Below are 121,896 nucleotides of genomic sequence, written 5' to 3'. Positions count from 1 at the left end.
AGTTCCTCTTTACTTTCTGCCATTAGAGTGGTATCATCTGCATAACTGAAGTTGGTGATATTTCTCCCAACAATCTTGATTTCAGCTTATGATTCATCCAGCCTGGCATTTCGCCTGATGTATACTGCATATAAGTTAAATAAGCAGGGTGACTATATTCAGCCTTGACATAATCCTTTCCCAATTTTGAACCAGTCAGTTGTTCCACATCTGGTTCTAACTGCTACTTCTTGACCCGCCCCCGCATACAGGTTTCTCAGGAGACAGGTAAGGTGGTCTGGTATTCCCATCTCTTGAAGAATTGTCCACAGTTTGTTGTGATCCACACAGTCAAAGGCTATTGTGGAATCAATGATGCAGATGTTTTTCTGGAATTCCCTTGTTTTCTCTATGATCCAACGAATGTTGGTAATTTGATCTCTTGTTCCTCTGCCTTTTCTAAACCCAGCTTGTACATCTGAAAGTTCTCAATTCACACACTGCTGAAGCCTAGCTTGAAGCAGTTTGAACATAACCTTACTAGCATGTGAAAGAAGTTCAATTATACAGTAGTTTCTACATTCTTTGGCACTGCCATTCTTTGGGATTGGAATGAAAACTGACCTCTTCCAGTCCTGGGTCCACTGCTGAATTTTCCAAACTTGCTGACATACTGAGTGCAGCACTTTAACAGAATCATCTTTTAAGAAATTAAATAGCTCAGCTGGAATTCTATCACCTCCAACTTTGTTTGTAGTAATGCTTCCTCAGGTCCACTTGACTTCACACTCCAGGATGTCTGGCTCTAGGTAAGTGACCACACCATTGTTGTTAGACTGGTCTTTAAGACTTTTGTAGTTCTGTGTATTCTTGCCATCTGTTCTCAATCTCTTCTGCTTCTCTTAGGTTAAATTTAGTCCTAAGTATTTCATTGGTTTTTGATGTTACTGTAAATAGGATTGTTGTTTTTTTTTTTTTTTTCAGATAATTTGTTAGTGTATAGAAATTCTACTGATCTCTATATGTTGGTTCTGTGTCATGCAACTCTACTAAATTAGTTGATTAGATCTAACAGGTTTTTGGTGCAGACTTTATAATTTTTAATATATAATATCATGTCTTCTGAAAACAGAGACAATTTTACTTCTTCCTTTCCAATTCTAATGCCTTTTACTTCTTTTTCTTGCCAACTGCTTCTATACTGTGTTGAATAGGAATGGTTGAGAGTGGGCACCATTGTCTTTTTCCCGATACAGGTATTAGAGGAAAAGCTTTCAACCTTTCACCACTGAGTATGATGTTGGCTGTGGGTCTGTCATTTGTAACTTTTACTATGTATGTTCCTTTTATTTCTAATTTGAGTTTTTAATCATGAATGGATGTTGAATTTTGCCAAATGCTTCTTCTACACCTATTAATTTGATTTTGAACCGTTCTTGCATCCCAGGGCTGAATCCTACTTGATCATGGTGTATGATCCTTTTAATGTGCTGAATTCATCTTGCTAATATTTTCTTTAGAATTTTTGCATCTCCAGTCATCAGAGATATTGGCCAGCAGTCCTTGCAGCATCCTTATATGGCTTTGGTATCAGGGAAATTCTGGCCTTGTGAGTTTGGGAGTGTTCCCTCCTCTTCAAATTTTGGAAGAGTTTGAGGATTGGCATTAATTCTTCTTTAAATGTTTGGTAAAATTCACCAGTGAAGACATCTGGTCCTGGACTTTTCTTTTTTGGGTGTTTCCCCCTCCCCCCCCCCCACCCCCGATTCAATCTCCTTACTCACTATTGGTCTGTTCGGGTTTTCTCTCTCTTCCTGATTCAGTTTTGGTAGGTTCCATATTTCTAGCACTTTATCCATGTCTTCTGGGTTGCACAGTTTTGTTGGCATATGGTTGTTCATAGTAGTTTCTTATGATCTTTTCTATTTCTGTGGTATCAGTTGCATTGTCTCCTCTTTCATTTATAATTTTATTGATTTGCCTCTTCTGTTTTTTTCTTGGTTAGTCTAGCTAATGGTTTGCCAACTGTTTACCTTTTCACGGGCTTCCCTTGTGGCTCAGCTGGTAAAGAATCCGCCTGCAATGGAGGAGACCTGGGTTTGATCCCTGGGTTGGGAAGATCCCCTGGAGAAGGGAAAGGCTACCCACTCCAGTATTCTGGCCTGGAGAATTCCACGGACTGTATAGTCCATAGGGTTGCAAAGAGTCGGACACGACTGAGTGACTTTCACTTCAATATCTTTTCATAAAATCAACTCTTAGTTTTGTTGGCCTTTTCTATTGTTTTCCTATCTCTACGTAAATTTACTTTTGCTCTAATTTCTATTATTATTTTCTTCCTTCTGCTACATTTGGGCTTTATTTAGTTTTTCAAGTTCTTCTAGATAATTAGATTTAAAAACATTTAAGATTCCTTATCATCCAATACATTTAACCCATTTTTGCATATCAGCATGGTTGATGTTTATTTCTATGTGAATTGTCTTATTCTAAGCTTTTGTTTGATAGCCATTTTCATGTTTTCTGTCTCTGCCTTAGGGGTTGTGCCTTGCTTTTGATTGATTTGAAAAGTGACCTTTAAATTCTAATACCCATTTTTGCATTCCAAAATATTTAAACAAGTATTATCTCAAAACTACAGCGAATGATTCCCTCCTTCCATGTTTTGTTTTTCTTATTCTTCCCATAGCCACTTCCTGTTAATGATAACATAATCTGGGATTACTGAACAAAATTTTTATGGAAAAAGGTATCTTTTTAAAATAAAGTAGGTTAAATCTTGAATTATTTTTAACATCTGCAGCGCTTTTGAGCCATATTTAAATAGTTACAGTTGCTCCTATATTTTATTTCTGTATTCACCATCAGGACTTCTACCATGCAGCTCTATTTCAAAAGTTTTTATTTTCAATTATCTTTTAGTTATTTCTATCAAATCAATTCTTCAGAGCTTTGGACTCTTCAAAGCCCATATATAAATGAGGATTATTCCTGTGGCTCATACATATGGCTGATATAAAATTAGTGAACACATATGTCCTTTTCCCCTCAGCATATTATATATACTATCCAGTGTATCACATTACTGGGTGATACACACTAAGATGATTTTGTGCCTTTGTAAGTAATCTTTTCTTCCTCTCCTTGAAAATCTGTGTTCTCTATCTTTAAAATTCAAAATGTCATCCGAGTATTGAACAATTTTTGTTATTTTTGTTTTGACCACAGCAGGATCTTTTTATCTGAAGATCAACATTTTCCTTTAGCTCAAGAAAAATTCATTCTATAAATAATGCTTGTCTTCTATTTGTCCTGGAACTTTCATCTAGACATGCCAATAATCCACATATTGGATGCCCAACCTCTGTTCTTTTTTAATTTGGCTGAGCTGGGTCTTAGTTGCAGAACACAGGATCTTCAGTCTTCACTGTGGCATGAGGGATCTCCAGTTGCAGCATGCAGGATCTAGTTCCCTGACCTGGGGTTAAACCTGGTTCCCTGCTCTGGAAGCTTGAAATCTTAGTCACCTGACCATCAGGGAAGTCCCCCAACCTCTGTTCTTAATATCTGTTTTTCTGAAGCTTTAGTAACAAGGAGACCCAAGAACAAAAACAGTTCAGAGATCCAGGTTTGTCTCAAGGCAACAGTATGTACTAAGTTTCTGAGGTGGAAAGAACTCTGAGCAGTCAAGAAGAGAAAGAAGATCCTCTGAGGGGAGTGCAGAGGGAGAGGCATGCTTGATGACATCAGAGAAAAAGGTGGGGCCTTGTAGACCACAAATTCAGTGTTTAAGTGTGAAGAAAAGCCATTGAAGGACTTTAATGAGGGCAGTGACATCATGTCAATGTCAAGTTCATTTTTCCAAGAGGAATGCATTGAGGGGAAGAACGAAAATGGAGACTGGCTCTGAAGCTCTTACAGTTGTTCTCTATCTTTAAAATTCAAAATTAAAGTAAGAGTCAACTGTGGCTCAAACCAACGTGATAGCAGTGCAGAGGTGGGAAGATGGGAATTCCAAGATAATTGTGTATAACAGATCAGTAGGACTTGATAGTCACCTGGATATAGGAATGAAGGAAAAGGTGGAATCACAAATGACTAAGATTTTTGCTTCAGTGATTGTTAGACCCCAGGGAAGGCTATGCCAAGGGAACCTGCTTAGGAGGGAGAAGTATAGATCAGGGAACAAGCTAAACTGTTTTAACAAAGAGATCCTAAAATACAGTGGCTTATATGAAAAGAAGTGTATTTTTCTTCACATAACAAGCAAGAGGTGAGCAATCCAAGTAGCAGGCAGTTATGCTTTCACATCTGGCCTCTGTCTCTGGGTCCAGAGTAGCTGCTCCAGTTGCCACCATTTCCAGCCAGTGAGAAGGGAAAAGAGAAAGTGGAAGGCAAGCAGTTTCCTTTAAGGATGTGACCTACATATGCCCATGTATGTGGGCTCCTCTGACAAATTATCCTCCAGGAGATAAGTCCCCTTACATTCAAGTCCTTTATTTTCTCCCACATTATAGGGCACTCTTGTTTTATGTTGACAAAGACCTGTGAGGATAAGGACATGTTAGCCTGAAATACTGACACCCGCCCAATTTTAGATTCTTACAGAAGTCGTTCAAAAGCTGGCCTTGCTGCTTCCAGGAAATGAGTAAAGCATTGTTCCATCCAATTCTTGGCCGTGTTGTGGTTTCCCTGCTGACTGTAATACCAGATCAGGCCTCTACTGACAGGCAACAGATACCACCTGCTAGAAAAAGAATCAGGTTCTACTCTTGGCTGTGACACTGACTAGCTGTGTGAATTTGTTTCTCGGTTTTCTCATCGGCAAAATCCCGGTGTTGACTGAGGTCTCTCTCAGCTGTAACATTCTGTTTTCAATGAGAATGAAAGAATAGGATGCCCGAGGCTAAACATCGGTAAGAACTGCTATAGATTTAGAAGCCAGATGGAATGCGAACACTATCTATTGCTCTCAAAATTTACATGTTGGAATCATTTACTGAAGACAATAGATTTTACTCTAGATCAGAGTTTCTCAACCATGACCAGATAATTCTTCACGGTGGGTGGCTGTCCTGTGCATTCCAGGATATTAAACTGTATCCCTGGCATCTCTCCACTAGATGGCAGTAGCATCTCACTCTCAGCTGTGACAACCCAACACGTCCCAGACACTGCCAGAGGCCCCTAAAGGGCAACAGTGCCTGGGGCTGAGAACCACTCATCTAGACGTTTTCCTCTGTGTGTGTGTGTTAGCCGCCCAGTCGTGTGCAACTCTTTGTGACCCCACGAACTGGAGCCCCCCAGGCTTCTCTGTCCGTGGAATTCTCCAGGCAAGAATACTGGAGTGGATTGCCATTCCCTTCTCTAGAGGAACTTCCCAACCCAGGGATTGAATCCTGGTCTCCTGCATCGCAGGCAGATTCTTTACCATTTGAGCTACAGGGAAGTCTTCATTTATCAATACTTTTTATGAAAAGTGAAATTAAATGTATTGATACAATGCGTAATATAGTCAAAGATCTGAAATAGAACTGGTTTCTTCTTAACCACTTCCCATCTGTAATCAATAAAGATTATTATTCCTCTTAAGAGGAAGTAAAAAAAATTACCCATATTAAAAACACTGATAATAAATAACCATTAATAAGCATGATTAATGATGAATAGTTCTACATTTCTCTAATAACCTCTTTGTATTCTGTCAAGTAGCACTCCAAAATAAAAATTATGACTTCTGTTATGGCTTCATATTTCTTTACAACAATCACTAAAGTAATTTCCAATCTGGTAAACTAATAACTTACGCCGTTTAGTTTTAATGGAATTACATCTTAATCATCAAGCTAAAGTCATAAGAAAATAATGACACTGTCACTTGAAGGTCATCTCAGTCTTCCGATCACCATGTGTCTAATCAGACACCCTTAAATTAGTTCCAGCAGAAAGTCTAAGGAATTAATGGATCAAACTCCTAGCATATAACAGAGTGAAGAGAGTGAAGTCGCTCAGTCGTGTCCAACTCTTTTCGACCCCGTGGACTGTAGCCTACCAGGCTTCTCCGTCCGTGGGATTCTCCAGGCAAGAATACTGGAGTGGGTTACCGTTTCCTTCTCCAGGGGATCTTCCTGATCCAGGGAACGAACCCAGGTCTCCTGCATTGTAGGCAGACGCTTTAACCTCTGATCCACCAGGGAAGCGGTAAAGTAGTATGCTAGCATATAGAGTAGTATGCTAATATAGTTAAAAGACAATGCAGCAGAATGTCTGATTTAAACTTTTGATAACAGAACAACACAGGAGTGGAAATCTCTGTGAAATCTTTTGTCTCTTTTTGGTAACAAAACATTAATACCTTATACTAGTGTGATACTATAAGGTTTAAAGAATAAAATAACAGAGCTACACAATACACTTGAGATAGGAGAGACTGTCCTAGAACTTACAGGAATAAAGTTCCTTAAGTTCCAGGCACCTCTAGTCAACCCTCATTTTTCACTAGAACAACTACAAGTGGGCCAGGTATAAGGAAGCTGTTCCCTACAGACGGCTCTTACCCACTACACAGCTCTTAGGATACACGTGCTTATACTTTGGCAGAACTGTCACATGGATGCTATAATCTGTATAATCTCCATAATTGTGGGAATTATACAACACTATTCGGTGAAATTTCTTGCCTTCGTTCATGATTTCTTCAGTCTTTTTTTCAGTGGACATACAGTTTTCTAAAAAGTTTGAATCTTCTAAGTACATCTCATCTCCTGAAAAATAATAGTTTAACTTTAGTGTTATTTTATAAAACCTTCAATATATTAGTATTTATTTTTATTCATGTGTTTGGAACTGATACAGCTGTTAAATAATCAGAACTTTTTGAGTTTACCTCAATATATTTCTTATGTTTTTAATATCCCACCTAACCTCACCTGTTCCCCATTTTCTAGCCAAGAATTTTCTTTGGGCACATAAATATTTATAACTGGTACTTTTTAATCCTGAACTATAATTTTTTATACTAATTCAAGACTCTCTTTATTTCATTCAATATAACATTCATCTCGATATCCATATAATTTTGGTGTTTCAATGTGGGCTGCTCCAATCATTTTAAGGTTAGAGAAATCATCATTTACACATCAAAACTGCTAAGCTGTCCCACTGCAGGATGAGTAACAAATATTATCATGATTCTGAGAAGTGAGACAAGCAGCCGTAAGTAAGAGAGGTCAGAAAACTCCACTGTAAGCTGCTAAAAAACTTCTGTACTAACCCAACAATAACTGACCACCAACAAAACTCTCTTTCAATCAAATAAGTATAATTTACAAGTTTTCATAATTCAAAATTAAAAGGTAAAGTGAGATAATATTCAAGAGAACTCTTGCCAATGTCTAGGAAATATATTTACTTAAGTGTATATGAAGTAATATATCCAGAATTTCTGATTATAATAAAAACTATGAATATCTTATAGAACTTGAGCTTATCTAATTAGTTCCACTGTAGCATATAAAACATAGATTGTAATTCATGTGTCTGTGTGGGAGAACATTGCCATACAGCCCAGAGCATTAAATGGGAATATCAACAAGAGCACTGGTAAACACAGATTTACCTGGTAAAAGATGGATCATCCCATCAGCAGTTAACAATATGATCGGCATCCATCTTTCCGTTCCTTCTGATTCACGATCCAAAGAAAATTTGTGCAAGTCAGAGAGAGAGGCAAAGTTTCCTAGTCTACGTATTTCGTAGAACTGTGGGGGTGCAAGCAAAATTTCCTTTGATATGAGCCTTTCAATTGCCTCTGATGGAGACGACCACTGTGGAAGACAAAGGTAGAGTTTCCTAAGGTTTACCCATAGACAATCCAAGATTTGAGATCCTTGGATCAGTACTTAAGATCTATCTGAAAAAAATGTATAAATTAATTCATTAATGTATCTTGCTAGATTCCTCTGAGACAACAAGGAAAGATTCAGTGAAGAAAGCTGGGTTGATCCCCTTCAGAGGTTGATTATTAGGACATGGATCCTGAGAACTAGTAAATAAGCCAGGATAGATCACAACGGGTTGAACTGGGAGAGTTGTTCAGCATAAAAGACAGGAGATGCTAAGAAGGCAAGGAGGTTCTGATCACTTTCAAAGGAAGACTAAAGTATAAATTCATGGCAGCAGATTGAGAACTTAGTGCCCGTTCATTCCTCCCATAAATGGGAGGGACTCCCAAGGGTCTCTCGTTCCCGCCTACCTTGGTTAGGCAATAAGGACATGCTGGTGGACAAGACAAAGCTCTCTCAGGCCTAGTAGGACCTTCAGCAAACAAAATGTAGCATGGTACACGCAGTGTGTTACAATGACGGTAAAGAGCCAGGAGCAAGAGAAGCTTTCAGAAAGGTCAAGAGGCGTGACTCAGTCTATTGTCCCAGGAGTGAAGTAACTGCATTATATCAACCAGTCAGCGCTTAACCTAAGTGACCTCACTGCTGTGCCCTCCTTCCCAAGTCTTCCTTCCGTCCACATTCAGATAAAAAGAGCTGATTCAATTAATATGAAATAACTCCAAAAGGTCTTTCTTTCTTTAACTGCTTTACTGCTAAATATCCACATACACTGGGGAAATTGACCCTCACATCCAAAACCAGGGAGTTGAAATTGACTGCCTAGAATAATTATAGGCCAACAATTTACAAGCTCGTATGAGAAACCTGAGCAAAGGAAGTCAGATAAGACTAAGTGACTCGACAATAATGACAATAAAAAACTACAAGACCTCAGCAAAAAAATGTGACCCATAACCAGAAGAAAAATCAGGCAATAGAAACAGACCCAGAAATTATAGAGATGATGGAATTGGCAGAAAAGGACATTAAAAATCACTGTTACAAGTATGTTCCATTGGCTCAAAGATGTAAAGGAAAATATGAACATGAGAGAAATAGGAAATGTTTTTTAAAAAAATAAATGGAACTTCTAGAGATGAAAATTACACTGGATGATATTTACAGCAATTTTGATACTACATATAAACAGAGAAACTTTGAAAATACAGCAATAAATCTATTCAGAATAAAGCACAGAGGAAAAAAGTTAAAAAAAAAATGAACAAGGCATCAGGGACCCACAAAAAATTATCAGGTGGTCTAACATACATGTAATTGGAGTCCCAGAAAATAGGGGGAGGTGAAAAATATTTGAAGAAACAAATAATTATTAACAAAACAAGAAGAAAACTATGCACATCAAAGTCAAATTACTGCTGCTGCTGCTAAGTCACTTCAGTCATGTCCAACTCTGTGCGACCCCATAGACGGCAGCCCACCAGGCTCCCCCGTCCCTGGGACTCTCCAGGCAAGAACACTGGAGTGGGTTGCCATTTCCTTCTCCAATGCATGAAAGTGAAAAGTGGAAGTGAAGTCGCTCAGTCGTGTCTGACTCTTAGTGGACCCCATGGACTGCAGCCCACCAGGCTCCTCCATCCATGGGACCCTCCAGGCAAGAGTACTGGAGTGGAGTGCCATTACTGAATACCAGTAATTAAAGAGAAAATACTTAAGTAGGCATACATATCAAAACCAAAAATACAAACACATTATGTACAGAGGAACAGAGTTAAAATCAAACTTTTCTAAAAGATGATGAACATGCACTAAATTTACTGTGGTAATTATGTTATGGTGTATGTAGGTCAAACCATCATGCTGTCACCTTAAACTTACACAATGTGCTGTGCTAAGTCGCTTCACTCATGTCCAGCTCTTTGCAACCCTATGGACTGTAGCCTGCCAGGCTCCTCTATCCATGGGGATTCTCCAGGCAAGAATACTGGAGTGGGTTGTCATGCCCTCCTCCAGGGGATCTTCCCGACACAAGGATCGAATCTTTGTCCCTTATGTCTCCCGCATTGGCAGGCGGGTCCTTTACCGCTAGTGCCACCAGCTGTGTGTCAATTATATCTCAATAAAACTGGAGGAGAAAAAGCAGATTTCTCACCAGAAGATCATGCAAACTGGAAACTAATGAAGTAACATCTTTAAGTACTGGAAGAAAAACGAAACAAAAACTCATACTGTCAACCTATACAGAATTCTACACCCACATGAAATAGCTTTCAAAAAATAAAGGCAAAATATTTTCAGACAAACAAAATTTAGAAGATTCACTGTCAGAAGAACTGAAATTCAGGACATATTAGAGGAAGTTCTTTAGGCAGAAAGATACCAGATGTAGATTTAAATCTATACAAACGAATGAAGAGTGCAAAGATCACATATATAGGTAAACATAAAAAACATTTCCCCTCATTCGCAGTGTACAACAGAGTAACTGCTTAAAGCAAAAATATTCACTGTATTGTAGAGTTTATAGTAGAAATAAAAGTCAAATGTATGACTACAAAAGCATACATGACAGGAGGGGCGAAATGGAAATTTATTATTTTATGGGTCTAATACTACACATGAAGTGAGAGATGTACTGCAAATCCTAAAGCAATTACAAAGAAGTACAGGTAATTAGGCAATAATGGAGATAAAAAGAGTCCAACAAATACTCAAATAATCCAAAAGAAGTCAAGAAAAGAAGAAAAACAGTGCAAAGAATAGAAGGGACAGATTAAAAAAACTAACAGCAAGATAGTAGATTTGAGAATAACACTGAATGTAAATGATCAAAACATTCCAATTGAAATGCAGAAACTATCATAAAGGATAAAAAGTAAGACTATATGCTGCCTACAATAAACATACTTTAAATATAAAGACACAGGTTCAAAGTAAAAAATGGAGGAGGATATGCTATGCTATTGCTAATTAAATGGAAGACTGAGCAGCTATATCACTATCTGATAATAAACTTCAGATTTCAGAATAAGGAACATTATCAGGGATAAAGAAGGCTAGTTCTCACAATCAAAGACTAGTTCATCACAATCAAAGACTAGTTCCAAGCTTGAACAGTCTTACGCAACGCCTTGCAAAGGAGCTTCCAAATACCCGAAGGAAAACCTGGCAGAACTGAGAAGAGAACAAGACAAACCCGCAAACTGTTCGTCAACGATTTCAACAACCTTTTCTCAGAAATTGATGGAACAGGTAGGTAAACGATACAGAAGACCTAAAAAGACACCATCAACTAACTTAATCTAATTGACATTTTAAAAAACACTCCATCAAATACAGCAGAAAACACATTCTTGTTCAGGTGCAGAGGAATCATTCACCAAGGTAGGCCATATCGGTAGCCGAAAGTGAAAGTGAAAGTCGCTCAGTCAAGTCCGACTCTGCGACTCCAGGGACTATACACTCCACGGAATGCTCCAGGCCAGAATACTGGAGTGGGTAGCCTTTCCCCAACAAGTCTCAAATGAAAACGTTTCAAATAAATTTTAAAAGACTGAACTACGAGGAAACAAACGGCTGCGGGGACGAAATAAGTGAAAGCGTGGCAACTGCTCAGGAAGGACCACTAGCAGAACTCCTGGGATCTCCGCCGGCCACCCGCTGGAGAAACCGCGTGGGGAGACATCTTCGAGGCCCTGGGACTGTGAAGCGGGAAAAAGCAGAAAACAGTTCACCAATGTCACAGCTTTGGCCTGCTGGGCCGGGGTCCGGACCGCGTGGGTCCCAGGCCCGCTCAGTAGCTAACTGGCTATTACGGCCCTGAGGCGGCCTACTGGAAGGTCCGGGGGGAGCTGGGCCGCCTGCCGGGGTCCTCATTCTCTAGCTCCTGTGGATCCCCACTCCGGGCCGGGAGGACGCCCTACCTGGCAGTCCACCACCTCCACTAAGTCGGGGAAGACCGGCGGCGGCTCTTTCAGGCAGCACAGGAAGAAGGTGGTCTCGAAACGGCGGCCGCCGGGGCGTGAGAAGGGCGTGATCCAGCCGCTCCAGTCGTGCAGCGCCCAGATGTCGGGAGTGCAGTCGAGCTGCGCGCACAGGCTCAGGAAGTGCCGCGGGTCCCGGCGGACGCGGGCGCGCCAATCGGCCAAGGCGGGCGGCGGCGCGAGGGCGCAGCCCGGCGCCTGATCAGGGGGCCGGGGGGCCCTGGGCCGCAGCAGCAGCACGCCCGCCTCCTCGAAAGCCTCGCGGATGGCGCAGATGCGGAAGGCGATGTCATCCGGCAGCGCCGCCGCGTCCTCGTCCACGGCTCCCGGCCGGACGTTGGGCAGCACCGGGAAGGCGGCGCGCTGGGGCGGCGCGCGACCCAGGCCGAAGCGTGGGGGCCCGTGGTGCGGCGCGAAGAGGCGCAGCCAATCGGTCGAGCGGTCTGCCGCCTCCAGCACCCCGCCCGGGAAGACCTGCGCCCCGGGCAAGAAGCCTTGGCTCGCGGAGCGCTGCAGCAGCAGCACCCGAAATCCCTCGGCGGGTGGCTGGGGCCTCGATGCGGCGGCGGGGACCGGGCGCGTCCAGCCCGCCGCCAGCACTAAGGTGGCTGCCCGCCTCCAGCTGCTTGGGCCCGCTCGCACCGGGACACTCATGACGGGCAGCGGAGCGCGGCTACCGGGCTCGGGGTTCTGGTGCCACTGGAGCTCTCCCCGGAAGCTTGCTAAGTGAACTCCCGCCTCTCCCAGCGAGGCGCGCACGGGGCAATCGGTGAACCCGGGCTGTTTGGCCGAGCTGGCGCCTGCCTGTAAGGGTGTGGTGCCCACGCAGAGAAGCTCCGCCTCGAATGCCCGTGTTCCCAGCCAGGTCACTCGCGGGACAAAGGCTGTCACAGCCACGTGCTAGGAGGGCCTCATCTTCCTCACCCAGGCAGGACACAAGACTACAGCTGGAATGCTTAGGATCGCACAATGACTGTCGAGGTAAAAGTGCGATGCAAACCTAGGCCTGGCGACACATACCTGACCAAACAAAACCTTAGAACTAGGACTTGCTCGATTAAACCAGGAATCGACAAGAGGATATGTTTCCTCTGGCGGTGGGGTGGGAGGCGGTGAAGGGGAATCCAGGGGGTAGGTGTCGGAGCTTTGCAAACTGACATGAACCGCAGCAATGAGAAACTGACGGATGAACCAGATACCAAAATACAAATTTCACACTGCACAGTCTGAGTGTGAAAAGTGCTCCTTGAATCCCAGGACAATCTCCTGCCTTGTGATCTGGGACACCTTTTATTGACAAGGGCACCTGGGACCCTTAAGCATTTTAGGCCATTTGATAATTTACTCTTTCATGAAAAGTGAAAGTGTTAGTCACTCAATTTCTTTGTGACCCCATGGACTATAGCTCTTTTGTCCATGGAATTTTCCAGGCAAGAATACTGGAGTGGGTTGACGTTTGCCTCTCCAGGGGATCTTCCCCACCCAAGTATGGAACCCAGGTCTCCCCAAATGCAGGCAGTTTCTTTACCACTGAGCCACTGGGGAACGGTTTCTCCTACAATTGCTATTATAGGTGATCACACATTTGTTATGTTTTTGGATGAGTATATAGACCATGGGCTTCCCAGGTGGCACTAGTGGTAAAGAACCTGCCTGCCAGTGCAGAAGGCATAAGAGACATGGGTTTGATCCCGAGTCAGAAAGATCCCCTGGAAGAGGGCATGGCAACCCACTCCAGTATTCTTGCCTGGAGAATCCCATGGACAGAGGATCCTGACAGGCTAGTCCATAGGGTTGTATGGTGTCATACACAGTTGAAATGACTTAGCACAGAACACTTACAGACCATACTCTTTGAGCCTCATTTTCAAACTATCATTCTAATGTGGGATGTTTCCTAGGAGAGAATCCAGAGATGGCACCAGATGTATTTAGGTTGACTTTTTTGTTAACATCATTTTCTAAAGATGCTGCTTCTGCTACTAAGTCGCTTCAATCGTGTCTGACTCTGTGCAACCCCATAGACAGTAGCCCACCAGGCTCCCCCATCCCTGGGATTCTCCAGACAAGAACTCTGAAGTGGGTTGCCATGTCCTTCTCCAATGCATGAAAGTGAAAAGTGAAAGTGAAGTCGCTCAATTGTGTCCAACTCAGTGACCCCATGGACTGCAGCCCACCAGGCTCCTCCATCCATGGGATTTTCCAGGCAAAAGTACTGGAGTAGGGTGCCATTGCCTTCTCTGTCTAAAGATGCAAATACATGTGTACTGACCACATCCCAGAAACAGAACCACATGTTTAGAAAAGCACACAGAGGCAAGGGAGTGCACATATACTGGCAGATTGGGGTTTGGGGAGGTGGAGTCTGCCAAATTTCATCCATCTCAAGTCTCTTCATAATCCACAGTTGGGGACCTTTCCCTTATCTGCTTTCCCACTACATTTGGCTGTCTGCTCTGAGATAATCATTTCACAATCTATTGTAGAGATCAGGGTGGTACCCCGGAGTCTATGTTTTTACCAATCCCCAACCATCGAAGTCATTTCAGTGCTTTGAGCCATAGGAAGCCGTAAACGGTGATGACATGATTAAGTTTGTATCTTCAAAGGTCACGCTGACAACAGCATGATGACTCCGTTGGATGGGGCTGTTCTGGAACCCCATGGAATGTGCTGGGGAAGCAATAATGAGGGTCTGAACTAGAAGAGTGGCTGTGAAGAGGGGGAGAGGTCGGGAGAGGGAATGATTTATTAGAGAGTATTTAGGAGGTGGAACTGTTGAATATGCAGAGCAAGGGAGAGGAAGGAATTAGAGTTTTATCTTGGGAGATTGGAAACTCAGTAGCTTCAAACAGTAAGCATTTACTATCTCACAGTTCCTATGGACCAAGAGCATCTTAGCTGGGTGATTCCGTCTCAGTATCTCCCATGAGACTGTGGTCAGCATGTCAACCAGGATTTGATTAGGGGCTGGGGGATCCATTTCTACAATGGCTCGCTCATATGACTGTTGTCTAGAGGCCTCAGTTCCTCACCACATTGGCCTCTCCACAGGGCTTCCTGGATGCCTTCAAGACTTACTTGGTAATCAATGATTCAGAAGAGAGGAGGGAAGAAGTCATGATGCCTTTCCTGACAGCCACAGAAGTCACACTCCACCACTTCCACAGTGTCCTATTGTGACACTGGTCAGCTCTATTCTGTATGGGAGGGGACCACATGTAAACACCAGGAGGTAGGGATCATTGGTGGTCATCTTGGAGGCTAGCTACAACAGTGGATAAAAAAATATCTAAGCATTAGGAGAAAAAGGTAAATTCCTCTATAGCCTTTGACTCAAAATCTAGAAGCATAAGGGAAAAGATTGATCAGTTTGACACACCATGCATATTTATAACTTTATTGTGACAACAGATACCATAAGTAAGTCCAAGATGTAATAAACTGAGAAAATTAACTCTATTGCGTTTCACAAAGGATTGAGAGAAAAAATGGAGAAGAAAAAAAACCTCAAGGGACTTCCCTACTGCTCCAGTGGTTGAGACCACCGAGTGGTCCGCCTTCCAAGGCAATGGACTCACATTCAGTCCCTGGTCCAGGAAACTAACACCCTACATACCATGGAGCGACTAAGCCCTCGTGCTATACCTAGAGAGAAGCCTGTGTGCCGCACCTAAGACCCAAAGCCACCAAATAAGTAAATACTAAGAAAGAAAGAAAAAACCTCCAGTTGTGCAATGGGCAAGAGATATAGAAAGACAGTTCACTGTGATCTGTATATTTAAGGTCACACATGCAGCAAGTGTTGGAATGTCTCCAGGCCTATCAGCATGTCCTCCAGGTGCCCTGCCCGGCACTGTTCTGCCAGGAGCGTAGTGTTTTACCCCAGGCCTGACAGTAAGTATACACAGCCATCCCCTATTAGAGTTGGCAGTTCCCATGTGCCACGTGATCACAAGAAATGAGTCACTTTGTTTATGACAATAGTTGCTTATTTTAGAGAGGGACACTTGACTCTCGGTTCTTATGTTTCACTTGTCTGATCCTCCCCAGCTATCTTTATGATAATAAATGTCCTCATTTGATTTATCATGACAGGCATGATCCTGAAAGAAAAAAAAAAAAGACTTCCCAAACATGTCATGCTGTTTGTTACCCATAGCTACCTACCTCAGTGAGCCTAAATTCACTTCTGTTGTTTGTTATTTATCAGGTTTTTCCACGGGAAAAGAAAGGAAGAGCCTATGCGTGGCTAGCCATGGAGAGATGACTTCAGCTTGGAGAATCAACAGGGGCCAGGAGAGTGTGTTCAGCCTGCCCGGAAATGAAGATATCATTGTGGTTAAATGAGATTCACCTGTGAATGACTGGCACCAAGAATCACCACATAAAAATGATTTCTCAGAATGCTTTTTGAGAAGAGTTTTCAAAAGGTTCATGTTTTCTCAAAAATGCATCGATTCCATTTAGGTGACAGTCTGGAAAAGGCAACACTGCAGGGACAGAAATCAGATCAGTGGTTGCCAGATTTGAGGGTGAGAGGAAAGGAATGCCTACAGAGGACAGGAGGGAACTTTAGGGTGGTAATGAAAACATCCTATATCTTGGTTGCGGTGGTGATTACCTGGTTGTATATATTTGTCAGAACTCAAAAAACTGCACACCTCAGAAGGGTGAGTGTTACTCTATTAAAATTATACCTTAATAAATTGCACTTTAAAAATGTACAGATTCCAACTTCTAGATAACCTAAATTTCCTTCTATAAACTTGACCATTTTATTACATACCTTCTCTAACTTGACACGTTTATCAAGTTTTAATTTTCAGATTGGTGTAGCAGATTTCACCTAAATTATAGGAAGTTAGTATTTTCATATGTATTGATTCTTCTGCCCAGTCATTCCATTTTCAGTTCAGTTCAGTCACTCAGTCGTGTCCGACTCTTTGCGACCCCATGAATCGCAGCACGCCAGGCCTCCCTGTCCATCACCAACTCCCGGAGTTCACTCAGACTCACATCCATCGAGTCAGTGATGCCATCCAGCCATCTCATCCTCTGTCGTCCCCTTCTCCTCCTGCCCCCAATCCCTCCCAGCATCAGAGTCTTTTCCAATGAATCAATTCTTCACATGAGGTGGCCAAAGTACTGGAGTTTCAGCTTTAGCATCATTCCTTCCAAAGAAAGCCCAGGGCTGATCTCCTTCAGAATGGACTGGTTGGATCTCCTTGCAGTCCAAGGGACTCTCAAGAGTCTTCTCCAACACCACAGTTCAAAAGCATCAATTCTTCAGTGCTCAGCTTTCTTCACAGTCCAACTCTCACATCCATACATGACCGCTGGAAAAACCATAGCCTTGACTAGACAGACCTTTGTTGGCAAAGTTATGTCTCTGCTTTTCAATATGCTATCTGGGTTGGTCATAACTTTCCTTCCAAGGAGTAAGCGTCTTTTAATTTCACGGCTGCAATCACCATCTGCAGTGATTTTGGAGCCCAAAAAAATAAAGTCTGACACTGTTTCCACTGTTTCCCCATCTATTTCCCATGAAGTGATGGGACCGGATGCCATGATCTTCGTTTTCTGAATGTTGAGTTTTAAGCCAACTTTTTCACTCTCCTCTTTCACCTTCATCAAGAGGCTTTTTAGTTCCTCTTCACTTTCTGCCAATTCCATTTTAGGCAGCCAATATTTATTGAGCCTTGTGCCAGAAAAAAATCTTACCTCAATATGACTATGGGCCTTCCCTGGTCTAGTGGTTAAGAATCTGCCTGCCAGTGCAGGGAACGCTGGTTTGATCCTTGGTCCAGGAAGACCCCACATGCCTCGGAGCAACTAAGGCCTTGTGCCACCACTGCTGAGCCTGAGTGCTGCAAATACTGAAGCCCATGCACCTAGAGCCTGTGCTCCACAACAAGAGAAGTCACTGCAATGAGAAGCCCACGCCCTGAAGAAGTGGAGCCCCTGCTCGGGGGCAACTAGAGAAAGCTCGTGCAGCAACGAAGACCTAGCACAGTCAGTACCCCCCAGCACAGTCAATACCCCCCAGCACAGTCAGTACCCCCTAGCACAGTCAATACCCCATGAAGTCTTCGTCATCATCATCATCGAACTTAGTCGCCTCCGATTCTTTTGCGACCCCATGCACTATAGCCCACCAGGCTCCTCTGTTCATGGGATTTTTCCAGCAATAATACTGGAGTAGGTTGTCATTTCCTCCTCCAGGGGAATCTTCCCTACCCAGGGACTGAGCCTGTATCTCCTGCATTGGCAGATGGATTCACCAGAGTCACCTGGGAACCCCACCCCATGAAGTATATCCTATTATTACTCCTGTTGTAAGGATATGGAAATTGAGGTCAGGGAGATTAATGAACACCTTCAATAAGAATGGATCGGAATTCAGGGCTACCCCAGATTCTGTAGTCAGTGTTCCTAACCTTGATGCTATTGTCTTGATAATACATTTTCTGTGTGCACCCACGGCTGACTCATGTATGGCAAAAACCACCACAATATTGTAAAGTAATTATCCTCCAATTAAAATTAATTAAGAAAAAACATGCTTCTGATTCCCTGTGGGTAAGATTCTAAAAGTTCTGCTTTGCCTGTTTGTGGTTCCTGGTGGGGTAGGGGTGTGTGTTCTGAAATCATTTCTCATTAAAATTGAGACCCTAACTGTTAAAATTTATATTTTAATAACTAACCATAAGAACATTCAAACTTTATTGTAAAAACAATATAATATTAAATACAAATATATTGAAAAAATACCATTTATAATCCCACCAAACATTAACATTTTCATTTATGTAAATTTCTTCATAGATCTTCTCTATGTGCCTGACACATACCTACAGACAAAAGACATTCAAATTTGCTTTCTGGGGACTTGGTCCAGTCCATGCTCCTGATGCAGGGGGCCCAAGTTCCATCCCTGGTGAGGGAACTAGATCCCACATGCTGCAATTAAGAGTTTGCGTGCTGCAATTAAGGATCCTGCATGCCACATCCTGAACGCCACAACTAAGACCCAGCCCAACCAAATAAAGTATTTTAAAAATTGCTTTCCTGACAACAGCATGTTAAAAGGACTCTTAAAAATTATTTTGTCAACAGGAGTTTTCATGTGGCTTATTAATATTTGTCATATAAGCCTTAAGGTTATAATATTCTAAATTCAAACACCAGAGAAGAAGGATGCTGAAGATCTCACAGTACTGCAGTGAAAACACCCAAAATCCTCTTTGGAGTGAAATGAAAATAAGTAAATAAAAGAGAGGAATGCTTTTACATAAATCTATCCTGTGCTCATGGATGCAGGGCATGTAGTCAGTTCCTGCACCTTTGGTCAGTTCCTAAGAGCTAAAGGAACAGTATTTGAACATGACTCTGATCTGTGTTGACCACAGCCAAATAGTGTTCATATGCAGATCTACTGTTCTTCCTGGATTCCATCTTCCATGAAAAGAAGAGTATGATTGTATTGTAGAAAAACACCTGGAGATTTATAATCCTGGCGTCCTTCTGAACATCTCTTTATGTAATGAAATCTGTGAAGTATAAATTCACTTCAATTTAAATGTACATGAAGAAGATTAAGAATAACTTAAAATATCATAATAGTTGATAGCTGAATCATTTGAGGGTGCCTTTTTCAACAAAGTTATGAATGCTGCATGTTATCTTCCTGCATTGCAGGTGGATTCTTTACCAGCTGAGCCACAAGGGAAGCCCCTTTAAATTATTAATAACCATTTTAGTTAGAAGCATCATTCAAACATGAAGCTTTTTACTTCCAACTAGTGTCTGATGCCACGTACAAAACCAGCCACACTGTGCTAGTTTCCCAGTGTCAGGTAGGCAATGCCATTACAGTTCTGAGGGTACAGGGCAGTTACAGAAAAGGATTCTCCAAGACTCCATGACAAACTATGGGATTTCACATCTATAAGTTACCAGAATCAGTTTAGGTTGCTGGGTAAAACCAAGTGTTTAATAAACACAAGGCCTTTTGGATTTAGAGTCTGAATTAAAAATTCTAATCTAGATACTATAAATAAGTAGCATTTTTACACACGTGCGATAGACTAAAATCACAGTAAGCTTAGTTCATTCTGATTTTTAAAATTCATATGGAAGTTTACCACCAGGCTAAGTTTAGACAAACTGTAAGATTCCATTTCAATATGCACCAAAACCAACAATAACAACCCCTCGCCACCCCCTCCCCCCAAAAAAGCCCCAAACAAAAGAACTCTTCCCTGTCTAACTGCATCCTGTTAAATGTTTTTGAGTTCACCAGTCAGGACCCTCCAATTTCACAGATGAGGGAAGGGAGACACAGGGAAGTCAGTGACTTGTCTGAGGTACTTGGAGAGAAAGGCAGAGCCCTGCCCACTGCAACTGGTCTGGCCTTGTAGGAGGAGGCACTCCCCGAAGGAATACAGAAGTCAGTCCTATAGCACTTCTATTTCTGAGGCTGCCTTACAGGCTCGCACTTTGGGGCTTGCACCCTTAACAAACACTCATTACAGAACAGAGAACTGCATCCTAAAAATCAACTGTCTAGCTAAAAAAAAAAAAAAGTATGAATGTGCATGTTGAAAAAAATGCAGCACGATTAGGGTTCTCATGCAACCTGGAACTCTCTTCAACCCAAACTGCTTTTCAGTCATTGGACATCATGCATCTCTTATGTAGCTTACTGTAAACCTTAGGCAAATCATTAATTTTATGCTCTAATTTGACTTGCCAAAAATATTTTCCCTTGTGGCATTTAAAAGCATACATTCTTAGAGTACATAAAAAAGAATTTGCCAGGCATTTTTCCTTCTATAAACATTGTTCTGTTCTTTTTTTCTAATAGGAAGAGCTTAAAGTTCTCGGGATAAGTGTTTTGACATTATGAGTTCTTGTCATATCAGTATCAGATAAAGCTGTGCTATTTTCCCAAAAGAGAAGCCAGGTATATTTTATCTTACACGTATTCAACATACGATAGATTTATCAATATAATAGCACTTAATTTTTGAGGTAAAGACCTATCCTTTCACTTGTACCTTTAATTTAGGAAAGTTGACTCTAACACTGACTATACCCTATATACACTTTATTAAATATTTGTAATTTTTTAATCACTTGTATCATGGTATAAGATCATACCAAATGTTTTAAGAAAATTAATGACTTTGATATCCAACCTCTAAATTAAATCAGGCTTCTACCAGAAAACAACCTCTTGAATGATACAGAGAAATGAGATCAGGGAGATATTGTTATAGAGCAGCCTATTGCTCAAGCAGAAGGTGATTTTGCTCTCATCATAGAGCAAAAAGTTCTATTAGGCAATGTTATAACCCCAAATAATGCCAAATATTATGAATATTTAACAAAGAGGTGTTTAGGTTAACAGAGCCACAGGATAAATACCTTCATTCTAATTCAGCTTTTCCGGTGTGTGTACAGTACTTTATCACTGATTTCAGGGAGCAGTGGATTCTCAGAACCAGGTACACATCTGATTGCACGTGTAAGTAAATACTCAAGGATCTGTCAAGTGGATGGAAAGAGTGAAAATAAAGACATTCGCTTGTTCCAATTGCCCTCTATGGATTACACAACTTCTACACTTGATCTTAGCCAAAAGGCTGAGAAGTGATGACTACACAGTTTCTAACGGGCTGTTTCTATAACAGATTCTGATGAATCATGAACAAAAACACCTTCAAAAGAACAAAGAGTCACAATTTTATAGATCAAAGAATATATTTAGGGCTTGGTTTTTAGGGATATTTTCCAACACTGGGTCACAATATGCCCCAGCCTGAGAGACATGAGGTGACAGAGTCCATGCTTTATCCCAGGTGGATGAGAAAGAGGGGAGTTAGAAAACTTCCTATGTCATTTCTGAAGTTATCCTGGGAAGGCAGGTGTAAAAAGAAACTGACATGGCCCAATTCAGATTCACCCAGACTGGATGAAGCAGAAGGAGTTCCTTTTATTAGTTATTGTTGCAGAACTCTTAATCAGCTTAAGATTTTGTGGATCTTTTAAAATCATTATCACAGAAACACACAAACAGGTCCTGTGGTTTAACTATCTGTGTGTTGAGGAGTGGGACTGGGTGAGCGAGGCTGGGAGGGTGGTCCGTAGGACTGAGCTCTTGGGACTGATATTTACTTTTGACCCTTGGCCCTTCAAACTGCCCTGTGAAACACTACCCATTCCCTCCCCCCGGTCCCCTTTCTCCCTTCTGGGGTGAAAAAGAGAGAAAAAAATTCTTTTCACTTTTCAGCCAAATCAGTCTCTGGGTTTTATTCCAAATTATCTATAGAGTTAAATGCATCTGTTTTCTCAGCCGTTCTTCCCCAGTAACGCTCTCTCTGAACCACAGGTGGGGAGTTGGTGGCACCGCTCAGGCAAATTCCAGCCTGGGACCTAGTGTGTTTTCCACATTTCCTTATTTATTGCCACAAAGAGGCTAGGGCCACTTAACTTCTGTCATCTACACCTGTGGTTCCAGTAGTTTATGCTATGATCTCCTGCCTTAAGAAGACAGATTTTCAAAATAAATGGAGATGTTTGTTTAGCAATCTAAATATTTAAGTAAAGACATCATGTAACGATTCATTGGCAACTGTATGAATTCGTGGCCAAATGTCTTTTACAAAAAATCAGCTTTGATAGTACACAATGTGGTCATACGATTTTTTTAAACGGAAGTTTTTTTTTAAAAAAAGCTCCTTAACTTTGGAGTTAAAGCTGTTACGTTCTAACCCAGTCTCAGGGCTGATTGGCTCAAAACCTCTGTGCCCAATGATGTCACTTGACCCTCTCAGGGGGTGTCCAGGTCAGGGAGTTGTGCAACTCCCTCCAAAGCCAGGTCTCCTACTGGCTAGCAAGCAAATTCCAAGGGATAGTTAGGATTAAGAGCTCCAAAGAGGATTCCCCAGCCCTCCCCCAAAGGAGGATCAAAAACTCTGGTCTAGTTCTGGAACAAAAATAAGCCCCAGTCAAGGAGAAAGTGCTTGTATGGACAGACTGCGTCCCTTCCCAAAGCTTGTGTCCCACCCAGGGAGTCATTTTCAGTAGGCAAGCAGGTGCAGAAGTGTGTAATCCTCCCTATAAGAACGCACACTCTCCTACGCTTAGGCCCCAAAGGATGAAGGTTATAAAACTGCTCACATCTCATTACCATTTGCTTTCTTGTTCCAGGAAACAAAACCAACACACACAAACACAAAACATAGCCCTCACCTCACACTTCATTTCACCCCATCCTCTTTCCAAACTGCCTCTCTCCGAGAATGGGAATCACCCGCAGGGGCTGGGGCACCAAGCTCAGCCTCAGTGTAAACACGCCCCAGCAGCACAGGCGGTAACGTATTAACTGGGAGGAATCTCAGGTCACCGAGAACGGTTTTCTATTAATAGGGGATAAAGCTCTTGCATACATTAGCGATAATGCCCTGGTGGCCCGCGCAAAATTAACTCCTCCCGGGCCAGCAAGAGGGAAGCCACGTTCTGCCCAGGCAGATGTGTGCTTGAAACACGCGTACAAACATACACGTTACACACACTGTGCTTTAGAACCGCTCCCCTTAAACATGCCAGATCCCATTCCCATCCCTAGTCCAGGCGGTTGCAGACGTTCTCCAGGGGTGTCTCCCGAGAGGGGTTGGTGGAGGCGGGGGCCCGTCAGGTACGGGTCAGCTCAGCTTCGCCACGCACACCGCCAAGGCCACAGCCGCCAGCAGCACGGCGCTGAAGATGGTGGCGGCCTTGGCCTTGCTCAGGTCGCAGGGCCCAGTGCGCTGTTCTACCGACACGCCGCCCACCGAGGAGACGCCGGCACTGGCGCTGGACAGGAGCTCGGCACCTGCCGCCTGCCGGGCCTGCACCGTCCAGCGGGGCACGTTGACCTTCATCTCCATATCCTGGATCATTTCGCCCACCTGAAGGATCTCCCGCTCCAGCTGGTGCAGGTCTTCCACGTCGAAGTCGCGATGCGCCTCGTGCCGCAGGCTGCGGACGCTCAGGGCGCGCGCCGCTACGCCGGTCGCGCCGCCTTCCACCCCCGTGCGCACCAGTGGCCGCCGAGGCTCCTGCAGCGGAAACTCAGTGCTCAGGGCCAGTGCACGCCGCATGTCGGCTTCCAACAGGTCCAGGCAGCCGGAGAAGGCCACCCAGAGGCGCTCGAATTCGGCGCGCTCCTCGGCGCCCAGGCTCCGGTCGCGCAGCGGGGCTGTCAGCCGGACGCGGATGGCCACCGCCAGCTCCTGCGCCTTCTGGCGCGTCTTCTGCAGCTCCTCTCGCAGGTTCTGCGAGTCTGCGGAGCCGCCGATGGTCAGCACCAGGTGATGGTAGCATGCGGTCGCCTTATTAAGCGCGTCCAGTAGCGCTTTGCACTCCTCCTTCGCCATGGCGCTGCTCTCCCGCGCACCCCGGCCGCCTGCGCCCCTCTCACCTTCACCCACTCAGCGCAGCAGGATGCAGCCAGCCTCGACGGCGTTCCCCGGCCGGACGGTCCGAGCACTCCTCATGGCCTGAGAGGAGCTTGGCGCTACCGCTGCTCAGGGTCCACAACATGCGCTTCCGCTGACCCGGTTTGCCATTCCCTCATCCATCCTCCCCAGGTGCGCTCCTAGTCACACGCCGAATCTCTGCGCAGCTCTCGCCTCCACGGTAGCACCTGCGAAGCCCGTGTTGAGGTCCCCATCCTCCTCCCGTGCCGTCGCCAGGGCTAGCGGGCCGCTGAGCCGCTCGCTCCGAGCGCCTTAAGGGCGGCGGGGTCGGGTTTCTTAGATCCGCCCACCCCCGCCCTTCCTCGCTGGGCGCTCCCATCCCCTGGACCAGGCATAGGCGGGGCCCTGAGCGGGGAGGTCACGTGCAGGTCCCCCATCTCCCCCTCCTCTGCACCCCATTACAGTCTGGAATATTAGCGCTCAGCAGATCCAACCCTCCTCTGTTTTTGAGAAGGGGAAACTGAGGCTCAGATTTAAAAGGGGGGAGGAGGATAAAGATCACGCCACGTGCATGTAAGTGATGGGGCTACAACCCAGGGGCTCTGACTCTTAGACCCAGCCAGCGACGGAAGTAGTATGCTTCGTAGGACTGGACACCCCTGTCCTCCAAACCGAGTAGTAAAGGGCAATCTGCGGGGCGGAAAGGCTGCCGTATCTCCCCATCCTAGTCCAGCCCGCTTTCCAGCAACAGGGCTTGGACTCCACCCCTTGTGTCAGACGTGTTTTTCGGCCCCGCCCCCTCCCGTTCCAGGCAGGCGCAGTCGATGGCTCTGGGCTGGTCCAGTCTGAATAGGAAGTGTTGCACGCCGCCTGAGCCCCACCCCTGGCTGGGCGGGCTCAATGATTGCTCTGCGCACGCGTCACTCTGAATAAAGACAGCTTCTCATTGGACTGACCCGAGTCCTGGGGTGCGACTCCGCCCAACGGGGGTGGGCGGTGCAGCAGTTCTGCCGCGTTGGGGTGGTGGGCCCTGAGGTCTTTATCGAGGGGCCGGGAGGTATCGGCGCCACTCCTGGAAGGGCGGGGAGTGAAACTATGTAGCCTTTTAAGTAAGTGTCCTCTCTCCTGTCTCCTCCCGCGCCTCCGTTCCCTCGGGACGGCTGCGTCTCTGGGCCCAGAGGCCGGGCGGGGCCTCGGAGCGGAGAAGGGGGAGGGGCTCTTTCCTCGGCCGGCGCCCCAAGCTGGGCTGGCTGTCCCTGGGAGGCCCCCGAGGCCTGGACCCATCGCGGAGTGGACTGCCGCGCCCGTGCTCTCCAGCTCCCGTCCGCAGCCTGGCTCGCTCTGCCCCTCGTGTGTGTTTGCGGGTCGAGGGGTGGGGTTGGCGAAGAGTGAGCCCTCTGACCCCCGCGGCATCAGGACAGGTTAGCAGTCTGGGATCCCGGGAGCTCAGACTTGGGGGCAATAATAGGCAGGGCCGTCGATCACGGGCTGGGTGGCTTCTGGGGTTTAAGGGAGGCCTGGCGGGGCGGGTGGAGGGGAGGCTGTGGATGGGAGGCTGTGGATAGGGGTGCGGATCCTCGAGCCGGGCTGTCGTGGTCCCCGTGGTGATGGAGGAGCTGGAAGGAGAGGAGGGAATCCCTGCTAGCCTGCCTCTCATGGGGCGGGGGTCTCCTCTTCCAGCTGGGTTAAGATTACCCCGGGAAAACTATGAAGCACCAAACGGTGTTCTGGATTCTGAGTCTGTTCAGTTCTTTTCGTTGAAAATGGACTGCCCATTGGCGCGTGAGCAAGGCCGTGCGGCTCTGGCCGCCCCTGGAGGTGCTGGGGACGTGGGCGCTTGCGGTCGTGCAGGGCCACCGGGAGCAAGTGGGGCGTCTTCTTTGAGGATTTAGGACATTCAGGGAATGAGGCGCAGACGAAACTGTAGGGGACTCCTAGTTTGCCTTGTGCTGGAATTTTCCAAGTTTTGTGGGTTTCCGGAAGAGAGACCCCTATTTTGATTGCACCCTTCCACCAGCCCTAGAGAGGAGCAGCAGATGTTAGCAGGATATTTACATTTCCAGGCACCTTGCCAGGTTTGGCATTGAGGCAGTCGGCCCCGCCCCCAACCCCGTCCAGAGCGCTGGGTTCAGGGGCCTCTCACGCAGCAGTCTGTCCTTTAATTGGTTGTCTCAGTGGTGATACTGTGGCCCTTGGCCATCTCAGCCACTTATGGGCCAAATGGGGCCTTGACAGAGGAAGAGTAGTTTTTAGGATAAAATGGGTAGAAGGGAGGAGAGCCCATCTCTTCTGGGAGCTTTGTGGACAGCAGAAGGAGATGAAGCTGCAGAGGTGGGCAAGAGGCCAGGAATAAGAGGGCCTCCATGCCAAGCAGAGAAGTTGAGAGTGCATCTGATAGGGAGTGGAGTAGTCCCGCACAGGGCTCAGTGTTGGAAAGATCCTGTCTTTCAGGTGGACGGGTTTGCGGTGCATCAGAGGTCAGGGCCTGAAGGCCTGGGAGGGGTGGGGGGGAATGCAAGATGGGATCAGAAACAGATAGGTCTCACAAGTCCTAGTGGCAGAAAAGCAGACGGGCCCCTGAAGCTGAGTGGACATCCGCGGTGAGTTCTCCTCACCTGGCCTTGTCACCTGCGATAATCCCTTCTGGCAGCACTGCTGGGAGGGCAGCAGTGGTGTTTGCCTGGGGCCTGGGCTCCAGGTCTTCACTGTGCCTCCTTGTGGCTCTTGGACTGTGTTGCTCTCATGAGGGCAGGCGCTGGGGTTTTGTTCTACACATGTCGGCCTGTCAGGTCTTTTATTTTTCCAATGTGGATCTGATCTTGGCCAGGCAGCAGTAAGCGGTGGCACAAAATGAGATCTTGATTTCCTAGCCAGGAATCGAATCTGGATAGCCTGGATGAAAACCAGGAATCCTAGCCACCAGAACGGTAAGCGCTAGAGGTTGGAAGCCATTTTTCCCTGGACCTCTGCCCCCAGTGAAAAATTCATTTCTCTAGGAGCCAAAAATGTAAATGCAGGTACAAAGTTTACTACTAGAGACAAAGCATAACAAGTGGGAGAAAGCACAGAGAAGCTGTTTAGTTAAGACAGAAACAAGACAGAGATGCACACCCAGAGAGGAAGGGTGTGGACATCCCCCCTCGTGAGGAGGGGCACAGAACAGAGGCGATTGTCATTTAATAGGACAGTTCTTCCAATTTTAGTATCTGTAGTATCTGTGTTGCTGAAGCGAGCACAGGACAGTTCTTCCAGGTCTTTGTTTACCTTTAGCCAATTATCTGGTTTCTTTTTCCACACCTGACCTGCCCTAGGACCCTCCTCAACATGTGTGCAGAACTTTTTTCCAGGATGGATTCTGGCCCAGAGGCCTGTGGGATGCCCTTAACATCACATGTTATGGGGTGGTGCCCCCTCCTTTTTGACCCGCAAGGAGCCTTTCTGCACATGTGAAATGTCTCCCTTGGCCTAAAGATGGGAAATACCTGATCTTTTAACAGGATTTAGTCTCACTCTGCCCCTGCCATAAAAATGCCCAATGTCTGGTTATTTACCCGATTCCTGTTGCTGGTTTTTATATCGAGGTGTAGATCTCACAATATAGACAGGAATCTGGTCATAAATTTGTTGTCCTGGAGCCTGTTTGTCTCTTGCTTCAGGAAATATAAACGGGGGGCTGGTGATGAATGTCAGGCCTGGAGCTCATCTTCTTCCCACCCTAGGAGGTATGAATAGGAGGCCAGTTGTAAATGCTTAGCCTGGAGCCCATCTGTCTCCTCCTCAGACAGTTTTTAAAGTCTTTATTGAATTTGTTACAATATTGCTTCTGTTTTGTGTTTTTGATTTTTTTTTTTTTTGGCCCTGAGGCATGTGGTATCTTAGCTCCCCAGCCAGGGATCGAACCTGCACCCCCTGCATTGGAAGACAATGTCTTAACCACTGGATCACCAGGGACACCACTGTTAGTGTTTGAGTCAGGGCTCTCCTTCTGTTTATGAAGTGCCAGGGTTAGGAGAAGGCAATGGCACCCCACTCCAGTACTCTTGCCTGGAAAATCCCATGGATGGAGGAGCCTGGTGGGCTGCAGTCCATGGGATCGCTAGGAGTCAGAAACGACTGAGCGACTTCCCTTTCGCTTTTCACTTTCATGCATTGGAGAAGGAAATGGCAACCCACTCCAGTGTTCTTGCCTGGAGAATCCCAGGGACGGGGGAGCCTGGTAGGCTACCGTCTATGGGGTCGCACAGAGTCAGACACGACTGAAGCGACTTAGCAACAGCAGCAGCAGGGTTAGGTTGGTGTCCAGTAACTTCCTCCTTCCCTAGAGGAGCAGGGGAATGTGACCACATGATGCTAGATACCAGATCTAGAAAGGGTTCAGACCCAAAGAGTTGCCCTGAGGCTGCTTCCACGTCCAAGAGAGCGCTGAGAAGTGGTCCGTGGTGCTCCTGCCCTCCAGCCCGAGGGAGTTTGGTGCTGGTGGCTCCCCTGCATTTCCAGGAACAGGGTGTGGAGTGGCTTTCTAAGGGGTAGTTGTATTCCTCCAAACTTCCCTGCTTCCAGCCCTCTTCCAGCCCTGAGGCCTTCTCTCCTACTGTGAGGCTCCACATTCCAGCCAGCTCTGTGCTTAGCCTGCTCTGAGCACATTTGGTTTTGGCTTTTTGCGGATACTTGCAGGACCAGCCCCTCATCCTCCCCTGCATGCGGGTGGTGGATTTCCAGCTCCTGGGAGAGATAATCCCTCCCTGGGAGCTTGATCTTCCTCTAACACCTCGCTGTCATTTTGTTGAACTGGACCAGCGGTTACTGCACGTCTGCAGGGAGCCAGGCAGCCAGGCTTCAAAGTGCTTTGAGAAGCCTATGGACAGGAGCTGTAGACATTACAGAAGGACACGAGTGGCTGTAATACCACATGTTACATCATCAAACTGCTTCCATGTGGTATTAAGCAGAGATGCATAGGAAGTTTTCCCTTTCTGCCTTTTCCTTCAGAGACACATTAAGCCTGCTGGAGAATATTGCTCATCAGTTGGAAAATACGCCTGGTCAGAGTCTATGGTCAGGGCCCTGGGGGTGAGCAGGAGCGGCCACAGCAGTGAGATTTCGGCAGGGAGTGCTTCTCTGGGAGGTGCAGACTTTCCTGGGCTGGCTTCTGCTGAGCCAGGCTGCACACTATCACCAGATGGTCCCCGACAACACAGACTCATCCGGGCTGGCAGGACGGTTGAAGACCACAAAACCACGGGTGTGCACACCACCTCCTAAAATGCCCAGCAGTGGTCTGAGGCCTCGCTTGACTCTCCTTTTCAAAATAACCTCAAATAATTCATGTGCAAGGGTATTTGGTACCTCTGACTAATTTCACTGGGTTTTCTTTTTTTTGGGGGGGGGTTTCTGTAAATCATTTCATCATTTGCACTTAAGAAAGAGTGGAATTGTGTGTGTGTGTGTGTTTTTAAGGAGTTTAAATGAGGTTTCACACCTCTTTCCCTCACATGTGATTTTAAAATACAAAACCAATTCTTGCAAGTAAACTTGTCAGATTATTTTAAAGCACATACCCCTGTATAAGAATTCAGCTCTGGCATTAAGCATTATTACATATCAGTATTTTTATTTATTTATTTGGCTGTGCCAAGTCTTAGTTGTGGCACACAGGATCTTCTGTCTTTGCTGTGGCGTGCAGGATTTTTAGTTGTGCTGTGTGGGAGCTATTACTAGCTTCCCGACCGGGGATGTAACCTGGGCCCCCTCCATTGAGAGAGCAGAGCCTTAGACTCTAGACCACCAGGGAAGCCCCTGATTATTACCTATTTTTAACACTGGGACAGAAAGGTCAAGAACAGAGCAGGACAGAGCTCTCTGTATCCCTACTGCTGGATGGGATTCAGTCATTGGCAACCAGAGACTGATGTCCAAGAGCAGGCGTATGACTTGGACTGAAAAACAGCCAGCTCCATCCCATTCACCAGCAGTGGGTGCGGAGAGTCTTTTGTGTTCACAGTTCATGCATTTAAACCCAGCGTTTTGACGTGACATTCAGGGCCCTTCCCTTGCTGCCCCTCTCTGACCTGCCCTGTCTGGATTCTTATTATTTCTCAGAGCTCATGTTCACAGCTAGTCAAGCCGAGTTTATCCTTGAGTTTATTCCTGTGCTCCCCAGGAATGTGCTCCTGCCTCCTGATGGCTTTGGCCCCACCATGGTCCCTGCCAAGGAGGCCTCCCACACGCCCTAGCCCAACCCCATCCCTGGTACTCCTTTCTCCTTACCTTGCCTGGCACTGTCTTGTTTCTAAGTCTTCTTGCTTCCCAGTGAGGTGGCTCGCTCCTCCATCAGAGCCCACCTTTGTCAGGTCTGTCTCGTGGGCGCGGGTGTTGGTGTTCTGCCAGCATCCTGTCTGGCTGTTGAGCAGGAGTGTCCCTTCTCAGTTTTAGTCTGACCTTGTCTCATCCTGTTTCTCATGTGGTTTTTATCTAAGGCATCTTTACTTTTGTGCTCTGCCGTGTAGAACCGGCTGTGTCTGGAACCAGCACAGAACTTTGTTTTCTTATGACTGTGCCCCAGCCAAATTATATTATCCAGTTCTTCTGGTAGGGACTCATAAAAGGATTATCTGTGCTCCAGTAATGGTTGCCTTCAACGATTCAAATACCTAAATGGTTGCAGAGCTGGGGCCTGCGAAGGGATTATATGTAGCCATTTTCATGCTAGGCTCTTCTCCCTAAGAGGATTTGCAGGGAGCTCAGGGGACTTCTTCAGGCAGTCCTCAGGAGGGCCTGCAGCCAAGACAGCCCAGCCTGGACCAGACCGAGGGGATCTGATGCGGAGCCTGTTTGGCTGTCTGTCACGGGGACTTCTATAAGGGAAATGTAGTGTGGAGTCTGTGCCTCCGTGGCTTGTGTGCTGTAACCCCTAGGCATAATTATTTTTACATGATGAATGCAGTGGTTAAAGGGATGAGTGTTAGAATAAATTCTGACATCCACCTAACCTCGAGTTGGACAGCTGACCCTCAGTTTCTTCATCTGCAGCATGGGGCAAATGATACCTGTGGTTATTGTGAGCATTAGTTGTATTTAGTTACCTATACTTATTGTGAGCATTCAAATGGGATGAGAATGTGTAGAAGTTATCACAGTGTCTAGACCAAGGATGCTTTCAAATAAATGGTGGCTGTTTTTAACATTAGACTTTAGGGATGGAATTCATAATGCACTTAGGCATACTGTTTCTAGTGTTTCCCCAAAGAGGCGTTTTAGAATACTGTTACATAATGAGAAAGTAATTCAGTTTTTCACTTATATTTCATTCATCTGATTGTATCAAGGATAAGATTACTTGATGCCCTTTACTGTTGCTACTTTTCTCTTTTTAATGAAAAGAAGAGGCTCAAAGAACCTTTGGCAGGCAGTGGTATCTAGCCAGGTTTTAAATAATGTCAATTGGCTTTATCATTTTTAATTATAAGATTATCTGAATGGGAAGTGATGCTGGTTTCCCATTTAAAGTAGTGATAAGGGTTCTTTTAAAAATAAATTTTAAATGGGAGTAGATGTTTAAAGGAAAATGTCAAACATTAACAATAGAGCCGTTGTGTACAACTGTGCAGCTTATATATTGCACAAGTGTCCTGCCCTGGGGGAGAAGAGGTGTTGGCCAACTAGGCTGGTGTGTAGCCTATGAGCTGCTTACTAAGCCATGTGCTCTGGCACAGAGCTGTACCTACGGGGAAGATGGGCTGCCTTTTTGTAATTCTCACGAAAGCACCATGTGGGCTGGCAGAAAGTGACCGTACATTGGTGTGTAGAGTGGCAAGAATAGTGAAGGTAACATGTAAATGGAAATCTCATAAGACAAGTATTCATTTTCTCCATTGTTCAAACTGAGATGGCGGCTCAGAGAGGTGAAATGACATGGCTAAAACTCTGATTCCTTTTCTGTGCCCATTTTTCGTATTCCCGTCTCATACTTCAGTTAAAAACCGTGCTGATACATGGTAAGGGGAGTAGACCAGGTGAATTGGAAGCCCCACTCACAATAGGAGCAAATCTATACAGAATATATATATAATGTCTAATAAAAGTTATACATGATCTATGATCTTTTTAAAAAAATTAAATTTTGGCTGCTCCGTGTCTTCATTGCTGTGCACAGGCTCTCTCTAGTTGCGGTGAGTGGGGGTCCTCTTTCATTGTGGTGCATGGGCTTCTCACTGTGGTGGCTTCTCTTGTTGCAGTGCACAGGCCCTGGAGTGTGCAGGCTTCGGTACGGGTGGCACACAGGCTCAGTAATTGCTGCTTGTGAGCTCTAGAGCACAGGCTCAGTAGTTGTGGAGCTCGGGCTTAGTTGCCCTGTGGCCTGTGGAATCTGCCTGGACCAGATAGCAAATCCACGTCCTCTGCAGGTGGATTCCTAACCAGTGGACCACCAGGGATGTCCATGATCTGTGATCAAATGGAGAAAATTTAATTAGCAGACATAAAAGAGGATGAAGGTAGAAAGACATACCATGCTCATGGAGAATGATTCATTATTATAAAGATGTTGACTCTCTAGTCTGTAAATTTAGTGGTTACAATAAAAATCCCAATAGAAATCTCATGGAATTGATAGACTGACTCTAGTTCATGTGATATTGTAAAGAATTAGGTATAACCAAACAACTTTGGAGAACAGGGGGAGAAGTCTTCCTGTATGAGATGTCAAGGCTTATGATGAAGCCATGGTTATGTAAATTCATGTGGTCTGATCCTTTCCTAAAGTAATTGCCACTAGCTACATGTGGATATTAAGTATTTGAAATGAGGCTAGTATGAATTGAGCAGAATACACATCAGATTTTGAAGACTCCATAGACGTAAAAAGAATGTGAAATATGTCAATAATTTTAAAGCATTGTTCACATGTTGGAAATATATTGTACCTATATTAAATGGCACCCCATTCCAGTAGTCTTGCCTGGAAGATCCCATGGACAGAGGAGCCTGGAAGGCTGCAGTCCATGGGGTTGCTGAGGATCGGACATGACTGAGCTACTTCACTTTGACTTTTTACTTTCATGCATTGGAGAAGGACATGGCAACCCACTCCAGTGTTCTTGCCTGGAGAATCCCAGGGACAGGGGAGCCTGGTGGGCTGCCGTCTATGGGGTCGCACAGAGTCGGACACGACTGAAGCGACTTAGCAGCAGCAGCAGCAGCATATTAAATAAAATATATAATTAAAATTAATTTCACTTTTTAAAATATGACTACTAGAAAATTTTAAATAATATATGTAATTATGCATAATGTATATACAATTACATTTCTCACATAAATCTGTTGGATGGCACTGGTCAAGACCATTGAAACAGACTAAAGCCCAGAAATAGGGCAAACATACATGGGAAGTTGGAATTTGAGAAAGGTAACATTATCAGCTGGTGTGAAAGGGATACAATATATGGAACAGTTGGCTTATGCTGTGGACTGAATGTTTGTCTCCCCCTGTTCCACACCCCCCGCCCCCCGAGCCAGCCCAAATTCATATGTTGAATCCCTAATCCTAAATGTGATGGTATTTGGAGATGGAGCTTTGAGATCTAATTGGGATTAGGTTAGGCCATAAAGGTGGGGCCCTCATGATGGGATTAGTGGCCTTATAAAAGGCAGAAGTGATAGGAGAACTCTTTCTCTACCATGTGAGGATATAGTAAGAAGGTGGCCAACCCATACAGTCCAAGACGTGGACCCTCACCAAGAACCAGATCTACTATACTAGCACCTTGATTTTTGACCCCCAGCCTCCAGAACTGTAAGAAATAAAATGCTTGTTGTTTAAGCCCCCTCAGTCTATTGTATTTTGTTATAAGACCCTGACCAAACTAAGATTACCTTCAGAAAAAATTTAAATGCCCAATTTATAGCATATATAAAAATAAAGATGAATTAAATTCCAAAAAATGATAAACTTTAAGAGTCTTGGAAATTACAGGGACTATTTTTGTGGCCTTGAAGTTGGAAAGGATGTGGTTTCAGGTAAGCCTTTGCTGCATAACCAGCCAGCCCCCAGATTCGTGACTCACAACTGCTACAGTTTGTTGTTCCTTACAAGGAACTAGCAAGGTGGGTCTTCTGCTGGTCTCACCTGTGCTCACTTGTGTGGTTGCACTCAGCCAGTGGGCTGGCTATGCCCACTGGACCACCTCTCTCTCCCTCCATGGGCTTTCGTCCCATGGGCTTCTCTATTGCATGGTGATCACGTGGTACCAAATGAATGGAAGTGAAATCTGCAAGGTCTCTTGAGGCTGACACTCAGAATCACAGAACATCAATTCTGTGTGTGTGGTTGGTTAAAGCAAACCACAGGGGTGGCTCAAATTTGAGAGATGGGGAAATAGACTCCACCTTCTCATAGAGGGAATGGTGAAATTTACAAGGGGGCATGCCAAGATGATAAGATTTCCTTAGCTCCCAAGACCACTGACCAGTAAGGCAAAGATGGACAAGTTCAACTACATTAAAATCAAACACTTTTATTTCTGAAAACACTCATTTGGAAAAATGAAGAGACAAGTCACAGATCCGGAGAAGATATTTGCAACATCTTTTAGTGTCCAGATGTCGAGAGAGCTACCAATTGTAAAGAAAAGGGCCAACAAACCATGAGAAAAGTGGCCAAAAAACATGGTAATTTATAGCATGTAAAGAAGTGATAATCAACTTCATTAAAGAAATGAAAATTAGAAACAGCAAAATAGCTGTTTTATGCCCAGACTGGCATAAATGAGCTGGTCTGACCACTCTGAGGAGCACTGGCTAGGATGTGATGGAAGGAAGGGGAGTGCTCACGGACTTGGCAGGGAGGTCGTAAGCGGTCCAGTGGTGTTAGCTTCTGGTGAAGGTGTAGGTGTATGCTGCAGTGCCTCTCCTAGTCACATTCCTGGATGTGTACTCCAGGAACACATAAGAGGGTAGGAGTGTTTGTGTCAGCATTCTTTGTAATACTGAGAATGTGGTACCAACTTAAGTGTAGGATATTAGATAAATTGTGTCGTGTTCACTTCATACAGTACAGCAGGAATTAGTAAATTAATAGGAGCTGTGTGGATCAGCACTGAAAGAACTTGAAAACATAATGTTGATGGAAAAGATGGAATGTTCCCGACTACTTACAGTGTGATACCATTTATGTAGATTTTGAAGCCCATAAAGCAAGATTTTGTATTATTTATGAATACATGAGTTTTAAAGGAGTAGAAATGTCAGCAAGAAGGATATAGAAACAGCTTTAAGATACTGGTTGTCTCTGAAAAAGGAGTAGAGGATGGGAGGGTGGGGGCAGGTAGGGGAACCAGTCTACTCTGATATACTTTATTTCTGAAAAGAAAATCTAAGGCAAATATGGCAATGTGTTAAGATTTGGTAATCCTGGGTGGTGGCAGTGGTTTAGTCGCTAAGTCATGTCTGACCCTTGTGACCCCATGGGCTGTAGCCCACCAGGCTCCTCTGTCCATGGGATTCTCCAGGTAAGAATGCTGGAGTGGGTTGCCATTTCCTCCTCCAGGGGATCTTCCCAATCCAGGAATCAAACCCTGGTCTCCTGCGTTGCAGGTGGATTCTTTACCGACTGATCTATCTTGGGTGGTAGGTTAGCATTATTACTCTACTTTTCTGTTATGCTTAAAATATTTCATTAAAAACATGCATATCTTTAAAATATCATAATTTGAGTCATGTAGGATGTTCTAAAAATAGCCGTTGTTACTTTTGCAATGACTTGAAGCGTAACAAGATTTTCTGAACATGATTTATACGTTTAACCAGTAAGAAAAGTCATCTTGGAACTTGTGGGTTTTCTTTGTTTTTTCCTGACCATGTGTTAGGTCTGTAGAGTAATGCATGTCAGGGATGCTTTTTGGACATTGCTAGATCAGATGTGACACACCAGTCTGAAGGTCGTCATTTACTGCTGTTTCCTCTCTCGTCCCAGGAGACTCGCTCTGCCCCACCTGAAGTCCATATGGCTCTGTATGATGAGGACCTCCTGAAAAATCCCTTCTACCTGGCTCTTCAGAAGTGGCGTCCTGACTTGTGCAACAAGGTGGCCCAAGCTCATGGCATTGTAAGTGCATCGATCCCGAGGGTGGTCCTCTGCTGGGTGTGGGAGGCTCACCTACAAATATGGTAGACTTCAGTTAAATTTAGCAGGAGTCAGGTATAGAACTGCTCAGTGCAGCAAGCCCCAGACTATGCTCGACATGTGGACGAGCAAAGAGGAACCGCCCTGAGCAGCTTCCTCCAGGAAGCCCCCTGAGACTGCTTCAGCCCGGGTGTAATCTTTTCTCTGAACTCTCAGCCCCCATTATCACTGCTCTCATGGTAGTCACCTCTGTTTCTCCTGTTTCCATGTTGACCAGGAGGGCTTCTCCAGGGCAGAAATCATATCCTTCCTTGTCTGTGAGATGGGTGCTCACTCCTGCAGAATAGGGGAACGTGTAAATGTACGGGTATGTCACCTTCAAAGGCATTTCCTGAAGAGGAGGAGCCAAGGGAAGTTTCATAGTAGAGACCACAACCTCAGAAGCCTACAGGGGCAGCCAGGTAACAGGAGCCAGAGAAGAGAGAAACCGTGGTCTGTTGGCAGGGCGTCTGCTGCCTGGAGGGAGGAAGGGCCCACACTGCAGGCCTTTTTTCATTCCGAGGTTGGTGAACTTGGCTGACATCTTACACACCGTGGGATACAGAGAGTTAGCTGGGCGCCTTTGTGCCGCCTGCCTATGGCAGGGCCTCTTCTTTTTTTTTTTTTCTAAATAATTTTTATTTATTTATTTTTGGCTGCGCTGGGTCTTTGTTGCTGCAAGGGCTTTTCTCTAGCTGCGGCGAGCGGGGGCTACTCTGAGTTGCGGTGCTCGGGCTTTGCATTGCGGTGGCTTCTGTTGCACGGCGCGGGCGCTAGGGCATGCGGGCTTCAATACTTGCTGCGCGTGGGCCTCTTCCCTTCCTGCATGTCCTCTTTTCTTCTCATACTTTTGTTCCTGCTTCTCTTACCCAGTGATGGGGTCTTAAGTGAGTCAGGTGGCCGAGGGTTTGAACCAAAGGAGAAATGAGTCAGCTCAGGTTTCTCTGCAACCTTAGAGCTGACTTTTCCATGCTTAGCCCACCCCTCTGCCATCAGAAGCCTGTTTTTTGTTTTTTTCCCCCAAGTCCCTTCTGGCTTTTATGATTGGCTTTGTGATTAATATCTCTTTCCCAGAATTTTTTTTACTTTGGATTTTAGAAGTCATAAACTTCATTATTTAAAAAAAAAAAAAGGCTAAGAGAATACAGTTATTTCCAAAGAAGAAAATAAAATTCTCATAAAGCTCGCCACAGGTGTTCACTGTCATCCGTTCATTTCACAGCAGCTCTTAAATGCTGCTATGTGTAAGACATTAGGTTTGATGTGGGAGATTCAGCCAAAAATATGAGTAGGCATCACGATTTTTACCCTCATGGATCTCTACCCAGACTTCTAGTGGGAGAGACGGTCTCACTCTGGGTTAATATTTAACTAATTATGGTTACCGTCCAAGGGATTTTCCAGGCAAGAATACTGGAGTGGGTTGCCATTTCCTTCTCCAGGGAATTATGGTTAAGTGTCACAGAGAAAAGGCCCAGACATCATGTTAACTGAGAGGGCCTGACCCAACTGGGGAAATCTTTCCTTCCCATGTTTGTTCTGTGGTATTTTGAAAAGAAATACTGTCTAGATAAGAGTGTATTATCACAGGTAACTTTCTCTTTTTAAAAGCGCCGTACTGCGGACCGCTGTTAACCTCTCAGGAAGCCTGAGACAGGGACCTGTCTCACTCGTCACTGTGGTGCCAGCACTTAGCATGCTCCCTGTCACCCAGGAGGTGCTTTTGCAGCTGCCAGCTCAGAATCCCACTCAAGCTCACTTTAGCAAAAGGAGAATTTGAAATAAGAACTTTAGCATCTCGGTCACCTTCCTCTAAGATACATCGAGGAATAGGACATGCTTCTTATTTTCTTTTTTAGCCTGTGAGGTGTGCATGTGAGATCTTAGTTCCCTGGCCAGGGATCAAATTTGTGTCCCCTGCATTGGGAACGTGGAGTCTCAACCACTGGCCCACCAGGAAAGTCCCGGGAGATACTTCTTAAGTTGCCATCCCGAGATCCCAAGGGTGCCCTAGGCTTCTTACTCCGGCTCCCGATGAGATCCACAAGGGGCTGTGTGGGGCCCGCATTCAGTAGACGTGAGAATCAGCGAGGCCAGCTCCTCAGGAAAGGGCAGCTGTGGGAAAGAGCCGGCTGCTGCTGTCCTGTTCAGCCAGGCCAGGTGCTGATAACCAACTCCTGCCACCTGTTGGCCATGTGATGGAGCCCCGGCTCATCTAACCTGTCTTATTGCTCTTTCTGGGTCTGTTGGTTGAGTGTAAAAAGTAGAATATCCCAATGACCTCTAGAAGAGAGAGCACTCATCCTTTCTGCCATCTCTGAGGGACCCACATGGCCTCAGCAGGTGAATGCTATATTTCCTTTCACGGGGCTTGGCCACTGGGCTGAGTTTGTGCTAAGTCACTTTAGTCATGTCCAACTCTTTGCTGGCCTGTGGACTGTAGCCCACCAGGCTTCTCTGTTGGTGGGACTCTCCAGGCAAGAACACTGGAGTGGGTTGCTATGCCCTCCTCCAGGGCATCTTCCTGACCCAGGAATTGAACCCATGTCCCTTAAGTCTCCTGCATTGGCAGGTGAGTTCTTTACCACTCGCACCCAACCTGGGAAGCCTGGACTGAGTTGGGTGGCCCTTGAATCTGCCCTGGGGATTAGGGTCCTTTACTAGGCTCTAAAAATGTGAAGTCACCACTTTTTATTTACTCTTTTATTTGGCTGCATTGGGTCTTCTCCACAGCACATGGGGTCTGAGTTCCCTTACCAGGAATCAAACGCGTGTCCCCTGCATTGCAAGGTGGACTCTTGACCACTGGCCCTCAGGAAAGTCCTAAAGTCACCACTTTTGAACATGTGTCTCCCCAGGCTTAAATGCCCTTCACATCTCCCTCTGCAAATGGAGCCGGCAGGCCCCCTCACACGATAGCTGAGGGTGCAGGCTGGCTGTTCCCCTCACCTGTCCCAGCCCCTCCTCGAGTTTGACTTCCTTCCTGAACCTGCCTTTGATGGGGCTGCCCCGTGTCCTGGAAGGCACCGCCTGCCACCATTTGCTCTTTGACTGGACAGTGGAACCCCATCTCCTAAAGTTCCTTCCCATTCTGATTCCAGAGACCTGTGACGCCCACACATTGTCTCACAGTCACCTTGTTCTTGTGACCGTCTGGTTATTATGCAATGAGTTTTCTTCAGAGCAGCTGCGTAGGCCTCCCGCACCCCGGGGCTGTTGTTCTTGGGGCATTGGGCAAAAGTTCTCCAGATTTCCCTGGTGGACCGGAGGGTGGGGGGTGGGTCCATTTGCCTATAGGAAAAACAACAATAGCAAAAGGAGATGACATTTGGTCCTTTAATCATGGCCCTGTAATTATGGGTCTAATTATGGGGTATGCAGGCTTCTGAGGGCTCACCTGGGAACCTAGCATCGTGACTTCTAAGTTCCAGGGAACTGACTCAAGAACATGCTTATACAGCCCAGCTAAGGGCACTGAAGTTCATGTTCCAGTTCTCAGAATTTGCTTAGTAGAGCTTCATCTGACAAACACCGAGTATCTCCTATACTCCAGACACCACGCTGGGTTTGCAGGGTTACTCGGAGGAATGGGGGACACGACATGCCTTTGGGGATTTCCACAAACAGGTCATTTGTAGGCCAGAGGGTTGAGTATTAGGACAGAAGTCGTCATGTGCTCCTGTGGAGTAGCCGACCCAGGCAGGGGGAAGTCAGGAGGGTACGCTGGAGTGAAAGTGAAAGTGAAGTCGCTCAGTCGTGTCCGACTCTTTGCGACCCCATGGACTGTAGCCTACCAGGCTCCTCTGTCCATGGGATTTTCCAGGCAAGAGTACTGGAGTGGGTTGCCATTTCCTTCTCCAGGGGATCTTCCCAACCCAGGGATCGAACCCAGGTCTCCCGCATTGTAGACAGACGCTTTACTGTCTGAGCCACCAGGGAAGTTCTACCCTGGAGTAGGTATGACTAATGCTAATTCTTGTTTTTATGCTTTCTTTTCTTTAATGACTATTATTTTTAAAAAATTCTTTACAAAGGGGTTATAATAAAAAGTTTTATTGTTAAGCTCTGAACTGAGTCCCTAACTCATGGTCTTCTCAGCAACTCTGAACTTTGCGTCTTCCACACCGGCTGCTACAGCTCCACAACCTCCGTTCCAGAAATAGTCTGAACCTCCCTCCTGCGAGGGCCCTTGGCACCTGAGCCTGCCTCCCGTGGGTGGCTTCATAGCCACCCACCACTGATCCTCCTCACACCGGTCTCAGCAGGAACCTGGTGGATGGATGGAGCCACAGAGAGCCAGCCACTGGCTTCTGCTTGCAGTGAAATGCACCAGGCAGCCTCGCCTGCCTGAAAACTCTGGGAGAGTCCTTGAAATTGGAGGCTTCCCTGTTCACTCAGCAAGCACTGATTGGTATCTACCCTATGGTGAGCCATGGGCTTGGTAAGGGGGATGCAGTGCCTCAGGAGCTGGCCGTGCTTATTTAAGGAGGCAGAGAAGGTATGTGTACACAGCGAGGATGACACAGGATGCAGTCGCAGTGGTGGGGGGGTGAGCGGTGTGTATCTCTGAAGCACTCAGAAGCTCCTGGCCCCTCGGAGGCCCCGCCCGCACCCACTGAGCTGGAGTGGGGCAATCCCGTTGCCTGCCTTTGGCCACCTAAATCCCTTAGGCCTGGGTCATGCTGTCCTCTTGCCTGGGGCCAACCCTCTCATCTCCAAGATCTTTTTGTGTTCCAGGTTACAGTGAGGCCGTCTAGGAGCCTTGAGGCTGTTTCTTGATTCTCATACATGAGGGTCTCTTGTTTTTTTAAGCTGCACTTTTATTAACCTTTTAAAATTATTATGATTGTCTCCCCTTTTGCTCTCTCTCCTCGTCTGGTACCACCAAGCCCACCTCAGGACCTTTGCACATGCTTTCTTCTGACGGAAGTGTTCTTCCCTGGACTTCCTTGGTGGTGCAGTGGTGAAGACTCTGAGCTTCCACTGCAGGGGGCTTGGGTTTGATCCCTGGTCTGGGAACTAAGATCCTGCGTGCTGTGTGGTGTGCCCCCTCCAGAAGAAGTTTTTCCCTTAGATCTGTACTTGGTAGGTCCTTCTCTCCATCCATTCGTTGCTCAAATGAGGCTTTCTCAGAAAGCCCTCCCCCTTAACAACTTGACCTGAGTTAGCTAACCTTTGCCCCACTCCAGGCATTCTCTGGCTTGATGCCCTGCTTTATTATCTGCATAAAACTTACTGATATATGGAATCTGTTACATTGTTAAAAAAATCTGTAGCCCCCACTTAGAATGTAATGTCATGAGGACAGTTCACCATATCTCCAGCAGTGCCCAATGTCATGAATATTGAATGGAGAAAAAAACAGGAAAACCAAACTCAAATTTTAATACTTACTTGAATAAAGTTGGCTACCTGAAAATTTTTTTTAAAAGTTATTGTGTTTAATCTCAAACATGAACAAGTGAAAAGAATCATACCATGCACCCCTGCTGCCCTCATCTCTCAGCCGGGCTCAGACGCCAGCACTTCTCACTTCAAACCCTGCTGCCCTCTCCCCTCGGCCAGGGGATCATTTGGAAATAAATTCCAGAAAATTATATAAGGTAGTCATACTGACACCCCACTCCAGTACTCTTGCCTGGCAAATCCCATGGACGGAGGAGCCTGGTGGGCTGTAGTCCATGGGGTCATGAAGAGTCAGACACGACTGAGCGCGTTCACTTTCACTTTTCACTTTCATGCATTTCAGAAGGCAATGGCAACCCACTCCAGTGTTCTTGCCTGGAGAATCCCAGGGACGGGGGAGCCTGGTGGGCTGCCGTCTATGGGGTTGCACAGAGTCGGACACGACTGGAGCGACTTAGCAGCAGCAGCAGTCATCTGATTTCATCTGTAAATCTTCAGGAATGTAGTTTTCAATGATAAGGACTTTAAAAAAACCCACAAGCTCACGCCATTATCATAGCTCAGAGATTCCTCAGCAACTCTTCAGTGTTGTCGCTCACCATGCAAATCTCCCACATCATCTCATCATTTTTTGTTTTCCAGTTGGTTAAATCAGAATCCAGAGGAGATCCACACATTATTCTGAATTTGATAGGCCTTTGTTTTTTTCAGTTGAAGTTATAGTTCAGCTCAGTTCAGTCGCTCAGTCGTATCCGACTCCTTGCGACCCCATGAATCGCAGCACGCCAGGCCTCCTGTCCATCACCAGCTCCCTGAGTTCACTCAAACTCATGTCCATCGAGTCGGTGATGCCATCCAGCCATCTCATCCTCTGTCGTCCCCTTCTCCGCCTGCCCCCAATCCCTCCCAGCATCAGAGTCTTTTCCAACGAGTCAGCTCTTCGTTATAGTTGATTTACAGTATTGTGTTAGTTTCGGGTGTACAGCGGTGATGCAGTGATTCAGTTCTTTTTCAGATTCTTTCTCATTACAGGTTATTACAAGGTATTGAAGATAGTTCCTTGGGCTGTACAGTAAATCTGTGTTACTGGGTATGCCTTTTAAGTCATTCTTTTTTCTCCTAATGAGCTAAACTTTTAGAATAATTAAACCGTACCTACTTAGTGTGTAAAGTTCATCCATATTGACATGTCTACAGGCTTGTGAAGCCATCACTGCAGTCTTAAGTGTCTTATTATTGTGTTTTTAATTTTGAAAAATTAAATTCCATTAATAATTATTATTACTTTCCAGCTGCACGTTTTTGTCGCAGTGCACACGCCTTCCCTCGGTGCAGCTCACAAGCTTCCTTTGTTGTGGAGCAGGGGCTCTAGAGCACACAGGCTCATTAGTTGTGGCACGAGGGCTGAGTTGCCCCATGGCATGTGGGATCTTAGTTCCCTGACCAGGGATTGAACCCACGTCCCCTGCATCAGTAAGGGAGATTCTTAACCATTAGACCACCAGAGAAGTCCCTTAAGTTTCTTTTTAGCTATATCCCTTTCTTTCCTCATTTTCCTTCTTTCCTTGAAATTCATGTATCCAGGTCATTTATCCCGTAGGCTTTCCTACCTTCTAGCTTTCGCCAGTTGCAGTCCTGTGTTGGTGTTCACCAAAGTCCTCTGGTCTTTGTATTTCCTGAACTTGGTAGCTAAGTCTAGTTCTGGGTCTGATTCAGTCTTGATTTTTTGTGGAGGGGCAGGGCCACTTCATACACAGTGGTGATCTTTCATCAACGAGGGCCTCCCTTTCCTGCTCTGAGGACTTGTTGTGCCCCTGTCCCTCGTGGGGAGAGAGGCCATGCTGCTCTTTCTGACCTACCTAGGGAAGCTCCTGATGACAGCTGCTCTAAGGCCCCAGAGTTTCATGGTGTCTTTGCAGAGGGAACTCCAGCAGGGACTGGGCTGTGTTCCTAGCACTGGCCTCCAGGAGGCCTCAGGACAGGGCAGTGATGGGTGTGGGTGGCAGGAGTTTAAGACATGGCTCTGCCACTCTCTCTGTACCCTAGGACAAGTTGCTGAACTCCCTTGAGCCTTAGTTTCCTTGTCTGTACGATGGGGACAGTGCAGAAGCCCCTTGTCTTGTTCCAGCGGCTTCAGGAGTCGGGGCCCTGGTCAGGGGCCCGCCTGGTCGACCCCCTTGGTCGTCTTCTTCCAGGTGCACTTGAGAGCCTCCTCTTAAATGTGAGTCCCCGGGCCACGCACAGATGCGTGGATGCCAGGGCACTTTCCTTTGCTGCACTGAGCAGAGAGGCTGGAATCAGGTCAACGTGGTGGCCACGGTGGGACCAAAATTCACGTTTCAGGTTGAACCTGCTCCAAAGACAGAGTCTGGCACCTGAAATATCCCTGGTGGAGGTGGCAGCCTGAGCTAGGAAACTGTATTTCTGTGGCTGGTACAACCAACTGATCACAATTGGGCTTAAAAAAAGCATAGAAAAAAGATGGGAAGGAAACTGTCCTCAATGTGCTGTGTTTATCGTGAAGGTGGTGGGGTTACGTGTCATCTTTTAGTTTCACTTTTCTGTACCCTTCAAACCTTTCTTCACTTGGAATCGTTCCTGAGCCTGCTGAGGACAAAGTCGCCACCTGGGGTAGCTCTGGGGAGGGGCCCAGCGGGGTGGGACCGAGGCCCCCCCACCTCCATTGCCCTCACCCCTGAGATCCTGGATGGATGAGACGTCCATCCAGGCTTCCATCACAGCGACAAGAGGTTAGCTGCTGCTGCTTTGACCTGTAACCCCAGGGGTTGTCTGCCTGCAGGTCTCCACTGCAATTCCAGCTGGAGCATCTTTGGATACACCCCGTTCCGCTGAAGTTGTAAACAACACATCTGTTTAGTATTCACCTTATTTTTTTTTTCCAGGTGTTAGTACCCTGCAAAGGAAGCCTGTCAACCAGAATTCAGTCTACTTGTCAGTTTGAGTCCTATATTTTGATCCCAGTGGAAGAACACTTTCAGACCTTAGATGGAAAGGTATTCTTTCGTTTCCTGCGGCTCACCTAGCACCACTCACTCAGCGTCTGAGAGTTCGGGAGGGAAGGGGATCCTGCTGCTCACCCTTTCTTGTCCGTGTTACCTGGTGGCTTTGACACCACAACAGCCCTGCTGCCTTTGAGTGAAGAGAAGCTGGCCGTGGAGAGCAGGGTCCTGGCTGTGGCCTGGAGTTGGAGGTGGTGCTGGTCACATCTCCCTTAGCCCATGAGGCTTCTGCCAGGGAACTGGGGAGTCGCTGGGACACCTCCTCAGAGAGGCCCTGTCAGAGCAAGCTGTTTATCCCTGTGCCCTTGGGATCAGAGATGAATTTCTAATTTTTTAAGAAACCTGTAGGGTGAGATGGTCAGATGGCATCACTGACTCAATGGACATGAGTTGGAGCAAACTCCAGGAGATAGTGAAGGACAGGGAAGCCTGGCGTGCTGCTGTTCATGGGGTCGCAGAGTTGGACACTACTTAGTGACTGAACAACAGCAATGACACAGGAAGTTTTAACCTATAGAAAGTTCCAGTAATGTACAGAGAGCATTCACATAGCTTTCTCTCCAGACTGGTCAGCTGTTTGCATTTTTGGCCACATCTGTTTCATCTCCCCACCCCCATTTATCTATCTTTCTATCTGTTAACACACACACATATTGTTACTTTTTTCTGAACCTTTTTCACAAAGAGTGAGAATAAGTTGCAGACACCCTGTCCCTTGGGCTTCAAAACAATGTGTATCTCATATAATTCAGCACAGTGATCATACTCAGAAAATTTCAGGTTGGCAGAATACTCTTCTCCAACATACTGTCCTTAAATAAACTGTGCTAACTGTAATACCCTTTTAGAGCAAAAAAGACCTTTTTTTAAGATTCAGGATCATGCAACATATTCAGTTTTTATCTTTTTAGTTTCTTTCTTATGGAACAATTCTCAGCCTGTGTCTTTGATGACACTGACATTTTTGTCTTCCTTTGTAAACTCTCCCTCAGTGTGGGTTTCTTTGATGTTTGCCTTGGTTAGATTCACAGCTAAGCGTTTTCAGTTAGAATGCCTACTGGAGGGTGCTTTATCTCAGTACTTTGTGTCCGGAGGTATGTGACGTCTGTCTGTCTCATGGTTGATGTTAACTTTGGGGTAGGCATTTTCTTGTTTGTTTTTTTAAGTGGAAGCAGATAGTTTCTGAGAGGGGTAAGTTCCGTCCCTGGTCAGGAATGGCTGTGGTCCCCAGCCTACCCACAGTCAGCAGTGGGGGCCCACGCTGGTTTAGCTGGGGCTTGTGGGTGCTTGGGGGGGGACAGGAGGTGGGTACAGTGTGCCAGCGTGGGAGAGGGGAGTCTGCAGTCCTGCCGCCCCTGGCAGGCTGCTGTTTTCCTGCAGGGTTCTGCTCACCACAGCTGTGCATCAGTTTACTTGTTCACTTCCCAAATCCATCAGAACAGAAGCACCAGGCTCATCGTGGCACCCCAGCCACGGCCAGAGTGATGAGCCAAGGAGGGGTGCAGCGAGCATCCTCCGACCCTTCTGGGTCATCTGGGTCATTCTGATCTCTTATTCAGAGAGGAGAACCTTCTTTTTCTTTTTCCAGAGAACACAGGCTTTCTTCTTCTCTAAGGAACAGCTTAATGCTTTTCTGTTGTGACATATGAAATTGGTCAGGGTATTATGTAGCCACCATAACAGGGTGAACAAGGAGGAAAGAAGATTGAAGTATTGCTGCCCTCCTGAAAACCACACTGGGGGAGAGGTGGGTAGGTGGGTGGGGTGAAGCGCCTGATGGTGGCCAGGCTGAGAGGGGCTGGTGGTCACAGCGGCTGCTGGTGCAGTGACCTGTCTCTTGTTCTAGGATGTCTTTATCCAAGGAAACAGGATTAAACTAGGAGCTGGTTTCGCCTGTCTTCTCTCAGTGCCCATTCTTTTTGAAGAAACTTTCTACAATGAGAAAGAAGAAAGTTTCAGCATACTGTGCATAGCCCATCCTTTGGAAAAGAGAGAGAGTTCAGGTATTCTGGGAGAAAACCCCTTTCTCCTGACTGGGAGAAACCTGCTTGCGGAACTTCTTCCTGACACAGCGGTTATGAACATCTCATAAGATATTCAGGAGCCCATGAGAAACCTGCATAACTGCTTACAAGAATTCCCCCTGGAACATAGATCGGAAAGTCATCTTGAGCCAGCGTGATGTGGGTGAGGCCACATCACATGCGGCTACATGTGACCTCAGTGGGAATGTCACGCCCTGGAGCTGTGCAAAACGGCAGCCCTGGCTTTGTCTCTGGGCCTCAGCTTCAGGACTGTCTTTTATGGCATTGTTAGTCACGGAGCCCCACTGCCATGCTTCTCTGAGATCTCATTATTTTCAACAGATAATATAAGTCTTCGGTGCTCCAAGAAAATTGAGATAATGATGTACCAAATGCTGTCCGAGGTCTTATTGTCAAGAATCAGGGCTTCATCACCAGAACCTCCCAGGCCATGCCTGTGATCCCGGAGAGTTCAGGTTTTTGTCCCAGGAAAGGGCTTCAAGAGGGCCAGGCTCCCTGGACCCCCACCTGGGCCACTGTTGGGTGATGTCTTGAAATAAGCTTATCCCTCTCCTCCTGTGGTAGATGGTGACCCAGGAGCTGGCGGAGCAGGGCAAAGGGTTGTGGGACTTCTTTTCTTCAGGAAACAGCAATGGCTTCAGCCAGCCTGACCCGCTTGTCTCTTTTTTTCAGAAGAGACTTCGACATCCTCAGATTCTTTTTCCCTGAAAACCATCGAAGATGTGAGAGAATTTTTGGGAAGACATGCGGAGAGATTTGACAGGAACATCACCTCTTTCCAGCGAACGTTCAGAGAGTGTGAACGGAAGAGCCTCCGTCATCACATAGTCAGTAGCTGAGCCCTGCTTTGCCATAGGCGTGCCCTGCTCAGAGCGCCAGGATCACTCTGCCACTTTGCTGCCGCCTCTGTTGGCAACGTTTACATATCTGAAGCGAACATTTAAACGTCCAACAAAATGTTGGATTCCGTTTAAATGTTTCTTGTTACCTAAAAAAGTAATAAGCACAGTAGAAAACCTGAAAAGTCACAGAGAAGTATCACGATGAATATTGTTATCATCTGTGTTAACCCTAAGGGGAATTTTTTTTCCTACTCTTAATGCATAGACACCCCCCAAAAAATTGGAAAAAAAAATCACATACTTAATTAAAAAAAAAAAAAATCACATACTTAGTTTGATAAGCTTGCATTAGGACTTAAGAGCTTTTTGCCCAGGAAATCCACTTTGTGAGATATTCTCTTGGCTGCATCCTGGGTTCAGTGTCGTGGCCTCAGATTCTGAGGATGGCCTCTCTCTGCTCTGTATTCCGCAGGACTCCGTGAATGCTCTCTACACCAAATGCCTCCAGCAGCTGCTGAGGGACTCCCACCTGGTAAGCAGCATGGCCTGCAAAAGAGAGACTTGCCAGAAAGAGAAAGACAAATACCATACAATGTCACCTATACGTGGAATCTGAAGTATGATATGAATGAACTTATCTACGGAACAGAAACAGACTCACAGACACAGAGAACAGATTTGTGGTTGCCAGGGAGGAGAGGGCTGGGGGAGGGGTGGAGGGGGAGGATGGGGAGGGATGGAGGGGGAGGATGGGGAGGGATGGAGGGGGAGGATGGGGAGGGATAGTGGGGGAGGATGGGGAGGGAGGATGGGGAGGGATGGTGGGGGAGGATGGGGAGGGATGGTGGGGGAAGTTGGGGGAGCGATGGTGGGGGAGGTTGGGGGAGAGATGGAGGGGGAGGTTGTTAGAGGGATGGTGGTGGAGGTTGGGGGAGAGATGGAGGGGGAGGTTGTTAGAGGGATGATGGTGGAGGTTGGGGGAGAGATGGAGGGGGAGGTTGTTAGAGGGATGGTGGTGGAGGTTGAGGGAGAGATGGAGGGGGAGGTTGGGAGAGGGATGGTGGGGGAGGTTGGGGGAGAGATGGTGGTGGAGGTTGGGGGAGAGATGGAGGGGGAGGTTGTTAGAGGGATGGTGGTGGAGGTTGGGGGGGGATGGAGGGGGAGGTTGGGAGAGGGATGGAGGGGGAGGTTGGAGGAGGGATGGAGGGGGAGGTTGTTAGAGGGATGGTGGTAGAGGTTGGGGGAGAGATGGAGGGGGAGGTTGGGAGAGGGATGGAGGGGGAGGTTGGGGGAGAGGGATGGAGGGGGAGGTTGGGGGAGGGATGGAGGGGGAGGTTGGGGGAGGGATGGAGAGGGAGGTTGGGAGAGGGATGGAGGGGGAGGTTGGGGTTAGCAGTTGTAAACTACGACATATAGAAAGGATAAACAACCAAGTCCTACTGTATAGCACAGAGAACTCCATTCCATATGCTATGACGGACTGCCCTGGTGCTCCAGTAGCTGAGACTCCGTGCTCCCAGTGCAGGGGCCTGGATTTGATCCCTGATCAGGGAACTAGATCCCACACGCTGCAACTAAGAGTTTGCGTGCCACAGTTAAAGATCCCAAGTGCCTCAACTAAGACACTGTGCAGCCAAATAAATAAATGCATATTTTTTAAAAAAATCCTTTGATGAACCATAATGAAAAAGAATATCATGGGAAAGAATGGCTATATAATGGAAAAGAATATAGAAAAGAAAAAGAGTATAGAAAAAAAATCTTTTCATAATGGAAAAGAATATAGAAAAAAGAATGTGTGTATATATATGTATATGTATGTGTATAACTGAATCACTTTGCTGTCCAGCAGAAATTAATACTGTAAATCAACTATACTTCAATTAAGAAAACAAAACCAAAACCAAAACAGAGACGTGTGGTTTGGCCCAGGCCAGTCCACGCTCTGTAACTGTCCTCTCCTTGTCCTCCAGAAAGTGCTCGCCAAGCAGGAGGCCCAGATGAACCTGATGAAGCAGGCGGTAGAGGTAAGGGCCCTGGGAAGTGAGGGGCGAGGAGGTCCAGGGCCGGGGCCTCCTCTGCTGCCCACTTTCCCACACACACACTCTTGAACCTGTTGACCTCACAGATGTATGTCCAGCATGATATTTACGACCTGATATTCAAGTACGTGGGCACCATGGAGGCAGCAGAGGTAGGTTCTGTGTCATCACCATGTAGGACGGAAGCCGTGTTCTAAGCCTTTTCAGACATTTGAAGCTTCATTAAAATCTCTCGTTAGGATGCTGCCTTTAACAAAATCACGAGGAGCCTTCAAGATCTTCAGCAGAAGGATATCGGTGTGAAACCTGAGTTCAGGTAAGGGTTTACACTGCAGCGTTGGCGTCCTCGGAGCCTGGGCCGCTGTGACCGAGAAGCGGGACCCTCAGTGGCAGCGTCAGCTCTAGGTGACGTGGTTCAGACTGTGGAGCAGGGCAGTTGTTTGTGACCAAAGATAAAGGCTTGAAGTTGGTAGATGAGTGTTTCAGAGCTGGCACATTGCTGCACCCAACTTCCAGCGTGCCAGTGGGTGGGAGCCGGAGGAGGTGGGGTCGTGCACAGCTGGTCTCTGGGTGGGCGTGCAGCTCACCCAGGTGGGCCTTGCACACTGACATCTCTCATCACCTGCTGGTCTGAGGGACCCCTGCCTTAGGGGCACCTCCTTTTGATTTTGTTTCTTTCTTTTTTTTTTTTTGGCTGCAGCTTGAGGCTTGCAGAACCCCAGTTTCCCGATGAGGGATTGTACCCTCACCCCACCCTGCAGTGGAAGCGTGGAGTCCTGTGCCCTGGACTGCCAGAAAATTCTCTGGAGCCCCTCCTTTTGAGTTGTATCCTGATGAAAGGATACAAAAATGTCTAATCTCTTTGTCTAATTTCCCCCCCCCTTTGGCCTATTTTACTCTGAAGCTAAGGATTGTTGATTTCTTTTTCCCCCTAATTTTTTGGTGCAGCTACATCACCTGGCAGCCTGCTTGAGACCTTGAAAGCTGCTGGGTTTTGCTGCTGTCTCAGATTACTTCTGAGTGTCTATTTCTGTTTGCCGTTACTTATGGTTTGCCGTGAGAAATGTAAATCTGAGGTTTGTGATTACCAAGAAGGAGGGCCTTCACACCGTGGTCTTATATGGTCATGTCCCAAATCACTTTGCAGCTTCAACATACCTCGAGCAAAGAGGGAGCTGGCTCAGCTGAACAGGTGCACGTCCCCGCAGCAGAAGCTGGCTTGTTTGCGGAAGGTGGTGCAGCTGATCACCCAGTCTCCCAGCCAGAGAGGTGTGTGCTCAGGGAAGGGGCTGGCAGGGCGGTGGCTGCAAAAGTCCAGATGCAAACATCTGTTGGGGAGCAGTGCCATCTTAAAGGGCCACAGAGATGGGCTGATGTGTAGTAGAGTATTCCCGTATGAGCACCCCAGAGCCTGTTCTGCAGAGTGGGTGCCTAGTAATGGGGGTAGGGGGTAGTGGGGTAGGTTAGGCATCTTTAGGTAAGGAAATGCTGGTGGAGAAGCAGTGGCCTCAAAAACAAGCTAAGCTAGTGATGGGTACAGGGGAGTTTAACTGTTAGGTTGTTCTAATTTTGTATACTTAAAATTTTCCATTATTAAAAGTAAAAACTAAAAATTAATGAGAAGGCAGATCTTTGTGGGCCAGTAGGGATGCTCTTCAAAGTGTATTAAATCAAATGAACAGGAGTGTGTACAGTATACTTCCAGGACACTGCACAAAGGGGGTGGCTCTATACCCATATATGTATACAGGGGGGTGATCATAGCCTCTCTTGGAATGATACATGGGAACCAACAGAAGTGGCTTCTGGGGAGGAAGTCTGGGTGGCACGGATGGGAGAGCCATGCATGGTCTGCTCTTTTGCACCATTTGGAATTTTAAATGTGTGACTGGATTACTTAAACAAAATTTCAATGAGAAGTTGCCCATCAGCCCTGGACTCTGCAGTGTATAAAATGGCAATGATCTCAGGAGGAAAGAGGCTTCTGGCAGTGATCCTGGCACACCTTCGAGTCGTATCCACCATCACCGACTTGCCTGGGCTCTTTCCCTGTCCTGGGATTGCTGGGGACAGGTAGCAAGGGGTGGTCTGCTTGGAGCTTGCTGTTTTCTGCACATGTTCTCAGGAGGCATTCATTTCCTCCTGGAGTCTGACATCTATTTAGGACACTAGAAAGGAAATTGTGCGATTGAATTTCTCCCCGATGTGTCATCTTCCCGGATTGTGGTTTTGTGGGTTGGACGGTGGTGGGGAGTTGATAACGCCTGTCAGTCCATTTGCGTCCCAGGATGGCCCTGAATGTGTGTTTCCTGCTTGCAGTTAACTTGGAGACCATGTGTGCTGATGATCTGCTGTCAGTCCTGTTGTATTTGCTTGTGAAAACAGAGATCCCTAATTGGTAATATTTTTTTTTGTTAAAATAACTTTTTTCAAAATGGCAGCACTGCACTGGGGTGGTTCTGGTATCACTCTAGAAGCTGAGCGCCCTGTAGGAGCCAGGTACCTGCCCTGCAAGGGCATCTGTCATTCCACCTGCAGGTGGGGAAAGTTTGGCCCAGAGATCTTACGTTTCTCTCTGGAACATGTGGCCAGTCAGCAGCTGAGAGGCAAGTGAGCTCCAGTTCTGTCTGGCTCCAAAGCCCATCCTTTTCTCACAGAAACCCAAATTCACCATAGAAAAAATCAGCTTCCTAAAAATTAGCTCATTGCAGGAAAGTAAGAAGCGACTTTACGTCTTTTGCCTTTTTTTTTTTTTAATATGTATTTATTTGGCGGTACTCGGTCATAGTTGCAGCATGTGGGATCTAGGTTAGTTTCCTGACCAGTGATGGAACCCCGGCTACCTGCATTGGGAGCAAAAGGTCTTAGCCACTGGACCGCCAGGGGAGTCCCAATTATTTCCCTAGTTGCACTCCATCTAAATAAAGATCCCAGGGGAAGCGGCCTTAGCTCCCCAGAGCTGACCAACTTTGTGACCAAGCCAATAGCATCATTTCTACCAAAGCGTTAATGGGGGTATATAGCAATTAAACTGTTTTCTTCCTTTTATTAGGATGGCAAACTTGAGTTACATCAAAAACTTCAGATTTAGCAGCTCAGCCAAAGATGAACTGGGATACTGCCTGACCTCAATCGAGGCTGCAATCGAATATATTCGGCAGGGAAGCCTCTCTGTTAAGCCAGTAAGAGCTCCCTCCTGTCCTGCCCTTTCTCTGTGGGTGCCATGGTGTGTGCGGCGGGATTCTCAGGGTGGTGTGGAGGAGGAGGATCAGAGATCCTCTCCCAAGAAAATGGGGCCTCAGCCATTTAAAAACTGCCTGGCAGACTGAACACGAAGCAGTCGGTAGGTTGTGAAAGTTGGCAGGTCATCCTTGGCTCTCACTTCATTGATCTCCTGCTTCATTAATCCTGGTCATCCTCGAATGCACATGGGCAGAAGGGGGCACCAGAAGCGGTGAATTAGGGTACCCTGATCATGCTGGGCAAGAGATGAGATTAATAATGTCTGCAGTTTTAAGGACTCAGCGGCCCTATTGTAATTTCCTTGGTTCGTTGATGAACTTAGACTGGCAGAGGCGATTATATTCCCACGAGAACTGAGAGGCTTAAACCAAGATTTCACTGCTGATTTACTTCGCATTATACCCACCACCAAAACGTGAGGGTACTCACAGAAATTGCAGAGTTGAAATCAATCGAATGGAGAGATTTCTGTATTAAAAACCCAGAGCCCCAAGGATTGAACATTCACACTCAATCTTAATGCCCCCCTGATGTTGGAAGCTCCCCAAAGTAAATGACAAGTTGAAACATCTGAAAAAGAACATACGCCTGTTCAAATGGGGACACTTGGGTACAAGCAGTTTCATGAATTCATTCACTGTTAACATGTTTATGTATTTTTCAGTCTTTTTCCTTGCCATGTATATCTTACATAATTGAAATGATATTGTAGATAACATTGCATACTGTTTCTTTCTCCAGAAAGGATAGTTTTCTTTTTTTTTCTGATTAGAAAACTAATATTTGCTTATAAGTAATAATGGCACCCCACTCCAGTACTCTTGCCTGGAGGGTCCCATGGATGGAGGAGCCTGGTGGGCTGCAGTCCATGGGGTCGCTAAGAGTCGGACACGACTGAGCGCCTTCACTTTCACTTTTCACTTTCATGCATTGGAGAAGGAAATGGCAACCCACTCCAGTGTTCTTGCCTGGAGAATCCCAGGGACAGGGGAGCCTGGTGGGCTGCCGTCTATGGGGTCGCAGAGAGTCGGACACGACTGAAGTGACTTAGCAGTAGCAGTAATATTTAATATATAAAAAGTTGCAGTGAAGACAGCAAAAGCCTCCTATAAGCACACTAGCTGCAAATGACTTTTATTAACATTTTGGTAGATGTCTTTTTCTGTGCTTACACAATTATATTTTTAACCAAAATTTGATTTTCTGCTGCACTTCTTGGCACATAGCCCGACTATCCTGGTACTTGCTGAAGAATTAAGTTCTGCTCTTGTCTGGGTTTGATTTGATCACCCATACACATATACAGGAGCTTTCCAGGTGGCTCAGGGGTAAAGAATCCCCCTGCCAATGCAGGAGACACAGGTTCGATTCCTAGGTCAGGAATATCCCATGAAGGAGAAAATGGTAACCCACTCCAGTATTCTTGCCTGGGAAAATCCCATGGACAGAGAAGTCTGGTGAGCTACAGTCCAAAGGGTCGCAAAGAGTCAGACATGACTGAGCCTGAGTATAAGCACACACACAGGTAAAATTAGAGGCTGTGCAAGAGTTGGACATAACTGAAGCAACTTAGCATGCATGCATCTCATCTCCGATGGGTCTTGTGCGACTCTCAAGAAAAGTTGCTTCTAATTCGGGCGAAACCATTAACATTCAGAATGTACATGTGGTGTACACAGGCGCCTCTGCATACACACGTGTCCACAGAGTCAGAAATGCCGCTCACTTCCAGAGCTGGGCAGTGAGATGTCCCAGGTTGAATCGTCTGCTGTGAGGTTCCAGGAACGCACGTTGTTCCCATGGTGCCTGCCTGGGGAGGTTTTCCATCACAGCCCTGCCCTTCTGGTCCTTTCCCTCTGATTGCTCTCCTCTCCTGGACCCACTGCCCTGCAGAGGCCTCGCCTCGTGCTCCTTGATGGGGCCTCGTCACCTGGAGGGAGGCACCCACCTCTTGAAGGTGCTCCTGTCCCCTTGCTGCCCGCTTCCTGTCCCGCAGCCATCCTGCTATCTCGATTCCCATGACGTGTAGGCAGGATCGCCAGCCCTTGAAGCCCTTTGGCCAGAGAATAAAGAGGTGGTTGACCGGACACCATTGCTCAGCTTCTCACACCTGCTTTGCCTTCAGAAAATGTTCCAAGTGGGATCAGGGGAGTATGTGAGGGGGCACCTCTCGTGCTGGTGTATGTTGGGGTCTAGCCCTTGGACAAGTCTGTCTCTCTGAGCCTCTGTCCTTTCTCCTGTCTACACTGGGGAGCATGTTGCATATTTCACCCCTGCAGGATGGTTGTGAGGATCAAATGAGATTTTTTTTTTTTAAATACTTATTTATTTTAGTTTGGTTGGGCTGGGTCTTAGTTGTGGCACGCCGGATCTTCAGTCTTCATTGCTCTGAGTCTTAGCCAATAGACCAGCAGGGAGGTCCTTAAATGGGATATTTGAAAGTGCCTTTTCAACGTATGAAGTGATAATTGATGCACTTCCTTGCTCTCGCAACACTCCTCATCTGGATGTCCCCGTTTCCTGATTCTCTGGTGTATTCTGTGTGGATCGCCCCAAGGCTGGCTGTTAACTTGGATGGGCAAGGTGGGTACACAGCCCAGTGTGCCCCTCTGGACTGGGCTGTCACACCAGCTGGTCCTGCCTTCCCGGGAGAAGGCTTGTCGATACCCCCAGACTTGGGACAAGGTTGCATCATCTTCATGGCCAGCCATGGAGCCCGACCCTTGGGTCTTGAAGGGATCAGACCTGAGAGCTGCCTGCCTTTACCTGTATGGACAGAGCAGGCGTTGCGGCTCACCTGTCGTGTGTGATGTCAGCGTTGGGATTTCGTCTGCGGTGTTGTCTCTGCCTTGGTGCAGTTCCATCTAGAAGTGTGTGAGGTCACAGCTGCTCGGTCGTGATATTTCCTGGGGAAAGAGCCCAGGTGTATCTCTAAACAGCAGGTGAGGTCTCTGAAAAGCATTAAGTGTTTCTAAATCAAATAATGTTTTCCTATTGACTATATATACTTTAATGTAGTTTCACGGAAATTTTCTTCCCAAGACATAATCCTTGTTGAGATGACTATAAACATTCTTTAAGTATGTTCATTAGTGAAGGCTTGAACTTTTGGAAAATAATCATTACTGGGGTGACTTTTACCTTTGTGGACAGAAAAAAAATGGGGCAGAACCCAAATAGTATTTCCACCCTTCTCTGCTCCAGCTTTGCAGGCTTTGGCTCACTCCTGCTTTACTGGGCTTCCAATAAATAGGGTTTACCCTTTTTCCAAATTGGTCTTAGCTGATATGTGATCTCTTCTGGTCATTCTTCCCTGAAGATTCAATCTTAGAAGATCTATCTCTTTTTATCACTGCCCTGTAAATAGTCACCCCAAGTGGAGGAAAGAGCCCCAGATTTACCTGAGCAATAAGATCTTTGATGTTTCTCTGACCCTGAGCTGCTCAGCTGTAAATCACTGAATAAAACAGTCGACAGAGGTTTATGCAGCAGATGTCAACGGGAGCAAAGGCGGCTATAATGGTGAGGGGTTGTTGTCTGCCAACACAACCCTGTGAGGGCGGCTGGTGTGAGGGGCCCTGATTGGCAGTGGACCCCAGAAGTGTTGGCAGCTTTATTTTTAACCAGACCGCCTACGTCAGAACTTAGGGGGCCACAGAGAGCTGATCCCATCATTTTCTCAGGGTTTGGTGAGCTCTGGCAGCAGCTGGCTGAGAACAACTCTTTCCATCTTCCGCCAGCATTCTTTCCAAGGAAGTTAATTTGTCATCAGAAAATGTAGTCACAGGTGCTTAAGTGAGCATTGAGTGTCTCTAGAAATGACTTCATAAAGTAAGAATATTTGTTTGGATTTTTGTATCTAGGTAAAAATAATCTGCACAATGAAGTTTATTCGTTGGGGTAGACTTTGTTGGACTTTGGGCCAAGGGGCCGTGTTGTCTGATGTTTCAATATGTATGTTCAAGATGCACAGCCCTTCTCTCTGTTGCTGAGACGCGTAGACCAGCCTGTCGAATGGTTCTCCTGTCTGTGTGTGCTCAGTCGCTCAGTCGCTCATTTGTGTCCGACTCTTTGCGACCCCATGGGCTGTAACCTGCCAGGCACCTCTGTCCATGGGATTCTCCAGGCAAGAATACTGGAATGGGTTGCCGTTTCCTCCTCCAGGTCTCCTGTCTGTGGGCCCACATACAACGCAGGGGACAGAGCTCGGCAGGCATTAGGAGAGAGACTGTGAGAGGCGGGGGAGGCCAGGACAACCTAGGTTGCCTTGGGGATGATAGTGCTGTGTGCATGCCACATTCCACACTTAGAGATGCTACATTCTACACACACACACACACACACTCACTCACACACACAGCCAGTACACTACCCACCTCCCACATCCCTGCTGGGTATTTGTTGTCAGAGCCCCGCTTCCTGGAGAGGTAAACGGGGAGCCCCTCTTCCAGCCTGATGAGGGTCTGCTGTGCGGCTGAGTGGGGGCAGGGAGAGGCACCGCCGGGCCCGCTCTGTGGGAGATAGCACCGATCGTCCCGGGTCCTCTGTTCTCAAGGACCTGCACTGCAGCTCATGACGTGTGAGAACATGGCTTATCGGCTTTTCCTGCAGGAGTCGGAGGGATTTGGTGACAGACTGTTCCTTAAGCAGAGAATGAGCTTACTGTCTCAGCTGACCTCAACGCCCATCGACTGCCTGTTTCAGGTAAGATACGGGAGGTCCCGAGGGTGCAGATGTGTGAGGAGTGCTCCGTCTTTTATTTTTTAATATATATTTATTTTTGTTTATTTGGCTGCTGCTGGGTCTTAGTTTCAGCATGTGGGATCTAGTTCCCGACCGGGGATCAGACCTGGGCCCCCTGCATTGGGAGTCTTAGCCACCGGGCCACCAGGGAAGTCCCAGGAGCTCTCCGTCTTTCCTCGCCTCTTGAGTCTCTGTAGAATCCATCAGGGTGGTTTGCATAGTTCAACACAGAAGTCCATTTTGTGCTCAAGGAGGCGCTAGGGATGCTGGGGTCTCATGGGATCAGTTTGCTGCCCGTCTTCTCTGATGTGAGCTGTGCTGCAGCCCTGCTGGATTGGGCCCCTGTGAGTGGAACCCTCTGCCTGGCTGTCCTCCTCTCTCCATTCAGCGAAACATAGCTTGTTCTTCACCGTCTGCTCAGTGGCACCTCACTGGCAGCTCTGCCAGAATCAGTGCCTCTTCTCAGCTCCAGGAACCTGCGTGATAGACACCTGTGTGCCCGCGCTGGGCTGGGAACACAGCACCTGCTGGTGGTTAGACCCCCAGGCAGTGCAGGAGGCTCCCTCCTCGGATCTGATCTACCACGGGGAGGCTGGTGAGGTGCCCTGGGAGGCAGTCATCAGGAGGCCACCAGCCAGAGTGCGTTCCATGAGCTCTGCGCCCCAGAAAGTCTCACTCCACATAGGAAACATATCCAGGAGTCACAGAGGTGAGCCCTGCAGTTGGCAGGGGTCTCCTACTAATTGCAGCTCTTTTGAAAGCCAAGGCTCTATTAGATTGTAAGACAATTGTAATCTAAAAGAAGGGTCAGAGTCTGCGCCAACCCTCAGGGTGGATTGTCCCCCCTTTGCCTGTTGCTCTGGAACTTTTGTCAGACTGTCGTTGTTTTAGTTATGGAAAAATCCTAACATTTGCAAAAGTAGAAGAGAGTAGTATGATGAACGAACCTCCATGTAGCCATCTCCCTAATCTTGTTTCATTTCTATCCCCTGGCCCCACTTTCACCATCCATCTAAATCATTTTGAAACAAGTCCCAGAGAACAAGTCATTTCATCCATCCACACATTGATGGGCTTCCCTGTTGGCTCAGATGGTAAAGAATCTGTCTGCAGTGCAGGAGATCTGGGTTCAATCCCTGGTTTGGGAAGATCCCCTGGAGGAGGGCGTGGCAACCCACTCCAGTATTCTTGCCTGGAGAATCCCCATGGACAGAGGAGCCTGGCAGGCTACAATCCCTGGGGTCGCAAAGAGTCAGGCACAAGTGAGCTACTAAGTACACACACATAGATATATGTTTCTGTAAGGATGCTTCAAAAATTCACAGTTTAGAGAACGAATCGTTCCGTCGTATCAACAGTGTTTTTGATGTCACTTTAGCACATTGCATCAGGTAACCAGAAGGAAGTGGAGAGACTTCTGAGTCAGGAAGACCAAGATAAAGATGCCGTCCAAAAGATGTGTCACCCTCTGTGTTTCTGTGATGACTGTGAGAAACTCGTCTCTGGGTAAGAGGGCCCCGCAGCACCGGGAAGGGGGAGACTCGGGGCCTGGGTGGAACTTTCCCCCTCGTTTGCTGTGCAATTTGGAATCAGAAACTTATCCTTGCTGCACTCTGCTGCTTCTGCTGTAAACTGGAGATGGTAACCTCCGCCTCTTCGGAGAATCAGATGAAATAAAAATATTTAGCACCCTCCTGGGCTGCTTAACCTGGGGAGGCGGGCAGAGGGCCTGCCCCTACCTCGGAAAGTGGGTTTTCGGATGGAGGACTGTCAGCTCCTCCCCACAACCTTTTCGGTCTCCTCTTATCTTTATCGGGCTCTTTGGCTGGGTGTCAAAGGCTGGAGGGCTGGGTGTGGGGAGGGTCCCAGCGGAAGCCATGGTTGATGCTCTCCGGGTCGCTGTAGAGGAGACCCAACTTGGATCACACCGGAGGTCTGTCTTCTGGTCCCAGGGCCCCAGCATGTCCTTACCTCGGTCTATTTCTCTGTATCCTCTTTCCCTTTTAGGAGGCTGAATGACCCCTCAGTTGTCACTCCATTCTCCAGAGACGACAGGGGTCACACACCGCTCCATGTGGCTGCCCTCTGTGGTATGTGGTCCAGCCTCTGTGCTCTCAGGGCAAAGGGATGGGGGCCAAGGGTGCCCCAGCAGAGCGTGGATGCTGGGGGAGGCGGTGTGGGGTGGTGGCAGGGATTGTATCACAGGCCCCCCACCCTGGGACCTTCATGTGCTGTCCCTGGGCTGGAAGAGCATGTGTCCGGGCTGTGTGGATGCCTGACACTGCTCTGGGCTGGTGTCCAGCCAGGGAAGGCTTGAATCTGAACTATGAGACTGAATTAAGGTTCTTATATTCCTGTTAAAAAAAATAACTTTACTATCTTTAATTTATTTTGTATTCTATATTCTTTTCCATCATGATTTATCATAGGATACTGAATTTAGTTCTCTGTCTTTTAAAGTGCACAAATAAAAGTGCACATTCAAGGTAGAAAACACAACATCTGTAAACTCTTGCATCCTGCAGTCGTCTAAAGATTGTTTTGATCCATGACTGAAACGTCACCATGCTTGAGTGTGTGTGTATATAAAAGATATGATATTGTGGGGCTCACACGGTCTGTGGGGTGCTTTTTTCCACTAGGAGATATGTAAGAACATTTCTCCATGTCAGTTTTTTTTTTCATGGTTGCACGGCATTCCACCCTTGAAGTGATGCACCCTGGACTCTTCTGTGGGCATCTAAGGCTCTTTTCTCCTCCCTTCTGTGGCTGCCGCAGGGGTGTTAGGTGGGGGTGGGGCCGAACTCCCTCCAGAGGGGAAGCATCACCCCAGGGTGTCCAGAGACTGCAGCGTGTGACTTGATGTTAGCTCTGGTTCCCCCCACACAGAAAGATACCTCCTGGCATGTCTCGTGCCAGCAGATGAGAGGGTGAAATAAAGCCGTGGCTTAGCTCAATGGTTTCAGAAAGCCCACCCTTTTCCCTTCTGTTCTGCAGGGCAGGCGTCCCTCATCGACCTCCTGGTTTCCAAGGGCGCGGTGGTAAACGCCACGGACTACCACGGCTCCACCCCGCTCCACCTTGCGTGTCAGAAGGGCTATCAGAGCGTGACGGTGAGCAGCTGGGCTCTGCTCGAGGCCTTGCAGGGCTGGCCTCTCCTCTGCTCCACGTGGCTCTGTGAGGTCACGGCAAGCCTGGGGTCTCTGGCGCCTCCCCCAGAGTCTGCTGGGCCAAAGCTGTTAGGTGTAGATTAGAAACGTCACGGTAATCCGCGGTAAGACAGGCACCCCCCCAGATACTAGAAATATTTTAGATAGAGCCCCAACATGGATTTTCCCTTAGACTTAATACCTATGGTGAGAAGACAGTCCAGAAACTGGAAAGCAAAATTGTTTTGCCAGTCACTGATGTTTCGATTTCAGATGAAGTTGTTCGGTACATAAAGTGCCTCCGTTCCTGCTAGTGATTGATGGGGGTTGTTTTTCTTTTTTAAAAAGTTTTTATTGGAGTATAGTTGATTTATAATGTTGTGTTAGTTTCAGCAAAGTGAATCAGTTATGCATATATCCACTCTTTTTTTTCTTTTTAATGATCTCTAAACTTTTTTGCAGGAAAGATGCATGACACTTTTTTTGCTTTCATTTTTCAAATTTTTTCAATGTTTTTGTGTAGTTGAAGTATAGTTGATTTACCATGCATAAGTTGCAGATGCACAGCAAAGTGATTCGGTTATATGTATGTGTGTATAGGTAGTGTATTTACAGTGTACAATCTTTTTTTTACCTTTTTAATTTAAATTTTTTTAGGCCAGTATATGTCTGACAATGCATACAAGTCTCAGCGCCCTGGGGTTGTGGGGAGCTGACCTTCACTGACTTATTAAGCACCAGGCCCAGGGCCAAGTACTTTTGTTTTTTGTAACTTTTTCTTTATTTTCTGGCCACGGCATGCAGGATCTTGACCAGGGATTGAACCCAGGCCCCTTTCAGTGGAAATGTGCTGTCCTAACCACTGGACCACCAGGGAAATCCCTATAGTATATATTCTTTTTCAGATTGGTTTCCATTATAGGGCTGATCTAATTGTAATTGTAATGTAAGTAGATAAGGTTGAAAATGGAGACTGGGCAACAACCCCCTGTAAGACCCCAGGCTGTGCTCCCCGAGGGCTCCAGCCTGCCCTGCCGTGCTCACTGGCGCTCACTGCTCTCTCCTCTCCCTTGGAAGCTGCTGCTGATGCACTACAAAGCCAGTGCCGAAGTGCAAGACAACAACGGTAACACCCCTCTGCACCTGGCCTGCACCTACGGCCACGAGGACGTAAGTGGTCCTTGCTGTCCCCGGGGAGGGGCCTTACCCTTTCTCACTGGAGGAGAAATGTGGATTTCACATTTGTTGCCTGTTGTATTTTATGTTGACAATTATTGGAACATTTGGTGTATTATTTTTTTAATTAAAAAATGTAAAAGCATATTACAGATGCTATATTGAAATAACAGAAATCTGAAAAGTAACTGCCCATTGTCTTTTCCTGAAATCTTATGCATCCTCCCTGCTGCCATCTGCTTCTTGCCTTTGTTCGTACTCAGTCTTTACATTTTATATTTTTGTGGTAATATCAAGGGATTTTACCATTTCCATTTTCCCTTAATATTTAACTGTGTATTTGTTTTTTTTCCCTAACCACTCTCTGCCTTGCTTCTCTCCATGGTGAAATATAGGTAGATTTATACAGACAAAGGGCTAGGTGGTTGAGGAGTGAAAATGAAATCATACTGTACACATGTTTAAAAAATATATTTATTCTTATTTGGCTGCATTGGGTCTTTGTGATGTACGGGATCTTTTGTTGCCGTTCGACGGTGGCATGTAGGATGGCTCAGCAAGCAAAGAATCTGCCTGGAGTGCAGGAGACACAGAAGATATGGATTCGATCCCTGGGTCGGCAAGATCCCCTGGAGAAGGAAATGGCAATCCGCTCTAGTATTCTTGCCTGGGAAATCCCATGGAGAGAGAAGCCTGGTGGGCTACAGTCCATGGGGTCGCAAAGAGTCAGACATGACTGAGCAACTAAGCACAGACATGCATACAATGTGGGATCTTAGTTCCCTGACCAGGGATCGAACCTGCATCCCCTGCATTGGAAGGCAGGCTCTTAACCACTGGACCACCGGGGAAGTCCCCCTGACATATTTTTATGCAGCTTATTTTCCTAACTTACTATATTGTGGACATCCTATAGGTCGATCAATGTAGATCTAGCCCATTCTGTAATCATTACACAATAATCCGTCGTGTGTATTGTGTCAGGGTCCCTGAGGCCACTCCCCAGTTCAGTGACTCACTGGGAAGGCTCACGGGACTCAGCGTCCAGTTGCTTCACAGCTCTGTTGTAGTGGAAGGACACAGAGCAAAACCAGCCAAGGGGAGGGTCCAAGGATAAAGCCTGGAGGAAACCAGGTACAGGCTTCCAAGAGTTGCTCCCTATGGAGTCACTCAGGACACACTTACTCCTCGAGCAGCGTAACAACACATGCACAGTGTTCTCCACCAGAAGCTCATTAGGGACTCAGTGCTCAAGATTTTGCTTGGAGGCTGGTAGTGTGAACCATATCTGCCTAGCATCTTTCAAATTCCATACTCCCAGAAGAACAGCAGGTGTTCAGCATAAACCATTGTTGGACAAACAGTTTAGGCCCAGTGAGCCCATCTTATCTATCAGTCAGGGCACTGTGAGAACGGTCCTCATATCCAAGCTCCCAAGGAACTTGGCCAGTCCAGGGCCAGACTTGCAGGTTGGCCTCTCACGGGATGATGGTCAGGCCTACTCTGGGAACTCCTTTCTACACATGATATGCGACAATTTATATTCAGCCATTCCAGTTGATTGGCAGTTGGGTTCTTAAAAAATAAAAATGATGTGTCCTGATCAGGTTACCTGGAACCCTGGAGGTGTAACATTCTATTACTGCATGTTTGCTTAGCAGATGGCACCTGGATCGAGTCGGGATACGGGCTGAGGCTGCAGGGTGCACAGATCTGCCGGGGCCTGGCCTGTGAGCTCACGGGGGCCTCTCCCATTCTGTTCGCAGTGCGTGAAGGCTCTGGTCTACTTTGACGTGCAGGCCTGCAGACTGGACATCGGTAACGAGAAGGGAGACACCCCCCTGCACATCGCTGCCCGCTGGGGTTACCAGGGCATCATCGAGACCTTGTTGCAGAACGGGGCGTCCACAGAGATCCAGAACAGGCTGAAGGAAACGCCCCTCAAGTGTGCGTTAAACTCAAAGGTAGCGTTTTTCCTCTCAGAGCAGCAGTATGATTAAAAAAAATAGCACCATCCGCAGGTCAGGTCTCTGCCGTGCTGCTCAAACTGCATCGGTCCCCAAGGCTAGCGTTTGTGCATACCCGCTGTGCTGCGTACCACACCTGGTTGTTAATGAGGTTCATGCAGTCATATTATTTTCCATCTTAGTAGGAGTTTTTCTCAGTGTCCTACCAAGAGCTGCTCCTGCAGAGTTTGCCTCTGAGGGCTGTTGGCTTGTGATTAGATAGAGTGAGAGGAGATGGGGCGGTGGGTCCGGCCAGGGAGAGCAGGGGCGGGGCATGGAGACAGCAGCATCAGCTCTGTTCCCTGTTCCTGTACCCTCAGCGCCTAAAACCTTATTCTGAGTCGGCCAGCTCTGGACGTCATTGGGTATAGTTTCCTCCATAAATGATTCGTTAATGAACCACTATCCTCTCCTGCCAGTAACTTCTGATTACACGTAGTTTGGGGCCACATGTCATGCAGTGCTCACTTGCAAGTGGGTCGGGAATGGGGGGGGTCCTTCCAGAGGCCAGGCCTGTATACCTTGTGGCAGCAACCCTGTTGAAGGGATGCCCACAGAGAAGCGTTTGACCAACGAGCCGGGGAGCACAGGGCCACCTGCCATGGCCATCCGTGGTCCTGATGTCCAGACCAGCCTGGCTGGTGGCTCGCACAGGTGATTCTGTTTCCATGCAGGTCTCCAGATGTCTCTCTCTGCACAGGCCCTACTTTTGCCTCTTGATGTTTTATCATTCCCAGCCCTCATCTAGGGAGTTCTTTTAGTTCCTTCCTGTCTTCTAGGAGTACCGGTTTTTGTTTTTAAACCACTTTATTGAGGTATGAGTGACATACAGAAAGCTCCTCAGATGGTAATAATTCTGCCTGCAATGCGGGAGACCTGAGTTCAATCCCTGGGTTGGGAAGATCCCCTGGAGAAGGAAATGGCAACCCACTCCAGCGTTCTTGCCTGGAAAATCCCATGGATGGAGGAGTCTGGTGGGCTATAGTCCATAGGGTCACAAAGAGTTGGACACGACTGAGCAATTTCACTTTCAGTTTCATTGAGGTATGCGTGACATACAGAAAGCTGTACACATTTAGCATATGCAACGTGATGGGTTTGGAGATAAGTCCATACCCATGAGACCAGCACCACAGTCTGTGCTGTAAACAGATGCATCACCTCCAGATGTTTACACTCCCGTGCCCTCTTTGTCTATTATTATTGTGTGTGTGATAAGGGCACAATGTAAGACCTAGTTTTTGGAGTTTTCTGAGCCAAGTTTTCAGAGGTTTAAATCCCTGCTCCTGGCCCCGGGGAGGGGAGCAGGCTCAGCTGCCCATGCCCTCACGGGGTCTCAGCTTTGCAGCAGCCAGAACTGGGGGACTGGGTGAGGCCACCCTTGGCTGGAGATGCCCATGAGGGGCTGAGGGCACCTCTGTCCTCGAGCTTCTCCCAAAGGCCCTTCCAGAAGGAGATCTGCAGACAGAAGAAGCAGACGGCCGTCCTGCCTGACTTTGAGCTGCCCCGACTTGAGGCCCCTGTCTGCCAGTGGAAAGGCCGTGTTTTAGGCCTGTGGACAACCAGCCCAGGCTGGACCAGGCAGCCTCTGAGGCCCCTCTGTGCCTGGGTTCCCTTGTTCCCCAAGCCCATTAATGGGGAGACCGGCTCCTCCTGTTGGACTTAGTGTGAACCCGAGTAGGTTTCCGCCCGCTGTGGGCCTGGCTGGGCTGTGTGCCCTCCCGAGGAGGTGGGGAGCACCATACAGGTGATGAGACTTCGGTGACTCATCTCAGGACTCATCTGCGTCCCCTTCGTCCTAGATTCTGTCCATCATGGAAGCCCACCATCTGTCCTTCGAGAGGAGGCAGAAGTCTTCAGAGGTAAGACGGCAGGGCTGCACTCATCGGCCCTGTTGCGACCAGCCTCTGTCTGGCCCTCACCCCCTCTCTTGCCGGGCTGTAGGTGTCTGTGCAGGCCCCTCAGTGCTCCATGGACTCCATCAGCCAGGGCTCCTCCACCTCCAGCTTCTCCTCCGTGTCGCTGAGCTCCAGGCAAGACGACCCCAAGAAGGACTACAGAGAGGTGAGGCCCCCAGACAGGAGGGTGGAGGGGGCCTGTGTTCTGGGGGCCACTTAGAGCCCCGGCCTGACGGGGGCCATGCCGTGCCCTTGGGGGAAGCCCAGCCTCCTCCTCCTTGCCCTTCATGGACACACGTGCTTAAGTGTCTGTGTGTGTGTGTATGGGAGTGGGTGTGTGTGATGGGAGGGGGAGTATTCTAAGAAGCCTACAGGTAGAGTCACCTGTAGGTCCACTGCTTTAAGATTATTTTACAGAGCACTTTCTCTGCCCTTCCATCCCGCTCTGTCAGCACACTTATTAACTTGGTGTGTCATTCCTGACTTCCTGCTGAGTTTATGGAGATAGTTACGTGTCCTCTCGCATTACTTTTTATAAAAGCTGACTTATACCCTGTTTTTTTGTTTTTGTTTTTCTGTCTAACTTACCTTAGAGCTTGTCCAGAGTCAGCCCACAGAGTAGATCATGGCATGGATGTGTCCCAGTTCCTCCCCTGTGGTTGGGGAGCCCTCACTGACCCCACCCCGGGGCCCCTCCACCCCTTCCACCCCTAGCTCAATGCAGAACCACAGCGAAGAAAAGCCTAGAGACATGCTCCAGGGCCTAACACAGGCCAGGAGTGGATCCATGAGCTTTAACCTCATGGTATCCTAGCTGGTGGATAACGAGAGCTGAACAGATGCAGGTCTGACGGGTGGTCGCCCTCTTAGGAAGCACTTGGGCTCCAGGTGGCTGGTGTCCCCCTGTGCCACACAAGTGGCAGGTCATCTTATAGGCCTTATGTGGAAGGTGCCCTGTGCGAACAACTTCGGGGGTGTGTTTGAAAGATACTGAATGAAATCAAGAGACGGGAAAGCTACTAGGTCTTCAGAATGCTCTTTTTTTGGTTTGTTTTTCTAATAATAACATGAATTTCACCTTTATTTATTCTTTTTGACCATGAGGCTTCTGGGAGCTTAATTTCCAGACCAGGGATTGAATCCAGGCCCCCAGCAGTGGAAACACTGAGTTCTAACCACTGGACCACTAGGGAATGCCCAGAATGTGATTTGTATTGTTTCTAGTCTTACCATATTATTATATTTTCCCTTACATTCTTTTTCCTTTTATTAAGGTAGAAAAACTTTTAAGAGCTGTTGCTGATGGAGACCTGGAAATGGTGAGTTTTGTTTATTAATTAATAGTTTATTTTTTAGAAAGATTTAGGTTCATAGCAAAATTGAGCAGGAAGTACAGACAGAGTTCCTATATCTTATCTCCAAACACATAAACCTCTATAAAAATGGTGAGTTTTTAGAAGTGAATTTCAAACGGCTTGCTCTCAGCTGAAGCAGCTGTGCCCGTGTGTTTGGTCTTCAGGTGAGTCAGGAGCTGTGGGGGGTCTTTGTTCACGTTCACGCAGAAGGGGTGCATTTCATGAGTGATGGTGATGGGATGGGACGTACCCCCCAACAAGTAACGAGGCAGGTGGGATAAAGCCTCAGAGGAAGCCTGCCCCCGCCTTTTAGACATTCATATTCCAGGAGGGTGGCGATGCTGGCAAGAGGGCCGGATCCCACTAGCCAGGAGCAAGGTGAACAGATTGGGTAGGGGATGGGTAGAGGTGGCGAAGGGGAGGACAGAGCACAGAGGGCCTTGGTGTGGCCCTGCAAGGAGCTGTGGGCAGTGTGGCATCCTGGTCAGGAGGCTGAGTCCCAGGCTCGGAGCTGAAAGGACCCACAACAAGCAAGTGTCCAGATGAGACGGCGCTAAGGTGTGCGTCCTAACCCTTCCTGTCAGGCGACGGGGAACAGCTGTGATGAGATCACTGGAAACACTCATGGGCAGTCCCCCTGGCTTATCTGAGGCTTCCTGAAAGGAATTTGTTCTGTCTTCCACTTTATTTTTTAAAAATTTAAAAAAAAAAATTTTTTTTTTTTTTTAATTTATTTGGCTACAACGGGTCTTAGATGCAGCATGCGGGATCTCTAGTCGTGGCCTGTGGGATCTAGTTTCCTGACCAGGAATTAAACCGAGGCCCCCTGAGTTGGGAGGAAGGAATCTGAGCCACAGGACCAGGGAAGTCCCCTGACTTCCACTTTAAAAGGAGTAAATTAGCCCTTACCAGATTTGGAGCCTTGAGTGGATCGGGTTTACAAGAGCGCTTTTAAGAGTCATGTTTCAAGAGTGCTTCTCAAGGATGGTGGAGTTTGGGGTGGTGGACAGAATTTCCTGGGATTTGATTAGCACAGTCTCCGGGGGTATATGGAGTCTGAACATAGTTATCAGTGTCTTAGCCTCTGCCCAGAGCCCACTGTGAACCCCCAGCCTGACTCACAGCTCCTCTCATGGGAGGATCTGGGGTATGGATCTGGCTGGTGCCGGCTGCTGCCCTCTCGAGACCAGCCCCAGGGAAGTCAGCGTTCTTTAGGGAAGCCAAGGAGGAGTTTCTCAGGCTCCTATGAGTGTAGAGAAGAGACCGACCCTTCTGTGTCATGACACATCTGCTTTCATCCTGTGGGCGGGCGAGGGGGTGGGGCCGCTCACAGAGGAGCTGAGCAGAGGCAGGCTGCCCGGTGCCCGGTGGTCACCACCCAAACCCATCCACACACGACACAGCCCCCATCCCACAGCCCGAGGCCACCGCCCTCAGCCCCCTTCCCCCATCGTATATCTTCTAACCACCGCCAAGAGGAATCGCCCTGAGTCCAGTCTGTCCCAGCCAGCCTGGGAGGTGAGGCCCCGGGGTCAGGTGAGGCCTTCGGCCTGGATGGAATATTTGCTGTCAGCAGTGTGGAGGGGCCCTGGAGGGGGGGTGTTTGGAGGGGCATGGGATCTTCCTGGGGCCCTCTGTCACCCCTTGCAGGCATTTGCTGGCTTCCCCAGGGCTCAGAACCAGGCCTGGAAATGTATTTGTGTTTTCTCACATTTAATATCCCAGAAACTGGCCTTTACTGGAACATAAATTTGACCTGTTAGGGGTCTTTCCAGTGCTTTCGCCTGTGGGCTACAGCATTAAGGTGGAAGGGATGCTTGTGAAGTCAGAGAGCCTGTGTTTAGGTTCTGGCCACCACTTCCTCATCATGTGGTCTTGAACAAGTTGTTGGCCCCTTGGAGTGAGTCTGCTCCCTGATAAGATGAGACAGACTGCTTGTCGAAGGAGGACAATTAGATAACATAAGAGGACGTAACATAAGAGGAGGTGCTCGCGAGATGCTCTAGGACCAGGGCTTTAAAGCTGTCACCCTGAAGCAGCACCACGCTGCCCCTTTCTAAGACAGAAGAGAAGAATCTAATGCAATCTGCAGAAATGGTAGCTCCATCTCTCTGTCACCACTAAAAGGATTTAGAAAGGCCTGAGCACAGGAGACCCTGGAGTCCTCAAGAAAGAGCACCATCATGCATAAGGTACTTTCGTGGTGGTGGAGATGTAGGTCCTGATTTGGGAACATTTATGTGTGTGTGTGGATGTGTGTGCATATGGTGTGTGTGTGGTGTGTGTGTAGGACACTGTATGTGTGTGTGTGTGCATGTAGGACACCATAGCTTGTACAGGAGCTGAGGATGGGTTTTCAGTCCGCATCTCTCCTCACTGCCTGACACCAGGTGCGTTACCTGTTGGAGTGGACGGAGGAGGACCTGGATGAAGCAGAAGACGCTGTTGGGGCGGTGGAGCTTGAGTTCTGTCACCCCTTGTGCCAGTGCCCCAAGTGTGCTCCAGCTCAAAAGGTTTGGCGTCTCTTCTGTTGGAAGGTGGGGGCGGGAGTAGGCGGCCAGTTCTTCTTTCTCCCTTTAGGAAAGTCGTCCCCTTCTCAGCCAGCTAAGGCCGAGTGGCTGGCTGTAGGTGTCCCTTGAGACCCAGCTCAAGGTAGGGGAAAGTGGACACGCATGCAGGATCAGCTTGGGCTGCCTGCCTTCTGAACGCGCAGGTCAGGGCACAGGGCCACGCACGAGGGTTTAGTGTTTCAGCGGTTCTCAGGGCCCCTGAGTCACAAGGCAGGAGCTTATGAACAGACACACACCAAGGGGCTGTGTCCGTGTGGCCGTGGTCCCCTGGGGAGGCTGCAGGCGACATCAGCTGCCCTCTGCCTTGGCTCATGTTGGTGCACCCTCTGTGGGAGGGCCCCCCTCCTAGCACAGAGAGACCCCTGTCCCCTCTCCACCCCCCATTTCCCGCAGTGGTAATAGCTTGCAAAAGTACAGTACGTACCCTGACCAGGGCATCGCCATGGACACAGTCCATCCGTCTTAGATCTCCCGTTTTACTTGTGCTTGTGTGCATGTATATATGTTTAGTTCTGTCTCATTTACACATGTGAAGGTTTGTGCATCCACCACCACAGTCACGGTACAGATCAGTGTTCACATCACAAGGAAAATCACTCATGTTGCCTCTAATAACCACACCTCCTCACCCCACCCCACCATCCCTGGCCCCTAGTCACCACTATCTGTTCCTCAGCTCTAATGTTTTTGTCATTTCAAAAATGTTATATAAATGTCATCAATACGGCATGCACCCATCGGGGACTAGCTCTGCTCATTCAGCCTAATTCCAGGTCGTAGCGTGTCATCAACATTTTGTTCTTTATCACTGAGCAAGCTGTAACACGCCACTGGGCTGGAAGAGGGTGAGGGGTTAATTTAATCACAGCATGAAGCAATTTACTTTTGTGTCTTTTTGAGAAATTACAAAGGAGAAAAAGGTAGTAGGTTTTAAGTGAGCAGGAACGTAAGTTTATCTGACAAATTCAGCAGACACTGTGATGTGTAATTCCGTTTTTTTTTTTTTACAATTAATGAACTGTGAGGTGGAAAAAACAAAGTAAACAGCAAGAAGAACAGCAGAGATACAGTGATTGCCTCCAGCCATACAGTCATCGGCTGGGCCTGAGGTGCTACTTCACATCACATCCTTTGAAACAGCATCTGCCTTTTTTAATCCCTTTGATTTTTAAGCAGCCCACGTAGGAGAGGTCAGTTTTCAGGTTTTTGGACTGTGAATATCCAGCAGCATGGGGACAGAACAAAAGTCACACATCCCAGCGTGCACTCTGCTGCAAAGGTTCATGTGAGCGACAGTCTCAGCCATCTCTTAGGTTAGAGACACCCATGGTGAAGCTTTTTTTAATAAGGTAGTATTATCTTGCTCTGTATCTGTTTTGTAAAGTCAAATTACTTTTCTTAACATGGGACCTTGAGTTAGACAGCACATGAGTACATACTATATATACAAAATCATTTACAGCTGCTCAAAAACAATGAACCACTTAGGTAAACATTTAACAGGACATGGATAGGTTCTGCATGCTGGAAATCACAAAATGTTGATGAAAAAAATCAATCAAAGAATGCCTAAATACTTAGAGAGATAAACAGACTCATGAAGCCTCGACATAGGAAAGAAGTTATTTCTCCCCAGATTGATCTACAGTTTTAATGCAATTCTTATCAAAATCCTAACAAAGCTTTTGTAGACATAGACAAGCTAATTTTAAAATTTATACGGAAAGGTGCAGGTCCCAGAATACTCAACAACAATCCTGGCAAAGAAGAATAAATTAGGATCACTCTACCCAATATTAAGGCTGACTATGTAGATACACTCATCAAAACAGTGTGGCCCAGGTGGAGGGACAGACACACAGATCAGACAGATCAGAGCGCTCAGAAACAGACCCACACAGACATGGCTGCGGAGGTCCAACAGGAAGGTGGTGGGGAAAGGACAGCCTTTTCAACAGATGGGGCTGGAGCAAACGGACATGTTCAGGAAAAAAAATAAAGAATCTCAACCTAAACTCACACCTTGTACAAAAACTGATGCAAAGTGGATCACAGACCTAACTGTAAAATGTAAAATTATAAAACTTTTAGAAAAAAAATACGGGGAAATCTTTGGAATCCAGCATTTAAGCAGAGAGTTCTTAGACTGGACACCCACAGCATGATCCATAAAGGACAATGGATAAACTGGACTTCTCATTTATTTTTTTAATTAATTAATTTATTTTAATTGGAGGCTAGTTACAATATTGTAGTGGTTTTTGCCATACGTTGACATGAATCAGCCATGGGTGTACATGTGCTCCCCATCCTGAACCCCCCTCCTACCTCCCTCCCCATCCCATCCCTCAGGGTCATCCCAGTGCACCAGCCCTGAGCACCCTGTCTCATGCATCGAACCTGGACTGGCGATCTATTTCACGTATGATATTATACATGTTTCAATGCTATTCTCTCAAATCATCCCACTCTCGCCTTCTCCCACAGAGTCCAGAAGACTGTTCTTCTGTGTCTCTTTTACTGTCTCGCATATAGGGTCATCATTACCATCTTTCTAAATTCCATATATATGCGTTAGTATACTGTATTGGCGTTTTTCTTTCTGGCTTACTTCACTCTGTATAATAGGCTCCAGTTTCATCCACCTCATTAGAACTGATTCAAAGCTTTCTTATCCATTTGTCTGCCAATGGACATCTAGGTTGCTTCCATGTCTTAGCTATTGTAAACAGTGCTGCAATGAATATTGGGGTACACATGTCTCTTTCAGTTCTGGTTTCCTTCGTGTGATTGCCCAGCAATGGGATTGCTGGGTCATATGGCAGTTCTATTTCCAGTTTTTTAAAGAATCTCCACACTGTTCTCCATAGTGGCTGTACTAGTTTGCATTCCCACCAACAGTGTAAGAGGGTTCCCTTTTCTCCACACCCTCTCCAGCATTTATTGTTTGTAGACTTTTGAATAGCAGCCATTCTGACCAGTGTGAGATGTTACCTCATTGTGGTTTTGATTTGCATTTCTCTGATAAAGAGTGATGTTGAGCATCTTTTCATGTGTTTGTTAGCCATCTATATGTCTTCTTTGGAGAAATGTCTGTTTAGTTCTTTGGCCCATTTTTTGATTGGGTCATTTATTTTTCTGGAATTGAGCTGCAAGAGCTGCTTGTATATTTTTTAGATTAATTCTTTGTCAGTTGCTTCATTTGCTATTATTTTCTCCTATTCTTAAGGCTGTCTTTTCACCTTGCTTATAGTTTCCTTCATTGTGCAAAGTTTAATTAGGTCCCATTTCTTTATTTTTGCTTTTATTTCCATTGCTCTGCGAGGTGGGTCATAGAGGATCCTGCTGTGATTTATGTTGGAGAGTGTTTTGCCTATGTTCTCCTTTAGGAATTTTATAGTTACTGGTCTTACGTTTAGATCTTTAATCCATTTTGAGTTTATTTTTGTGTATGGTGTTAGAAAGTGTTCTAGTTTCATTCTTTTACAAGTGGTTGACCAGTTTTCCCAGTACCACTTGTTAAAGAGGTTATCTTTTCTCCACTGTATATTCTTGCCTCCTTTGTCAAAGATAAGGTGTCCATAGGAGCGTGGATTTGTCTCTGGGCTTTCTATTTTGTTCCACTGATCTGTATTTCTGTCTTTGTGCCAATACCATACTGTCTTGATGACTGTAGCTTTGTGGTATAGTTGGACTTCTCATTTAGAAACTTGCCCTGTGGAAACCCATGCAAAGAAGCTACAGGCAAACTACTGACTTAAAAGAAAATGTCTGCAAACCATGTATCTGACAAAGGGCCAGAATCTAGACTATACAAAGAACCTCCAAAACTCAATAGTAAAAACAAACCAGTAAGAAAATGGGCATAGAAAATGAACGTTCATTTCACCGAAGAACATTTAAAGATGGCAAATAAGCATGTGAAAGGATGTTAAAGGTCATCACCCTTCAGGGAAATGCAAAGTATAACCACCATGAGACAGTGCTACGCACCTAGCAGAAGGGCTAAAATAAAAATTAGTGAAAAGTGACAATACCAAATGTTGGTGAGGATGCGGGGAAATTGGTTACTCATCCATTGCTGCTAGGAATGTAAAAGCCACTTTGGAAAAATGTGTGTGGTGTTGTTCCGTATAAAACTAACCATAGAATTACCCTGTAATTGCAATATGATTCAGCAGTTGCTTTCCTTATTGATCTTAGTGGAATGGAAGATCCACTAAGGGCAACTGATCTTTGTGGAATGGAAACATGTTCTCACAAAAACCTGTAAACAAATGTACACAGCAACTTAAAAAAAATTTTTTTATTGGAGTATAGTTGCTTTACAATGTTGTGTTAGTTTCTGCTGTACAAAGTGAATCCGCTCTATACTATACCCCCTCTTTTGCATTTCCTTCCCATTTAGGTCACCACTGAGTCAAGTTCCCTGTGCTGTACAGCCATTTCTCATTAGTTATTGGTTTTATACATAGGATCAATACTGCATATATGTCAATCCCAATCTCCCAATTCATCCCTCGCCTTACCCCCTTTGGTGTTCCATACCTTTGTTCTCTACGTCTGTGTCTTTATTTCTGCTAATAGGTTCATCAGCAACTTTATTTGCCATATCCCCAAACCAGAGACAACCCACATGTCCTTCAACAGATTAACTGGCTAAACGAAGTGCATCAGGCTCAGTGGTAAAGAATAAACTGTTGATTACTTGAAACAACCTGGGATCAGGGCATTTAGTTGTCTCCTGCTTTGGGCTTTGTGAATAAACCAACCAAGAACATTTGTGTGTACAGGTCTTTGTGTAAACATATGTCTACTTGGGTAATTATCCATGAGTATAATTGATATGTTACACAGGACTGGAAAAGGTCAGTTTTCATTCCAATCCCAAAGAAAGGCATTACCAAAGAATGCTCAAACTACCGCACAATTGCACTCATCTCACACGCTAGTAAAGTAATGCTCAAAATTCTCCAAGCCAGGCTTCAGCAATATGTGAACCGTGAACTTCCAGATGTTCAAGCTGGTTTTAGAAAAGGCAGAGGTACCAGAGGTTCAAATTGCCAACATCCCCTGGATCATTGAAAAAGCAAGAGAGTTCCAGAAAAACATCTATTTCTGCTTTATTGACTATGCCAAAGCCCTTGACTGTGTGGATCACAATAAACTGTGGAAAATTCTGAAAGAGACGGGAACCAGACCACCTGACCTGCCTCTTGAGAAACCTATATGCAGGTCAGGAAGCAACAGTTAGAACTGGACATGGAACAACAGACTGGTTCCAAATAGGAAAAGGAGTACGTCAAGGCTGTATATTGTCACCCTGCTTATTTAACGTATATGCAGAGTACATCATGAGAAACGCTGGACTGGAAGAAACACAAGCTGGAATCAAGATTGCCGGGAGAAATATCAATAACCTCAGATATGCAGATGACACCACCCTTATGGCAGAAAGTGAAGAGGAACTCAAAAGCCTCTTGATGAAAGTGAAAGTGGAAAGTGAAAAAGTTGGCTTAAAGCTCAACATTCAGAAAACGAAGATCATGGCATCCGGTCCCATCATTTCATGGGAAATAGGTGGGGAAACAGTGGAAACAGTGGCTGACTTTATTTTTTGGGGCTCCAGAATCACTGCAGATGGTGATTGCAGCCATGAAATTAAAAGACACTTACTCCTTGGAAGGAAAGTTATGACCAACCTAGATAGCATATTGAAAAGCAGAGACATTACTTTGCCAACAAAGGTCTGTCTAGTCAAGGCTTATGGTTTTTCCAGGAGTCATGTATGGATGTGAGAGTTGAAATATAAAGAAAGCTGAGCGCAGAAGAACTTATGATTTTGAATTGTGGTGTTTGAGAAGACTCTTGAGAGTCCCGTGGACCGCAAGGAGATCCAACCAGTCCATCCTAAAGGAGATCAGTCCTGGGTGTTCATTGGAAGGACTGATGTTGAAGCTGAAACTCCAGTACTTTGGCCACCTGATGCAGAGAGCTGACTCATTGGAAAAGACCCTGATGCTGGGAAAGACTGATGGCAGGAGGAGAAGGGGACGACAGAGGATGAGGTGGTTCGATGGCATCACTAACACAATGGGCATGGGTTTGGGTAGAATCCGGGAGTTGGTGATGGACAGGGGGTCCTGGCGTGCTGTGATTCATGGGGTCGCAAAGAGTCAGACACGACTGAGCGACTGAACTGACACAGGAGGTATATGTTAACTTCATAACAAATGGCCAGTTTTCCAGTGATTATAGCATTTTTCATTCCCCACCAGCAGGGTGTGAGAGTTCTAGTTGACTTATATCCTGGTCAACAATTGGTATTTTGACTTTTTAACTTTAGCCCTTCTGGTAAGTGTGCAGTGGTGTTTCATCATGTTTTTCCCCTTCTACTTCTTCACTTGTTTGTGGTTTTTGAAGTATAACTTATGTACAGTAAAATTCACCCTTTAAGTTCAGCATAGTTTTTTAAAGAGATAATATTATTAATCATCAAGAAGTGAACTAGATAACCCAAGTTTTAATCCTTGATCAGTCACAGAAACCACTGACATACTCATTCCACTATCAAATACTTGATCCAGCATCACAATTCAATGTTTATTTTTAGTTCTATTTCTTTGTTTTGTTTGCCCTTTTAATTTAGTGATTGATTTTCCTTGTATCTGCATGATTGGTTTTAAAACTATTGTGAATAATAAAGAAGTTCCATGATAAACATGAAGGGGAGCTTCAGCTTGAGAGATAAATAGCCAACAGCTTTCTGAGGTTTGACAAACGAATGCTTAACCACCAGCGCAGGCAAGAGAATAGACTGTCTATCACCCCCGATATTCCCTCCCGCCCCTTTGAAGTTGGCTGGATTGCATGTTCCCTCTCCCGACTGTCACTTATGTGCTTCGTGACCCTTTAGTTTTGTGATTCTTGGTTTGATTTGCATTTCCCTGGTAACTAAAGATGTTATTTTATGTGCTCATTTTTTACTATTTATTTGGCTGTGCTGGGTCTTAGTTGCTGCATGTGACCTCTTAGTTGGGGCATGTGGGATCTCGTTCCCCTACCAGGTACCAAACCTGGGTCTGCTGCATCGGGAGCATGGAGTCCCAGCTACTGGACCAGCAGGGGAGTCCCTTAGGTGCTCCCCCACCAAGCTCAACTGTCTTTTGTGCCGCTGCTGCTGCTGCTAAGTCAGTTCAGTCGTGTCTGACTCTGTGTGACCCCATAGACAGCAGCCCACCAGGCTCCCCTGTCCCTGGGATTCTCTAGGCAAGAACACTGGAGTGGGTTGCCATTTCCTTCTCCAATGCATGAAAGTGAAAAGTGAAAGTGAAGTCGCTGAGTCGCGTCTGACTCTTTGCGACCTCATGGACTGCAGCCCACCAGGCTCCTCCGTCCATGGGATTTTCCAGGCAAGAGTACTGGAGTGGGGTGCCATTGCCTTCTCCGGTCTTTTGTGAAGCCTTTTGTGAAGTCCTTTGAAAATCTTTTACCTATTTTTTTTTAAAGTTGGATTGTCTTACTGAGTTGTAAGCGAGCTTGTTCTGTTTTGAATTTCTGGTTGGTACAAGTCCTTTGTCGGATATACATATTGCAAACATTTTTTTCCCTGTCTGTGACCTGCCTTTTCATTTTCTTACTTGCCTTATGCAAAGAGCAAGTATTAAATATTTTTATTGTCCAGTTTATCAAACTTTTGCTTTTTGTGTCCTAGCTATTCTTTGCCCATCCCAGCGTAGCAGAGATTTTCCTTTGTGTTCACATGTAATAGCTGTAGCTTTTACATTTAGGTCTGCGATGCACTTTAGTGTGTGTGTTGGGTGTGAGGTAAGGGTTGATGGGCAGTTTCTGCCTATATGGATATCCACTTGTTCCAGCACCATCTAAGACAGGACTTGCTTTCGCCATTGAACTGCCATGGCATAATATGGTATCATTGTAGGGGGCTTGCTTTCTTGAAAATGGAAGTTACACTTTGATATATCAGACCTTTCTAAAGTATTAATTCACTTATAGGCAGCCTGATTCAGGATCCCGCTGTGATTCCAGATTTTACAGAGGGGCTGCTGGGACAGGTGGCTTCAATTCCTTTAGCCAGTTTTCTTAAAAACTAACGACATTTGTTTCCACCTCCTGCCCTTACTAGAAGCTGGCAAAGATTCCCGCCAGTGGGCTTGGTGTGAATGTGACCAACCAAGATGGCTCCTCCCCGCTGCACGTTGCTGCCCTGCACGGTCGGGCGGACCTCATCCTCCTCCTTGTGAAGCATGGTGCCAGCGTGGGGGCCCGAGACGCCAGCCAGGCTGTGCCACTCCACCTAGCCTGCCAGCAGGGCCACTTCCAGGTACCAGTGCTGAGTCTTGGGCAGCGTGGACAGGGTTAGAACCTCACCTCATGGGGATACTACAGAGGGGGAAGGTGGCTGTCCAAAGGGATGGGCCTGTGTCCTTCCTCCCAGCCCTGAGATTCTGAGATGCACAGGGCAGGGCCGCTTGGCAACAGAACACACAGCCCTGGTGCTTTTGGGGGCGGAGCCAACCAGAGCCAGTCCTGATTCTCACCCCCACCTGGAACTGCCTCTGTCTTATTCTTGGGCTTTGGTCATTGAGGGCTGAAGTGTGTCTGATCACCTCTGTGTTCCCACAGCTCCTGTCTTGTGCCAGACAGTTAAATATCTATTTATTTTTTTCATCTTCCCTTAGTAGTTCTACTGTAAGCTTATTAAAGACAGGAATCATGTTTCAGGTAATGCCTAGCATCAGCTTCCTAACATGTAAAACTAGAGTAGTTATTGCAGCTCTCCAGAGGACATACAGTGATTCAGTGACAAGCACTGGTGCCTGGAGCATGCCTGGCCTGTAGGAGACCCTCAGCCCAGGTTAACCCCTTCATGCTTCAGCTGGTCTGCATTCTCCTGAGGGTCAGACATGTGTCTAAAGAGCTCTCTGGATAAACCTACAGAAAAGTCAAAAGAATATCAAGTTAGAGAATCTCTCCCTGCAAATGTTAAATTTTTCTTCTCTGGGCTAGGTGGTGAAGTGTCTATTAGAGTCGAATGCAAAACCCAATAAAAAGGACATAAGTGGAAACACACCCCTCATTTATGCCTGTTCCAGAGGCCACCACGAAGTCGCGGCGCTGCTGCTGCAGGTAAGGCACCCGCCACCCTGGCCCCCACCCCGGCCCAGGAGCTGCTGGCGTGGGTCGGCTTGCAGGGAGCCCCTGGCAGCGCCCTGGGGAGGTGGCAGGGCTCATGGTGTAAGCGGGCCCTGGGAGAGGAGCTCTGGAATCAGGGGCCTTGGAGTCAGTGATGCATCAGAGATGCAGGGTTAAGGACTGAGCCACCGCTTTTCCTGGAGGTTTGGGTCTTGCCTCATTTACCAGGTCAGTTGAATCGTTACCTGAAATGTGAGCTGAATGTCCTTTTTTGTCACTGCTTTTTTTCCCTCTCATGATGAAGGCTGTATGTGTTGACTGTAGAAGGAAGAATTTATAAAAGAAGGGAAAAACCCAAATTTTCCATAACCCTGCTACTCAAGGGTAACTATTTTGGGTGACTTTTTGAAAATGTGCATAGTTTAGATCAGTATTGTTTTCTATCTTGGTTTTTTTTTTAATTGTGCTGCATGACATGTGGAACTTCCTGGACCAGGGATCAAACCCGAGCCCCTGCAGCGGAAGCACAGTCTTAATCCCTGGACTACCAGGGAGGTCCTCTATCTTGTTTTAACTTAACATAGAAAACCGTTTATTAAAAATCTGAATTTTTTTAATGGTTGCATAATTATGGATGTACTTACTGTAGTTTTCTTTTTTAAAACTCTTTCTGCTTAATACATTTAGGTGACTTCTATTTTTTCCCCTGCTGTTGAGTGATAAATGCTGCCATGAATATCTTTGTACATAAATCTTTTTTCCTCAGTATTACTTTTACCCCTAACATTTTAAGACAAATTTCAGACATGCAGAAAAGCTGAAGGAAGGTTATAGTGTACATCCATATAGCTACCACATCAATTCAGTGTGGATCATTTTTAGCACTGCTCTTGACTGTACTGTTTTTCTTTCTAGCACGGGGCCTCCATCAACGCTTCCAACAACAAGGGCAACACAGCACTGCATGAGGCTGTGATAGAAAGGCACGTCTTCGTGGTGGAGCTGCTGCTGCTTCATGGAGCATCGGCTCAGGTCCTGAATAAGAGGCAGTGCACAGCGATCGACTGTGCTGAACAGGTAGGTGGGAGCACTTCCTGGCTGAGGGCATCCCAAGCTCCCTCACAGTTCTCGTGGATCCCCCACGTTGAAGCCAGATCTGAGAGAATGGTAGCCAGACCTCTGACTCACCGAGCTGGGCTGAGTTAGCATGCTAGAGTCCGCCAGTGTGGCTACACCCCCGGTCCTTGGTCACCTGGTCAGAGGTGGCCTGCTGGGGAGCCAGCGGTAGGTTTTTTTTCCCATGCTGCATGCCACATGTGGGATCTCAGTTCCTCAACCAGGGATCAACCCCATGCCTCCTGCATTGGAAGCACAGTCTTCACCACTGGACAGCCAGGGAAGTCCCCAGGGGTAGTTTTCAAAGGTCCGAGTAGAGGTGCCTCTCACCCACTGCAGGCCTTGGTGCCCTGACCTGCCCCACTGTCCAGCAGTCAGGCGCCTACGGGGAAGAAGTAGGATGAGACAGTGTCCTGGTCTCGCCCTTCTTGCCCTGGGAACCCATCAGGGTCTTAGCAGCACAAGGGAGAAAGTGTGTGCAGTCTGTGAGCACACCTTGAGTTCTGTGAGGGGCGGTTTACCACCCTCCCAGGGGTGGATGTGCACTGTGGGAAATGGTGAGGGAAGAGTCTGGTCCTCCTGGGGAAGAGGCACCTCTTCACTGGTCCTCTGTTCACATTGAATCTTCATATAGTTTCCTACTCAGGTGGACAACCGGTAGGCTGTTGAGCTGCACCACTGACACTTTTAAGTCACCATAACCCAACCTACTCATGTTGTTGTTCATCTGCTAAGTCGTGTCCGACTCCGCGACCCCATGGACTACAGCATGCCAGGCCTGCTGCAGTCCCAGCATCAACTCCCCATCTCCCAGAGTTCACCCAAGTCCATGTCCATTGAATCGGTGATGCCATTGAACCATCTCATCCTCTGCTGCCCTCTTCTCCTTTTGCATTCAGTCTTTCCCAGCATCAGGGTCTTTTCCATGAGTTGTCTGTTTGCATCAGGTGGCCAAGTATAGGCTGAGTTTATTTACTTGGTATATTGCATCAGGTTGCTAAAGTATAGGCGAGTATATTTATTTAGTATATTCAGTGTAGTTTGCAATATATTCATTTCTCATTTTCAGTTGTATTTCTTAACAGAATTGACATATTTTAAACATTCAGTTTAGCACTTCCTCAAATGATGATGAGTATCTTTCACTGAGTCCTTCTATGTGTTGGGTGCTCAGTAACCTCACAGTAACTCTACAGTAACAGATCCTGTTCTCATCACCCCCGCTGCACAGAGCAGTGAAACACAGGCAGAGCCAGCCCCCAGATGCAGGGCTGTTCTCCACCACTTTATGGCCTCCAAGTTTTGTCGGTAGTGGCTTCTTTCTTAGCTTTTCTGCCCAGCCACGCCAGCGTTGACACTTAGATTAAAAACAGGCAATAACCTCCTAAGAAAGAATTTTAAAACCCCGTCACTGTTACCTTTTCCTTTTCAACTTATAGAATTCAAAAATAATGGAATTGCTTCAAGTTGTACCAAGCTGTGTGGCCACATTAGACGACATTGGTGAAACAGACCACAGCGAGTACGTCACTGTTAAGATCAGGAAAAAATGTAAGAACTCACATTCTTTCTGGAATTCTCAGCTTGGGTTTATTTGGAAATCCATGAGTGGTTGCCAATTTCCACCTAACTTTCAATGTAAAACGTAATTAGAGTCATGACTGGGGATGGGATTATAGGCACCAAAGAAATGTACGTTACAGCCTGTTTCATCGACTGTTTTGGATACTGGCTTTCTGGTCGATGGTAGTGCTTCCTAAGGAGGTGAGGAGGACACTTGGAGGCCTCACCCTGAAGGTCAGGCCCCCACTTGCCAGCTTTGGAGGAGGCCCTGCCTCTGGTAGTTCCGTCCATGTCTCGAGTTCTAAATCCAGGCCTTTTTCTAAGCATTTCCTGGACATCTGGGATAAATGCTACCTTTAAATATTTTTTAAAAAAATGAAGTAGTGCTATTTGCAGAAACATGGATAGACCTAGAGATTGTCATCCTGAGTCAGAGAAGGAGAAATATCTTATGACATCCCTTATATGCGGAATCTAAACAGAAAGGGTACAAATGAACTTACAAAACAGAAAGAGACTCAGAGAAGGAACTTATGGTTGCTGGCAGAGGGGAAGGATGGGAGGGATAGTTAGGGAGTTTCAGATGGACAGGTTCACACTGGTGTATTTAAAATGGATAACCAACAAGGGCCTACTGCACAGCACGGGGAGCTCTGCTTAGTGTTATGTAGCAGCCTGGGTGGGAGGGGAGTGTGGGGGAGAATGGATACCTCTATACATATAGTTGAGTCCCTTTGCTGTTCACCTGAAACTACCACAATACTGTTAATCGGCTACACACAAATATAAAATAAAAAGTTTAAATGTTAAGAAAAAAGATTTCTTTTTTAATTTGCAGGTGTATAGAGGTTAATGGTAATTAGAACAGCAGCTGCCAAACAGGGGTGGGGCTGAAGTATTTTCTAATACTTTTTAATTAATCTTTTTAATAAAAAGATTTTTTATTAATACTTAATACTTTTTCTTAATCTTAATAAAAAAGTTGTTATAGATGGGGTCCTTGTTCAACTTTTTAAAAAATTATTGTTGTAGTTTGAAGTGTAATAATGTGAATAAATCTATTCACATATCTGGGTAATCCTGAGGCTGTCTCACCGTAATTGTTTGTGCCTGCGGAGTATCAGTGTATTAAGGGTTTATTTTTGTTTCATGGGGGTTCACACAGTAATACATAGGTATCTACTATCACGTTTCTGTAAGCAAATGAAATCCTTAATTTCCTAAATGTTGTTAAACTTTAACTAAAAGAAATGTTGAAACTTTGCATCTGTGCTTTAATTTCTAAACAATTGTTAAACTACCCTTGGATGTTTTCAGATGTTCTTATCCTTTTATCTATAGGGAATTCAAAACTATATGATCTACCAGATGAACCTTTTACAAGACAGTTTTACTTTGTCCACTCAGTTGGTCCATTTAAGTGAGTATAAAATTCAAGTTTATTTCTGTGCTTTTGACCTTAATTTTACTTACAACTCAAGCAGGTTATTTGCAGCTTTAATGCATATAAATAAATCTGCACCCATCAAATACTGCCACCTCGTGGCCAACCAGAATATTTTGCACCACTATCCCAAACACTTATTTTAGTTTGTTTTGGGTTTCAGGGCAAGGACTCCAAAGGAGATTATGGCACGAGACAGAAGTGTCCCTAATCTTACTAAAGATTCTTTGCATGAGGTGAGTTATTAAACACTGTCTTATACCATTATTTTTTAAATCCTAGATTTTTCAAAACTAATCCTTGGAAAACACGTTTCTTATCTCAGTAGTCCCGTCACTGGTAAAGAGTTACAAACAAAGTGAGTTTGGTGGCAAGATTAAATACTGTTATATTTAATAATGCATTTCTGAGCTGAGAAAGGAAAGTGAGGGAAAAGTGGCAGACAGTTGTGACACATGGGAAGATCCCGCAGTTCGTAACATGCATACTAGGTGAACGATCTCAGATTTTACTGTGTGAGCTAATTCACTAACGTGTTAATCACTAATGTAAGGAAGAAAACACATCTGTATATGAATAGTTAAAAACCTTGGGAGTATGGTATAATGTTGCTCATACAGTCAGTTTTGTTTGTGGCCATCTTCCTACACTATTTAATACTCATAAAAAGAAGCCTGCTTTCCTTTCTGTGGTGCTATTAGGTGGCTCTTCTCAGAAAACATGGGTTTTCTTTTCTTTTTTTAATTATAGCTAATTTACATTGTTGTTAGTTTCTAGTGTACAGCAAAGTGATTCAGTTTTTCATATATACATATATGATATATATATTTTTTCTTTTTCAGATTCTTTTCCATTTATAGTTCATTACAGCATACTGAATAAATTTCCCTGTGCTATACAGTAGGGCATTACTGAAACATGGCTTTTCTTATTGGTGCTCATCAATATCATACGTGCCTTATTTGAGAAATAGAATTTATAGTATGTCTGGCATAGGCTTGCTGGAACAAATATACTACAGTTCTAAATCTTTTAGCAAATTAAAGTGATTTTTGTTAATATGCCTGATTTTGATTTCATAATCTTCCCTGGCGTTGTTAATAGACCTGCTTCTGGGTGGAACACCTGCAGACTTTGAAATATGGCTGGGTTCAAGCGCTAGCTTTCCCCTTGCTAGCTGGGGGACTTAAGGCAGATTGCTTAACTTTGCTGATCCTATGTCCTCAGCTGTACGCACAATGGGGATGACAGCAGTACACATCTGTTAGAGCTGCAAAGATGAAATGTGAAAACATGTAAACATGTTTACACTGTGTCTGACATGTGGAGTACGCGCAGGTCACACTTTCACTGCAGGGGTGTTAAGAGTTGAAATTATGCCTGCAAAGTACTTAGCACATTGATGACACCTCAAGAAGTGCTCAAGGGTAGCTGTTACTCTGGTGGTTGTTTTCAGGTACAGTGCAAATATGAAGTGTCTGAATCGTATCTTTTCTTTAGCCAGGGAGACAGAGAGTCGCACGGAAGCACAATAACCTGCCAGACCAGGGCAGGTCTGAGGCTGCTGACAAAGGAAACGATCAGCCGGAGAGGCCTGGACCAAGGCAAACTTCTCCCAGAAACAGGAGAATGCTGCGTAGACACACGGTCGACGATACAGTGGTACCCAAGGGCCCAGAGACTGCTGGCAACCTGAGCACTCCCCAAGAGGCTAGCATTTCCCAGTCTTAACAGTAATAAGGAGGAATTATCTACTGCCAAGAAGCAAGTCCTCAACAAGAAGATGCTGCGCATGAATACAGCTTCGCACTAAATGAAATTTGTTTGGCTTGAGAGAAAAGCAGAAAGGTCCTGAAAGCTTTTCTGTGGCTGATAGAAAGAATACAACAGGTCATCACTAGCTCTTTCCTCTTCAGAGGTAATGGATACACTTGAAAAGGGATGGACAAAAATTCCAGTGGTGTCCAGATCTATAAGACACTTCTTAAGTATTTGGGTTCCTGGGTTACAGTGAGAGGTTTCATCACCAGATTCTGACCTCCTTCTAATGAAAGGTGCTAAACCTCTGTGATGTGTATGAACTAGCAAACCACAGTCTAAAAGAACTCCTCCCTCTGGGATAAGCCGAAGAAAAGCAATTTAGGTTTCACTGTACTGTGGAGGCTGGGCAGAAATACGGCATTTGAATAAAGAAAACAGGGCTGAAAAATGTCCCTTTTAAGCAACACTTGAACCCAAAGATGCCTAAATGCCATTTTGATTGCTCATTTTAGTTCCAAGGACACATATGACATGTTCTACACTATGTATGTGGGGAAAGCTGGGTATACTTTTTTCTTCCAACAAAGTACAGATAATTGACCACTGCACTTATACACCTGTAGCAGTGTCTCTAGAAACATCCCTTTCCGTTAAGAGCCCCCCTAAACGTCACACCGGATGGATGGTTACTGAAGAGAGTAGACTTGGCACATCTTCTCTTAGTCTTTTGATTCAGATTCAAAACTTACAGCACAAACCAGGTCAAAGTAACTTTATGTTAGAATTTATTGCCATTTATTCCTTTTTATAAATTTCTATAGATTATATTTCTTATTTTTTTATGTTACTAATTAGTCTAGAGCTGCAAACACGGGTTTGTCCTGAGTACATTTTCAAATAACTTTGTAATAGGGAAATGGTTTTGTGCACGTTCTTGGAAATACTTGTGTATGTACAGAAGGGAGGGGCTGATTATTTTTCTATAAAGTAATTTATGATTTTTAATTTTCTAATGTGCCTTGGATATGTGCCAAATGATGGGAAAGAAACAGTAAACTTTATGATTCTTGAGTGTGTCGTGGTGTACTTTTTTTAGTTTGTTCTCCTATGGTGATAGTTTCTCAGCCTTTCTGCTATCAACATGTGCTTGGTGTGCGGAGTCATCTTCTCCCACTGGATAGATAATACATTTTATTTTTCAACTAGAGATAGAAGTTTGACTGAAATGTGTGAACTGGGTCATTTGGAGCAGATTATCCAGGGCTGCTGACCTAATCCAGTAAGCACAGTACCTAGGGCCCCCACAAAGGTATTTTCATTTCTTTTAGCATCAGAAGAACAAACTGAATATAATACAGCTACGTAGCCCGAACAGCAAATAAACACGGTTGCTTTGCAAGTTTGTTCTATTTTTCTTCCTCTCCCCAACTTTTAAACAAAACCACCTCCTTGGCCTAAGTTGCTGTGCTTTTCTAGCATCCTGATTAAGAGACTTGACACTGTGCAGTTTATTAGCACAGTCCTGTCCAAGACACAAATACGTACATTGGAAACCACCTAATTTGGGGGGTGGTACAACAGTTTTGAAAACCTACCGTGAACCTATTTGCAGGGCAGGAATAGAGACGCAGGTGTAAAAGAATGGACTCGTGGACCTGGCATGGGGAGGGGGTGGCACCAACTGACAGAGCAGTGCTGACATATGCACTGCTGTGTGTACAATACACGTGTCTAGTGGGAAGCTGCGGTAGCACAGGGAGCTCAGCTCAGTGCTCTGCAACGACCTAGAGAGAGCCTCACGAGGGAAGAGATGTATGTATACATACAGTTGATTCACTTTGTTGTATAGCAGAAACTAACACAACACTGTAAAGCAACCATACTGTGATTAAAAAGAAAAAAGAAAGAAATATTGAAAAAGCCAAACATTCACATACACCCTCCATAATTCTAACAACTGCCCCAGCTGGTAGGAATGTCAAGTGAGAAGGTTTACGGAAATAAGGGGGCTAATTTGCTTGCACGGTCAGAGCTGGGGTCAAGGCCTGGCTAGCAGTGTCACCTATTTCCAGCTGGATGCACCCTTCACCTGGAGACAGAAATACCATGAATGGGACTCTCAATCCTGGGGGAGAAGTTTCCTCTTGAGCTATTCTGGTAATCAGCAGGGTGAGCAATCTGAAGTGATCACCTCAATTATTTAAAAAAACACATGTGTTTCTAATTACTTTCTCAATTAAAACTAAATTTGACAATTCAGAAATTGGTAATGCCAAAATTCCTATTTTGTATGAGAATGTTTTGAATTCAGAGTATTGTAGTTCAATCAGAAAGGTGAGAATAACCAGCCCCCACCCCCCGGATGGAAACATATTCCACTCCTGCAACGTCATCGAGAATTTCTGTCCTCACTTTCCATTCTACAGTGTCTCTGAATGAGGGGAGGTTTACAGTCCAACACCTTCACCTCAACAGCTGCCATAACAGTGGTTATTTTGTAAGAGAAAGCATGTAGCAAACTTGCTCAGAGCTGTCTAGTCTCCTTCCAGTGTTTCTATGTAAAATCTACCTGTTAACTGGGATTATTTTTTCAAAATCCTTGATCAGATTTTACTTTGGTGATTTACTGTTCCTCTGAACTCTTTTTGATGTCCTTAATAGCTCTACTCATGTATTTGCTTACTGAGGAATACTAGACATGTATTCTAACACTGACTTCACTTCACTAAATTTTAAGTCTGAAATAGAGTAAAATCTCAAGTATAATTTAGAAATATACCAGCAGGGTATATATCTCTAGCTAGAGACTGGAACTATAAATATCACATTTTCCATCACTTTTCCTGCTATTAATCCTACTGAGCTCATTAAATGTTATGCACCTCCTCTGGAGCTGGGCCCCCCAGGACTAAGACAAGTTACACTGAATAGCTCACTTGAGAGAGAAATTTATGATTCAAAGTTACAAGCACAGTTTTTCATAACCTGGTGGGAATAAAGGACAAAAGATGACACTTGCTTTAAGTTACCTGCAACCTTATCACTGAAGACCCAGAACATTTCTACCACAATGGTGAACTGCTAAACTGTCTCAACTGGACTCGAATCATTAGAAATCATTTCTCTTAAAAACATGTTTACTAGTGTTTAAGTATTATTACCAGTATGTCTCAGTTATTTTGCTAATTTTTTTCTAATGGACGTATCCTCCAGTTACAGAGGTGGTACGGGTAATATTTGTTAGATGAGTTAATGCTTTGAAAAGCAGATTATAAATGAAATCAAAGTTAGGAATTTTCCTACATTAAATGTAAGGACTATCTGCAGGAAGAAAAAGGTCTTATCTGCTTTCAGAACCTATGTCTTGGAAATACTAAAACTGACTCAGCTTAATCCATGAGTCTTAACACCTACGATGTTACAGATGCTGCTATTTTCTTCTCACTGAAGATGTTGGAGCAGCTCCTACTTCTGCTAAGGTAATTTTCCCACTTAACACTAATGTCACAAGTATGAAGGATATATTCATGCTGCTACATATGTTCAAAGCTTTTGATAGGGAAGGACAAGTTTTAAATGCAGATCTTCTGCTCATTTCTCTATGGTAGAAAAACAACTTTGTCCAAATTTTTCTATTTTGCATAACAAGTTTATTTTTAAAAGGTATATAGACAATAAACAAAGTAAACACACCACCAGATCTTAACTTCTGCCAAGTATTATCTCCTAGATAATACTGGAACTTCGTTAAGTTCCAGTCTCTAGACAAATTCAATAATCGTCATCTTCATCAGAGTCCATTACTTTTCTTCTGTTGAACTGGGGGGAAAATTAAACGAGTATCATGTTTCATAAAACATAACTCAGATTTTCTGAGAAAACAAATTCCTACCCACTACAGAAAGACATTTCTGTTTGTGTTTAATATAACTTAAGTGTTTCAGACCAACCAAAGAGCCTTGAAAATTAGACCCTCAATGCAACGTTCTCCCCAAACTTCCCACTGTTGTAAAACAAAAATGTCTATGGGCTAAAATGTTTGACACACTACATGCAGATGTAACACGTATTTAAAATATCAATCTTTCTTTTGTTGTGTGCTTTGGGGGAAACTTACTTTAACTGTTGTTTTCTTTTCTGTTTGTTGGCTTACTTTTTCGAGGATTTCTATTAAACCTTGTTCTGATACCTAGGATAATCAAAGAGAAAAACAGTGCTTTTTTAAGACAAAGAATTGACCTTAGCCGACTGAATCATTTCAATCCTTCCAGGATGTGGAGGTAGAGGTCAAGAAGGAAGGAGAATGGGACAGCTGGCTGAAACCACTGGCTATAACTCTTGGTTTAAGTTTCACTTAAAATCTGCTCTGCTGGTCTTCATTTGAGGGAGGAAAAGTATCCATCAGTTAGCTTCCTCAAAAAAATCCAAGGTTAACAGGTATTTAAGAACCCCTTCATCACCACTAGCAGACTGACAACCACCTACACCACTGTGTTAAGTGAATGGGACAGAGATACTCCACCTCCGCACCGAGACCTTGAGAAGCTTAAAAGCAGGAGAGAAGTCACTCAAAAAAGATGAAGCCTCTGTCACCCCTCCACACGTGTTCTCAGTGTAAAGGGTTCAGGGCAGGTTGATCTCTGCAGGCTATGGTGGCGGCAGAGGGCTCCCCAGTGCTGGTGGGGCTCGTCTGGATCTTGAAGGAAGATCAGGGTTGCCAGAATATATCCCTCATGGCAGTATGGCAATGCACAGAATAACCAGGAAATTCAGCACTTCTTCATTTGCAAAACAAGCATAACTTTCCCAATTTTAATTAGTATTGCTGACAAACCTTGCTTCCATTGTAGAAGCAATTTAGGCTATCTGACCCTAATAGTCACTGGTTCCAGAACAATGTCAGAAAAGGAAAGCAGCAGAGGATTTTAGAAAAGAGAGTTATCTTTTAGGATCTATGGTAGACACTATTCTCGCCTTTAAAAACTGCTTCAACAAGAATTCTGTAACCAGAAAGAGATGAAATTGACCTTCTGAGGATACATTTTGGTAAAGTAGGTAACAACAGATTAAAGCTGCCTCAAGGCAGGTCAAGCTTACCTTCCCACTTAGTTGTCCATACCGTGCCATCTGTATAAGGTAATTCTCTACTGCTTTAGTTTTCTCAGGCTTTACAAGTGCTAAGTTACTTACTAAAAAGGAAGAAGAAAATATATATATATATATACACACACACACACAAACACGCACAAAAAGAAGTCAGAACTAAATGCACTTATTCCTTGAGACGAAGCACTAACATTTCTAAAGCACTTCAGACTTCTTGATGTCTTGAGACCAGCAAGGTAGGTAAGGCAGATGCTACTGTTACTCCTCTTAAAAATGCGTAAACCACAGTTCAGCTTTGTCAACCTCAGTCACGACCACAGAGAGGGAGTGGTGAACCAAGATTAAACTTGGGGGCTCAGACTCTAAGCTCCATGCTTTAAAAACAAAGCAAAACCATGACTGTTCCACGAAGAGCAATTTCTATATTGCATGCATGCTAAGTCACTTCAGTCATGTCCAACTCTTTGTGACCCCATGGACTGTAGCCCACCAGGCTCCCCTGTCCATGGGATTCTCCAGGCAAGAGCACTGGAGTAGGCTGCCATTTCCTCCTCCAGGGGATTTTCCTGACCAAGGGATCAAACCTGCATCTCCTGTGGCTCCTGCATTGCAGGCAGATTCTCTATACCGCTTGAGCCACCAGGCAAGCCCTCAAAAGCAACCCATCCTCGCGAATTTCTATATTACTACGCATATACAATCATGGTGATCCATCCAGGGCTGCATCTTCTAAGCTGGGCTTCAAGTTATAATACAGAAGATAATGTTTCATTCTGATTGGCTCAGTTAACTTTTTTTATGGTTTTATTTTTTGTGATGAAAAACACAACACAAAAGGAGAATACAGGTACACCTCCTTTTACTGAGCTTCACAGACACAGCAGCCTCCACAAGTGGAGATCTGTGGCATCCCACATCCCTGCTTTGAGCAAGTCTGCTGGCACTGTTCTCCTGACAGTGTGTGCTCACTTCACGTCTTTGTGTTACATTTTGGTAATTTTCACATTTCAAATTTTCTATTGTAATTCTTATATATATTATGGTGATCTGTAATCAATGATCTTTGATGTTATTGAAAAACAAAAATCGTGACTTGCTGAAGTCTCAGATGATGATTAGCATTTTTTAGCAATAAGGTATTTTTAAATTAAGGTATGTATACTTTTTTGTTTTTTTAAGACATAATACTATTGCACTTAACAGACTATAAAACTTTTATATGCACTGGAAAGCCAAAATATTTGTATGACTTGCTTACTGTGGTGGTCTGCAACCAAAGCCAAAATATCTCCAAGATCTGCCTGGACAATAAACCAAAGCCCCCATCACCCAGGTCAACTGCTAGCAGCATTTTGTGACTGACTTGCCTGAAGAGTTATCACCAATAAATTTTATCTAATACAGTCATCCCTTGGTATCTGAAAGGACTGGTTCTAGGATTCCCTGCAGATGCCAAAATCTGAAGATGCTCAGGTCCCTCATATAAAATGGTGTACTACAATCGGCCTTCTGTACCTGTGGGTTCTGACTCTATAACAACGGAGGGCTCACTACACGCACTTGGAGATCATTTCAATAGCAGGAGAGAATGGAGCTGGAACTTTTAATAACAACTTAAGTATGTTTCTTTAGGTTTATAAACCTAACACTTCTTATAAATAATCTGTATCTCACATGCTTTTAGGTTAAACAAGAATTTAATCTAGAGATAGCAATATTTCATATACATCTCCCTATTCAAATAACTCAAACCAGTTTTATAAAGAAAACCGAAGATGCTTACACCGGGCCCGGGCTGACTGATCCAGAACTTGGGCTAAGATACTGTTTCTCATTTCTGCTTCCCTACAAGAAAAACAGGTCAAGCAAAATTAGAACTAAGATGCCAGCATTCCTACTGAACACAGAAAAATTTAACAAGTCCATTCTTATTCAAGAGCCAGTTTTATATTTTGTGAGTTTGAAAGGTAAAACTTCACAGTTTCCCAATTCAGAAGGGAGTTTCAGTTCAACCACCATTATAAATACTTATTAAGTACCCAGTGTGTGAGAAGGGCTAGAAATTTGTAGTGAGATTTCAGGCAAATACACAGACGAATGATTAATCCGTGTAATTTTCTTAGAGATAAAGAAGCTGAGGTTCATGGAGACCATGTTAAGAAGACACAGGTAACTGTGGCCAAGGTATGACCAGATTCCACGTTTTAAGATTCTCAGTTCTAGTTTTGGGTTGGGAGGGGAGTTACAATTATACCCGTTTCTACCCTTGCATCTTCCCACCTATCCAGGCAGGAACTATTTCATATTCACAGGACAGTGATTTCAAATTTTTTTAAAGCACAAATTGTTTTTCAAATGAAGCCCTTCAAGAAATTTAATATGAACTTAACACAGAAAAAAGTAGAGATTCTTTGGCTGAATTAGAAGGCTGAATCCGCTGTACAAGGGCAACAAGAAATAAACCACTATGCAGAAAGGAAAGTATGCATTCATCAGTTTCAGCCCTGAGTGGAGAAAGAAAAAAGTGTCTCTTGACTTTAAGCTTTAGCCTTGTAGGTTTGCTGTCTGAATTCCTTCTGGAGGCAGGGTGGAGGCAGGGAAAGAACATCAAGCAGAGAATTTTAAGAGGTCTAAGGTTAGAAATGACCCCAGTGATGGCAGAAGTAAAGGTAAATCCTCTTTGGAAGAATCCAGAAGAAGAGCAATCAATTATGCAACACATCTGAATTACAGATATGTTAAAACGTGAAAAAAAATTCCCATCTTCAGAATCAGTGAAGTTCATGTAGTAGATTTGTTTCCTTCTTAGCACTATCCCAGGTGCTTACCAATGTGTCTTTCCCTCTAATGTGAGCTACATACAGAAGGGAAGGAACCTTCTCCATCTTGCCTATTTCTGTAGACACAGCACAATGCCTGACCCAGAGCAGGTGCTCAGTAAGTATCTGATGGATGAACGAATGAATTAAAGGGTAGCATGGGGGACTTCCCTGGCAGTCCAGTGGTTAAGACTCTGCACTTACTATGCAGGAGGCATGAGTTCCACCCCTGGTTGGGGAACTATAATCCCACATGCTGTGTGTGTGCTGTGCCAGGTGAAAAATAAAAGGTAGCCTGGGGGCAGGGAGGGATAGGGAGTTGTTTAATAGGTATACTTCCAGCTTTGTAAGATGAAAAAGTTCTAGAAATGTGCTGCAAAGCAATGAGAATATGATTAATACGACTGAATGATACACTCAGAAGTAGTTAAGAAGGTTAATTTTACCTTTTGTGTTTTTTATAAGAGTTAGGGAAAAAAGGTAGCGTGATGGGCTAACTAATAAACCTGCCACGTGTGAGGTGCTCTGCCACGTGCTGAGATAAACTAACACTGAGGATAGGAAAAAGTTACTATTTCAGTCGCCTCCGACTCTTTGTGACCCTATGGACTGTAGCTTGCCAGGCGCCTCTGTCTATGGGATTCTTCACGCAAGAATCCTGGGGCGGGTTCTGTACCCTTGGTTCCCCTGCAATCCTCACAACACCCCTATGAGGTAGTCCTATTAGTATGCTTATTTTAAGGTAATCACAGTTTAGCAGAGAAACATCAATCAGTAATTGCAACAGGAAGTAGTAAGTACTGCGGGGTTCCATACATACTTAATTGACAAACTAATAGGCATGGGTCTGGAAAAATCCCTATGCCAGGAAGAACTTTAAGATTCACACATCTGTGAATAAAACTAAAGTAAAAAAAGAAAAAAGGTGAAACCACCCTTCAAAGAGTTCAGAGTTCCCACAGACATAGAGAACAGAGCAAGAGGTGAGCAAAGCCGGTGAAGGTGTCTAAAGTACAAACTTCTAGTTATAAATAAGCCATGGGGATGTAATATGTCATGTATAGAGTGGGTGGTGACTATACTTAGAGACTATTGAATTGTATATAGTTAATAGTATTGAAAGTTGCTGAGAGTTAAATCTCAAAAGTTCTTATCACAAGAAAAAAAAATGTGTAATTATGTGTGGTGATGGATGTTAACCAGACTTACTGTGGTGGTCACTTCATAATATAAACAAACATGGAATCAGCATGCTGTACACGGAAACTAATGTTAAATCAATTATTTCTTAATTAAAAAAAGGGAGGGCCCCTCTACATTCAGAGTTCCAGCCGGTACCTGTGCTTTGCTTCCTGTTGTGCTGCATCGCCAGGATCCTGAAAAAAACAATTTTATCTTTTAGAAATTTCACGGGTGGTGGGGGAGGGAAGGAACTATTTTATTTCGTTATTTTATTTTGTTTCTGGTACCTAACAGGCTCCTGCAGTGGGAGAGATGGGCTTACAAAATAATTAAAAGCTGGGCCTCACAGAAGTAAAAAGATAAGTTTCCACTTACTACAATTGTTTTGATGAACTTCTAAAGTCTCAATCTAACAGAATGTTTTAGAATACAAACAGATATTAAGGAGAAGAGCCCCTCTTACGAAACCGTATTTAACGTGTAAAGAATAATTTCTGGAAAAGAAAATGTGCTTCGGTATTGGGGACGCTGATGATCAAACAACGCTCCCTGCCAGGCTATCCCGCTGCATCCCTAACACTTCACTCCGGGTTTCCGCACAGCAGAGTCATTAGTTGGGCGTTTCATCTCCGGGGTTAGTGTTCAGTGCCTGGCTCTCAGGACTGTCAACTCCGTCGGGCGATGTTCCCCGCTGTACCCTCTGCACCTGGCACAAGGAAGACCCCCCAGAAGATGTCTGTCGACCCCTCGGGTCGAACCAACTGTATTCTAAACAACATTCGGCTGGAACAGTAGTCAAGTAGGCTAGGTCCATTAGCTAAGGGCACCGAGAGACCGGAGAAGCTGAGCATTCTGCTTGGGACGCAAGACGGCCGGGCGGGTGAGAGACGGCCCGCGCCCGACCAGCCCGGGGCAGCACGTGGTTCGGTGGCCGCCCGAGCCCCCACGCGACGGGCAGAGGGGCCGAGACGGCTCGGAGGCTACCAGAAGGCCGCCGCGGGCGGAGGCGGGGTCCTGGCCCCGGGGCAGAGACGCCTGGAGCCTCAGCTGGGGGGCCGCGCCCTCTACCTCGGGTGAGGGTGGCGCCCAGCAGGGGACGGGCTGGGCGGGTGTTGGGCTCGCTCACCCCGTGCTTCGCCTGCAGCTCGGCCAGCCTCTGCTTCCTCAGCGCCTCGAGCTCCTGCTCCGCCATGCTGCGGCCGGCCCGGGCGAGCAGCAGCAAACACGCTCCGACTCTCTCCGACTCACTCCGAGGGAACGCCGGCAGTCCCTCTGCGCGCGCGCACCGCCCTCCGCACTGCGCAGGCGCCCGCAGCGCCCAGGCATCACCAATCAAGCCTAGAGCCGCGCAGCCCGCCCCAGCCAGGGACTGGGGAGAAGCCGGAATCCGCGATTGCAGGCGGTGGGAGGTAGGGCAGAACTGCTGCGCCGAGCCTTCCCGAGCTCGGTTCTTGCTCCCAGCTGCAAGCGTGTGCTCAGCGGGCGTGGACGCCGGCAGGGTTAAGATCCGGCTGTGTGTGGGAAAAGACAATAACCCAGAAACAGGCTACCATCAACAACTATCAGTCAGTTCAGTTCAGTCGCTCAGTCGTGTCTGACTCTTTGCGACCCCATAAATCACAGCACGCCAGGCCTCCCTGTCCATCACCAACTCCCGGAGTTCACTCTAACTCACGTCCATCGAGTCCGTGATGCCATCCAGCCATCTCATCCTCTGTCGTCCCCTTCTCCTCCTGCCCCCAATCCCTCCCAGCATCAGAGTCTTTTCCAATGAGTCAACTCTTCGTATGAGGTGGCCAAAGTACTGGAGTTTCAGCTTCAGTATCAGTCCTTCCAATGAACACCCAGGACTGATCTCCTTTAGGATGGACTGGCTGGATCTCCTTGCAGTCCAAGGGACTCTCAAGAGTCTTCTCCAACACCACAGTTCAAAAGCATCAATTCTTCCGCCTTCAGCTTTCTTCACAGTCCAACTCTCACATCCATACATGACCACTGGAAAAACCATAGTCTTGACCAGACGGACCTTAGTTGGCAAAGTAATATCTCTGCTTTTCAATATACTATCTAGGTTGGTCATAACTTTCCTTCCAAGGAATAAGCATCTTTTAATTTCATGGCTGCAATCACCATATGCAGTGATTTTGGAGTCCCAAAAAATAAAGTTGGACACTGTTTCCACTGTTTCCCCATCTATTTGCTATGAAGTGATGGGACTAGATGCCATGATCTTAGTTTTCTGAATGTTGAGCTTTAAGCCAACTTTTTCACTCTCCTCATATACTTTCATCAAGAGGCTTTTTAGTCCTCTTCACTTTCTGCCATAAGGGTGGTGTCATATGCATATCTGAGGTTATTGATATTTCTCCCGGCAATCTTGATTCCAGCTTCTGCTTCTTCCAGCGTTTCTCATGATGTACTCTGCATATAAGTTAAATAAGCAGGGTGACAATATACAGCCTTGACGTACTCCTTTTCCTATTTGGAACCAGTCTGTTGTTCCATGTCCAGTTCTGAGTGTTGCTTCCTGACCTGCATACAGGTTTCTCAAGAGGCAGATCAGGTGGTCTGGTATTTCCATCTCTTTCAGAATTTTCCACAACTATAACTGTAGGTAAAATTTGTTAAGCCTATAATGTGCTAGGCTCCTGTTATCCCCTTTGGTGGATAAGGATCCGGGTGCTTAGACTAAGTGGAATGATGGAAAATGTGCTGAAACTGGACGGCAGTGATGGTTGCACAATTTTGTTTTCCTTAGCCATCACCAGAATTTTGTCCATCCCTTGGGTTGGATGAACTCATCTTCTAGAAAACATTAAGCTAGTAGTCTAGATCCACAAGGGAATTTAGTTCACCAACTAGGGTTGGAACCCGTGCCCCTTGCAGTAGAAGCCATAGTCTTAATCACTGAAACCCGATGAAGGCCCATAATTCTTAAATTTGTTGCTGCTGTTGCTAAGTCGATTCAGTTGTGTCCGACTCTGTGCGACCCCATAGATGGCAGCTCATCAGGCTCCCCCGTCCCTGGGATTCTCCAGGCAAGAACACTGGAGTGGGTTGCCATTTCCTTCTCCAATGCATGAAAGTGAAAAGTGAAAGTGAAGTTGCTCAGTCGTGTCCGACTCTTCACAACCCCATGGACTGCAGCCTACCAGGCTCCTCCGCCCATGGGATTTTCCAGGCAAGAATACTGGAGTGGGGTGCCATTGCCTTCTCCGCTTAAATTTGTTAAGAAATGTTAAATTGTACACTGAAAATGGATTGAGGGTGGGACTGGAGCAAACAGAGACTCGCTGGTCATCCTGCATGGAGAAGCCAAGTTAAAACAAACTTGGGAGGCTGAAGTTGGGAATCAGACGAGTCTGGCTTCCCTGTTAGCTCAGTTAGTAAAGAATCCATCTGCAATGCAGGGAACCCCGGTTTGATTCCTGGGTCAGGAAGATCCACTGGAGAAGGGATAGGCTACCCACTCCAGTATTCTTGGGCTTCCCCTGTGGCTCAGCTGGTAAAGAATCCCCCTGCAGTGTGGGAGACCTGGGTCCAATCCCTGGGTTGGGAAGATCCCCTGGAAAAGGGGAAGGCTACCCACTCCAGTATTCTGGCCTGGAGAATTCCATGGACTGTATGGTCCATGGGGTCGCAAAAAGTCAGACACGACTGAGTGGCTTTCACTTTCACTTTCTTTCCTCAGAGGTTGGCACAGGAGCTATGAAATGTGGTGTGAACTGTGGGGACACTCCCAACACACACACACACACACACACATGCTCACACACAAACATGCACACACGCACACTCAGGGCTGTCCTGGGATGAATTCCCTGGCAGTAAGATTGTGCACTTCGGGCCTGGAGACATTGGTTCCTGCTGGGGGGAATGTTAGCTCCCTAACCCTGTGACATGCTTGTTTTCTTGGTTGTAGCAAAATATAATACGTCATTTACCATTTTAACCAACTTTAAGTGTACAGTTCAGTAGTGTTAAATACATTCACCTTGTACGATCTCTACTATGCTTTTCATTTTGTAAAGCTGAAACTGCTGCTGCTGCTGCTGCTAAGTCGCTTCAGTCATGTCCGACTCTGTGCGACTCCATAGACAGAAGCCCACCAGGCTCCCCCATCCCTGGGATTCTCCAGGCAAGAACACTGGAGTGGGTTGCCATTTCCTTGTCCAATGCATGAAAGTGAAAAGTGAAAGTGAAGTCGATCAGTCCTGTCCGACTCTTAGCGACCCCATGGACTGCAGCCTACCAGGCTCTTCCATCCATGGGATTTTCCAGGCAAGAGTACTGGAGTGGGGTGCCATTGCCTTCTCCAAAACTGAAACTATGCCCTATAAACAACAACTCCCAATGCTCTATAAATAACAACTCCCAATACCCTCTTCCTCCAGACCTTGAACCATTTTACCTTCTGATTCTACAAATTTGCCTATGATAGGTGTAAGGTGAGTGCAGAGAAAAAGAGAGCAAGCAGGGCAGTCACGCAAGAAAAGGAAATTTATTAGAGGGAAAAGAGAGGGCAAGTGGCTCTTAAGGAGGACCAGTGTTCTTCCTTTCTGATGGAGTCCTTCTTATACCCAACCAATGAAAAAATTCTCTGAAGGGATGGTCAAGTAGCAGGAGGTCTGTAATCTGGTGGTCTTGAAGCTTTGGGAAGATAGGCCCCAGTGAAATAACAGGATGCTATTTGGGCAATTTGGTCAGTCTCACAGATCACTGTGATTTATTCCTTATTTGTGAGGTCGACATAACGAGCCATCTTATCAGTGAGACCCTATTTGGCCCTAGCAACAGGTACCTCATGAAATGGAATCGTACTATTTGTCCTTGTGTGACTAGCTTCTTTCCCTGGCATGTGTTCAGGGTTCATCCATGCTGTGCCCTGTGTCAGAATTTTCTTCCTTTTTGAGAGTGAATAATGCTTCTCCCTTCTTCCCTCCCTTTTCTTGAATATACTTTCTAGTCATTTTAGTACTTTGGTGTTTTTTTTTCCCCCAAGGAACTCAAAATTTATCAGTATTGATTACTTTTTAAATCTATTTTTGTCAATTTCTACCTAATTTTCATATTTCCACTGTTATTTTCTTTTCAGTTCCTTCAGATGAACATTCTATATGTTCATTTTTATTCTTTCTTATTTAATAATGAAAACATTAAGCAATTAATTTACTTGTGAATACATATACACATATATAAAGCTATATATATATATATATATACAGAGTCTTATTTACATATTATAGTTATACATATCAATAGTGTTATTTTTCCCTTTCACAATGTCTTAAAATGGTTTCCTATTTTGTAAAACCATGGTCAAAATAATATGGTTTTAGAAAGTCACTTATTTATGAGGAAAGCTAGCTATTCCTGATGCACTCCTACCCAACACATTTTTAGTTCCCCAAAGGTAAACCTAGCTGACTCTGTAGATATTCTTTCATTTATTCTTTTATTAACTGTGTATTGAGATTAAAAACATCAGGTAGTGAGGACAGGAGTGGTGTCAGAGAAGTGTTCATTGAGATGGTGACTTTTGAATAAGGACCTGAAGGAAGAGAGACAGAGAGTCACAAAGATATCATATGGAAGAGAATCCAGGGAGAAGGGACAGAAATGCAAGGACCTTGAAGTTGAAGCCTGCAATGTTTAAGGAACTGCAGGGATACCATTGAGGCTGGACCGTGAACTATGGGCATGGGGAGAAGGCAAATGCAGAATCATGAAATAAGTTAAGAGGATATATATTTAAATAATATACCTATGCTGTTATGTCTTCATTTATATAATTTAGACATTTTCCTAATGTCTTAGGAAATGACTTAGGAAATGTCTAAGCATAACATCCATGACGGCTAAGGATTTAACACACTGCACAACCCTTATTTCTCTCCCTTAGTTTCTTAATACACATATTACTATTTTTAGTTCCAAAGTTGTTGATTGTTCTGTCTTTAAGCAATACACTTACAACTTGTATTTCTTATTTCATCAGGTATAGATAGTGTCTCTTGACTCCTAGCTTTAAAGATGAAGAAGACATCAGCATCTCTGTCCTCCCAGTAAGTTCACATCCTTTTTTCTACATTCCCAGGTTCTGTTATCTGTGCTGCATCTTATTGATATTCTAATCTGTAATCATAATTGAGGGGCTTCCCCGGTGGCTCAGACAGTAAAGCGTCTGCCTGCAGTGCGGGAGACCTGGGTTCAATCCCTGGGTTGGGAAGATCCCCTGGAGAAGGAAATGGCGACCCACTCCAGTACTCTTGCCTGGAAAATTCCGTGGACTGAGGAGCCTGGTAGGCTACAGTCCGTGGGGTCACAAAGAGTCGGACACGACTGAGCGAAATTGAATCTTTTTCCGTCCTTTTTATTGAGATATAAGTGACCTACAGCCCTGTATAAGTTTAAGGTGTATAGCATAATGATTTAACTTACATACATTGTGAAATGATTATGACAATAAGTTTAGTGAATATGTATCATCTCATATGTTCAGTGCTCAGTAGCTTCAGTTGTGTCTGACTCTTTGCAACCTATGGACTGTACCCCAGCAGGCTCATCTGTCCATGGGATCCTCCAGGCAAGAATACTGGAGTCGGTTGCCATGCCCTCCTCCAGGGAATCTTCCCAACTTGGTAATTGAACCCATATTTCCAGCGTCTCCTGCATTGCTGGCAGGTTCTTTTTCCACTGAGCCACCTGGGAAGCCCCATCATCTCACATAGGTACAAAATAAAAGAAAAAGGAAAAAAAAAGTTTTTTTTCCTTGTGATGAAAACTTTTAGGATTTACTTTCTTAACAACTGTCATATATAATCTATGGCAATGTTAATTATGTGAATCATGTTGTACATTACATCCTTAGCACTTCTCAGGATGTAACTTTTGACCACTTTCATCCAATTCCTGCCCTCTTAAACCCCCTTCTTTGCCTCTGGTAGCCACAAATCTGATCTCTTTTTCTATGAGTTTGTTTGTTTGAAGTATAATTGACCTACAACACTATGTTAGCTCCTGGTGTACAACACAGTGAATCAGTATTTCTATGCATTACAAAATGATCACAACAACAAGTTTAGATACTGTCTGTCACCATACATGGATGTGTGTGCTCAGCTGTGTCTGACTCTTTCACCCATTGACTGGAGCGTGCAAGACTCCTCTGCCCATTGAATTTTCTAGTCTAGAATACTGGAGTGGGTGGCCATTTCCTGATCCCCAAACATAGATATGACATAATTATGGACTATATTCTCCATGCTGTACACGTCATCCTGTGACTCATTTATTTTGTAACTGGAAGCTTGTGCCTCTTGATCTCCCTCACATATTTCATTGCTCCTTCGAACCCCTCCTCTTCTTGAGCAACCACTTGTTTGCTCTCTGCATCTATGACTTTGTTTTGATATTATCCGTGACTGCTTTTCAGTTCACTGTTTCAGATTCCATATACAAGTGAAATCATACGGTGTTTGTCTTTCTCCATCTGACACTTCATGTAGCATGGTACCCTCTAGGTTCATCCACGTTGTTGCAAATAGCAGGATTTCCTTCTTTTTTATGACTGAATGATATTGTGTTGTTTATATATGCCTCATTTTCTTTATTCATTCATCCACTCATGGCCACTCAGCTTGTTTCCATGTCACAGCTATTGTGTATAATGCTATTGTGTATAATGCTGCAGTGAAATGGGGAGTGCCTTTGTTTTTCTTTATCAAAGAAAATCGAACATTTCTTTTCAACTCTGCATCATGTCGTGTGTTCTGACGGACTCCACTCTTATCATCAGATACCTGTCTTATAAAGGCCTTCCTCCCCCCTCTTTAATTTGGACAGGTTTCTCTCTATGGTTGCTGCATCCCTGTCCTTCTGGATTTATTTCTTGGATTCTCTGTTTTCTAGCCCTCATCCAGTTTTTTTTTTTTTTTTAATTCCATTTAAAATTTTTATTTATTTTTGGCTGCCCTGGGTCTTCACTGTTGCAGGCAGACTGTCTCATTGCAGCACGTGGGGGCTACTCTTTGTTGTAATGTATGGGCTTGTCATTGCAGTGGCTTTTCTTGTTGTAGAGCTCTGGCTTTAGGGCACATGGGCCTCAGTAGTTGCAGTCCCTGGGCTCAGTAGTTGTGGCATGTGAAATCCTCTCCGAACAGTGATTGACCCAGTGTTCCCTGCATTGGCAGGCAGATTCTTAACTGGACCACCGGAGAAGTCCTACATTCTAGTTGTTTATTTGTTTATGGCTATACTGGGTCCCGCACTGGCAGGCAGATTCTTAACCACTGGACCACCAGGGAAATCCTAAATTCGATTTATTTATTTATGGCTACCCTGGTGGCTCAGACAGTAAAGCATCTGTCTACAATGTGGGAGACCTGGGTTCAATCCCTGGGTCAGGAAGGTCCGCTGGAGAAGGAAATGGCAGTCCACTCCAGTACTATTGCCTGGAAAATCCCATGGACAGAGGAGCCTGGTAGGCTACAGTCCATGGGGTCACAAAGAGTCAGACACGACTGAGCGACTTCACTTTCACTTTCATGCTGGGTTCTCATTGCTGCACTCAGGCTTTCTCTAGTTGAGGTAAGTGGGGGCTGCTCCCTGGTTGCGATGCACAAGCTTCTCATTTCCGTGGCTTCTCTTGTTGTAGACCCTGGGTTCTGGGGTGCACAGGCTTCACTAGTTGTGGCACATGGGCTTAGCTGCCCTTCAGCATGTGGAATCTTCCCAGACTAGGGATCAAACCTGTCCCCTACACTGGTAGGTACATTGTCAACCACTAGACCACCAGGGACGTTCCCTCATCTTGCCTCAACTAGAGAAAGCCCCCACTGATCTCAACTAGAGAAAACCTGAGTGCAGCAACGAGAGCCCAGCATAGCCATAAACAAATAGAATTTAGGATTTCCCTGGTGTTCCACATTTTCAAGTAAATTTCTAAGAAAAAAAGCTAGTAGGTAAGATTTCTATGTCCTTGCATGTCTGAATATTTATCTTATACTTTAATTGCTTGGTTGATTATAAACTTATAGACAAAAGAGTTTTCTGTCTGAATTATTTTAAATTAAAAAAATTTAAATTATTTGCCATTTTCACTCTGTATGATAGGCTCCAGTTTCATCCACCTCATTAGAACTGATTCAAATGTATTCTTTTTAATGGCCGAGTAATATTCCATTGTGTATATGTGCCATTTTCCTTTACAACTTTGTTATGTATTCATTGTATTTTTGAAATTCCTTAACTTTGCATTTTGGAAAACAATAAATCTTAAAAAAAAATGGAACGAATGGTAGAAAGAACACTTGTATGTCCTTCACATAGCTCCACTAATCATTAAGATTTTGCCACGTTTGCTGTATCTGTCTATACACATGTGCTGTGCATGCATACACACACACACACACACACACACACACAAATGTGCATACACAGACACAGTTTTCCTAAACCATTTGAATGTAACTTTCAGGTAGTGTGTCACTTCACCCCTAAGTATATGTAGCCTATGAAAAACACATTCTCATGCACAGCTACAATTATTACACTCAATAAATTAATGTAGATAAAATGGCATTATCTAATTGATGTACAACCCACTGTTGTTGCTAATTGTTCAAATAAACTTCACCACAACTGCTTGTTTTCTTGTCAGTCCATGATTCAATTGTATTTATTACTCAGTCTCTTTGAAGGTATTGATGGGTCTCATCTGTTTTCTCACATTTGGTGTTGGTGATAATAAAATCTTAATTTTGTTCCTTCATATATTTTTTTCCTTCTGGAAGCTTTTAGAATATTTTTCTTTTTTGCCCAATGTTCTAAAATTTTGCAAACATGTGGGTCTTTAAAAAGTCTTTGTGGGGGACTTCCCTGGTGGTCTAGGGGTTAAGAATCTGCCTTCCGAAGCAAAGGATGCCAATTTGATCCCTGGTTGGGGAACTAAGATCCTACATGCTGCCAGCCCGTATTGAAAGGTTGTTGTTGAATCACGCGAATACACCGGGATTCTTGGCCCCCGGAGGAGAAGAAATCAATCCGGGGCCAGAGACGAGGCTTGATCACTCAGAGCTTTTGTGAAATAAAGTTTTATTAAAGTATAAAGGAGATAGAGAAAGCTTCTGACATAGGCATCAGAAGGGGGCAGAAAGAGTACCCCCTTGCTAGTGTTAACAATGAGGTTATATAATCCAAAGAATGTCTGGAGGTTGTAAAGACCTCATCAGACCCACTCCCATAATTTACATTTTAAGATAACACTGTCATCAGGCAAGATACATCCTTGTAAAGACCAGGTCTACTCCCATAATTAACATTTTAAGATAACAGAAGGTCGAATCCAAAGACTGTCCTTAGGCAGGATACATTATTGTTATATAATCCTAAGGAATGTGGAGAAAGTAAAAAGTTTGTCCTTTCTTCCTCCTTGAGAATTCCAGACCCTTCTCTCCTTGGGGACCCCTAGACTCCCTATCAACCTGCCTAGGAAATAACTCTCTCAGTATGCTACAAGTAGAGAAGCCTGAGAGCAACTAAGAGCTGATGCAGCCAAATATATATATATATATATATATATATATATATATATAGTAAAGGGCTTCCCTGGTGGCTCAGGGAAATTGGGAGTGCCTTTGGTAAAGAATCCGCCTGGAGTGTGAGAGACCTGGGTTTGGTCCCTGGGTTGAGAAGATCCTCTGGAGAAGGGCATGACAACTCATTCCAGTATTCTTGCCTGGAGAGTCCCCAGGCCAGAATAGTGGATATACTTTTAAAAGTCCTTATACTATTTGCTTCATAGATTGTTTCTGTCTGAAAACTTCTAACTTTTACTTTGGGAGCTTTTATTGTATTGTTCATTTGATAATGTTTCTCTTCTGATTGCTATCTTTGTCTGTCTAGATTGCTTATAAAACTGGACTTCCCCATACAGCTTCCCCCTCACGATCTTCTAGCTCTGCTTTCTGGAAGATTTTTTCTGTTTTATCTTCTGAACCTTCTATTCAATCTACCTCAGCATCATATTTCCACTTTATACCAGTCTCCCTCCCACCTGTTTAAATATTTTGGCCACACTTGGTCTTTGTTGCAGTGCACGGGCTTCTCTAGCTGTGGCGCACAGGCTCAGTAGTTGTGGCACGTGGGCTCAGTTACTCCGAGGCATTGAACCTCGGGCCCCTGCATTGCAAGGTGGATTCTTTTTTTTTTGCAAGTTAGATTCTTAACCACTGGACCACCAGGGAAAGTCCTAAGAGCGCTTTCTTGTTCTCTGATTGTGCCATTTACTTAGTAGCTTGTTCTAGGTTTTGAATGCAAAACTTCCTGAGTATAGTTATGATAATAATTAGAAAAAAATTTAAACTCTCTTCTGTTTCCTGAGTTAGTTCTCTTTCCTCTGGAGGTTTTTTCCCTTCTTGCTTGTGGTACTTTCTTATGGCAGCCCTTAGCAAATTAATACACATATCTGTCTCTCTTTCTGTCTTTTCCTCCCTTCCTTCTTCTCCTTCCTTCTTCCTTTTTCTTCCTCCTCTTCCTCCCGTTACTTCTTCTTTGTTATTAAATTTCTTGCTGTAAGAACTGTCAGATGTTTCACTTGCAGAGTTGATTGTGCATTCTGATCAAGGGTAGAGGTAAGGACTGGACTGTTTAAGACAGAGCCTTTTGAATAACCTCTGTGTTTTTGGCCCAGTCTTGTGTCCTCTGTCTTCTGCCTCTCTGGAATTCTGTTGGGAAGATCAGCAACCTCCTTGTGATGAGTCATCTGTTGTTACTACTATATCAGCTTGACACAGTCTCACAATTTTTTTTACAGCTTTCTTCTACTGATGGACAACTTCCTGGTGATTTATTCCCATTTTAGTCCTTTACTACCATTTCTGTAGGGTCTTGAAAAGAAAGGAAGAAAGTGAAAGTCGCGTCCAACTCTTTGCAACACCATGGACTATACAGTCCATGGAATTCTCCAGGCCACACTACTGGAGTGAGTAGCCTTTCCCTTCTCCAGGGGATCTTCCCAACCCAGGGATCGAACCCAGGTCTCCCACATTGCAGGCAGGTTCTTTACCAGCTGAGCTGCAAGGAGGCCCAAGAATACTGGAGTGAGTAGCCTTTCCCTTCTCCAGCGGCTCTTCCCGACCCAGGAATCAACCTGGGGTCTCCTGCATTGCAGGCGGATTCTTTACCAACTGAGCTCTCAGGGAAGCCCCTTTGCAGGATCTTGGTGGTGGTGGTAGCCGGTGGGGCGGGGTGGGGGAGACTGAATGGTCAATCATCGTTGTGAAAATAGCACTTGTTTTCTTGCCTCCAACCTGCAGTTTTGATCTTTTTGTTATTATTTAGTTGCTAAATTGTGTCTGACTATTGTGACCCCATGGACTGTAGCCCACCAGGCGCCTCTGTCCATAAGATTCCCTAGGAGAGAATACTGGAGTCGATTGCCATTTCCTCCTCCAGGGTTTCTTCCCTACCCAAGGATCAAACCTGTGTCTCCTGCATTGTTGAGCGGATTCTCTACCACTGTGCCAACTGGGAAGCCTTTGATCTTTTTGGCTGAGAAGTTATTTAAGAGGCCTGTGTCAGACAGGATGCTATGTTGTAGTAACAAAATTCTCAAAATATTAACAGCTTGAAAAAACAGAAGCTTATTTCTTGCTCACCGAGGTTGACTAGGGGCTCTGCTCCAGGTCTCCCCACTCTGAGACCCAGGCTAACAGAACAGCTGCCATCTCACTGTGGCAGAGATAACCTAGAGAATTGTGTACTGTTCCTTTAAGTTTCCACCCAGAAATGATACTTATCATTTCTCTAAATATTGCACCGACCAAAGAAAATCATTTGACTATTCTTAACATCAAAGAGGTGAAGAAGTACAATCATACTTTTTTACAGAAAAGCACAGTTTTCTGTGCCTAGAAAATGGAAAGCTGGAAATGTTTGTTGAATAATACAGTGGACCACCAGAAAACTGTAAAACTTCAAGTGTTTGAATTCTAAAAACGTTTAACTCTTAAATTTAAAAAAAAAAAATTGCACTTGAGTCAGGGAATGTGAGCTTGTATCAAACTCCAGAGTTTTTTTCATTGCATTATTTGTAAAAAATTAGCTAATTTTTAAAATATTTTGTGGAACTGGAAAAGACACACCCTTTATTGTTAGTAGACAAGTTTAATACATACACAGCATAAAGCTATTTATATCTTCTATATACCTATTAGTTTTTTTATATACCAGATCTATCAAAGACTAATGAAAATTATTTGAAGTTCTTACCATATACTACTGTGTTTCTATAGATTTCTCATTGTTTTTTGTAACAGTTTTGTACTCTTATTTATCTTGTAAGAGTTCATAGTTAAATATGCATTTTCTATGTGGATTAAATAACCTTTGTTTCAATTAATAAAACTTTTAAATCCCTGTTTCATTGACCACATATTTTCTTTACTCTTAGTATCTCAAATTGCTTTTTAAAATAAAAAAATGTAAATTGATATTGGATTTGGTATTGATTTCCTGGATATGATGCCAAAAGGGAACAAAAATAAAAAATAGATATACTGGACTTTATCAAAATTAAAAACGTACATGTAGCCCATGAACACTATCAACTTAAAGAAAAGGCAACTTACAGAATGGGAGGAAATATTTGCAAATGATATATCTAATAAGAGGTTGATGTCTGGAATATAGAGAACTCCTGCCATTTACCAACGAAGCAAACAACCCCATTCAAAATGTGCAAAGGACTTAAATATACATTCCTACGAAGAAGGTATACAAATAACCAACAAGCACATGAAGAGATGCTCACCGTCACTAATTGCTAGGGAAAGGCAAATCAAAACCACAGTGACAGGGAACTATATTCAATATCTTATAATAAGCTATAATGGAAAAGAATCTGGAAAAGTGTATGTGTGTACATGGGTATATTCATATATATATATAATATCTGAGTCACTTTGATGTACACCTGAAACTGACATGACATTGTAAATCAACTGTGCTGCTGCTGCTGCTAAGTCACTTCAGTCGTGTTCAACTCTGTGCGACCCCATAGACGGCAGCCCACCAGGCTCCCCCATCCCTGGGATTTTCCAGGCAAGAACACTGGAGTGGGTTGCCATTTCCTTCTCCAATGCATGAAAGTGAAAAGTGAAAGTGAAGTCGCTCAGTTGTGTCTGACCCTCAGCGACCCCATGGACTGCAGCCTACCAGGCTCCTCCGTCCATGGGATTTGTCAGGGAAGAGACCTGGAGTGGGGTGCCATTGCCTTCCCTGACTTCTACTAAAAAAATCAAAACCACAGTGAGATACCACCTCACACTCATGAAAATGATTACTATCAAAAGACAAACCCCAGAAAATAGCAAGTGTTGAGGAGAATGTGGAAAAACTGGAACCTTTGTGCCCTGTCTTTGGGAATATAAAATGATGTAGTTGCTGTGATTGGTTTCTCAAAAAATTACGCATAGCATTCATTCCCATATGATCTAGTGATACGCTTCTGGATCTATACTCAATGAAATGGAAAACAAGGTCTTGAAGAGATACTTGTACTCTCATGTTTACAGCATCGTTATTCCCAATAGCCATAAGGTGGAAGCAGTCCATTCAGCCACTGGTGAATGAATGAATGGATGAGCAAGATGTGCTATAGATTTAAAATTAAATATATTCAGCATTAAAAAAGGAAGGAAATTGGAACAGGTGCTACAACATAGATGAACCTTGAAGATACTACGCTGAGTGAAGCAAGCCAGTTACAAAAAGATAAATACTGTATGATTTCACTTATATGAAGCACTTAGATGCTGTGGATTAAATTTTTTCGACCGTAAATTCATATGTTGAAGCCATAACCCTCAAGGTGGCTTGCTTTTGAGATAGGGCGTTTTTAAAAACATTTTATGTATTTATTGGACCGTGTCAGGTCTTAGCTGCTGCGTCTGGGATCTTTCATTGTAGCACGTGCCAGCTCAGTTGCTCTGCAGCATTGGGATCTTACTTCTTTGACCAGGGATCAAACCTACATCCCCTCCATTGCAAAGCAGATTCTTAATCACTGGACCACCAGAGAGTTCCCTGGAGATAAGTTCTTTAAAGAAGTAATTATGGGTGGAGCCCTAATACAGTATGATTAGTGTCTTTATAAGAAGATGATGCACGTGGTGAGGCCATGTGAGGGCACAGTGAGGCAGTGGCCATCTGCAAGCCACAGACAGGGGTCTCAGGAGAAACCAAACCTTCCAGTACTTGCTCTTGAACTTGTAGGCTTCAGGACTGTGAAAAAATAGATTCCTGTTGTTTAAGCCATCCCCCTCTGTGGAAATTCATTATGGCAACCTTAGCAGACTAATATACCAGAGTAGTCAAATTCATAGAGACAGAAAGTATGAATGGAATGGTGGTTTCCAGGGTCTTGGAGGAGTGGGGAATGGAGAGTTGTGTAACGGGTACAAGGTTCAAGTTTTGCAAGATGAAGTCTGGAGATTGGTTACACAACAACGTGAATGTGCTTAACACTGCTGAACTGGCTATGGAAAAATGGTTAAGATGGTAAATTTTATGTGTATTTTATCACAATTAAAAGAAAACAGTACAAAACACTTGTCATCATGCTACAAACCCCCTTCTACTACAGCCTATTTTATCCTTCTCCTTTATAGCAGAACTCCAAAAAAGTCGTTTGTATTTGCTGTTTCTTCTCTCTCCTGAACTGTTCCAGGCAGGATTTTCTGAAACTGCTGTGTTCAGGGTTACCGCATAACTCCAATTCATCAGCACTTAGATGTGTTCAAGGTTACTGCATAACTCCAATTCATCAGCAGCAATGTTGATCTCTGGCTCCTCCTTGAAATACTTGCCCCGGGGCTTCCTGGTTTTCTCTTACTTCCCCTTTGTGGGTACTGGCTGTTCCTCCTCCTGACTTAATCTGGGAGTTACTCCAGGGCTCTGCCCCAGGCTCCTTTTTTGTCTTTACTTTTTTAATGTTTATAAGTTTTTACTTATTTATTTTGGCTGTGCTGGGTCTTCATTGTGGCACGAGGGCTTTCTCCATTTGCAGCAGCAGGCTCTCTAGTTTCCCCATGACACCTAGGATCTTAGTTTCCTGACCAGCAATCCAAACTGTGCCCCCTGCATTGAAAGATGATTTCTGGACCACCGGGGAAGTCTCCTGTCCCAGGCTTTTAAAATTCTCTCCCTGGCAATCTCGTCCAGTGCCACCTATACATTCAGTTCAGTTCAGTCACTCAGTCGTGTCCGACTCTTTGCCACCCCATGAACCGTAGCACACCAGGCCTCCCTGTCCATCACCAACTGCTGGAGTCTACCCAAACCCATGTCCATTGAGTCAGTGATGCCATCCAACCATCTCATCCTCTTTTGTCCCCTTCTCCTCCTGCCTTAAATCTTTTCCAGCATCAGGGTCTTTTCAAATGAGTCAGCTCTTCACAGCAGGTGGCCAAAGTATTGAAGTTTCAGCTTCAACATCAGTCCTTCCAAAGGACACCCAGGACTGATCTCCTTTGGGATGGACTGGTTGGATCTCCTTGCAGTCCAAGGGACTCTCAAGATTCCTCTCCAATACCACAGTTCAAAAGCATCAGTTCTTCAGCGCTCAGCTTTCTTTATAAACCAACTCTCACATTCTACACGACCACTGGAAAAACCATAGCCTTGACTAGACGGACCTTTGTTGACAAAGTAATGTCTCTGCTTTTTAATATGCTGTCTAGGTTAGTCATAACTTTCTTTCAAAGGAGTAAGCATCTTTTAATTTCATGCTGCAGTCTCCATCTGCAGTGATTTTGGAGCCCAGAAAAATAAAGTCAGCCACCGTTTCCACATCTATTTGCCATGAAGTGATGGGACTAGATGCCATGATCTTAGTTTTCTGAATGTTGAGCTTTAAGCCAACTTTTTCACTTTGCTCTTTCACTTTCATCAAGAGGCTCTTTAGTTCTTCTTCACTTTCTGCCATAAGGGTGGTGTCATCTGCATATCTGAGGTCATTGATAATTCTCCCAACAATCTTGATTCCAGCTTGTGCTTCATCCAGCCTAGCGTTTCTCATGATGTACTCTGCATAGAAGTTAAATAAGCAGGGTAACAATATACAGCCTTGATGTACTCCTTTTCCTATTTGGAACCAGTCTGTTCCATGTCCAGTTCTAACTGTTGCTTCCTGACCTGCATACAGATTTCTCAAGAGGCAGTTCAGGTGGTCTGGTATTCCCATCTCTTTCAGAATTTTCCACAGTTTATTGTGATCCACACAGTCAAGGGCTTTGGCATTGTCAATAAAGCAGAAATAGATGTTTTTCTGGAACTCTCTTGCTTTTTCAATGATCCAGGGGATGTTGGCAATTTGAACCTCTGGTACCTCTGCCTTTTCTAAAACCAGCTTGAACATCTGGAAGTTCACGGTTCACATATTGCTGAAACCTGGCTTGGAGAATTTTGAGCATCACTTTACTAGTGTGTTAGATGAGTGCAATTGTGCGGTAGTTTGAACATTTTTTGGCATTGCCTTTCTTTGGGACTGGAATGAAAACTGACCTTTTCCAGTCCTGTGGCCACTGCTGAGTTTTCCAAATTTGCTGGCATATTGACTGCAGCACTTTCACGGAATCATCTTTTGGGATTTGAAATAGCTCCACTGGAATTCCATCACCTCCACTAGCTTTGTTCGTAGTGATGCTTCCTAAGGCCCACTTGACTTCACATTCCAGGATGTCTGGCTCTAGGTAGTGATTCCCAAATCCTATCTCCAGCCCACTGTTTCTTGGAACTCAATGTAGGACATCCATCCACCCACCCCACCTCATCATGAGGATATTGACGAAGCGTCTGAAATTCATCACGCCCAAAACAAATCCTGACTACACCTTGAGAATCTTGTCTCCCTCCATTGTTTGTCCTCGAAGAAAATGGCATGCATGCTTGCGAAGTTGCTTCAGATGTGTCTGACTCTGCGACCCCATGGACTGTAGCCCTCCAGGCTCCTCTGTCCATGGGATTCTCCATGGGGTCGCAAAGAGTCAGACACGACTGAGCGACTGAACTGAAAACATACATATAATACATACTATTTTCCTATATATGTATACAAAAGCTTTTCTATTAATACTATGCTTGATAAAGGCTTGAGAAGAACATTTTTAAAAAAGAGACGGAGAAATTGCAAAACATCGTTGTTGCTATTTAGTCGCTCAGTCGCTCAGCCGACTCTTTGTGACCCCATGGACTGTAGTCCAGCAGGCTCCTTTGTCTGTGGGATTCTCCAGGCAAGAATGCTGGAGTGGGTTGCCATTTCATAAGCTAAATGAAATGGGAGCACTGAATATGAAAGAGAAAAAGTGAAACAAAGTAGATTAAAGTCAAAGATGGTCCAACTGTTGGAGACATTTTAGTTAAATGAAGCAGTGAATAAATGCTTTGCGTGTTGAAATTAGTGATATGAGAGATAAATGTGTATTTCCGAGGACACCATCAAATGTAATTGAACATTCTTCCCTGCAGGCTGCAGGTGAGAGTAGGTGATCATGTATCACCCAGAGAGCTAGCAGTTTCCCCATGGCCCTCTTGCCCAGTAGCGAATGTATAGCTTCTGACTGTGGCTGTCTGGAAGGTAAAAGAAGGAAAGAGATCGGGGAGAGGGAGGGAGGGAGAGAAGGAGAGGGAGGAAAGAAGGAGAGGAGAGGAAGAGGACTAGGAGGAAGAAGACAGACTTCCCTGGCAGCATAGTGATTAAGAATCTGTCTGCCAATGCAGGGACATGAGTTTGATCCCTGGTCCGGGAAGATTCCACATGCTGAAGAGCAGCTAAGCCCATGCACCACAGCTACTGAACCTGTGCACTAGAGCAGGGAGTGGCGACCACTGAGCGCATGCTCTGCAAGTGCTGAACTTCACGCAGACGCAGACGGAGCCTGTGCTCTGCAAACAAGAGAAGCCCCTGCCATGAGAAGGCTGAGCACCGCAGCTAGAGAGGAGCGCCCACTCTCCATAACTAGAGAAAGCCTGCGAACAGCAACGAAGACCCAGCACAGCCAAGATAAATAAATAATTTCTTTAAAAAAGAAGAAGGGGAAGGAGAGAGAGGGCAGAGAAAGAGGAAGAAGGAGAGGAAGAAGATGAGGAGAAAGAAGGAAGGGGAGGAGGAGGAGGGAGGGGAGGGTCGCCCCTCAGGGGGCTGCCTCTCAGCACCACTGCTGTGACATATTTCAGGATGGACACAGGTGGTGTGGACAGGTCTTCCTTCTGTTTTCCATCACTTGTAGTAGCAGCACAGATAGTCACAGTATTCCACAGAGGCAGAGCCTACAGTAACAAGTCTGTTCATCTGAATATTCAGCCCCATCCTTCTCCTCCCAGGACTGGCCACCTACTCTGCTCAGGTGCCCCAGGATTCCTGAGTCACCGAGTCTTGATATCTCCTGTCAGCAGCAGAGGGAGCCCATACTCTACTGAAAGGGATTGAGTTTCTCATCAGAATACAGAGTAGAAAATACGATAACTGTTTTTTTTTTTTTTTGCCACTCAGTGTGTCCTTACAGATGAAGCTTTACTTACTGTGCCTTGTACATCTCTGTTGCTGTAAATTCCTGCTCCATTTATGGTACCATATGCCCTGATTTGCCGGGAGAAAGCCACAGTGTGAGCCTGGGCTTCTGAACTGTTGTTACGCTGTGTTGAATTGCGTATTATCATACACTTAAAGGGTATGTCGTAATAAGCTCTTTTATATCAGTTTACTAGCCATGACCCTGCAGTTGATCAGACAGGTCATGGAAGGGTACCACGGAGCTCACTGACAATTAGGAGATGTGAGGGGCAGAAGGAAAAGTTAGGCTTGAAATACAGCAGAGTGCGGTTCATCTGATTGTCTAGCAGCTGCTGATTCACCTTCTCATCTGTTTCTAAGTAATAGATATAGAATCGTCTCTGCTCAGAGCAGGCCTGTTGTACATACAATTGCATACAGTACCAGAATATTCCTTTTTTTTTTTTTTCAAACTCCTTCCCAGGTGACTGTTAAAGGCACAGTGTCAGATGTCAGGACCCACAAGGCTTACTCTTAGGGCAAAGTCACACCATCCTTGTTCCTCACTCCATGCTCTTTCTGGGAAAAAGAAACATGTTCGCATTCTTCCTCATTTCCCTCCCAGAGCAGCTGACCTAAGTTCTGAAACCACTCTCAGGAGGAAATAAAGCCTCGGGTCCTGTATCCTTTACGATGACAGCTGTCATCTGTGCCTGGTGGGAAAGGGGGACCACAGGAAATGTTTAGGAAAGAGTTTCTGACTTGAAACCAGTCGTGGAGTTTTTTACTTCAGAAGCAGCTCCGACGGAGCTTTTGTGGCCACTTGCTGGGATGGAAGCCTTGTTCTAAGGATGGTCTCCATGCCACAGGGCAACTGTGCTGTTACCCCAACTCGGACTTCCTTCTCCTAGCTGGAAAGCTAATAGGCACAGGGCCAGTTTAAGAGCCTCCCAAGCCCCAGAAGCCTTTACTTTTGGAGACTCTACTATATAAAAAGTAAAAAGAAAAAATAGAAATACACTACCGTGTCACGTTATGATAATATATGAATACATATTTGTAACAAATGACAATACAGGCATGGAAACTAGTTGACATATTATGTTCCACCCAGTGTGCTAATCCTGATGTTGTTTTGCTTTCTCTGTAGTTTGGTGCCAATACATCTTTTCCCTCCCAGGCTGTGTACATGCTCTCTGGTTTTCAGGGAATTCTAGGTTTCCAACCCTGCTTCTGGAGCGGGGTGGGGGGTGTTGATGCAGACAGTGGATGCTGAATTGGGGGCCAAGATGAAGTTTGGTCCTAGTTCTCACCTGCCTGTCCAAAGAGAACCAACCTCAAAGGAAACAAGAAGACCCTTGAAAGAAAGTAAAAGTGTTAGTCACTCAGTCATGTCCAACACTTTGTGACCCCATGGACTGTAGCCCACCGGGCTCCTCTGTCCATGGGATTCTCTAGGCAAGAATACTGGAGTGGGTAGCCATTTTGTTCTCCAGGGGATCTTCTCAACCCAGGGATCCAACCCAGGTCTCCTCCATTGCAGGCAGATTCTTTACCATCTGAGCCACCAGGGAAGACCCTTACCTGCCCTTAAATTAAACTGGAAAGACTCTCACCTGTTTATAAAAATGGTCCTGAGAAGGGGATATCTTTTCTAGCAACATGCTCATTCATTCATTCATCCATTCACTCACTCATTCAAAAACATTTTTATAAAAACCCTACTAAGTGCCAGCCCTTGTGCTGGACATTTGGGAAACAAAAACAGATAAGATGCAGTGCTTGCCCTCAGAAGAGAGTTCTTCAGTGTCTTTGTCCTGGGGCTGTTCTTGATCAGCCTTCCAGGGCTCAGCCCTGTCTCCCAAGCCTCCTCAGAAATTCCTGGCTCTTATAAGCTGAATTGTGTCCTCCAGAAGTTCATATATTGAAATTCTAACCCCTAATGCCTCAGAATGTGACTGTATTTGGAGACGGGGCCTTTAAAGAGGAGAATGAGGTCATTGGGATGGGCCTGAGTCCAATATGAATGGTGTCCTTGAAAGAAGAGACTAGGACACAGATACACACAGGGGGAGACCATGTGAAGATGCAGGGAGACGAAGACCACCTGCCAACAAGGAGAGAGGCCTCAGGAGAAACCAACCTTTATTTCTCTTTGCTCTTTGCTACCTCTTGCTACCTCCCAGTGTCTGTTCAGACCATCCACTGGAAGCATCTTTGCTGCTCACCGGATTACCAGCTGTTCAACCTGCTCCAGTCCCGGGGGGATATGCTGGAATCAGCATGCTTGTTGTATCAAGGGCTCTTCAACCAAACCAAGCAAAAGGCACCCTGATTAGTCACATTTGCCGCTTTTGGTGGTGTCAGTGCTCCCATGTGACCAGTTTCAGGCTGCCAACGTGAGGTCCCACACGCTGTCCAACAACTCTGTTCAAACAGAGTTGAATCGGGAAGAGATGTCCACTAACACCCCATTATGTTGTCTTCCCAACACTGAGCTACAACAGATGCAAAAAACCTCAAGTGCAGGGACTTCCCGATGGTCCAGTGGTTAAGAATCCACCTTCCAATGCAGGGGACATGGAGTTGATCCCTGGTCTGGGAACTAAGATCTCACATGCTGTGGGGCAACTAAGCCCTTGTGTTGCAATGAAGATCTCAAGGGCCACACCTAAGACTTGATGCAGCCAAAAAAAATTAAAAAACAAAAACCCTCAAGAGCAAAGAAGTCAATACGCCATTACAGAATAAGATAACGAGGAATGATGTTTGGGATATATATTACCTTTGTATTTGAATCCAATTTATTCAATTTTAAGCTCATATCATTTAATTTTCGTAACGACTATGTTTAACAACCAGCTAGCGGATTTTCTGAAAGTGTAATATTTGACCCTTGCAAGCCAGTAGGAGCTGACTCCAGCACATAGCTAGGGTGACAGTCCTCTGGGTAGAATGAGGGGTATGGGGAAGTACCAATGGGGTGGGCATGGCGAGCCAGTGGCCCTTGCCTGCAAGACCATGTGGATTGTGAATAAAAACCCAACAGTCTGGAAGCTTCCAATGGGAATGAGTAAGCAGAGAGTGCCAGGGCCATGAAATGATTTCAAGCCCTGTGGCACAGCACTGTTCCTGGACAGCCCTAAGCCCTGCCTCCCTCCATGCCTTCATTGTGCGTTTTTCTGGGTGGCTCTCGGTGGCTTTCCAGATACACACCTCCATCCGGCCATGGCCCAATCCCTGCTCCAAATGGTATTATTTTATTCTCTTTTATGGCTGAGCAATATTCCTAATCTGCCTATCTATCTATATATATACACATACACTATAACTTCTTTAACCATTCTCCTGTCAATGGACATTTAGGTTGCTTCCATGTGTTGGCTATAAATAATGCTGCAGCGAACACTGAGATGCATGTATCTTTTTGACTTAGAGTTTTCATCTTTTCCAGTTATGTGCCCAGGAATGAGATTCCTGAATCAAATATGCACTGCTGCTGCTGCTAAGTCACTTTAGTCGTGTTCAATTCTGTGCGACCCCATAGACGGCAGCCCACCAGGCTCCCCCGTCCCTGGGATTCTCCAGGCAAGAACGCTGGAGTGGGTTGCCATTTCCTTCTCCAGTGCATGAAAGTGAAAAGTGAAAGTGAGGTCGCTCAGTCGTATCCAACCCTCAGCGACCCCATGGACTGCAGCCTTCCAGGCTCCTCCGTTACTACTCACTTTTAAATTTAATTGGCATTATTAGCATTTTCCCATCACTTTTGTTGAGACAAAAAACAACTCAAGGCTTGATTTTAATGTTTGCCAGTTTCCAACATTCCCACCACGGCTGATTTCAAGCTGCCAACATTATATTACTGAATGTGGAGTTGGGTCTTCTATATGAGGAACACCATTCCACAGCATTTCAACCATGCAGACATGATACTATTAATTGCTTTAGAATCCTAGATAACAGTAAAATGCAATAAAACAACTGGGAAGAAAGAAGATTTGAATATATATTTTCTTTGTTTTTCATATAATGTATTTAATTGGAATTTTGTCTAATTTAATTTTTAAGTAATGCCTGTGTTTAACAACTGGCTTCCAGAACTCTTGAAAATTTAACAGTGGGCTCTTGTGAGCTGGTAGAAGCCTTCTCCAGCACATCACTCACCACTTATGCCCCTTTCTAGTCTATGCCACCCCCACTCTCAGCTCTAAACAACCATTGATCTGATCTTAATCACTATAGATTTGTATTGTTAGTTCTTGAAGTTCATACAAACAGAACCACACTGTATGAACTATTTTTGCCTGAATTATTTTGCTAAACATAAGGTTTTCACAATGTGTGATTCAGTCTTCCATAATATGGATGTACCAATTTATTTATCCATTCATTCGCTGATGTATGTTTGGGTTGTTTCTAGTTTCCAGTTACTACAAGTAATGCTGTGATGAACATTTGTGTACAACTCCTTGTGCGGACATATTTTCATTTCTCTTGTTAAATACCCAAGAATGGCATTGCTGGAATTGCTATAAGTATATCTTTATCAAAAACTGCTAAATTGTCTTTCAAAGTGATTGCACCATTCTACATTCCAGCTGGCAGGCTGACAGCTCCATTTGATTGATATCTTCACGAACACCTGGGATTGTCAGTGTTTTAAAATTTTAACCATTTGAGTATGTGTGTATAGGTACCACATTGTGACTTTAATTTGCATTTCCCTAATGACTAATGATGAGTTTCCCTGGTGGGTCAGTGGTAAAGAGTCTGCCTGCCAATGCTGGAGATGTAGGTCCCATCTCTGGGTCAGGAAGATCCCCTGGAAAAGGAGATGACAACCCACTCCAGAATTCTTGCCTGGGAAATCCCATGGACACAGGAGCCTGGCGGGCTACAGTCCATGGGGTTGCGAAAGAATGGAACGTGACCGAGCGACTAAACAACAATGACTAATGCTATTGAGCACCTTTTCTTGTGCTTGTGGATCATTGGTATATTTTCTTCAATTAAGTGTCTCTTCAAGTCTCTGCCCATTTTTAAAAATTAAGTTGTGAAAACTTCCCAAATGTTCATCAACTGATGAATGAATAAGTAAAATGTGATATATCCATACCATGGAATATTATCTGGTAACAAAAGGAATGAAGTACTAATGCATGCTGCCACATGGATGATGCTTGAAAACACGCTAAGTGAAAGAAGCCAGACGCAAAAGCCCACATGTTGTCTAATGCTATGTATGTGAAATATCCAGAATACCAAAAACTGTAGGCATAGTAAGTAGGTTAGTGGTTGTCTAGACTCAGAGAGGCTGTGTGTGGGGTGTAGGTGGGTGAGAGGGTGGACAGCTAAGATGATCAAGATTTCCTTCTGGAGTGAGAAACATGCTTTAGAATTGACTGTGAGGGCAGATGCACAGTTTTGTGAATATACTAAAAGCCATTGAATTATACATTTTTAAATGGGTGAGCTGGGGACTTCTGTGGTGGTCCAGTGGTTAAGAATTGCCTTGCAATGCAGAGGATGTGGGTTTGATCCCTGGTCAGGGAACTAGGATCTCGCATGTCCCAGAGCAACTAAGCCTGAACACCACCTCTAGAGAATGTGTGCGCCACAGCAAAAGACCCTGCATGACTCACCGAAGACTCCACATCCTGCAACTAAGACCTGATGCAGCCAAATAAAGAAATACATAAGTAAAAATATTTTTTAAATGGGTGAATTATATGGCATGTGAATTACATCTCAATGAAGCTGTTAGAAATGTGGGTTGGGCTTCCCATGTAGCTCAGTGGTAAAGAATCTGCCTGCCAATGCAGAAGATATGGGTTCCGTCCGTAAGTTCGTGTGCCAAAAGGACTGAGCCAGCACTCTAGAGCCCGGGAACCGCAACTATTGAGCCCGAGCATCGCAACTACTGAAGCTCGCATGCCCTGGAGCCCATACTCCACAAGGAGAGAAGCCACTGCAATGAGAAGCCTGAGCATCACAACTAGAGAGCCGCCCCGACTCGAGGCAACTAGACAAAGGCCCATGCAATAGCGAAGACCCAAAATAGCCAGAAATAAACTTTAAAAAGTATTTAAAAAGAGAAATGTGGATTTTTGTATTTTTATTACTGACTGGTGGAACTTCTTTATATATTCTGGATACAAGTAATTTGTCAGGTTTTTTTTTTTTTTTTTTTGAAGAGAAGACACTTAATTTTGAGGAAGTCCAATTTATGAATTTTTTCTTTTATATTTAGTGTTTTTACTCTTGTGTCTAAGAAGTCTTCTTGGCCCAATCAAGGTCACAAAGGTTTTTCCTATGCTCTCTTCTAGTAATTTTATAGGTTTAGCTTTTACATTTAGATCTCAGCTGTATTTCCAGTTAATTTTTATGTATAGTATGAAGTAAGGATTGAAATTCATTTTTCTCCAGACGGGCAGTCCAGTTTTATCAGTACCATTCTTTTGTTGAAAAGAATCATTTAGTCTTTTAAATTACCTTTGTTTGTGCCTTTGTAAAAAAGTAACTTAACCACATGTGTGTGGACCTATTTCTGGGTCTCTGTAAGTTCCATTAATTAATCACCTATCTTCTGTACTTTGTGTTGGAAGCAACGTCCTTCTTTATTGGTGACATTCATTCCAGTACCTCAAGTCCTCTGCCCAACACGTGCAGGTAAAAGCCACGATGCTCAGAGGGCGGCTGACCAGCCACAGTCTAGGCCAGACATCCTCAGCCCTGTAGCTCCTGATAAAGCGTGTGTGTGCAGGCCCCAGGCATCTACCGTCTATCCTCAACTCTGGTCCCCATCAGTGGGGAAGGTGGATGCCCCTAAGTGAATGGAACATGTAAACATTGCCTAACCCAGAACTCAGGCAACGAGGTCCTTCTAGCCACCTTCAGCGCCCTAATCTCTGTGTGCTCTCCTGCCCCATCTCATTCCCTCTGCTTTTTAGCTCTCTTTTCTGCTGCTTCAACACATGATGTGATTGCAGTGTCTTAATTTGGTTGTCACTTCTGGGATCGGCTGCCTGTAAGTGACCTGCAAGGCTGCCATTTCATCAGGGCAAGTTCCCACTCAAAAACGTTGCTCCTGCTGCTGTGGACAGTAGCCAGGAGTAGAAATGGAAAGCCGTCTTCTTGCTGACTGATCTAGGTGTATCTTTGACATTCGGTACCAGCAGCACAGACAGCCACGGGTGCGCAGCTGGAGGTGAAGCCAGCCACCCTGCTTGCACTCGGTTGCGATTTTGTGAGGACTAGGCCTGCTTCACTGGAAACAAATGAGTTACTGTATTTTTTTTTCTTCCCCTTTTTGGCCAAGCCACCTGACTTGTGGGTCTCAGTCCCCAGACCAAAGACAGAACTCAGGCCACAGCTGTAAAAGCGTCCAATCCTAACCACTAGACCACCAGGGAACTCCAGAGTTACTCTATTTATAATCTATGTTTTAATGGCTATTATAAACCTCCAAAGAAGTTGTATAATTTGGAAATTATCTATATTTTTATTTGAAAATCAAAGAATATCAGTTTGGAAGGGTGCCTCCTTATAGACGATGCCCTAGTGCTCAAGAACCTGATCTGATCCTGCAGTGGTGACCTCTGGTGTCCGAAGTGGTGGGGAAGGCTGGTGGGGATGGACTGGGAGTGAGAGGGAGCCCCCTCATTTCTCCGTGACTGCATGCACCCACTCCACTTACCTGGGAACTGTGCCCTTTACCAGCCACTTTGCAGCAGAGACATTGGCATGGTAGAAACTACACTGGGTTTTTGGCAACACCTTTCACTCTCCAGAGTGGTTAAACCAGAAGTGTTCAGTGGTTAACCAAGGCCACTGAAAAGAGTCATTGTGAATGTTCGCTCTGTGGATGGAAATCAGAAGACTGTGGGTGATGTGCCGTTTTCAGCAATGGGTTCTCTGTCCTGTTGAGTGGGAAGGCAGGGGGCTCAGCCAATGTCCCCTCCCTTCGAAGGGAACCCCAGCTCACCAAGATCGGAGTGTCAGGCTCTGAGGGCGCCCCCTTGATTTGATCCTGGGTGCCTCAGCCCTGGTTGTCCACACTGATGGGGAGGAGAGACTGGGGAGTCTAGGGACAGAAATGTCAAAAGGTCTCTCTTTAACACTGGAGTTAACCTTCCTCTGGCCAAACCATTGTTTCTGGGTTGCCCGCAGAGGCATGCCTCATGCTCGTCTTCTCAGGGCTTCTCCTGCAGTGGTCAGGCTAGCAGAAGCTGGGCCAGAGACCCCCTGGTCACCAGTCCCAACCAGGCGC

The 121,896-nt window shown here is 45.3% G+C and overlaps 4 protein-coding genes and 1 non-coding gene across 10 annotated transcripts; 1 reads left to right on the top strand and 4 right to left on the bottom strand.

Moving 5' to 3' along the window:
- Positions 1-2,310: 2,310 nt before the first annotated feature.
- Positions 2,311-13,022, bottom strand: NUDT19 (nudix hydrolase 19). Of its 2 annotated transcripts, XM_086351728.1 has the most exons (4): positions 11,747-13,022; positions 7,598-7,805; positions 6,660-6,743; positions 2,311-4,524 (listed from the first exon to the last, which is right to left on the bottom strand). In XM_086351728.1, exons 1-4 carry the CDS (start codon positions 12,458-12,460, stop codon positions 4,388-4,390), a joined length of 1,143 nt encoding a protein of 380 aa, XP_086207854.1. In that variant the 5' UTR covers positions 12,461-13,022; the 3' UTR covers positions 2,311-4,387. The 2 variants fall into 2 exon arrangements, with proteins under 2 accessions (XP_086207854.1, XP_086207853.1); XM_086351727.1 differs by having other exon boundaries at positions 4,456-6,743.
- Positions 13,023-21,275: 8,253 nt separating this feature from the next.
- LOC147353578 (U2 spliceosomal RNA) lies at positions 21,276-21,468 on the bottom strand. The gene has a single exon (XR_015146772.1). It is a non-coding gene; the product is annotated as a U2 spliceosomal RNA (small nuclear RNA).
- An 87-nt stretch (positions 21,469-21,555) lies between these two features.
- Positions 21,556-24,575, bottom strand: RGS9BP (regulator of G protein signaling 9 binding protein). Its single transcript, XM_086351729.1, has one exon. It carries the CDS (start codon positions 24,229-24,231, stop codon positions 23,518-23,520), a length of 714 nt encoding a protein of 237 aa, XP_086207855.1. The 5' UTR covers positions 24,232-24,575; the 3' UTR covers positions 21,556-23,517.
- A 625-nt stretch (positions 24,576-25,200) lies between these two features.
- ANKRD27 (ankyrin repeat domain 27) lies at positions 25,201-86,039 on the top strand. Of its 4 annotated transcripts, none has more exons than XM_086351717.1 (29): positions 25,201-25,694; positions 36,245-36,376; positions 44,743-44,853; positions 46,706-46,862; positions 47,577-47,731; positions 48,219-48,278; positions 49,720-49,773; positions 49,875-49,940; positions 50,028-50,104; positions 50,936-51,057; positions 52,108-52,186; positions 52,841-52,970; positions 57,643-57,735; positions 59,153-59,280; positions 59,782-59,864; positions 60,772-60,887; positions 62,001-62,093; positions 63,866-64,063; positions 65,908-65,967; positions 66,050-66,169; positions 67,278-67,322; positions 69,749-69,871; positions 78,075-78,272; positions 78,959-79,078; positions 80,000-80,161; positions 81,640-81,751; positions 83,105-83,183; positions 83,371-83,443; positions 84,708-86,039. In XM_086351717.1, exons 2-29 carry the CDS (start codon positions 36,275-36,277, stop codon positions 84,936-84,938), a joined length of 3,147 nt encoding a protein of 1,048 aa, XP_086207843.1. In that variant the 5' UTR covers positions 25,201-25,694; positions 36,245-36,274; the 3' UTR covers positions 84,939-86,039. The 4 variants fall into 4 exon arrangements, with proteins under 4 accessions (XP_086207843.1, XP_086207842.1, XP_086207844.1 ...); XM_086351716.1 differs by having other exon boundaries at positions 25,232-25,382; XM_086351718.1 differs by lacking the exon at positions 46,706-46,862 and having other exon boundaries at positions 25,232-25,382.
- Positions 86,040-88,595: 2,556 nt separating this feature from the next.
- On the bottom strand, positions 88,596-95,374 carry PDCD5 (programmed cell death 5). Of its 2 annotated transcripts, XM_086351721.1 has the most exons (6): positions 95,202-95,374; positions 94,232-94,269; positions 91,858-91,919; positions 90,066-90,157; positions 89,086-89,157; positions 88,596-88,787 (listed from the first exon to the last, which is right to left on the bottom strand). In XM_086351721.1, the coding sequence occupies exons 1-6, from the start codon at positions 95,265-95,267 to the stop codon at positions 88,740-88,742; spliced, it is 378 nt and encodes a 125-aa protein (XP_086207847.1). In that variant the 5' UTR covers positions 95,268-95,374; the 3' UTR covers positions 88,596-88,739. The 2 variants fall into 2 exon arrangements, with proteins under 2 accessions (XP_086207847.1, XP_086207846.1); XM_086351720.1 differs by lacking the exons at positions 88,596-88,787; positions 89,086-89,157 and having other exon boundaries at positions 89,828-90,157.
- Between the last annotated feature and the right edge of the window lie 26,522 nt (positions 95,375-121,896).

The sequence above is a fragment of the Bos grunniens genome, chromosome 18, assembly GCF_055505025.1.
Source record: "Bos grunniens cultivar Pamir isolate PY7600 chromosome 18, Bosgru_T2T1.0, whole genome shotgun sequence".
NCBI classification, from domain to species: Eukaryota; Metazoa; Chordata; class Mammalia; order Artiodactyla; family Bovidae; genus Bos; species Bos grunniens.
Note: the sequence above shows the minus strand (reverse complement) of the source record. Positions and strands in the feature narration are given on the sequence as shown.

Bases quoted from the DNA above. Each gene is read 5' to 3' on its own strand.
- NUDT19 (XM_086351727.1), bottom strand. From the start codon at position 12,460: ATGAGTGTCCCGGTGCGAGCGGGCCCAAGCAGCTGGAGGCGGGCAGCC. The intron at 7,806-11,746 runs GTAGGGCGTCCT...TGTCTTCCACAG, and splicing joins TGGAGGTGGTGGACTGCCAG to TGGTCGTCTCCATCAGAGGC. The intron at 6,744-7,597 runs GTAAATCTGTGT...ATTATTTTTCAG, and splicing joins GATGATCCATCTTTTACCAG to GAGATGAGATGTACTTAGAA.
- RGS9BP (XM_086351729.1), bottom strand. From the start codon at position 24,231: ATGGCGAAGGAGGAGTGCAAAGCGCTACTGGACGCGCTTAATAAGGCG.
- ANKRD27 (XM_086351717.1), top strand. From the start codon at position 36,275: ATGGCTCTGTATGATGAGGACCTCCTGAAAAATCCCTTCTACCTGGCT. The intron at 49,941-50,027 runs GTAGGTTCTGTG...ATCTCTCGTTAG, and splicing joins GCACCATGGAGGCAGCAGAG to GATGCTGCCTTTAACAAAAT. The intron at 62,094-63,865 runs GTAAGTGGTCCT...TTCTGTTCGCAG, and splicing joins GCACCTACGGCCACGAGGAC to TGCGTGAAGGCTCTGGTCTA.
- PDCD5 (XM_086351720.1), bottom strand. From the start codon at position 95,267: ATGGCGGAGCAGGAGCTCGAGGCGCTGAGGAAGCAGAGGCTGGCCGAG. The intron at 94,270-95,201 runs GTGAGCGAGCCC...TGTTTTTTTCAG, and splicing joins AGCTGCAGGCGAAGCACGGG to GATCCTGGCGATGCAGCACA. The intron at 90,158-91,857 runs GTAAGCATCTTC...CTTCCTTTTTAG, and splicing joins TCAGTCAGCCCGGGCCCGGT to TAAGTAACTTAGCACTTGTA.